Source organism: Gadus morhua, chromosome 4, assembly GCF_902167405.1.
Source record: "Gadus morhua chromosome 4, gadMor3.0, whole genome shotgun sequence".
Taxonomy (NCBI): Eukaryota; Metazoa; Chordata; class Actinopteri; order Gadiformes; family Gadidae; genus Gadus; species Gadus morhua.
The window spans coordinates 75,001-187,500 of record NC_044051.1 but is presented as its reverse complement, the minus strand read 5'-3'; the positions used below and the strand labels follow the sequence as shown (position 1 = coordinate 187,500).

Here is a 112,500-nt window from a genome sequence, read left to right as displayed (position 1 = left end):
GACCCTGACCCCGACCCCGACCCCGACCCCGACCCCGACCCTGACCCTGACACTAACCCTGACCCCAACCACACACACCCAGACGTGTGGAGCCAAGCAGCAGGCCGTTAACACATGTCATGATTCAGACTAATGCCTGGCTTTAGTGTTTGTCCGTATAAGGTTGGTTTCAATGGTTGAAACTGTTGCCATGTACATTATTATAACTCATTAATGGATATTCTATTTAAAAACAAACAAAAAGGTGTTCCGTTGATGGATCTGTTTATACTCAGCGCATCGGTTTACGATGTGGAAACACTGTGATTATTATTGTTGTTGTTTATTATTAGTAAATGTTGTTGGACAACGTTACGTTTTAGGTGAAATAATAAAAAAAGTTAAATACAGAGATTGGCTTTGAGTCCGTTTACTCTCGTTTCAGTGCATCCCGTGTACGAACAGTGACTTAAGTATAACACTCCTGAAACACTTAAAACAGAATTAGGGACTGAGGACAGAAACTGATAAAGAAGGCCTGACTGTTAACAACCTCGCGTATTGAAATGAAAGTTCATGGACTCCAAAGCCTGACAGAAAAAACAACTGCAGGATATATTGATTTAAAATGACATAAAAAGCTAGCTATTTTTTCTCCTTCAAACAGTACCTATCTCTACCAGACACTTTAACAGCCCTCCCCGCGTTAGATCAATGTGAATGTATAAACCAACGGTGTCCATTTTATGTACTTGAAAAGCTTATATTTCTTCTTTTCCTTGCCCTCCAATTCCCCCTAAACCCTCAGTTCCTTGGGCATCGACCCGCCAGAGAAACCCACCAGGGCCTTGCATTCTTTCAATTGCTTTTTGGTTTATTTTTGTATTATAATGATTGCTTGTATTATTGGATGTGGATTGTATGCTGTGGTTTCAAGTAAGCACAATCTTGGTTGTGTGTGTGTGTGTGTGTGTGTGTGTGCCAATGGGTTTATGTGTGTTTGCTGTAGACTTCAGCACTGCTCCTGGGTTAAGCACTACTGCTGCATCAATTGAAATAGAAATGCAATATTCCCCAAAACACAGACAACGCTGCGAATGAAATAGCAAAAGCAAAGTGTGCGCGAGCCATTAAGGACTATTCAGACCCATGTAACCATGGAGACTGAAGTGGTTGCCATGGCTATGATCAATATTGTAAGTTTTGACGTAGTTCAGTTCAATTCCAGACCGTTCAACTTTAATAAAAGAAAAACCCTAAATTAAAGCAGAAATTATGCTTTAACAGGAAACAGGAACCGCTAATAGCTATCCCAGAGGTCAATAGAAGCCCACTGACATAACACAACTCTGCCCTGACACAAAGGAGCCAATCCTGAGAGCAAAGCCTCCTGGAGCTTCACCGTCGACCACGGTTCACAGCTATCTCTGAAGGAACGCTCCTTCACCGGTGTTGCGCTTTTATGTGAAATGTCCCATCCTGTAGAAAGTGTTTCTTACCAAAGTTTGAGGCCTAAGCCTCAACAGAGAAGTTCGAGAGGTACCAAAGTTTGTCTTTAGTTTTCTTCCACCATGGTACGGTCACAGATTTGCAGCAGACTAAATCCATGCTGGCTTCAGCTAAAACAGGCGCAGATCCATCAACAGATGAGTTGATGGCCTACTCAGGGTCCCTGGTCCCTACTCACAGCTTCACACACCTCCAACAACAAGGGAGCAGAGAAGGAGAGGCAGTGGGTTGGTGATGAAGAGGAGGAATGTGGTGGCAGATGTGATAAAGGTGATGGTGGTGGTGATGAAGACGATGGTGTTGCTGACTGTATTGGACGTGGTGATGAAGGAGATGATTGGTGGTAGATTTGATGACAGTGACGGTGATGACTGGTGGTCATTGGGATGAGGATGATGGTGGTGACGATTTGAGTGGTGATGAAGATGATGGTGGTGACGACTTGTCTAAGTGGTGATGAAGATGATGATGTGGATGACTTGTCTAAGTGGTGATGAAGATGACGGTGTGGATGACTTGTCTTAGTGGTGATGAAGGTGATGGTGTGAATGACTTGTCTAAGTGGTGATGAAGATGATGGTGTGGATGACTTGTGTTGTTGGTGATGAAGATGATGGTGTGGATGCCTTGTCTAAGTAGTGATGAAGATGATGGTGTGGATGACTTGTGTTGTTGGTGATGAAGATGATGGTGTGGATGCCTTGTCTAAGTAGTGATGAAGATGATGGTGTGGATGACTTGTGTTATTGTTGATGAAGATGATGGTGTGGATGCCTTGTCTAAGTAGTGATGAAGATGATGGTGTGGATGACTTGTCTAAGTAGTGATGAAGATGATGGTGTGGATGACTTGTCTAAGTAGTGATGAAGATGATGGTGTGGATGACTTGTGTTATTGGTGATGAAGATGATGGTGTGGATGCCTTGTCTAAGTAGTGATGAAGATGATGGTGTGGATGACTTGTGTTATTGGTGATGAAGATGATGGTCTGGATGCCTTGTCTAAGTAGTGATGAAGATGATGGTGTGGATACCTTGTCTAAGTAGTGATGAAGATGATGGTGTGGATGACTTGTGTTATTGTTGATGAAGATGATGGTGTGGATGCCTTGTCTAAGTAGTGATGAAGATGATGGTGTGGATGACTTGTCTAAGTAGTGATGAAGATGATGGTGTGGATGACTTGTCTAAGTAGTGATGAAGATGATGGTGTGGATGACTTGTGTTATTGGTGATGAAGATGATGGTGTGGATGCCTTGTCTAAGTAGTGATGAAGATGATGGTGTGGATGACTTGTGTTATTGGTGATGAAGATGATGGTCTGGATGCCTTGTCTAAGTAGTGATGAAGATGATGGTGTGGATGACTTGTCTAAGTAGTGATGAAGATGATGGTGTGGATGACTTGTGTTATTGGTGATGAAGATGATGGTGGTGACGACTGGTGGTAATTATTAAATTTTAAAAAATATTACACAAAATAATACTCAAACCTTGTCCCTGCTGGCTATTTTTATCTATAATCGATATTATATATATGATTAAAATGAGCTTTTCTTTTCCCTCTTTTTGTGACAGGTTGTTGTTTAGTAAGCCAAGCCAAGCAGCATTGATACCCTCGGCCCGTTTGATTGGAACTGTGAATGACATATACTTTACAGATATTTACAGAAATGTGTTAGCTGTTTGTTGGTCCGTTTTTCGAGGACTATTATTGTGAAGGTCGGTTCTTGACTGGTTTTAGGCCTATTCCCTTAACGCTTTTAATGTAGAAGGACCGTGTCAAGTGCCCTCATGTGAACATAACTTTTAGTGCACTTGTAACGACCCACACGCACGGATAGGATATGCTTACACAAATGCGTGCACCCAAAAACACACACACGAACACACACACACACACGAACACACACACACACACAAACCTAAATACAAACATGTAACGCAATGACTTTCTTTGATGTAGCTTTCTCTCCGTGCAATGATTTAGAATCTGAAGCATATGTTGGCAAAAAAGAAATTTTAGTTTTAATTTACCAATGTATGCTTTCATACTAATCATCATGAGAATATTTTATTTTTTTCCTGGGCCTGTTCTCTCGTTTTGTGTTTGACGTTGTACGGACAATATGGTTTGATTTGAATGAAACATAGTCGGCCTATATGTGTGGTGGTGGCGTCAGGGGTCGAAGGTCATGTTTTGGGGTCTTCGGCAGCCTTTTAAAAACTGTATGTTTTGCACTGAGTGTTCAAGCTTCATGACGAAATAAGATGCTGCGCTTTGCGCTCCAAATTTGTTACTTCATTTGTAAAAACTTAATAAACAAAACTGGGTAAACTGAAAAATCTGTATGCATACGATTTGTGTATCATTTTTTAAAAATAATTCTTATAATTTACATTAATATTAGTAGATTAATATTCCAGGGTAACAAGCAAGTGTGTATTAGTCTGTGAAGTTTGCATGATATACCTCGTTTGTCCAGTAGGCGGCAGTACTTCCCCCCACTTGGAGAACCAAGCGGTATTCCATACAGGTAAGTGAACGGCACAGCGTCCAACACAACGACCCTGCTTTTACACTTTTTTTTACCACCTCGGTGCCATACAGGAAACTGATTGTTGTGAGGTGTGAAACTGAATCCATAATTGGTTGTCATGGAAACCGTGGAAATAATGACCTCAGTCAGTCAGGAGACTGCGCTATGACCGTTACAGGAAGGAAGGAAGGAAGGAAGGAATGACAATATAGCACAAAGTTATGGGTATGCTATGATGATATGAATAACAAGCTGCAAGCGAAATAAGGGATGTTGTCATCCTTATAGGTAAATGTATAAAAAGTAAGAATATTGATTTCGATAAAAATATGTTGAAAAATAATGTTAAAGATGACATTTTAAGTTTACATATATATTGCGTTCAGATCAATATTTCTGAATATATAAATATTGAACAATTTTTTAGAATATTACAATAAAAACAGCTTTAAAAATAAAATTAAAATAATCAGAGATTGAGACTAACTATAAGCCATCTCAGATCATCTCAACATCTTTGTATGTAGGTTACACTGTGCATTAGTGAACAATAAGGCCACACAAATACACAGCCATAAACACCTACACCCACGCACACACAAACACACACACACACACACAGTTACATGTAGGCCTACTACATTTAGATCGCATGTGTAGGAGACGGATGTGTTCAGCAGATCCCCTCTTGGCTTCATTCTATTCTTCCTGTGAATCATCTGTGAGAGGAAATGACCAACCTCTGCATGTTACGCGGCTGATACTTGGCACTGACTTTGTCCCAAGGGCTTCCCTTGGTTGTGGTCAAAACAAAAGCCCTCTGGGCATAAACACAGGGCTGTCGCCCTAACCCTTACCCTAACCCTAACCCTTACCCTAACCCTTACCCTAACCCTAACCCTGTGTTCAAGCTCACGTTTGCCCGTCCCGGATTGATTCTCCTTTCACGTACTTGAGTTGGTTTATTCGTTCATTTCATTATTCTTCTATTTTTCATCCATCCATCCATTCATTCATTCATTCATTCATTCATTCATTCATTCATTCATTCATTCATTTATATGCAAGAACATGTTTGTCCATTCATGTGTTCAAATGCTTTGTTCAATACCTTGTTATTTTAACTCTTATAATCACTGGACCCAGTAGAAACCCAACACAAACACACACAAACAGACACACACACACACACACACACACACACACACACACACACACACACACACACACACACACACACACACACACACATCGTGATGCAGCCTCAACGATGCTAATCAGTACTTTAATTAAATGCTGACATTTAAAACTGAAACATTTGTTGAGAAAAGATCCACAGAGCTCCACCTCAGTGAGACGTAACGTGGTTAAGAGAGCTGAGAGTTCACATATGGGCTGCAGTTGGGGTTGTGTGAGTGTTTGTGTTTGTTTACGTGTGTTTGTGTGTGTATAAATAGTGGGCCCAATACCTAGCAGGGTAGATGTTTATGTTCTGTCATGGCTAATTTCTCTCTCTCTCTCGCTCTCTCTCTCTCTCTCTCTCTCTCTCTCTCTCTCTCTCTCTCTCTCTCTCTCTCTCTCTCTCTCTCTCTCTCTCTCTCTCTCTCTCCCTCTCCGTCTCCCTCTCCCTCTCCCTCTCCCTCTCCGTCTCCGTCTCTCTCTCTCTCTCTCTCTCTCTCTCTCTCTCTCTCTCTCTCTCTCTCTCTCTCTCTCTCTCTCTCTCTCTCTCTCTCTCTCTCTCTCTCTCTCTCTTTCCCCTCTCTTCTCCTCTCTCAAGATCTCTCAAAATCTGGACAGAGTGCTACTTCTTTTCTTTATTATTATGGGTTGTAACTCTGCTGGACACTGAGGCCTGTTCAACAATTGGTTAATCCAGGCTCTATGGTTACCAGGACTGAAAGCCCTCTTTGGAAAAAATGATACTAGTGTGTGCGCAGTCATCTGTTAAATTAGATTTAGAAGTGTGTGTTTGTGTGTCGAGTATCTGTGCTTGTGCATGCATGTTTGTGTGGGTGTGAGTGTGTGTGTGTGTGCGTGTGTGAGTGTGCATGTGTTGTATGTGTTCCATGTGTGTGTTTGTGCATATGTGTCTGTTTTGTGTGTGTGTGTGTGTTTGTGTGACTGTTAAGTCACTTTAGACAATGAGTTAACAGACCACTGTCTTAAGTGTTAATACATTATATCATATTATATGAAAGTCTTCTGCAATTTGCACTTTATTAATCCGTTGCAAGGTAAGAATGTGAGAGAGAGTGAGAGAGAGATAGAGAGAAAGAGAGAGAGGGAGTGAGAGAGCAGGCGAGAGAGAGAGAGAGAGAGAGAGAGAGAGAGAGAGAGAGAGAGAGAGAGAGAGAGAGAGAGAGAGAGAGAGAGAGAGAGAGAGAGAGAGAGAGAGAGAGAGAGAGAGAGAGAGTGTGTAGCGACAGTTTTCCTATAAAGGCCGCTAAGAAGCCTATGTGGGCTCTAGGCAGTTACGCGTCCTTCAATGAATCCAAGTCCGTTGAGGAATATAGTTTGAGAATTTATTGGAAGACCAAATGACAACTTATGAATGAAAACATCTAGATGATAATGGAAACAAATAAATAAAAGATAAAGGGAGGAAGATGACAACGTTATTGAGAGTTGTTACTGACGGTTGTTTGACGGTAAACAGAAAATATATCAGGAGCGCCACAAACCCCCCTTCGTCTCTCATCCCCCGCCAGTCTGAGTGCCCTGGCATATAGATTAAACCACACCCATGTGTCAATCAAACGGAAGTGACATTAACCAAAACAGTTTGAGTAACCCTTCAAAATAAACAATAAACTAACGGACCAAATATGCATTTTGGCCCCTACAGAGTGAGAGAGACAGAGGGAGGGAGTGAGAGCAGGCGAGAGCGAGAGCGAGAGAGACAGGAGCTCTTTTGGGGAGGTCCGGGTGGTGAGCAGCAGAGCGAGGGAAGGACTCACCTTGAATCCGACTCCTTCAGCCTCATGGGGCCCACGAAGGCTTGGTCAATAAACTACAACCAGAGCTCGTCCCTGTTCTCACACACACTCACACTCACACACACACACACACACACTCACTCACTCACTCACTCACTCACTCACTCACTCACTCACTCACTCACTCACTCACTCACTCACTCACTCACTCACTCACTCACTCACTCACTCACTCACTCACACACACACACACACACGCACACACACACACACGCACGCACGCACCCAAAACAGAAACCAAGAATAAACGAACAGCACGCATAAATACAGTCACCGAATATAATAACACACATTCTACTAAAATGGTACTCTCTCTCACACAGAAACACAAATAATGATAATCAAAGTATGTGTAAACAGACAAGCACGTATCATTTAGGATCACACTCGCAACATAGGTCTGCTTACGTACACTACACAGTAGTCTCACGCACTCACAGAAACTTGTGCACAGACACACAAACACACACACACACACACACACACACATACAAACACACACTCATACGCAGACACATAAAAGTAGAAGTGTGTGTGTGTGTGTGTGTGTGTGTGTGTGTGTGTGTGTGTGTGTGTGTGTGTGTGTGTGTGTGTGTGTGTGTGTGTGTGTGTGTATGCGTGTGCACAGTTTTATAGGCCTCTTGTACTTAGATACAATCTGACCTTGGCCCTAGACTTTGTAATGATACAACCTCCCTCAGAGATAGGTAAGACAGCGAGGAGTGAGTGGTTTAGGACTCTTCCTTGTCAATGTTTAACCTCCTTCTTCGGGTTTAATGCTCAACCCCAACGGGTGAAACATTTAAAGATTATATAAACATAGGAATTCAATTGGAATGAGGAGATCATTAAGAGGTCACCAAGACGACTTGGAACCCATTATGGGCGCACGCACGCACATACACTGCACACACTCTCACACACACACACACACACACACACACACACACACACACACACACACACACACACACACACACACACACACACACACACACACACACACACACACACACACAAACACTGTGGTCTTCCCAAGAGAAGTGCCTTTACAAACTCTTCCACACGTCGTATGGCTTACCGTGCTTACATTCTGATATTTTTGCCAAATTGTTATTATATGGTTGCATAAGGATATAAACGTTTCCATCCTTATCCTGCTGACTTAAACGCACGCGCGCACAGACAACACGCGCATCAGCACTCAGCTTGTTGGTGCTTTCCGACCATCGAGAACACGGGTTGACGTGTTTTCACGTCCGCACTTCCTCAACACCCGGGATGACGTTCAGGGCTTCTCTGTACTTCGGGAAGTCTCCAGTTCGCCGACCCACCTTCATCATGGAGACAGTGGGAACTGTCGGTCTCGGATCCACAAGTTAATCTGTCGTTCAGGAGGTCCTGCATCATAGGTGGTGAATTCTGACCATCTCGTTTCTGGGAGAAACTGGACATCAAGTTATTTCGACGGCTTGTTCGACGAAGTTTTCCAAAAGGTATGTTTTTTAAATCATTATAAGAAAAAGAAGAAAGTGAACTATAACGTTATAAGGTAATTATCGTGCGTGGTTAAAATTGTATTACCGTAACGTCCCTTTTCCCCCAAAATAAAAGTAGTCTATTGATATATATTCTTTATTTGCTGTGAAGTCGTGTGCGCAGAAGACTCTGTGCAATGCAGACTTCCCAGTGTTTGACTGGTAGCATATCAAAAAGCAAAACGACACGGCCACTTTCCCCAGGTAATATTTTTAGAACGTAATGGCTTGTAATCTACCTGACAACACGTCCTTTGGCCCAGCACACACCCCTAGTCGCAGACGAGTAAACGTGTATTTTTACCGTCTGCGGGGGACAGTGTTGAGTCTGCAAAGTATATTTAGCGACGACAGGCATAGCTGCTTGTTCCTTATGTCTGAGTCCTTTTTTAATGAGCGGAATGCACGTAAGGAGATGGCGAAAAAACACCATCTATATTAGTTGTACTCCCAGAGAAGTACATGCATAAATTGTTGAAATTATGGTCAGTGAAATAACAAAACCTTCCCACCATAATTAACTCGTAGTTTACGGTCTTAGAGCTTTCGAACATGCATCAATAACAGCCCCATTCAACCGACCACCATACAAAAGGATACTATCCCGTGACAGTGAAAGGGTGATCAGAGAACTGAGTAGCATTTCTCGCTCACAGGTGGAAGTGAGACTAAATGTGTGTTTCTAGATTTGATGTTGTCCAAAGCAGTTTTTAATGTGTAAGGCCGAGCTCTCCTGTCACAGAGCGGTCAAACAGTGGCAAAGCTAGAGATGGAGACAGACAGAGAAATAGAGACAGGCACAGAGAGAGAGAGAGAGAGAGAGAGAGAGAGAGAGAGAGAGAGAGAGAGAGAGAGAGAGAGAGAGAGAGAGAGAGAGAGAGAGAGAGAGAGAGAGAGAGAGAGAGAGAGAGAGAGAGAGAGAGAGAGAGAGAGAGAGAGAGAGAGAGAGAGAGAGAGAGAGAGAGAGACGGAAAAGGAGTCTTGAGTCATGACAGACACTTAGAGAGAGACAGGTAACATGTCGAGGTCTAGAGCATACCGTTGTTCCACTGTTGGACCCAACTGGATGGAACTCGACCAATCAGAATCCAGAGCAGAGCACTTATTATGCATCACCAACTGCTACTTATCTAGCTGACGCTCCTCACTTTGATAAGGCTAGCAGGCTAATGACTGTAAAGAGATGAATCGAGACAGTAGCATCAGCTAAATATAGAAACTATAGAAAGCACCAGTCAATCATCTCTGGGTTATTTCTGTACGATTAGTTTGACTCTGGTCCACTTTAGCCCCACACACCGCGGGAAAACCGCAACCAAAGCTGTAACTGTAGCTGCAACTCACGCCCCTAGAGGCTGACATAGTGCAGGTTTAATGCCGACACACAACGTTAATCTTAATCTTGACCCAGGGGCCGAGAGGTAGCCCCAGGGGCCCCATAGCCTCAGGGGCCCCGTAGCCTCAGGGGCCGAGAGGTAGCCCCAGGGGCCCCGTAGCCCCAGGGGCCGAGAGGTAGCCCCAGGGGCCGAGAGGTAGCCCCAGGGGCCCCGTAGCCTCAGGGGCCGAGATGTAGCCTCAGGGGCCCCGTAGCCCTAGGGGCCCCGTAGCCTCAGGGGCCGAGATGTAGCCTCAGGGGCCCCGTAGCCCTAGGGGCCCCGTAGCCTCAGGGGCCGAGATGTAGCCTCAGGGGCCCCGTAGCCCCAGGGGCCCCGTAGCCTCAGGGGCCGAGAGGTAGCCTCAGGGGCCGAGAGGTAGCCTCAGGGGCCGAGAGGTAGCCTCAGGGGCCCCGTAGCCCCAGGGGCCGAGAGGTAGCCTCAGGGGCCGAGAGGTAGCCCCAGGGGCCCCGTAGCCTCAGGGGCCGAGAGGTAGCCCCAGGGGCCGAGAGGTAGCTTCAGGGGCCCCGTAGCCCCAGGGGCCGAGAGGTAGCCTCAGGGGCCGAGAGGTAGCCTCAGGGGCCGAGAGGTAGCCTCACTGACACTCATCAGTGTTGACACTTTGTAAAGTTGTTAGTTCGGGCAAACAGAGGACGACAAAGCTCCCGCCAGCTAGCCCTCATGGAAACAGGTGTGTGTGTGTGTGTGTGTGTGTGTGTGTGTGTGTGTGTGTGTGTGTGTGTGTGTGTGTGTGTGTGTGTGTGTGTGTGTGTGTGTGTGTGTGTGTGTGTGTGTGTGTGTGTGTGTGTGTGTGTGTGTTTCAAGGAGAGCTGGGGTATATGAGTTCAGGGCAGGATCATATGTCTGTCTCTTAACCAGTTTGTAGTAATTTGATCAGAATACACTGTCTTGATGACAAGGGAGAGAATGGAGGCAGTTGTCCGTCTGTGAGTCTTTGTTTATCAGTCTGTCCTGTCCATCAGTCTTCTACTGTCCATTTATCAGTCTGTCATATGTTTGTATGTCTTAGTCGTTCTGTTTGTCTGTCTGTCTGTCCTTCTGTCAGCCTCTCTGTATGTCTGTCTGTCCGTCTTATTCGGTAACTGTCTCAGAGAAGCGAGCTATAAAGGTAGTCACAGACAATGTGATGAACTTCATGCAGCTCTGTGCCCGATAGAGGTTTAAGTGTGTATTTGATATCTAACATTACATGGGTTCCCCAAACTCATCTTCACTGAAATCAGTTATTGGAGGATCGACTTATTCACCTAGCAGCCATATTGGTTTGTTGACTGGGGTAAACGGTTAGTAATGCATTCCCTTTCCCTGAAGAAATACCAATTAGAATGAAGTTGTCATGGTTTCCCCAAGGATTCTAGAAGGATTCCTCAGCAAACTAACCAATATGGCCGCTAGGAGAATTCTCTAGTATAAAGCTAATGCTCTTAGACTGACATGAGCAGAGTGTTGGTGCTGAAGTCCTCCTCATGTGTTGCTGTGGTTTCTGGGAAGATGCTGGCTGGGTTGCAGAGGAAGGTCGGACAGGGTCACTAGGCCACAGTCGCCCTTCAGCCAACCATGGAACGAGAGGGATCCTTTAGGAGGTGAGGACACACTCACTCACTCACTCACTCACTCACTCACTCACTCACTCACTCACTCACTCACTCACTCACTTGCTTTCTCTGATGGCTGTTGGCTGCCCCAGGTGTAGCTGGCCATATACCACTCTGCGGGGCAGGCGGTTGTAGGGCATCCTTGTGCCATGCCCCAGCCAATGCAGTTGGTGCTGAGTGATTGTGGCCTCATTACTTTTGCAGCCTGTTCTCCCAGGTAATTACCTGGACGGTAAACTGTTCCAGGGACTTGTTGTGGCGGCTGTAAGTAACCCAGGCTTCACACCTGCAGAGGAGGGTGGTGATGCAGATTGCTTGTTAGACTTGGTCGATTTTTGTGTTTAGATGAAGGTTCTTGTTCTGAAAAACCTGGCGCCTGAGTCTCCCATAGGCAGCTGAAGCTGCCAATGGGATATTCTGTTTTGGACCTCACTGTCAATGCTGTTGTCTTCAGATATAATGCTCCCCTGGTATCTGAAAGCAACGGACAGTTTTTCCTCTGCAACAGTGAAAACGGGGCTGTGGGTGTGATGGTGGCGCCCCTTGGTAGATGACCTCTCCTGCTGTACGCCTAACCGCTGCACCTAGAGCCGACTGGAGGCCTTGTGGAGAGTGAGATACAAGAGCACAGTCATCTGCATACTGCAACTCAAGTATCCTTACTCTGTGCAGTTTGGTTGTTGCCTGCAGCCTCCTAATGTTAAGGAGGTTACCATCCAGCCTATACCCTACTGTTGTCTCCAATCCCCTTGTGGAGCAGCTTGGTGATGCATAAGAGGGAGATGTTAAAGCACTGGTGCCAATACACACCCTTGTCTTGCCCCTGTTTGCACTGGGAAAGGGCTAGACTCTTGACCTCTATTGACACCCTTACAGTCATTCCATCAGGAAGGCGGAGGCGTGTGTGAGACGGAGGATGTTGACGAACCTGATGGGGTAAGCAATCCGCAGTAGGACGTCCCTAAAGAGATCTGTCTACACGGTGTCGAAGGCTTTTGAGAGGTCGACAAAAGCCTTAAACAGGTCTTTATGTTGCTCCCTGCAGTTGCCAAGTTGTGAAGAACATGTTGACTGTGCTCCTGTTCTTTCTAAACCCGCACTGTGTCTCGGGTAGCATTGACTCTGTGATGTTATTTATTAGCCTTGGAAGCATCTCCTTGCCCAGGACCTTGCCTGCCACAGCAAGTGATATGCCCCTATGGTTACCACAGAAGGTCTTTTCAGCTTTGACAATGTTGTCATCTCTCCCTGATACCCTCCCTGTTGAAGCAGTTCTGCAGGGATACTGTCAGAGACGGGGCCTTGTTATTCTACAGGGTTAGGGTTAGGGTTAGGCTAACCCTAACCCTAACCCTGTTGTCAGAGACGGGGGCCTTGTTATTCTACAATGTGCGGACAGCTGACAGAACTTCCAGGAAGGTTGGAGGTTGGCTGAGGTTTTCCATAGGGGGGAAATTCAGGCAGTTCCTCCAAAATGGTGTAGTCTGCATGAGAATCCTGATGTTGAAGTGCTCAGCCCTCCTCCCTAGGATGCTATCCTGGTCTTTCAGGACCAGGATAGCATCCTGGACGACCTAGAGAGAGAGAGAGAGAGTGATGCAGTGACTTGTTGGGCCATGGATAGATTTCACTGCGTTGTAGAAGTTGTGCATATCATTTCTATCGGCGAATGACTGAATTTCATATGTGTTCTCCGTCCAACACTCGTTCTGCATGGTCTGCAGAGTTCTCTGCACTTCCCGTCGAGCTCTCTGACATCTCTGTCTGGCAGTGCTGGATGAGGGGTAATTGAGGGATCCTGATGTGCTTTGTACGTGTTGCTTAGCAGGTTAAAGATAGACTCTGAGTTGTTATCAAACCAGTCTTGATGGTTCTGGCTTTTAAAGCCAACTGTTTGGGCCGCTGCTTCATGAAGGGCTGCAGTAACAGAGGTCTACTGTTGTTCTGTTGCATTTTCACCCCTCAGGCTCCCCTAGTTCCTCTTCCAGGGAGCGATGGGACTCGTTCCTAGTCATGTTGTCTTCCAGGCGGGCACAGTCTAAGCGCCTCCTACTGGATCCACGTTTCCGCATGGGGGGACGCACTTTCATGAGGACCTCGGTCATTATCATGCGGTGATCTGTCCAGCATTCTGCACCTCTTAGGCAGTATTGTGTTCTTAATGGCCAGTCCCACACCGGGCAGATGTAGCCCCTGCTCTCCTCTGTTAGAGACCCCTCAACACAGAGCCTGGTTTCACTAAGGGCAGCAATGTCGATATTATAGCGGCTAAACTTGGCCGCAACCAGGGCTGTCCGTCTATGAGGTCTATGCCAAAGGAGAAAGGAGTCCAGGAGGGTTCTTATCACAGACAGACAGACAGACAGACAGACAGACAGACAGACAGACCCCCCCCCCCTCCCTCCAGGGGCTCCTGTTTCAGACACTGACCTATTTATCTGGAGTTGAACTAGGATCCAGGTGGACAGAGGGAACACACTCTCTGACTAAGATCTTACGCCCTATATTTATCGTTTAGCTCATGTCTCTCTCTGTCACTGTCTACATTTCCCATTGTCATTGTCTCTCTCCCTCATTGCCACACACACACACACACACACACACACACACACACACACACACACACACACACACACACACACACACACACACACACACACACACACACACACACACACACACACACACACACACGCCTCCTGTCCTGGTGCCCCCCCTCTCCATCTTCAGTCTCTCTCGTCCTCCTTTCACTCCATCTCTTCCTCTCCTTTCTTTACTCTGAGTCCTCCTCTCCCTCTCTCTCTTTTTCCTTTTCTCCTACATAACAAAAAGTCAAATGTGTCACCTTTAACCCCCCCCCCCTTCCCTCTTCGTACTTGGCAGCTCTCTGAACCTCAATGGGTGTCTTTGTTTCGGCTGGCACATATATTCTGTCGAGAGAGAGAGAGAGAGAGAGAGAGAGAGAGAGAGAGAGAGAGAGAGAGAGAGAGAGAGAGAGAGAGAGAGAGAGAGAGAGAGAGAGAGAGAGAGAGAGAGAGAGAGAGAGAGAGAGAGAGAGAGAGAGAGAGAGAGAGAGAGAGAGAGAGAGAGAGAGAGAGAGAGAGAGAGAGAGAGAGAGAGAGAGACTTGGCTGAACCCCTAGCTTGGCCTCTAATTCTTTGGGGTCTCTCTGGAGCCTTCTGCCTATCAGGTTGAACATGGTGTGGGAACACATTTTACACTCACAGCCACTAGAATAAGTGTATCTGTGTGTGTGTGTGTGTGTGTGTGTGTGTGTGTGTGTGTGTGTGTGTGTGTGTGTGTGTGTGTGTGTGTGTGTGTGTGTGTGTGTGTGTGTGTGTGTGTGCTTACCCTAACCATTACCCTCTCCAAGGACTAGGTTGTGTTTGCCACACACTGCAAAAAATGTAATTAAAATAATTCCCAGAAGCACATCCAACTCCAGAGCTGAGGGGGGGAGAGCTGAGGGGGGAGGGCTGAGGGGGGAGAGCTGAGGGGGGGGGAGCTGAGGGGGGAGAGCTGAGGGGGGGGGAGCTGAGGGGGGAGAGCTGAGGGGTCAAAGGGGGCTGAGGGGTCACAGAGAGCTGAGGGGTCACAGGGCTGCTAGGAGGGCTGCTAGGAGGGGAACAGGAAGCCGACCGAAGTGTTCCGGTGGAACCTGGAGCTGGAGTCATGATGACTACATGTCCCAGCATGCAGCTGAAACAACCACATGATGTTTGATTAGTTTACATTGTCTATGCTCTGGTTTTCCCCTCGTCTCCTTCCTCCCTTTCCTTTTGATTGTCTCTCCTGTGTGTGTGTGTGTGTGTGTGTGTGTGTGTGTGTGTGTGTGTGTCTCTGTCTCTGTCTCTCTCCCGTCTGTCTGTCTGTCTGTCTGTCTGTCTGTCTGTCTCTCTCTCTCTCTCTCTCTCTCTCTCTCTCTCTCTCTCTCTCTCTCTCTCTCTCTCTCTCTCTCTCTCTCTCTCTCTCTCTCTCTCTCTCTCTCTCTCTCTCTCTCTCTCTCTCTCTCTCTCTCTCTCTCTGATTGAGTGCTGAGAGCGCGCGTGAATGAGCGGCGGAGCGATTGTGTTTTTTCGAACTTTCTTCTCAGTTTTTATTGGTAAACGGCGCTTAGTTTTATATAGTTTATTGGTAATAAGTCACTGTGAATTCATTTTTTATTCAATTTGGTGGTTAGTTGGGGTGGTGTTTGGGTGTTTGTTGTCTCCTACCGGCGTCTTGCCGGTCGGCGTGTGTGCACAGCCACCATGGTAATGGAGACGACCTCTCCACTTTAACCAGGAAGCACTGCATTAAAATGGGTCTGGGCTTCCAGTGCAGCGTGGAGGACGTTTGTTTGGCTGTGGGAGAAAGGGTCGGATATGACAGAATTAAGTCGGCCGCTCTGGTCCATTTTCCTGGACCAGCTGGAGAAAGTGAACCGAGTCTTCGAGACGGGCATCACCGTCAACGAGATGGTTGTTCAGGTGCTGCCGCTGGCACAACCTGCTACTAGTCCTTTCAAACGTCCCCCCTTTCATTACCGATGAGTTTCTCAGCAGAGAATTGTCTAGACACGGGAAGATTGCTTCCCCGGTTGTAAATTGAATTAGCTGAAACACGTGGTGTCTCACCGTAGACAGCTGCATATGATACAGAACAATCGGAACGAGGAACTGAACCTCCGTTTCATTGTAAAGGTAGATGATTCTGATTACGTGATTTTTGCGACCTCAGCGGGAATGAAATGCTTCTTTTGTGGAGAGGAGGGGTACGTGGTTAAAGCCTGCCCGAGACAAGGTGATCTGAAGGGGAATATGTTTCTGAAGTTGTTGGCCTCACCAACAGTAAAAAAAACAACGAAATACACTGCTGATAAGATCAGCTGTTTTTTAAAGCAGACAAAAAACCAGCATGGGGTAAAAATGGAGGAGTTACTTTTGTTTGGCTCCTCAGCCTGGCTACACATTAGCCAGAAAGAGGCGTCTGGCCTCACCGACATACAAGTTTTTAGACTAAAGAAACTTGTGCTTAAGGCCAAAAGACAAATTAACAGTGATGATGGGAAATGCACAAATGTGTGTTTTAATTAATCTATTTATTGTTTGCCTTGGTTTTAACATCTCATTCAACATAGACTGTTTTAGAGGAGGGAGTGTCAATGCAAATAGAGCCAGAGAGGGGAAAAAAATAGCGAGTATTTATGAAACCGCCAAAATAAAAAAAATCAATGTTTTATTTTTAAGAGAAACGCAGTGTTGGGGGCAAAGAGAAAGACTGGAGAAGAGAGTGGGAAGGGGAAACAATTTTGAGTCCCAGTACTTCTCTGAGTGGAGGAGTAGGCTTCCTCTTCTCCAAGGCTTTCACTCCGGTCTCACTGGAGGTCGAGCATTTTATCGAGGGGTGGCTACTTTTAGTCAAAGCTTGGTTTGATGTTTTTACGGCTGGGTCCGTCTCGCGCATGCGCAGTTCGAGTACCTATATCAACAAGGTCACATGTGACCCTCGTGACACCGGATTGGCTATATAGCCCGGTGTCGACAGAGGATCTGTTCCTTTCATCTTCTTGCAAAGACGCATGTAGTAGTACCGCTTGCGGATAGCGTATTCGCTTTTTGGAAAGGATCGCGCTCCAGACTGTGTGCAGCCTCGCGACCAAGGGTCGGAGCAACGGGTGAACTCGTCCTCCAGGGGCTGTTTGTCTGTACAGCGCTGAAAGGCTTCCTTTGAGTAGAAGCTTCCAAGTTTTGTTAGTAACACTTTTGTTAGAGATAGCTCCCTGATAGAAACAGCTCGGCTGTGTTCTGGGTTACCAAATTTGTTTGGTAACACTTTTGTTAAAAAAAAAGTCAGTCACTTACCGGTGAAGTCAGCGTTCTCACGTCCTCTCCCTGTAACACTGTTGCGTATTTCTTTCGGTCACTTACCAGTGAAGGCAGCGCTCTCGCGCCCTCTCCCTGTAAAACTGTTGCGTATTTCTTTAGGTCACTTACCGGTGAAGTCAGCGTTCTCACGTCCTCTCCCTGTAACACTGTTGCGTATTTCTTTCGGTCACTTACCGGTGAAGGCAGCGCTCTCGCGCCCTCTCCCTGTAACACTGTTGGGGTTTACTTTTCAGTCACTTACCGGTGAAGGCAGCGCTCTCGCGCCCTCTCCCTGTAACACTTGTTTCTTTTCAGTCACTTACCGGTGAAGGCAGCGCTCTCACGTCCTCTCCCGAGAACACTGCTGTATATTTGAGTGAGTAATTATTTTCAGTCACTTGCTGGTGAAGACTGCGCTCTCGCGTCCTCTCCCGGTAACACTTTCTTGGCTTTTCTTGAGTTAGTAGCTCACTGGTGAAGGCAGTGCTCCCTCTCCAAGTGTTCTGCTGATGGCTCATGTGTGTGGCGCCTGTGTGGCCCTCCTTGAGCCTGACGATGGCCATGATCGCTGCCCCTCTTGCCTCGGCTTCGAGCATTTGAGGGAGGGCCTTACCGAGAGGGCCTTTATGAACTGCGGCTCCATGCCCTTGGCACTCAGGCTGGCTAGGCTCGCAACGGTGGAACATCCGGCAGCCGTCGACCTTCCATCAATGGCGCCACTTCCTCCAGCTCAGCCCGGCCATTCTTGGCGCCGGGGTAGAGCAGGGCCTTTTCCCCAGGAAAAGGACTAGGAACGAGCTAGCATCCAAGGTGGATCGCTTGTCGTCCGACATGGTGAGGATACAGGAACTCCTCCTGACCCTGCAACCTGGGGCAGGTGGCGCGGTGGCTGACATCCGGCCTGACCCTTCCTTGGGGGATGTGCCGGGCACGGACGATGTCCTGTCGCTGGCGGCATCGGCTAACCTCTTCAGTGAGGGTGTCACGGGGGAGGAAGCCTCAAACGCTTTTCGGGAGGCCTCCCGCTCCTCTGCTCAGAGCTCTGGGCACAGCACAGAGGGTAACCCCATCGGGGCCGTCATCCGTACGGTCCTGGCTCGCCTGGGGCCCGATGCTCCTCAGGCAGCCTTGGCTCAGCCTAGCGCCTTTTTGAGGCGCAGCCCTGCCACAGCCCCTTTCTCTGTCCCTCCTTCGGAGGAGTATTTAAAGGAGCTGCACGTCTGCTGGAGGGTTGCCAAGGCTCTCCCCCGTCCTTCTTCCAGTGTTCGGGCCTTGGCTGCCATGCGGGATCCATCGTAGTATGGGTTGGGTCGCATGCCACCCGTTGAGCCCGCCATTGCCTCCCTCATTTTAACCCCCCATCAGGCCTTGCGGCCGGATGCCAGGTGTCCTCGGCCCCAGTGCAGGGTCACAGACGACCTGCTCTCGAAGGCCTATGACGCAGCAGCGCGTATGGGGCGGATTGGCAATTCCCTCTCCCACCTAATGCTGGCGCTCTCAACCTCGCTGCAACAAGCTGCAGTTGAGCCGTCTACGCAGGACCTGAGCGATGCGTCCCTACAGGCCTTTGCCCTCATGTCCAGGGAATTGGGGCGTGTTATGTCCACCCTGGTCCAGACTCGCCGCCAGGTTTGGTTGGCTCAGTCGCCCCTGACGGAGGCATGCAGGAAGGCCCTCAGAGCCGTGCCAGTGGTACCGGGGGAGCTGTTTGGGTCAGCTGCCCTGGAGACGCTGGAGCGAGCTGCCCAAGCTAGGCAAACCAACCTGCAGCTGTCGGGTCTTCACAGGAGTGTGTCCGCTCCTGGCAGGCCGAGAGCCCCCCCGGCTGCCCCCCGGGGCCGCTACCAGCCTACACGGTCTTACCCAGCACGAGATGAGGGCCTACGTAGGTCTCGGCGGCCCGCCCAGCAGCCCGCTGATAGCTTTCGCGCCCCCGCCCGCCCATCGCCCGGGCAGCCTCGGGCCGCGGAGCCTCACCGGTACCCCTCCAGAGCCGATAGAGGCCGGGGGGCCAGGCGCTAGGACCACGGGGCTGGTCGTCGGCTGTTTTTCCCAGCAGCAGATCAGTTACTGGGCTGCCTGTTCTATGGGCCCCTGGGTGGTTTCCACCTTAACCCGGGGGTACGAATTACAGTTCCGACGCCGGCCCCAGGCCTTCGGCCGGGTCAGGATGACAGTCCTCCGCGACCCGACGAAGGCCACAGCTCTGGCCCAAGAGCTATCCGCCCTCCTGGCCAAGGGTGCGATCGAGCCAGTGGACCCTCAGTTACAACCCGGGGGGTTCTACTCGGCGTACTTTCTGGTAACCAAGAAAGACGGCGGATTCAGGCCCATTCTAGACCTAAGGGGCCTGAACACGTTTTTAAAAGTTTTACCATTCCACATGCTCACCTCGGCGGACACCCTGAGGGTAGTTGCCAGGGGGGAGTGGTTTACGACCATAGACCTGAAGGACGCCTATTTTCATGTGCCGATTGCGCCACACCACAGGCGGTTCCTGAGGTTTGCGGGGCAGGCATTACCAATTCAGGGTACTTCCCTTCGGACTTTCCCTCTCCCCGAGGGTTTTCACCAGGGTTGTGGCGGCAGCCCTCGCACCCCTGCAGACGCAGGGCATGAAGGTCCTGCCGTATCTGGACGACTGGCTGGTCTGTGCGCCCTCCAGGTCCCAGGTGGCCCAGGAAACGGCCCGCCTGCTGTCGCACGTCGCCCGGCTGGGCTTGACGGTGAACCAATCAAAGAGTTGCCTGGACCCTTCCCAACGGGTTACCTATCTGGGGTTGGTCCTGGACTCTGTCGCCATGAAGGCCTACCTTTCACCTCGACGGGTGAACGACATCCTCCGCCTCCTTCCCCTCTTCAGAGCCGGCAGGAGCCTGCTTTTTATTCAGTTCCTTCAGTTTTTGGGCAAGCTGGCAGCTGCTTCAGCTGTGGTGCCTCTGGGCTTACTGTCCCTGCGCCCACTCCAAATGTGGCTGAACAGCCTGCACCTAGATGCCAAGTGGCACAGGCAGAGGAGGGTCAAGGTGACCCTGCAGTGTCTTGTCTCTCTGGCTCCATGGAGAAAGAGAGCGTATCTGGAGGCAGGCATGCCCATGGGCGCAATTCCGGCACGCCGGGAGTTGGTGACAACCGACGCCTGCCTCTTGGGATGGGGCGCAGTGTGGCAGGGCAGGACTGCGCAGGGACGGTGGTCTGGCCGGGACGTGGCACAACACATCAATGTGCTGGAACTCCGGGCTGTGCAGCTGGCACTAGCCAGCTTTCTGCCCCATTTGACGGGCCGGCATGTCCTGGTCCGGTCGGACAACATGGCCACGGTTTCCCAGGTGCACCACCAGGGGGGCACCAGGTCGGCACGGCTTCTCCGGGTATCCCAGAGCCTGTGGACTTGGGCTTCTCGCTGTCTGGCCAGCCTACGGGCAGTCTATTTGCCGGGGGCCCAGAATCGGGCGGCAGACTTCCTCTCCCGACGGAAGCCTCCACCGGGGGAATGGCGGCTTCACCCCGAGGTGGTGGAGTCAATGTGGGGCCTCTTCGGCAGGGCAGAGGTGGACCTCTTTGCCTCGGAGGAGTCGGCGCATTGCCCCCTCTGGTTCTCCTGGGCAGAAGCGTCCAGCCCTTTAGGGCAGGACGCGCTGGCGCACGATTGGCCGGACAGGCCTCTTTATGCATACCCACCATTGCCTCTGGTTCTGCCGACACTCCAGAGGGTCCTTTTGCAGGGCCACCGGCTCCTTCTGGTGGCCCCCTTTTGGCCGGGGAGGCTCTGGTATCCACTGCTGCTCAGGCTCTGCTGCAGCTCGCCATAGCGCCTCCCCGACAGGAGGGATCTCCTGTCCCAGCTGGGGGGTCAGATCTGGCATCCCGACCCCTCTCGCCTACAGCTCTGGGCTTTGCCACTGCAGGGCCCGACCCACTGCTGAGGGAGTGCACTGTGGCTGTCAGGGGTACTGTTATGAGTGCCAGGGCACCGTCGACCAGGTTGCAGTACGCCAACAAGTGGAAGCTGTTCTCCAACTGGTGTGCGGCTAGGGCCGTGGATCCAGTGCATTGCGCTGTGACCACGGTGCTGGAATTTCTGCAGTCCCTCCTGGATAGTGGCCGCTCGCACTCTACCTTGAGGGTCTATGTCGCTGCCATCTCCTCCCTACATGATAGGGTTGACAGCGCCACGGTAGGGTGCCACAGATTAGGGTTAGGGTTAGGTTGAAGTGGCTGTCCATGAAGGCTGCCTTTTTACTCGCCATAACCTCTGCCAAGCGGGTCGGGGAGTTGCATGCCCTATCAGTGAGTGATACATGCCTGAGGTGGAACACTGATGGCTCGGGTGTCACTCTATGGCCGAATGTTGCGTTCCTGCCAAAGGTGCTGCCACGCAATCACCTTAACCAGCCCATCCAGTTAGCACGCTTTGACCCCCCTTCTGGGGAGGGTGGGTCCGAGCTGCTGTGCCCGGTGCGGGCTCTCAGGGTTTATATTTCTGCTACCGCCGGTATTCGCCAGTCGGAGCAGCTTTTTGTTTGCCATGGTGGCCCTAATAGGGGTCGTGCTTTAACAAAGCAGAGGCTGTCCCACTGGATTGTGGAGACCATAACGCACGCCTACGGGGCCAGTGGCCGCCCCCCGCCATCCAGGGTGAGGTGTCACCCAACCAGGAGCGTCTCAACATCATGGGCTGCCCTGAGAGGGGTGCCCCTGGGGACCATCTGTGCCGCGGCGTCATGGGCGTCGCCTAGCACATTCTCCAGGTTCTACCGGGTCAACGTTGCCACTCCCCATCCAATGGGCGTGGTCCTGAGGCCAAGCTCTGCTGTCTCTGGTCAGTAGGGTGAGCGCTTTGATTCTTCGTGACGTTGTTGGTATTGGCCATCCAGTGCTTAATGCACCGCCTCTGGCGGTCAGTAAGGATGAAATAGAACGCAGAGTTATGTATGTAACTCCGGTTCTATGAATCCTGGATGACCGCCAGAGTTACAGGTCACTCAGAAGTCTCGTGGTTTGCGAGAAGATTCTGGGAACAGATCCTCTGTCGACACCGGGCTATATAGCCAATCCGGTGTCACGAGGGTCACATGTGACCTTGTTGGTATAGGTACTCGAACTGTGCATGCGCGAGACAGATAAATCTAGTGCTTAATGCACCGGTCATCCAGGATTCATAGAACCGGAGTTACATACGTAACTCTGCGGTCTCTGCTTATGGCCTGGTGGACGTGTGGAGAAGGATGCATGCAGACTGCCGACAGTGAACATGGTCCTACCTTCGAGAGAGTAGGATCTCCTCAGCCAGACTAGACCGAATTTATTGTTTTAAGAATCATTTTAATATTTATAAATCATGCACCATTGTCCCAGCTGTTTTTACCGATCACTCTTTGGTTTTATGTCATGTATTTATTAGAAATCTAAAGCCTAAAAGTGCTTACTGGCATTTTAACTCAGTTTTAACTTTTGATAGAAAGTTTAGGGAGGTGTTAATGTATTTTTGGGATGTTTTTAGACGGAAGAAGAATGATTTTAGCATTCTTAGGCAGTGGTGGGACCATGGCAAGACTGAAATCAAACTTTTATTTCAGCAGCACACCCTCAATGTCACTAGAGACATCAGCAGATCTTTGAAGGACCTGGAGATAGATATAGTGGAACTAGAGAATTTAAGTGAATCCACAGGAGATCGAGGACATATTGAAGTCCTCAAAATAAAAAAGCTAGCTTTAGCTGACCTGCTGGAAAGTATAGTACAGGGTGCACTGGTCAGGTCCCGGTTTCAAGCCATTGCGGAGATGGATATTCCCTCCAGCTATTTCTTCGGCCTGGAGAGGAAGAACGGGCAGAGGCGAGTAGTCCACACGCTGCTTTCAGACACTGGGCAGGAGCTTGTTGAGCCAAGCCAGATCCGAAGGCGTGCAGTAGAGTTCTATACTTCCCTCTGTAGCGGTTGCGTACTCTCTCGTTGCGTTGTGATTGAGACCACGATGGAACCATTGGCAGCCAGCCGTTTATTCTGGTGGAATATTTAACATGGGAAATGCTCTTTGAGAACCCTCACAATGGCAGCCCCCCCCAGCCGGGGTATACGTAGACTAGCCATTTACATGGAAATAAATATCACATTAAACAAATTAATATTTGAATGGGCGTTTGGTGACATACCTGGTGGAATATTTAACATGGGAAATGCTCTTTGAGAACCCTCACAATGGCAGCCTAACATGAGAGAAAGACAAGCTGAAATACACATTCTTGGCGAAGTCCACGCTAGCTAAGTAGCTACGACCAAAGCACATGGTAGCCAAGCTAGCGATCCTAAGCCTAAAGTCCATTTAAATGTAATTACAGATTCCAAGGAACACAATATATATGTACAAGCAACCAAGTATTAATACAGTATTATGTACAGTTAGACTCCCGTAATACATCGACAAAGTGTGGATTCATATTTAACTGCTCTGACTACCTACCTCTCCCAGCCGGGGTATACGTAGACTGAGGAGAGAAGGCAGCAACGTACAATACAACCCCCGCATTCCGCTAGGGGGAGCTCTAGCACTCCAACCAAGGCTCCCACTACCACAGCCAGCGCAAGGATCTCGCTGGCAATGGCAAGTGGGAAGCATTAACCCTGCTACATTCCCCTCTACTGATTTCCACTTGCCCATCCAAAGAACAACCATACAAGTGCTGTGAGAACCCCTGAAACAAACCAAATCAGGCACAGTAAACAACATACAAATACACAGTGAATAACAAAACAAAAATTCAGTACTGTTCATACTACAGGTATCAAGCATTCCAGTCAGTGACCATCCCTGAAGAATTAGAATGAGGAAGGCTGCAAAGCCTCCCAACACCCATAGGAAAACATGCCCGTTTACATGTTAGGCTACCTGATACCACATCATTTACACAGTACAGTCGACGACCACCTGGACCCACAACATTCTATGCCACACAGGTCCCTGCACCATTCAGAGATTTACCCCTTCTGAGGAAGAAAGGAAAAACAACCAAAAACAAAAAAAATTATTAAAAAAAATAAAAAAACAAAAACAAAAAAAAATGGCACTTTAATATACACAAAAATAAATAAATAAAATAAAATAAATAAAATCAGAAAAATCAAAATCCATAAACCTTAGAATCCAGCCAAAACTCTCTGGTGCATATTTTGGATGAGCCTGACCACAGGTCTAATAATCCTCCCACATCTAGATCTCACACCTAGCATTGTATCACTACCAGCAGTATCGGGCTGAGGATGCTGTACCCTATCCACAGTCAGTGAACCTTCAACAGAAGACCGCAAAACAGGTGCTGACACAGGGTCAAGTCGCAAGTCAGTCTGGTCCGAAGGACAGTCAACGTCAGCCGTCAAGTCAGGTGGAACTGTCCAATCGTCTGCATCCCCAGGTAAGTCACAGGAGGTAGTCTGGCCCGGAGGGTCAACATTCTCCTCCAGGTCAAGAGGTGCGTCACAAGAGACAGTCCGAACAGGTCTGTCAGCCAACAAGGCATCCAGCGGATCTCCATTAGAGTCTGGGAGTCGTGAGATCCAAGAAACAGTCCTGTCCTCTGAATCACAATCAGGCAGGACGGTAGAACCCACATCACCATCCGGAAAGGAATCATCTGTAGCAAAGTCACTCACACAGGAACCGTCATTTTCGGACCCAGGTGGGATAGGCAAGAAATTGACAGGCATTATCAAATTTCTATGGACCACCTTCTCTCGATCCGTTGTACAGTTCTTGATCCTGAAGGTGTGTGTGTTTTCGTGTTTCTCCACAACAGTGTGCAGGTGACTGTCCCAGCGATCAGCCAACTTTCTCTTCCCACGCTCTCCTTTGTTGGCTAAAAGAACCCTGTCTCCAACTTCCACAGCCGCGCCCCTGAACTTCCTGTTGTATAAGGCAGCTTGTCTCTGCTGCTGTTTAGTAGAGGAGGTCTGAGCGATTTTTATGGCCTCTGCCAGATCATGCCTGAGACCCTGCACATAGGCGTCATAATCCACCAGCTGATCATCCTGAAGGACAGACCCAAACAACAGGTCGACTGGCAGCCTGGGTGTCCGCCCAAACATCAGCTGAAATGGAGCAAACCCTGTGGTCTCGTGCACTGTAGCATTATAGGCGAAGGTGAGAGATTTCAGATGCTGCGGCCACCTGTGCTTGGCCTTGGGCGGCAAGGCCCTTGATCATTCCACCAAGGGTGCGATTGAATCTCTCAACAGATCCATTACCCATGGGGTGGTACGGGGTGGTGCGCGATTTCTGGACACCAGCAGCAATGAGCATCTCGGCTATAAGACTGCTTTCGAAGTTGGCCCCCTGGTCCGAATGTATGCGCTCAGGAAAGCCGTATACACAGAAGAAGTTGTTCCAAAGTTGATTTGCAACAGCTTTTGCTGACTGGTTTGGACAGAGGTATGCCTGAGCCAGTTTAGTAAAATGGTCGGTAACCACAAGCACATCAAGTGACTTGTTAGAAGAATCTTCAGCCGACCAAAAGTCAATACAAACCAACTCGAGAGGCCTAGATGTCACTATGCTCTCGAGTGGCGCCCTGCCCTCCGGCTCTGGAGACTTGCTAAATACACAGCGGCGACAACACCGCACGTATTCCTTCACGTCTCTCTCCATGCCTTGCCAGTAGAATCTCTGTCTAGAGAGGTAGAGCGTTCGTCTTTGGCCTTGATGACCAGCTTCATCATGCACACCTCTGAGGACCTCTTCCCTCAGTACCAAGGGCACAACATACTGGTACGTCTTCCGCTGTGTGACAACATCCTTCGAAACACGATAGAGGACGCCTTGTTTGATGGAAAGTTTCTCCCAATGCTTGAGGAGCCTCAAAGTGTCAGCTGGCTCATGCCCACGCTCACGCCTTGATGGACGTCTCTGCCTCTCCACAAAGTGAAGCACCCGACTCAAGCAAGGGTCTGCACGTTGTGAAGCCATCAACGTCTCTTTAGGCAAGGGACGGATGTCGGAATGCTCACGTGGTTGGATGGATTGCACAAGCTGAGGAAGGAGAAAGGCTTGGGGAGGCACATGCTCCTGGCCCAATGACCGCTCCAAGACAGCAGAGACGGCCTGATTGGAAACGGAAGGGCCAAAGGACACTGCCACAGCACTGCTGAGAGATGGCATGACTCGCGGATTGCAGGATTGACGGAACGCATCCTGCACACTGTCAAGGTTCTTAGGACCGGGGATGTATCTTATTTCAAAGTCGAATGGGGCGAGCTTAGCCACCCATCTCTGTTCACAAGCATCGAGTCTGGACTTGTAGGTCAACGGATTATTGTCCGTCCATGCCGTAAACTTGTGGCCTCTCAGCCAGTGATGGAATTTGTCACAGACAGCCCATTTGAGCGCCAGAAACTCCAACCTATGTGCTGGGTAGCGAGACTGGGCATAGTTGAGAGATTTGCTGCCGAATGCAATCGGACGTGCTACATTATCCCCCTCAGTCAGTTGAGATAACACCGCACCCAGACCATTGGAGGAGGCGTCCACTGAGAGCAAAAAGGGCTTGCTGAAGTCTGGGTGAACCAGAGCAGCATTATCTAGCAACGCTAGTTTTAGCCTCTTGAAAGCCTCTCCGCATTCCACTGTCCAGTCAGTAGAGGTAAGTTTCCTTGTTACAGGCGTCTTCCTTTTCCCCTTACTGTAACGTGGCCTCTTGACTCCAGAGGTAAGTGCAAAGAGGGGCTTGCTGATCTTCGAGTAGCCCTCAAAGAATTGCTGGTAGAACCCAACCATACCAAGGAATGATCTTATCTTGGTGGGAGATGGGACAATGCCGGACTCATCCATCAAGTCTTTCTCGCTGAGATTTACAATGGCCTTGACCTTCTCAGGGTCTGTGGCAATGCCATGTTTGTCAATGATGTGCCCCAAAAACCTCACAGATGGCCGCAGGAGGTGGCACTTTTTGGGGGCTAACTTTAGATTGTGCACCTTCAATCTCTCAAAAAACATTTCTAGTCTTTGCAAAGCTAGCTGTTCGTTAGGAGCAAAAACCAAAATGTCACCAAATAGCAGAGGAGGCTTAAGAAGTTTTGGTCACCAAAGATAGCCATCATCATCCTCATGAATGTTGCCGGGCTGTTACACAGACCCTGCGGGAGTCTGTTGTACTCATAAAGCCCAAATGGGGAGGTGAACGCAGTAAACTTCTTATCCTCCTCGTGTACTTCCACATTGTAGTACCCCGAGGTCAAGTCCATGGTCGAGAAAAATGTATTCCCCCCCAGAGCTGCCAAAGCGTCGGCCTGGTGAGGCAGAGGGTGGGCATCCTTTACGGTACGCGCATTCAGCCAGCGAAAATCCGTGCAGAGACGCAAGTCTCCATTCTTTTTCCAAACTAGGACAAGCGGCGATGCATACTCACTTGCAGATTTCCTTATGATCTCTCGCTCCTCCATCTCATTCAAAGCCGTTCGGAGCTTGTCATAGTGAGATGGAGCCAGCCGACGATACGGCAGCCTGAAGGGTTTGCTGTCACTCAGGCGGATGCGGTGGACAAACCCTTTGGCTGTACCGCAGTCCATGCTGTGGCGAGAGAAGATGGACTCATACTTTGTCAGCAGATCAACCAGCTTTGCTTTCCAGAATGGAGACAAATCAGCTGAGTCAATGTCAATGTCCTGCAGACCCAAGTCGTGAAGGGCTGACCTACAAGGCCTGGGCATAGAGCGCTCAGAGTCAACTGTCAAGCTCTTCTCGCTACCCGTGTCAGTCAGGTCAGTAGTCTTGGCTACATTACATTCAACACTGTCAGTCTCGTCAGTCCTGTACAAATAGTCATTGTCAAAGTCCTCAAGTGCCACAGGGGGACGCGTCAGCAATCTTGCAGTTCCGTCTTAGAGTCACAGGTTTATTGGAGGGGTTTATAATTCTCACTGGGACCCAACCATCGCCCCATAGTGGCGTCACCAGTCGCCCTACCATGACGGTCCGTGGCACTGTTCGTGACTGACTTGGTTCCACTACCAGTGTGCTTCCAGCAGAGAGGCACACATGACCAGGCAAGCGCCCCCACACTAAGTGTTCTCGCATAGGCTCTAAAGTCACGGCATGCTTCAGCTTGACTATGCCCACTTTTTCTGGGATTTCACTGCCTCTCCATTTCTCCACAGTGGCCAACAGCTGCAGAAGACCGTCCTCCTTACCAGACGCCTGAGGTGAAAGAGATGCTGTCTCCCCGAAACTCCCAGGGTGTTTAGCCATTCGAATGAGGTGTTTTATAACGTTGCTGCCCAGAATCAGGTCATCACTCTGACCTTCCACAACGAGTGTGGGCACGGAGATCTGGCAGTCATGGACTTTCATCTGCAGCTCGCAAACACCTACAGGACATGTCCTCAACCCTCCACAGCCAATCAGCACAACTGATGTCGGGGCAACAGAGTGAGGGGAAATAACACCTGCGTCCTGCAGCTTTGGAAGTAAGCGTGAGCTCATAGAACAGGCCATTGAACCACTGTCCAACATGGCACGCACCTCCTGAGCATCATGAATCATCACACTAGTGTAGAAAAGATTGTCTTTCGCAGTCAGTCGCTGCGTGTTCTGAAAAATTAAAGTTGAATCACTGTCCGTCGTTGCACAAGCATGTGAAAAAACGGACTGAATATCATCGTCATATGGGGATGCGCCAGCTGACCCTTCACTAGACCCCTCCTCGTGCGGGTCAGCTAGTTTCCCTGCTGCGTGGGTGAACCAGGAGCAGGTGGGGCTGAGCAAGTGGCAGCTTGATGCCCAGCAGCATGGCAGCGGAAGCATAGACGTTCGTTCCGACAGTGGGAAGCAGTGTCATGGTCGTCGCAGCCACAAATAGCGCATGGCCCCCGAGCCCGGGTGCGACCGACAGGTCTCTGTCTAGGCTGCCCGTAACGCTGAGGAGACTCCCGTTGTAACAAACGCTCCAGCAGAGTGACAATATGCCCAAGAACGTGACTCTCACCTGACGCCGGCCCGCCGGTCATGGCAGGTTGGGCAGCAGGAGTCACTGCAGTCTGCACGTGACTATGCACAGCATCAACAGCCTGAGAATATTGCAGGTGGTCTGTTGGACGTGCAGCTGAATGGCGCTGCTGAAGACGTTTTTTGTGATGGTGCTCAACAAGCCGTACCTGCACATCCATGGCAGTCCTCTCCTCCAGTGGCCTACAGCTGAAGACCAGAGACAGTTCTCGATCGGGACAGTGAGTGATGAACATGACAGTCACTTCCCTAGAGGAGTCATCAATAGTTTTGCCTTGCCTTTTCAGCCCATCCGTAGCTGTGTCGAGTGCCTTGTTAAGCCGGATCCAATAGTCAACAGCACTTTCATTCTCTAAGGGCTTTGTGTCATAGAAGTCAGCAAGAGGCATGAAAGAAGTCACAGACTCACTAAAGTGTTGCTTGAGTATGTCGAAAATGGGCTGAGGACCTAACCGTAAGACCAAACTAGGCTTGCTACGCACCCCCACTCTCACAACATCACGTGCTCTACCCTGTAGCCTGCCCATTACTTCTTCCGCCTGATCACATAACTGAACATCCCTCTTAGTCAGATACACTTTATCACAGTCTTCCCACTCAGAAACCGAAAGTTTGTCAGTCTTGTCCCCCCTGAAGGGATGCGGTTCACCACTATGCTGGCTAACAGTCAGGCTCATCTTAGAGAGATCAGCAATGGTCGAAGGGGCCAAAGTAACATCACCAGTTGGGGCGGACCTAAGACAAGAGGCAATGTTCTCCCCAATACTAGTCCCTATCTGCTTAACTAAGTCAGTTAATACATGCACAGGGACATGGTCCACATCCCTACCCCCAGAAAATGCAGATGGACCAGCTAACTGATCAGCACTAGAAGAAACGTCATCACCCTCAGCACCATTCACTTTGGCCTGTTGAGGAGTGGATGTCAGAGGCCTCCCCCGAAAACCTCCTTTCTGGAGTGATGGGCTAAACATAAATGTCTGACCCCTGCCTAAAGCAGATAAGTTCAGCTCATCCATCTTTAATGAGTCACAATTTCCCAAAACCCAAAATGTACGTTATGCAGTGACAATAGTAAAGAAATAAAAACACATACACAACTAATGACACGTCACTGTTCAATTGTCACGTTCAACTCAAAAGCAAAAAAAACAAAAACAATTTGCATTATGTGCACGAGGAGAAATAAAAATAAAATAAAACACAAAAAAATTAAAACACATATATCTTTACAAGATGGTCGGCAGTAACCATATCCCTGGTTCGACCTATTTCTCTTTATTTTTATTACTGAACCTGTCTACTAGAAGCAGCACGGGCGACTCACTGCACGGCCACGTCGTCGGTGCTCACGTGCCACGTGTTGAATGGCGATCCTCAATGACGCAGCAGACAGGCAGAGAAGAACGGGTCACGGCACCATTTGTAGCGGTTGCGTACTCTCTCGTTGCGTTGTGATTGAGACCACGATGGAACCATTGGCAGCCAGCCGTTTATTCTGGTGGAATATTTAACATGGGAAATGCTCTTTGAGAACCCTCACAATGGCAGCCTCTCCCAGCCGGGGTATACGTAGACTAGCCATTTACATGGAAATAAATATCACATTAAACAAATTAATATTTGAATGGGCGTTTGGTGACATACCTGGTGGAATATTTAACATGGGAAATGCTCTTTGAGAACCCTCACAATGGCAGCCTAACATGAGAGAAAGACAAGCTGAAATACACATTCTTGGCGAAGTCCACGCTAGCTAAGTAGCTACGACCAAAGCACATGGTAGCCAAGCTAGCGATCCTAAGCCTAAAGTCCATTTAAATGTAATTACAGATTCCAAGGAACACAATATATATGTACAAGCAACCAAGTATTAATACAGTATTATGTACAGTTAGACTCCCGTAATACATCGACAAAGTGTGGATTCATATTTAACTGCTCTGACTACCTACCTCTCCCAGCCGGGGTATACGTAGACTGAGGAGAGAAGGCAGCAACGTACAATACAACCCCCGCATTCCGCTAGGGGGAGCTCTAGCACTCCAACCAAGGCTCCCACTACCACAGCCAGCGCAAGGATCTCGCTGGCAATGGCAAGTGGGAAGCATTAACCCTGCTACACCTCTACAGCAGCGAGTATGAGGAAGAGGACTCACTACTAGAGGGGTTCACTGGTGGACTACCTCAGGTCTCTGCAGAGACCAACTCCTGTCTCGAAGGGCTGTTAGAAATGCAGGAACTACACGCCGCCCTGCAGGGTATGTAGGGGCGGCGGGCTCCCGGCATAGACGGCCTCCAAGTTGAGTTTTTTAAAGCCTTTTGGGACATCTTTGCCAATGATCTTTTAGATGTTTTTAACGAGAGTCCGGCCTCTGGTTCGATGCCCACTTGCTGCCGTAGAGCGGTCATTACTCTCCTACCGAAAAAAGGTAACTTGCAGGACATAAAAAACTGGCGCCCTGTGTCTTTGCGGTGTGTCGACTATAAGCTTCTGTCCAAACTGTTTGCCTCCAGGCTGGGGAAAGCTATGGAGCAGGTCATCCACCGGGACCAGACCTACTGTGTGCCCGGCAGGTCCATGGTGGGCAATGTCCAACTAATTCGAGATGTTTTGGACGTCTCCTGCTCATTGGGTTTTAACACTGATTGATTTCTCTAGTCCAGGAAAAGGCTTTTGACCGCGTTGAATATAACTTCCTCTGGAAAGTTATGGAGAGATTTTGGTTCAGCGCTGGTTTTATAGCTAAGATCAAGGTGTTGTACAGTGAGGTTGAGAGTGTGCTAAAGGTCAACGGTAGTCTGTGTGGTCCTTTTAGAGTGTGTAGAGGTGTCAGCCAGGGCTGTGCTCCGTCTGGGATGCTCTACGCGCTCTCCCTGGAACCCCTCCTCAACAAAATACGTCTTAATATCGAAGGTTTAATTTTCTAATTTTTTTTCTAATTTTTATTTTTTTTTTTAATTTTAATTTTAGGTCTACCTGGTTTTAGTGGAAGTATTGTTTTATCGGCCTATGCTGACGATCTCATTGTTTTTATTAAGAATCAGCGTGAGATGAACAAGTTAGAAAATATTATTATTGATTTTACTATTTTATTAGCAGCAAGGGTGAACTGGAAAAAGAGTGAAGCCCTTGCTGTTGGTGAATGGTCTGACGGTCTTCTGGCTCTCCCCCAGAGCCTTGCCTGGAGAAGAGACGGTCTAAAACATCTCGGAGTGTTTCTCGGGAATGAGGCTGTGGTGAGGAAAAACTGGGAGACCGTCCTTGAAAGAGCAGAAGAAAAAATGAGAAAATGGAAATGGCTGCTCCCACAAATGTTTTACAGAGGTAGAGATTTAATTTTAAATAATCTCGTTGCATCCCTCTTGTGGCATCGTTTGTCGTGTTTAGACCCCCCCTCTGGTCTACTGGCTGACATCCAGAAATAAATGGTTGACTTCTTTTGGGGGGGGGTCTGCACTGGGTGCCACAGGGGGTGCTATACTTGTCGAGAGAGGAGGGGGGACAGGGCCTCATCCACCTGGCCAGCAGAACGGCCACTTTCAGACTCCAGTTTATAAAAAGGTTTCTGACAGGGACGTCCGACCTGATACCAGCTGTATCCTCAGAGATGTGAGTAAATTGGGGCTGGATACTGCTCTGTTCTTAACTGATTCTTCATTTTTAAAGTTGAATGGGCTTCCTCCTTTTTATCAGGGCGTTTTTAAGTCTTGGGCCCTTTTTAATCGTAAAACGTGTGAAAATTGTAACTCTCTGCACTGGTTATTAAAGGAGCCTTTGATCCATGGGAGCAGGCTGGACGTCTGCGGCGTGACGCCCGGGCTGCTGACAACACTGTATAGGTCAAAGACTGTGAGCCTGCAGCAGCTGGTGGAGGCTGCAGGGCCGGAGCTGACGGGGGCCGGGCCCCGGCCCCCGCCAGAGAGAGCCCCGGCCGCCGGGGCCCGGGGCTCTCTCTGACGGGGGCCTCTCTCCTGGGCATTCGTTCGGTCAAGGTGGTTCAGAAGCCGCTGGAGCTCTGGAGGCAGAAGCTCTGTGGGACAGAGAGGAGCCTCCTCATGAAGTACTGTCGGGGAGAGACAATGCCAGACCCCAAGGACCCTTTTCCAGACATCGAGCTAAGTCCAGAATTAGGAGAAGAGACCGGCCCCCTGTTAGCTGTCAGCAGCCCGGGCAAGCTCAGCCTGCACCGGGCCGACAAATGAACGCTTTACGCGAATATTGTCAATGCAATGAACAAAAAAGGTCTGAGCGGTAGACCCCCCACAGTGTGGAGCAACAGGCCCGGGTGGGACGGGACCCGCCCCCAGTGGAGGGTTTTATACAAGCCCCCCCTCAAACAACGGACAGCTGACCTCCAGTGGAGGGTACTACATGGTGCCAACGCTTCAAATGCCTTTATCTGTTTTGAATCCTGGGTTCTCAAACAAATGTCCTTTCTGTGGCCTACGAGAGACAGTTTTCCATGTTTTCACTGAATGCCCGAGACTCACAGGTTTTTTTTCTCTTTTAACTTTGGTCTTTAGTCTGTTTGATGTGTTTTTTTCTGAAAAAGTCTTTATATTTGGTGCTGGATCTAAAAAAAATAAAATCATGAAGTGGCAGCTGGTAAATTTTCTCTTAGGAGAAGCAAAAATGGCCGTGTACGTCAGCCGGAGAAAGAAGGTGGAAGAACGAACGGGGCATGAGGCCGCTGCTGTGTTCCTCTGTAACGTCAGAGCCAGAGTGTGGCTAGAGTATCGTTTTTATGAGGCTATTGGAGAGCTAGATGCATTTAAACGGCGCTGGTGTTACAATAATATTATTTGCGTTGTTGACAATGATGGTTTAATCTTTGCACAGAATTTTATTGGATAAACACGTTGTAAAGACTGTGAACAAATAGCACTTTTTGGATCTATTGTACTCTCTGTTAAATGTAAATAAAGTGTTTTGAAAAAATCTAAAAGCAAATCTCTCTCTCTCTCTCTCTCTCTCTCTCTCTACTCCCCCCCGTTCTCTCTCTCTCTCTCTCTCTCTCTCTCTCTCTCTCTCTCTCTCTCTCTCTCTCTCTCTACTCCCCCCCGTTCTCTCTCTCTCTCTCTCTCTCTCTCTCTCTCTACTCCCCCCCGTTCTCTCTCTCTCTACTCCCCCCCCGTTCTCTTTCTCTCGGCCCTGACAGGAGCCTACAGAGCCGTCTGAGGCAGGGCAGCAGCTCCTCCAGCCTGACCGACCTGTCCCAGGGGGGAGGGGGAGGAGTGGGGGAGAAGGGGGGAGGAGCGCCAGACGACAAGGGGACCCAGCAGAGGAGGGCGGGCGCCAACGCCACCTGGAACAGGTGTGTGTGTGTGTGTGTGTGTGTGTGTGTGTGTTAGAGATGCGCGGATGGGCTATTATTTCATCCGCAACCGCATCACAAATGCATCATCCTTCCGCACCAACGTTTTTTGACCAATTCCAAACCGCACCCGCCCGCCACCCGCTGGTTGTATTTAGCCTAGGGTTAGGGTTAGGGTTAACCCTAGCCTAACCCATTTAGCCTAACGCCTATTGCACTTTATTAAAGGAAGCCTCGATATTAAAGAAACACCAGCTTCCAGTCCACCGCACAACAGCGCAACGTGCATGTTCACATTTTTTAAAACTTTTTCTTTCCTATCGGGAATGTGTGTGTGTGTGTGTGTATTTTTAACAATGTATAGGCCTATATCTTTTTAATTTGATTGGTTAAACCGCCACAGGCCCAAATTTATTTAAAATAAAAAAAAATTACACGTCATCCGCCGATCCGCGGTTTAGCCACGGAGTCCGTGGCTAAACCGCCAACCGCGCATCTCTAGTGTATATTAATATATATATATTAATGTCTGTATGTATGTGTAGTGTGTATTCATACATGTACGTTATATTGGTTGGTTGGTTTGTATATGTTTGAGGGTATGTATGTGTGTGTGTGTGTGTGTGTGCGTGTGTGTGTGTGTGTGTGTGTGTGTGTGTGTACAGGTGCGCTTGTATACATGCAGTCTACCAAAGCACTTTTGCTCTGACTGTGATTCATGATTGCCTGTGTGTGACTCTGTTTGTGTTTGCACACAAGCATGTGTGTATATAAATATTGGCTAATATAAGTTGGTCTGTAGATTTGCTGGTGTTTAAACAGTGTGTGTGTGTGTGTGTGTGTGTGGGTGCGTTTGTTTCCGCCAAGGCACTTTTGCTGTAATTAATCAGTGTGTGTGTGTGTGTGTGTGTGTGTGTGTGTGTGTGTGTGTGTGTGTGTGTGTGTGTGTGTGTGTGTGTGTGTGTGTGTGTGTGTGTGTGTGTGTGTGTGTGTGTGTGTGTGTGTGTCAGCATCCACAATGCAGTGATCGCCGTGTTCCAGAAGAAGGAGCTGGGAGAAAACGAGCTCTACACTCTGAATGAAGGAGTCAGGTTAGGGTCAGGCTAACCCTTCCTGTAACCTTCACCCCTTGCTATCTAGGGTTGTTCCTCCCATCGCCCCCAGTACGGCCGCTCCCTGTGTGGGCATAAACATTGGAGAGGCTTCACGGTTCACGCCGGCAACTTTCAACTAGATTTGAGAAAAGGATTCCTTGAAATGAGACAGTCGTATTTTCTTAGATCGGCATCCCGGTAATTCTAATGTATAGTATACTATTGTTTAATTATAATATAATTATAATTCATAGTACACTCTTGTTTAATTCTATTGTTTAATTCTAATTAGTGCTGTCAGTTTAACGCGTTATTAACGGCGTGAACGCAAACCGTGCGATTATCGTGCGATTATCGTGCGATTAACGCTCCTTTGGTTTGGCAAACGCTGTAGTTTTTTCACCTGCTGTCTGACAACAATTAGTCACCTTAGAAAAACTACAACGCCATACAGGTACTACACCAGAAACAAAACAACAAGCACACTGCACAAACTTGTTGGGGCAAGCAAGGATACGGAGTGGGTGAAAAACTCCTTAAAAGTGTGTGTGTGTTTGTGTGTCACTCTGTTCGAGCCTGCTCGAGAGTTCAATGTTGTCATTAGCTGTTACGTCTTTCTGGCCAATCGCAGTTCAAGGCCCACCTGGGCTGTACCACTTCGGGAGGGGCCGCTCAGTTACTCCCCTCTAGACAAAATCCACTTGGTTGCGACGTTGACAGTTTGTGAGTGTTGCGTCTGTTGAGTGAGAAAGAGGTTGCGGGCACACAGCTCAGGCGGCCGGACGGCGCCGCAAGGAACTTTTATAAACGCAATATTGTTATCTCGCAGTAATCAGCCCGACAGCCCCGAAACGTTAGCAGCCCATCGGGAATTCTCCCTACTCTCCCGATTACCACTCCGCCAACGTGTGTGTGTGTGTGTGTGTGTGTGAGTGTGTGTGTGAATGTGTGCGTTATTCGATAGCCTGGTAATGCGCATTTTCTTTTTTTTAATATATTCCTACCGTACGTAGGAATATTCCTACGTACGGTAGGAATATTCATACTGGTTTAAATAATAAATGTTATAGTATTTCCCATCTTTGCTGAGCAAGAGTTTTGTTCGAAAGTTCAGCGAATGAAACAAACAAAAGCCTGGGCTATTGAAGTTTTGCGGTAGGCCTACCACTGTCCTGCACCTACCCGATGTCAAGTGGACCGGGTTGAATTCACTGCGGGGCTCTCCTCTTCCTGTCCTCACTGTCAACCCTCTCTGATCTCACTAAAAGGCTAACAGCACGAAATGTGTGATTAATCGTGAGTTAGCTATGACATTAATGCGATTAATCACGATTAAATATTTTAATCGCTTGACAGCACTAATTCTAATGTAAAGTATACTATTGTTTAATTATAATGTATAGTATACTATTGTTTAATTATAATGTATAGTATACTATTGTGTAATTCTAATGTATAGTATACTATTGTTTAATTATAATTAATAGTATGCTATTGTTTAATTATAATGTATAGTATACTATTTTGGAATTATCATGCATAGTATACTATTGTTTAATTATAATGTATAGCATACTATTGTTTAATTATAATGTATAGTATAGTATTGTTTGATTATAATGTATACTATTGTGTAATTATATTGTATACTATTGTGTAATTATAATGCTTACGATTGTTTAATTGTAATGTATACTATTGTGTAATTATATTGTATACTATTGTTTAATTATAATGTATACTATTGTGTAATTATAATGTATACTATTGTGTAATTGTAATGTTTACGATTGTTTAATTATAATGTATACTATTGTGTAATTATAATGTATACTATTGTTTAATTATATTGTATACTATTGTTTAATTATAATGAATACTATTGTTTAATTATATTGTATACTATTGTTTAATTATAATGATTACTATTGTTTAATTATAATGTATACCATTGTTTAATTATGTATACCATTGTTTAATTATAATGTATACCATTGTTTAATTATAATGTATACTATTGTTTAATTATAATGTATACTATTGTTTAATTATAATGTATACTATTGTTTAATTATAATGTATACTATTGTTTAATTATGTATACCATTGTTTAATTATAATGTATACTATTGTTTAATTATAATGTATACTATTGTTTAATTATGTATACCATTGTTTAATTATAATGTATACTATTGTTTAATTATAATGTATACCATTGTTTAATTATAATGTATACTATTGTTTAATTATAATGTATACTATTGTTTAATTATAATGTATACTATTGTTTAATAATAATGTATACTATTGTTTAATTATAATGTATACTATTGTTTAATTATATTGTATACTATTCTTTAATTATAATGATTACTATTGTTTAATTATAATGTATACCATTGTTTAATTATGTATACCATTGTTTAATTATAATGTATACTATTGTTTAATTATAATGTATACCATTGTTTAATTATAATGTATACTATTGTTTAATTATAATGTATACTATTGTTTTATTATAATGTATACTATTGTTTAATTATAATTAGAGCTGTCAGTTAAACGCGTTATTAACGGCGTTAACGTAAACCAAATTTAACGGCGTTAAATTTTTTATCGCGCGATTAACGCAAATATTTTATACAAAAAAAAAAAAAAAAAAATTGTATAAAATATTTGCGTTAATCGCGCGATAAAAAAAATTAACGCCGTTAAATTTGAAAAAAAAAAAAAAAATTTTTTTTTTTTTCTTTGGCTCAAAACAAAGAAGCAGTAGCCTGACTGCTATGTTCAAATGACATTTGTTCAAAGCAGTCGTTTAATTGCACTATAGGCTCTTTTTTTGTATCGTCCTGTTTTGATCAGTGTATATGCCAATGTTGTTATCAATAGAAAATCATTTGCACAAGGCAAGCCGATGCACTTCACCATGTTGATAAGAGAATTAAAATGAGAAGAATTATGGGACAAAAAAATCAAGGGATATTTAGCATAGAAAAAGAATTTGCGATTAATCGCGATTAATTAGAGTTAACTATGACATTAATGCGATTAATCACGATTAAATATTTTAATCGCTTGACAGCTCTAATTATAATGTATTCTATTGTTTAATTATAATGTATACTATTGTTTAATTATAATGTATACCATTGTTTAATTATAATGTATACTATTGTTTAATTATAATGTATACTATTGTTTAATTATAATGTATACTATTGTTTAATTATAATGTATACTATTGTTTAATTATAATGTATACTATTGTTTAATTATAATGTATACTATTGTTTAATTATAATGTATACTATTGTTTACCAAATCACTGATGCTCACTGCCGATGTTCTCCCTGCCCTTTCTCCATCTCGCTCAATGATTGTTAAAGCTGTACTTTGGGACAACATTGTGCTAAATGATAGTGATTTCTGGAGCCCTGATGGCAGGTTTCAACACTTACACGCTGCCATAAACATGACCCCACTGAAGTCTTCACACCAACGGCTCAAAATGAACTGCTGTTGCTTTCCAAGACTAGGTCACTGTGACATTACACTGGAACAATTGGGTTATGTGTTTTTTTCCTTCATTCCTTTTTTTGTACTTCAAATGGATCATGTTCACAAAGACACGCCTCTAGTTAACTGAGTCTAATTAGAGGTCTGATGAGGGCAGCGTCTGGGGGCTGCAGGGGTAACTGGATGGGTTTCATAGCACCAGCTTCTAATGCTACAGCATGAAGTCTAATAAATACCGTAAAGGTACAAACAGGAAATCCAAACAATTCCTTGTCAGGTAAACCTGATGCTGTTGATAGACGTTGCAGTGTTCTGATCACACCTGCTACCTACTAATAACATGTGAAAGTCACATGACTTCTACTTTCTCGTCATTGGGGGCGGAGCTCACAGGGAATCTACACGGTTCATCCTCCACTGCCCTATAACCAACCTGGGTTAGTTGTTTGAGAGTCAGACGTCCCTCGAATCAGTCTAGTGTGGCCTGGTTAGTGTGGCCTGGTTAGTGTGGCCTGGTTAGTGTGGCCTGGTTAGTGTGGCCTGGTTAGTATGGCCTGGCCTGTCCAGGAGGCTCGCTGTTGTCCCGTTACCATGACGCCTGCCCTCGGGGGTGGCCACACATTGTGCTTCTTATCAACACCTTGACGGATGGTTTGGTCGTAGAGAGAGCGACCAACCAGTCGTCGCCGTGGTTACGGCCTCCGGGTTCGGGCGCTGTCTGTGGATGCTAACGCTTGTGTTCCGGCTTCCTGTATCCCATTATCTCTGCCTCATTTGGCGGGAATAAAAGAGCTGTTCATTATATATTTATAGATATATATTCAATATTAACACTCTAATGTGTGCCTGTGTGCGTTTTGGACTTGTAGTTATTAGTGTGTGTGTGTGTGTGTGTGTGTGTGTGTGTGTGTGTGTGTGTGTGTGTGTGTGTGTGTGTGTGTGTGTGTGTGTGTGTGTGTGTGTGTGTGTGTGTGTGTGTGTGTGTGCGTGTGTGCGCGCGCGTGTGTGTGTGTTCGTTCCAGGCAGCTGCTGAAGACGGAACTGGGCTCGTTCTTCACTGAGTACCTTCAGAACCAGCTGATGACCAAAGGCATGGTCATCCTTCGAGACAAGATCCGCTTCTATGAAGGTACACACACAGACACACACACACACACACACACACACACACACACACACACACACACACACACACACACACACACACACACACACACACACACACACACACACACACACACACACACACACACACAGGGTAAGTCGCTGTTTGGTCTTGTGGGACTCGACACTGAACCGCTGATCCTCTGTTGTGGTGGAGTACCTATGACACGTGTTGGAGGTTAGGGTTAGGGTTAGCTAACCCTAACCATATAGTTAGGGTTAGCAGTGCTGTGTAGCGCAACAGCACCATGTGAAGTTGCTTTAGTTTGTTCTCTTCTGATTGGCTCCTTTGGATTTGCTGGTGTGCTGCGATAGGTCAGAAGCTCCTGGACTCTCTGGCTGAGACCTGGGACTTCTTCTTCTGCGACGTCCTGTCGATGCTGCAGGCCATCTTCTACCCAGTTCAGGTCTGCATGGAACAGTCCTGCAGCAGCACGCACTACTACACCTCTTTAATGCCACTCACTACAACACCTCTTTAATGTTACTCACTACAACACCTCTTTAATGTTACTCACTACAACACCTCTTTAATGTTACTCACTACAACACCTCTTTAATGTTACTCACTACAACACCTCTTTAATGTTACTCACTACAACACCTCTTTAATGTTACTCACTACTACACCTCTTTAATGTTACTCACTACAACACCTCTTTAATGTTACTCACTACAACACCTCTTTATTGTTACTCACTACTACACCTCTTTAAAGGCCCACTATGCAACTTTTTTAGCCAAAATTACATAAAGTATGCAGGTTGAGAGTTATGCTGATGGTTCTGCATCCATTTCTGGGTCGATTGGTGGGTGTGTCATTTTCCCATGTGGCCTCTACAGTGAAAAAGCGCATATGCAACTTGATGTGTTCGGACCGAGCGCTTCCGGATGTGACGCGGCGGAAGTATCCTCGAAAATGTAGTCAGATTGTAGTTTCGAAAATGCTTAACGGCACAGACACACACCCAAACATTGCACCGGCTAGATATAAACAGCCAGTTGCGAGGCAATTTGGCTTGATTTACCTTAATATAACAGGCTAGGAGTCATTGCGATGGTTCCATTATACATTTTTGTTCGATTGTTCGTTGTTTCAACTCCCCCTTGCGCATCTTGGTGGAGAAAATGAATATGTTTCTGCCGGCGACCCGCCGCCCACTCTCGCGGGAGTCTCGGGTCTCGCGAAGTAACGAATTGCTTTGCGGCACAGACCCCCAAACACGGAATCGGCTCGATATAAACACAAGTAACTAAGGGATTGTTACATTCATCATAGATCAGCCGACTAAAAAGAGACAGAGAAACCCAATGTCGGAGGAACAGAAGAAGAGAAAGGGGAGACTGACCGACAGAGAGGCCAGACACGAGTAAACGTTGGGCAAGCTTTTCAGGAATAGCGTGAACTGAAAGAAAAAGAAGACTTCAAATCAGACTCCGACTTGGCCGTGTTGCTTTTGAAATTGAAAGTACCCTTGGGTGAACTTTGTCCTCGTGGTATTCTTGATGTTGATAGTGTCTGTACAAATGTGTTTGCTCAACCATTTTGTTGTGAGCCCTGTAAAAATTGTTTTCTCGAACGTTTTGTTGTGAGCCCTGTATGTTTCTAGCTTGCTTGGTTGCAGCCATATAAACACCTTTGTTTCCATTGGTGTTTTGCTGTTCGTCTGTCTCGTCCCCCAGATACAGACTGAATCCCTGAATCCAGGTTCTTGTTTATTTAGATTATTATGTTGGCCAACACTCTCACACTGATTGTTCTGTTCAACCTAAGATAAAACAATTATAATCTAGGATATCAATTCTCCCCGTCAACTATAAAAAGGATGGCTTTATGTTTATTGCAATACAAATACCCCATTTTAAAAATGTATAACCTTGCCTACACTTTATGAACATTTACTTCGGACATGGCTCCACGCATTCGCCGGCTTCTTTGAAAACAAATGCACATGGCTCGCGTAGAAGTGCATGGGGAAGGGTCGTCAACGAGTTGTTACGACAGTGTTGTAAAATATCTACTACGAAGCTGTAGGGGGCGCTGTGTAGAGAAATGTGCGTGCCAAAACCAAGAAAACAGCGAAGAAATTCCCGAAGTTGCATAGTGGGCCTTTAATGCTACTCACTACAACACCTCTTTAATGTTACTCACTACAACACCTCTTTAATGTTACTCACTACTGCACCTCTTTAATGTTACTCACTACAACACCTCTTTAACCCTACTCACTACTACACCTCTTAAATGTTACTCACTACTACACCTCTTTAATGTTGCTCACTACTACACCTCTTTAATGTTAATCACTACAACACCTTTTTAATGTTACTCACTACTACACCTCTTTAATTCTACTCACTACAACACCTCTTTAACCCTACTCACTACTACACCTCTTTAATGTTACTCACTACTACACCTTTTTAATGTTACTCACTACTGCACCTCTTTAATGTTACTCACTGCTACACCTCTTTAATGTTACTCACTACTACACCTCTTTAATGTAACTAACTGCTACACCTCTTTAATGTTACTCACTGCTACACCTCTTTAATGTAACTAACTGCTACACCTCTTTAATGTTACTCACTGCTACACCTCTTTAACCCTACTCACTACTACACTTCTTTAACCCTACTCACTACTACACTTCTTTAATGCTAGGTGTGTGTGAGTGTGTGTGTGTGTGTGTGTGTGTGTGTGTGTGTGTGTGAGGTGGCTGTGTGTGTTTGTGTGTGTGTGTGTGTGCGTGTGTTGACTGTGTGTGTGTGTGTGCGTGTGTTGACTGTGTGTGTGTGTGTGTGCGTGTGTTGACTGTGTGTGTGTGTGTGTGTGTGTGTGTGTGTGCGTGCGTTGACTGTGTGTGTGTGTGTGTGTGTGTGTGTGTGTGTGTGCGTGTGTTGACTGTGTGTGTGTGTGTGTGTGTGCGTGTGTTGACTGTGTGTGTGTGTGTGTGTGTGTGTGTTGACTGTGTGTGTGTGTGTGTGTGCGCGTGTGTGTGTGTGTTTGTGTGTGCGTGTGTTGACTGTGTGTGTGTGTGTGTGTGTGTGCGCGCGCGTGTGTGTGTGTGTGCGCGTGTGTATGTGTGTGTGCGTGTGTTGACTGTGTGTGTGTGTGTGTGTGTGTGTGTGTGTGTGTGCGCGCGTGTGTGTGTGTGTGCGCGTGTGTGTGCGTGTGTTGACTGTGTGTGTGTGTGTGTGTGTGTGTGTGTGTGTGTGTGTGTGCGTGTGTGTGTGCGTGTGTTGACTGTGTGTGTGTGTGTGTGTGTGTGTGTGTGTGTGTGTGTGTGTGTGTGTGTGTGTGTGCAGGGTAAGGAGCCCTCCGTGCGGCAGCTGGCTCTGATCCACTTCAGGAACGTCATCACGCTGAACCTGAAGCTGGACGAGGCGCTGGGCCGGCCGCGCGCCCGCGTGCCCCCCTCCATCACCCAGATGCTGCTCATACTGCAGGTACACGCACGCACGCACGCACGCACGCACGCACGCACAGTGGGAGTAGTGTACAGCAGATGGACAGGATGGGCTCACAAGTCACTCAGCGCAGTGTTTGTGTGTGTGTGTGTGTGTGTGTGTGTGTGTGTGTGTGTGTGTGTGTGTGTGTGTGTGTGTGTGTGTGATGGGGGGAGTTGTAAACTGTCCTGGGTTTCATATGTTTTCCATTTCCCTCAAAGAGCTCCTCCCCCAGTCCTGTGCTCATGGTTAATGGTGACTGCCCAGTTGTCTGTCTTCATGTGGCTGCGCTCCCAGTGCCCCCCTCCCAGTCCTGTGCTCATGGTTAATGGTGACTGCCCAGTTGTCTGTCTTCATGTGGCTGCGCTCCCAGTGCCCCCCTCCCAGTCCTGTGCTCATGGTTAATGGTGACTGCCCAGTTGTCTGTCTTCATGTGGCTGCGTCCCAGTAACCCTAACCCTAACCCTAACCCCCTCCTGAGGAAGAGATATCCTCGGGTCATTGAATGCTTTACTTGAGAACATACAAATGGCCTGACGGCGACCCCTGCTGGTGAACCTGTGTGGTGCGACTTCATGATGATAACGTTAACTATAAAGTCTCGGATGTGTACCGTCATTTACCATCTTTAAGGTGTCTGCATCTTGGCTAGAGTAAAAAATTACAAACACTTACAGGTTATATTTGAATGGTTATTGCCCATTTGTCTGTCTTTCTGTCTGTCTTCCCTTTTCCTCTCTGCCTGTCTGTCTTTCTGTCTGCCCTGTCTCTCTGCCTATCTGTCTGTCTGCCCATTGCCTCGCTGCCCGTCTGTCTGTCTGCCCTGTCTCTCTCTGCCTATCTGTCTGTCTGCCCTGTCTCTGTGCCCGTCTGTCTGCCCTGTCTCTCTGCGTGTCTGTCTGTCTGCCCTGTCTCTGTGCCCGTCTGTCTGCCCTGTCTCTGTGCCCGTCTGTCTGCCCTGTCTCTGTGCCCGTCTGTCTGCTCTGTCTCTCTGCGTGTCTGTATGTCTGCCCTGTCTCTGTGCCCGTCTGTCTGCCCTGTCTCTGTGCCCGTCTGTCTGCCCGTCTGTCTACCCTGTGTCTGTCCGTCTGGATCAGGGGGTCCATGAGGCCGGGGGTGTGACAGACTCCTACCTGGGTCTGGAGGCTCTGATCCAGAAGGCCGTCTCTCCCTACCTGGGGACGCACGGCCTGTTCTCTGCCGACCAGGGCACCGCGCAGCAGGACTCCTGCTGCATTCTGGGTAAGGCCGGGTGTGTGGGCACTAGACCCTGTGGTGCTTGTTGTTGTTGCTGTTCAATTTGGTGTAGAATCTGAATGCACTTTGTTTATGTGTTAAATCTCTAACTGTCGGTGTGATGCACTGATTTAAATTTCCCATGGCGTGCCACTAGGTGTGAGTGGGATTAGCCGTTACAAAATGTTTTAAAAATCTTTCTCTTATGACAGCATGAGTGGGCATGTCCACCTAGATGTGTGACGGATAGATGATAGTTTGCTACGTCCCACTGTGTGGGCTGGTAGACTGATCGGTCCAGCACACGTCTAGGAGGACACGCCCACTTCACACGTCTAGGAGGACACGCCCACTGATCTGTCCAGCACACGTCTAGGAGGACACGCCCACTGCACACGTCTAGGAGGACACGCCCACTGATCTGTCCAGCACATGTCTAGGTGGACACGCCCACTAGTGTCAAAGCGGCTTGTAAGGGCCAATCACACCACACCTGGTGGCACGTGATGGGACCTTTAAATAAATTGTGACTAGAGGGGTATTCTATCAACCAAGCTAAACGCAAAGCCGGGCTTATATCGCTTAGCCTCGCTACTTTCACTTTGAGTTCCGTTCCATTAACGTGACTTGAGGGAATCTCTGCTAAGTAACCATGGCAATTTATCCGACCAAATTAACAGGCTAACTGTCAGGCTTACTTGAGCGATGTTTCAGAAAGTAGTGCTGTCGGAAACAAGTGTACCATCAGAAGGTTACGCCAAGCTCAGTCCTCACGATTTTGTCAAGTGAAAGACCGCAATCGGTCAAATTTACATATACGAAGTTAAAGCAACATATATTTTCGTCTAATATTTTATCTACGATTAAATGATTGCACATAAAACAATTAAATGAATTGCATGTTCCCTTGGTTTTTTCAACAACACATTTTTTAACAAATCGATGTATTCTACCATTATCAGGAACCCTCAGTTGGGTGAGTTTGCGTCCTGACTGAGTACGTCATTGAATTCTTGGCATTGGCTTATTTTTGTAATTCCCATAATGTCAGCGAAAATAGGACTAACATTTTTTTTTTTTTTATATAATAAATATGTCTCATAACAATTTCCCCATAACCCAAATATAACTTGCAAAAACCCCTGGTAAAGTTAATGTTAATATTAATGTTACTGATAGTGAGGTCTTGCACTGATAGAAGACACTGCTGCATGGGTAATTGTCAGCCACTGAAATTCCATTCAGGTGAGTTTATTAATCGGTGAATTGAATTCATGAATGTATTGGTAGGATGGTTCTTCCAAGAGGACTAGGGTATATAAGCAGAACCACTTATGTCCCTGTTATGTCCCAAACAAACATCTGCAGGAATGCATGCCCTTTTATAGACGAAGAGCCGATTGATATGGGTGCTCAGGTGTTAAAGAAGGCATCCGAGACCACCTCTGTTGACATAAATACTATGGTTAGTCAATTTAGAATATCTTTATCTGGCTGCAATTACTAGGGTTAGGGTTAGGGTTAGGGTTATCTCTTCAAAGTAATGGAAAATAAATTGCATGAAAAGTTCTTTGATTTCTCCAATAATCCTTCCTGAATGACTAATTGCGTGGGGACTGAACCCCGGCGACCGGGTGCAAATCCGATACATTACCTCGAGACTATCTCCCGAGGATTACAAAACCATGGTCAATATTAAATTAAAATATGTTACTCTCAATTCTACTTACGCATTGAACAGATCAGCGATTTTTTTGCCAGGCGGCCACCCTGTTTTTAGTAATGGTTAAGGTGTTCCCTTTTTGAGTTATTATATGCTTGTACTCCTCAAAGACCTACACAAGCTCGGTCCTTTTCGAATATTTGATCCATGAATCGACATTAACGGTTCTGGGCTGGTTACATATCTTGTGATTGCGCGTAATCCATGAAAACGTTACCGTGGTTTGAACTAACCTGGGCAAGGTGCGGCTGAACTGGGTTGATGGAATGGCTTTAGTCTCAAGTGGAAGTTGGCTAGTTCTAACTGGGTTCCATCAACTAAGCGCCGCCTTCGTTGGCGACTTTGATGAAGCACCCCCCCTGGTGGATTCCTGGAAACGGCCTTCGCTCTGCCTCACCGTTTAGTTACAAACAGCTGGACAGATTTAGAATCTTTAAATTAAATTTGGATAAAAGCGTTGTCTTCTGCATATGGAGGTCCATGACATGTCCCTCCCTCCCTCCCCCCCTCCCTCCCTCTCCCCCTCTCCCCTCTCTCCCTCTCTCCCTCCTTCCCCCCTCTCTCCCTCTCGCCCTCCTTCCCCCCTCTCCTCTCCCTCCCTCCCCCCCGTTCCCCCCTCTCCTCTCCCTCCCTCCCCCCCCGCTCCCCTCCCCCCCTCCCCCCTCCATCCCTCCCTCCCTCTCCCCCTCTTCCCTCTCGCCCTCCTTCCCCCCTCTCTTCTCCCCCCCCCCCCCCCCCCCCCCCCCCCCCGCTCCCCTCCCTCCCTCCCTCCCTCCCCCTCCCCCCCAGATAAGCACATAAGGCGTCGTCTGCCCGGGGGCCCCCCCGGGGCCAAGAGCCCGGTGGTCCGTTCCCAGAGCTACAACGTGCCGCTGCTGCCCCCCGTGGTGGAGCAGGACGTGGACCCCCCCGCCGGCCCCGCCGCCGTCCGCCGCCACTCCGTCTGCCAGATGACTTCCTGCTTGGAGGAATGCAGCGCCCCGCCCGAACCCACGGGCAACGCCACTGGCAGTAGAACCAGCAACCAAACCAGCAAGTGTGCCTCATCCAACCAGCTGCCTGCCCCAGAGCACGGACGGCCAGGTAGACCCCCGACGTACGGACGAGGCCGCCGCGTTACGGCTCCATAACGAGACCGCCGCGTTACGGCTCCATAACGAGACCGCCGCGTTACGGCTCCATAACGAGACCGCCGCGTTACGCTCCATAACGAGACCGCCGCGATACGGCTCCATCACAACGAGACCGCCGCGTTACGGCTCCATCATAACGAGACCGCCGCGTTACGGCTCCATAACGAGACCGCCGCGATACGGCTCCATAACGAGACCGTCGCGTTACGGCTCCATAACGAGACCGCCGCGTTACGGCTCCATAACGAGACCGCTGCGTTACGGCTCCATAACGAGACCGCCGCGATACGGCTCCATCACAACGAGACCACCGCGTTACGGCTCCATAACGAGACCGCCGCGTTACGGCTCCATAACTAGACCGCCGCGTTACGGCTCCATCATAACGAGACCGCCGCGTTACGGCTCCATCATAACGAGACCGCCGCGTTACGGCTCCATAACGAGACCGCCGCGTTACGGCTCCATAACGAGACCGCCGCGTTACGGCTCCATCATAACGAGACCGCCGCGTTACGGCTCCATAACGAGACCGCCACGTTATGGCTCCATAACGAGACCGCCGCGTTACGGCTCCATAACGAGACTGCCGCGTTAACGAGACCGCCGCGTTACGGCTCCATAACGAGACCGCCGCGGTACGACTCCATCATAACGAGACCGCCGCGTTACGGCTCCATAACGAGACCGCCGCGTTACGGCTCCATGACCGCCGCGTTACGGCTCCATAACGAGACCGCCGCTTTACGGCTCCATCATAACGAGACCGCCGCGGTACGACTCCATCATAACGAGACCGCCGCGTTACGGCTCCATAACGAGACCGCCGCGTTACGGCTCCATAACGAGGCCGCCGCGTTACGGCTCCATCATAACGAGTCCGCCGCGTTACGGCTCCATAACGAGACCGCCGCGTTACGGCTCCATAACGAGACCGCCGCGTTACGGCTCCATAACGAGACCGCCGCGTTACGGCTCCATAACGAGACCGCCGCGTTACGGCTCCATAACGAGGCCGCCGCGTTACGGCTCCATAACGAGGCCGCCGCGTTACGGCTCCATAACGAGGCCGCCGCGTTACGGCTCCATCATAACGAGACCGCCGCGTTACGGCTCCATAACGAGACCGCCGCGTTACGGCTCCATGACCGCCGCGTTACGGCTCCATCATAACGAGACCGCCGCGTTACGGCTCCATGACGAGACCGCCGCGTTACGGCTCCATAACGAGACCGCCGCGTTACGGCTCCATCATAACGAGGCCGCCGCGTTACGGCTCCATCATAACGAGACCGCCGCGTTACGGCTCCATCATAACGAGACCGCCGCGTTACGGCTCCATAACGAGACCGCCGCGTTACGGCTCCATAACGAGGCCGCCGCGTTACGGCTCCATAACGAGACCGCCGCGTTACGGCTCCATAACGACACCGCCGCGTTATGGCTCCATAACGAGACCGCCGCGTTACGGCTCCATCATAACGAGACCGCCGCGTTACGGCTGCATAACGAGACCGCCGCGTTACGGCTCCATCATAACGAGACCGCCGCGTTACGGCTCCATCATAACGAGACCGCCGCGTTACGGCTCCATAACGAGACCGCCGCGTTACGGCTCCATAACGAGACCGCCGCGTTACGGCTCCATCATAACGAGACCGCCGCGTTACGGCTCCATAACGAGGCCGCCGCGTTACGGCTCCATAACGAGACCGCCGCGTTACGGCTCCATAACGAGACCGCCACGTTACGGCTCCATCATAACGAGACCGCCGCGTTACGGCTCCATAACGAGGCCGCCGCGTTACGGCTCCATCCTAACGAGACCGCCGCGTTACGGCTCCATGACGAGACTGCGCGTTACGGCTCCATAACGAGACCGCCACGTTACGGCTCCATCATAACGAGGCCTCCGCGTTACGGCTCCATCATAACGAGACCGCCGCGTTACGGCTCCATCATAACGAGACCGCCGCGTTACGGCTCCATAACGAGACCGCCGCGTTACGGCTCCATCATAACGAGACCGCCGCGTTACGGCTCCATAACGAGACCGCCGCGTTACGGCTCCATAACGAGGCCGCCGCGTTACGGCTCCATAACGAGACCGCCGCGTTACGGCTCCATAACGAGACCGCCGCGTTATGGCTCCATAACGAGACCGCCGCGTTACGGCTCCATCATAACGAGACCACCGCGTTACGGCTCCATAACGAGACCGCCGCGTTACGGCTCCATCCTAACGAGACCGCCGCGTTACGGCTCCATCATAACGAGACCGCCGCGTTACGGCTCCATCATAACGAGACCGCCGCGTTACGGCTCCATCATAACGAGACCGCCGCGTTACGGCTCCATCATAACGAGACCGCCGCGTTACGGCTCCATAACGAGACCACCGCGTTACGGCTCCATCATAACGAGACCGCTGCGTTACGGCTCCATAACAAGACCGCCGCGTTACGACTCCATCATAACGAGACCGCCGCGTTACGGCTCCATAACGAGACCGCCGCGTTACGGCTCCATCATAACGAGACCGCTGCGTTACGGCTCCATCATAACGAGACCGCCGCGTTACGGCTCCATAACGAGACCGCCGCGTTACGGCTCCATAACGAGACCGCCGCGTTACGGCTCCATCATAACGAGACCGCCGCGTTACGGCTCCATCCTAACGAGACCGCCGCGTTACGGCTCCATCATAACGAGGCCGCCGCTTTACGGCTCCATCATAACGAGACCGCCGCGTTACGGCTCCATCATAACGAGACCGCCGCGTTACGGCTCCATAACGAGACCGCGGCGTTACGGCTCCATGACCAGCTCGCCGTGTTAGGGCTCCGTCATAACGAGCTTGCCGCGTTACGGCTCCATCATCCGGTCATCATCCTTCCTAACTCAATGTGGGAACACGGTTGTCAGGCATTTCGCTGAATCAATTAGTTGGGTGAATCTTTAATTGCAGGGTTTACTGCATTGTATTGATTCCTAACTTAACGATCATAATGATGGGAGGAGTAATCAAACGGTCGTTGTCGATATCCTGCAATGAGGAATGCTGAATGCTGCTGTCAAATTCAGCATTCTCCGTCAGAGAATGCGGACGAGATCGCCGCGGTCTCTGATGGAGAATGCTGAATTTGACAGGGATCCCTGCAGCGGAAGACGTCCCCTAAACAACCACATCTGCTTCCAGGTTCCCTGTCATTGGTCGGGAGCTTGGGGAGGCAGAGCTCCGAAGCAACCCGCGGGGACGACCTGCCCTCTGACCTTCAGGGCCCCGCCCCCTCACCCTGCCTCCTCCCTTCCCCCTCCCCCTGCCACACAGGCTCCTCCCTGGGCTCTCCCTCCTCCTCCTTCTCCTCCTCCTCCTGCTGCAGGGTGCGACTCCCCCCCACCCCCCCCCCTCGGCTCGGAGACGGAGGTGGGCGGGATCTTCCTGGACTTCTCCAACCGCCGACGCTCCACCTACAGCAACGACAGCGGCAGCCAGGGTGTGGTGTGACACACACACACACACACACACACACACACACACGCGCACACACACACACGAGCTCAGGATTCTTTGGAGGGATGGGGCAAATAATTTTCTATAATTTTTGTGGTCTCCACCACTAGAGGGCAGCAGGCTTCCTTCCTGTCTGTCGACATGAAGCCGACATAAAGATTAGTGCCAGAGACTAAACCAGGTCGATAATGTACTATAGTCTATTCTACTGATATAATATATAATGGTAAAACAGGTCTATAATGTACTATAGTCTATTCTACTGATATACTATATAATGGTAAACCAGGTCTATAAGGTACTATAGTCTATTCTACTGATATAATATATAATGGTAAACCAGGTCTATAATGTATTATAGTCTATTCTACTGTTATATAATGGTAAACCAGGTCTATAATGTACTATGGTCTATTCTACTGTTATGTAATATATAATGGTAAACCAGGTCTATAATATACTACTCTATTCTACTGTAATATAATATATAATGGTAAACCAGGTCTATAATGTACTATGGTCTATTCTATTGTTATATAATATATAATCGTAAACCAGGCCGATAATGTACGATAGTTTATTGTACTTTTATATAATGGTAAACAAGGTCTATAATATACTAGTCTATTCTACTGTAATATAATATATAATTTACTAGTCTATTCTACTGTAAATTAATATATAATGTACTAAAGTCTATTGTACTGTTCTATAATATATAATGTACTATAGTCTATTCTACTGTTATATTATATATAATGTACTATAGTCTATTCTACTGTTATATAATATATAATGGTATCAAGATGTTTTCATAGGACGATTTATATCCCGCTGATGGGCACAGTAGGGAAAACAGAATATTATGGGATGTATTTGCACTATTATTTAGCAAGGTGAATCATTGTCCGTCATGAAGCATTAATCTTGGTGGGGGTCTTTATATTAACATGTCAGTCTTTATATATGATATATATGGGAGAAGGGGGAGAATTAACACGGTTTTGTCCCTATTTTTGGCTTATAAAAGCAAAGGGACAAATGGCCTGTTATGTCTTTGCCATGCTCACAATTTTGTAATATATATTTATAGATTTATGGAACATATTTTTTTTATTCAAAAATGGAAATAAAGAATTAGATTGAAACACCTGTTTGAAGTGTTTTATATTGCCAGTGAAAACGGATAGAAAAGGCCTTGCACTAACCCTGTACCAACGTGACCTAAACTAACTCTGTTAACGTTATTTATTTAACACCAGACAGAAGTCTGCAGACACTGCCGCCCTTTGGACACTTTTAATTACAACATGACCATGGGCAAATCATTTAATATTAATTATAAAAGTACATCCTCATCCTCATCGTCATCCGCTTATCCGGGGTCGGGTCGCGGGGGGAGCAGCTCAAGCAGGGGGCCCCAGACTTCCCTTTCCCGGGCCACATTGACCAGCTCTGACGGGGATCCCGAGGCGTTCCCAGGCCAGTGTTGAGATATAATCTCTCCACCTAGTCCTGGGTCTTCCCCGAGGTCTCCTCCCCACTGGACGTGCCTGAAACACCTCCAAAGGGAGGCACCCAGTGGGCATCCTTGCCAGATGCCAGATTACCTCAGCTGACTCCTTTCTGAGTAAAGGAGCAGCGGCTCTAATCCGAGTTCCTCACGGATGGCTGAGCTTCTCACCCTATCCCTAAGGGAGACGCCAGCCACCCTTCTGAGAAAACTCATCTCGGCCGCTTGTACCCGCGATCTCGTCCTTTCGGTCATCACCCAACCCTAATGACCATAGGTGAGGATAGGAACGAAGATCGACCGGTAGATCGAGAGCTTTGCCTTGCGGCTCAGCTCTCTTTTCATAACAACGGTGCGGTAAAGCGAACGCAATACCGCCCCCGCTGCTCCGATTCTCCGGCCAATCTCACGCTCCATAGTACCCTCACTCGCGAACAAGACCCAGAGGTACTTGAACTCCTTCACTTGGGCTAAGGACTCATTTCCTACCCGGAGTAAGCAATCCACCGGTTTCCTGCTAAGAGTCATGGCCTCAGATTTAGCGGTGCTGATCCTCATCCCAGCCGCTTCACACTCGGCCGCCAGCCGATCCAGTGAGTGCTGAAGGTCACAGGCCGATGATCCAATGAGGACCACATCATCTGCAAAAAGCAGTGACGAGATCCTCAGACCACCGAACTGCAACCCCTCCCCACCACGACTACGCCTCGATATCCTGTCCATGTATACCACAAACAGGATTGGTGACAAGGCGCAGCCCTGGCGGAGACCAGCACCCACTGAGAACGAAACTGACTGGCTGCCGAGGACGCGAACACAGCTCTCGCTTTGGGAGTACAGAGATTGGATGGCCCTGAGAGACCCCCTTACCCCATACTCCCGCAGCACCTCCCACAGTTTCTCCCGGGGGACCCGGTCATACGCCTTCTCCAGATCCACTAAACACATGTAGACCGGATGGGCATACTCCCAGGCCCCCTCCAGGATCCTTGCGAGAGTGAAGAGCTGGTCCGTAGCTCCACGTCCGGGGCGAAAACCGCATTGTTCCTCTTCAATCTGAGGTTTGACGATCGGCCGAACCCTCCTTTCCAGCACCTTGGAGTAGACTTTACCAGGGAGGCTGAGAAGTGTGATACCCCGGTAATTGGCACACACTCTCTGGTCCCCCTTTTTGAACAGGGGAACCACCACCCCGGTTTGCCACTCCTTTGGCACTGTACCCGACTCCCACGCGATGTTGAATAGGCGTGTCAACCATGACAGCCCCTCAACACCCAGAGCCTTTAGCATTTCTGGCTGAATCACATCAATCCCTGGGGCTTTGCCACTGCGGAGATGTTTGACTACCACAGTGACCTCCACCATCAACCTCGAGCTCTGCCTCCAACATAGAGGGCGTGTTATTCGGATTCAGGAGTTCCTCAAAGTGTTCCTTCCAACGTCCGACAACCTCCTCAGTTGAGGTCAACAGAGTCCCATCCTTACTGTACACAGCTTGGATGGTTCCCCGTTTCCCCCTCCTGAGGTGCCGGATAGTCTTCCAGAAACACTTTGGTGCGGACCGAAAGTCCTTCTCCATGGCCTCTCCGAACTTCTCCCACACCCGCTGCTTAGCCTCCGACACGGCAGCAGCTGCAGCCCTTCGAGCCTGTCGGTACCCTGCAACCGAGTCAGGAGTCCTCCAGGATATCATATCCCGGAAGGCCTCCTTCTTCAATCGGACGGCTTCCCTGACCACCGGTGTCCACCACGGTGTCCGAGGGTTACCGCCCCTTGAGGAGCCTAAGACCCTGAGGCCACAGCTAGCCACCGCAGCTTCAGCAATGGAGGCTTTGAACACCGCCCACTCCGGCTCAATGCCCCCCAACCTCCACAGGAATGCCAGAAAAACTCCGCCGGAGGCGTGAGTTGCAGATACCTAGGACGGGGGCCTCCTCCAGACGTTCCCAATTCACCCGCACTACTCGTTTGGGCTTACCAGGTCTATCCGGAAATTTCCCCCATTCCCTGATCCAACTCACCACCAGATGGTGGTCGGTTGACAGTTCCACCCCTCTCTTAACCCTAGTGTCCAAAACATGCGGCCTCAGATCAGATGACACGATCACGAAATCGATCATCGATCTTCGGCCTAGGGTACTCTGGTACCAGGTACACTTATGAGCACCCTTATGTTCGAACATGGTGTTCGTTATGGATAATCCATGACTAGCACAGAAGTCCAATAACAAACGACCGCTCGGGTTTAGATCAGGGAGGCCCCACCACGCCTCTCCAGGTGTCTCCATCGTTGCCCACGTGGGCGTTGAAGTCTCCCAGCAGAACTACGGAGTCCCCTACTGGAGCCCCATACAGGACTCCATTCAGGGTCTCCAAGAAGGCCGAGTACTCTGAGCTGCTGTTTGGTGCATACGCACAAACAACAGTCAGAGTTTTCACCCCTACAACCCTTAGGCGCAGGGAGGCGACCCTCTCTTCTACCGGGGTAAACTCCAACACCGCGGCGCTCAGCCGGGGATTTATGAGTATCCCCAAACCCGCCCGGCGCCTCACGCCCTCGGCAACTCCGGAGAAGAATAGAGTCCAACCCTTATCCAGGAGTACGGTACCGGAGCTGAGACTGTGTGGAGGTAAGCCCCACCAGATCTAACTGATAGCGCTCCACCTCCCTCACAAGCTCCGGTTCCTTTCCCCACAGCGAGGTGACGTTCCACGTCCCCAGAGCCAGCTTCTGCCGCCCGGGTCTGGTCCATCGAGACCCCTGACCTTCGCTGCCACCCATGTGGCTGCGCACCCGACCCCAACGGGTCTTCCCACAGGTGGTGGGCCCATGGGATGAAGAGAGGGGGGGTGCCACGTAGTGTGTTTGGGCTGTGCCCGACCGGGCTCCGTGGCAAACCCGGCCACCAGGCGCTCGCCATCGAGCCCTCCGTCTGGGCCTGGCTCCAGACGGGGGCCCCGGGCTTCCTCCGGGCCGGGTCACATCTCCTCTTTTTTCGTTTTTCATTGGAGTTTTTGAACCATTCTTAGTCTGGCCCCTCACCTGAGACCACTCTGCCATGAGAGACCCTACCAGGAGCACAAGGCTCCAGACAACACAGCCCTCAGGTTCACAGGGACACGCAAACCTCTCCACCACGATAAGGTGACGGTTCCAGGAGAGGTATAAATAAAATATAAAAAGGTATAAAAGTACAATATTTACTAATTACAAAAGCCAATTTTAATACTGCTAAATTTTTTAACCAAACTTTGTACCTCTATATTCTTTCTGCTGCTGTAAAAAAGATAATGAAATGTTATTGCAGTGTGCAAGGTTAACAACCAAAAATGGCATCCACACACGTTCAACAGGTTGCATGTAGTAGGAGGGTACAACATTGAGATCCAGTGTGTCTACATTCAACTTTTACGAAATTTGTAACAGATTTTTCTTTATCACAAACATAGAGCAACCATACGAGACCACAGTTAACCAGCGAGACAGCAAAACTTAGTGTGTTTCCTCATTCACATGAAACCAGATAACTGAACTGGCTTTTTCTGAAAAACCCACATCATGAAAACAGTCTGACACACTTCTTCCTGGACCTACATGCAAATCAGCAGGATGAGATCATTTGGCTTTCAACTGAACGAAACCAACCTTTTATTCAAGGTTAAGAAAAAGGCCTTATCTCTCTATATCTCTCTCGTATCATTTGCGTCAGGTCAATATCTACCGACTTCCTTGTGCCGAAAAAACAACCTGCTCTCTCAATCTTGATTGCGTGATTCGGAGATTGTCCCAGGGCCAAGAACATGAAAAATAATCAACATTTAAAGAACAAATTTGGACTTCTAAAGGATGAAGCCGTTTTCAGATGCGGTGTCCTAAACACAGGTGACGGCAGTAGTGTGACTGATCCAAAATGACCAACGGAACGCTCTTGCGTCCTTGGCTCTGCCCTCAGTCCAAGGCGCCTCCTTCCCTGGAGGGCATGGTCCTGGACTCCCAGGGTGCAGGGTCCTACTGCAGGGTCCTGGACTCCCAGGGTGCAGGGTCCTACTGCAGGGTCCTGGACTCCCAGGGTGCAGGGTCCTACTGCAGGGTCCTGGACTCCCCGTGCTGCAGGGTGAAGAAGCAGCCCGGCTGCAGGCCCTTCCTCTCCAGGGCCTGGCGGAGTCGCACCGGGGGCTCCAGGTAGGGCTGGAGACACGGGGTTAGAGAGAGAGGAGATAGAGAGACAAGGAGGAGATAGAGAGACAAGGAGGAGATAGAGAGACAAGGAGGAGATAGAGAGACAAGGAGGAGATAGAGAGACAAGGAGGAGGAGATAGAGACAAGGAGGAGGAGATAGAGAGACAAGGAGGAGATAGAGAGACAAGGAGGAGATAGAGAGACAAGGAGGAGATAGAGAGACAAGGAGGAGGAGATAGAGACAAGGAGGAGGAGATAGAGAGACAAGGAGGAGATAGAGAGACAAGGAGGAGATAGAGACAAGGAGGAGATAGAGACAAGGAGGAGATAGAGAGACAAGGAGGAGGAGATAGAGAGACAAGGAGGAGGAGATAGAGACAAGGAGGAGGAGATAGAGAGACAAGGAAGAGATAGAGAGACAAGGAGGAGATAGAGAGACAAGGAGGAGATAGAGAGACAAGGAGGAGGAGATAGAGACAAGGAGGAGATAGAGAGACAAGGAGGAGGAGATAGAGAGACAAGGAGGAGGAGATAGAGAGACAAGGAGGAGGAGATAGAGAGACAAGGAGGAGGAGATAGAGACAAGGAGGAGGAGATAGAGAGACAAGGAGGAGATAGAGAGACAAGGAGGAGATAGAGAGACAAGGAGGAGATAGAGAGACAAGGAGGAGGAGATAGAGAGACAAGGAGGAGGAGATAGAGACAAGGAGGAGATAGAGACAAGGAGGAGGAGATAGAGAGACAAGGAAGAGGAGATAGAGAGACCAGGAGGAGATAGAGAGACAAGGAGGAGATAGAGACAAGGAGGAGGAGATAGAGAGACAGGGAAGAGGCGATAGAGAGACAAGGAGGAGATAGAGACAAGGAGGAGGAGATAGAGAGACAAGGAGGAGGAGATAGAGACAAGGAGGAGGAGATAGAGAGACAAGGAAGAGGAGATAGAGAGACAAGGAAGAGGAGATAGAGAGACAAGGAGGAGGAGATAGAGAGACAAGGAGGAGGAGATAGAGAGACAAGGAAGAGGAGATAGAGAGACAAGGAGGAGATAGAGACAAGGAAGAGGAGATAGAGAGACAAGGAGGAGGAGATAGAGAGACCAGGAGGAGATAGAGAGACAAGGAGGAGATAGAGAGACAAGGAAGAGGAGATAGAGAGACAAGGAGGAGGAGATAGAGAGACCAGGAGGAGATAGAGAGACAAGGAAGAGGAGATAGAGAGACAAGGAGGAGGAGATAGAGAGACCAGGAGGAGATAGAGAGACAAGGAGAAGGAGATAGAGAGACAAGGAGGAGGAGATAGAGAGACCAGGAGGAGATAGAGAGACAAGGAGGAGGAGATAGAGAGACCAGGAGGAGATAGAGAGACAAGGAGGAGATAGAGAGACAAGGAGGAGGAGATAGAGAGACAAGGAAGAGGAGATAGAGAGACAAGGAGGAGGAGATAGAGAGACAAGGAGGAGATAGAGAGACAAGGAAGAGGAGATAGAGAGACAAGGAGGAGATAGAGAGACAAGGAAGAGGAGATAGAGAGACAAGGAGGAGGAGATAGAGAGACAAGGAGGAGATAGAGAGACAAGGAAGAGGAGATAGAGAGACCAGGAGGAGATAGAGAGACAAGGAGGAGATAGAGAGACAAGGAGGAGGAGATAGAGAGACAAGGAAGAGGAGATAGAGAGACAAGGAGGAGGAGATAGAGAGACAAGGAAGAGGAGATAGAGAGACAAGGAAGAGGAGATAGAGAGACAAGGAGGAGATAGAGAGACAAGGAAGAGGAGATAGAGAGACAAGGAGGAGGAGATAGAGAGACAAGGAGGAGATAGAGAGACAAGGAGGAGGAGATAGAGAGACCAGGAGGAGATAGAGAGACAAGGAGGAGATAGAGAGACAAGGAGGAGGAGATAGAGAGACAAGGAAGAGGAGATAGAGAGACAAGGAAGAGGAGATAGAGAGACAAGGAGGAGGAGATAGAGAGACAAGGAGGAGATAGAGAGACAAGGAGGAGGAGATAGAGAGACAAGGAGGAGATAGAGAGACAAGGAAGAGGAGATAGAGAGACAAGGAGGAGGAGATAGAGAGACCAGGAGGAGATAGAGAGACAAGGAGGAGGAGATAGAGAGACAAGGAGGAGGAGATAGAGAGACCAGGAGGAGATAGAGAGACAAGGAGGAGGAGATAGAGAGACCAGGAGGAGATAGAGAGACAAGGAGGAGGAGATAGAGAGACAAGGAAGAGGAGATAGAGAGACAAGGAAGAGGAGATAGAGAGACAAGGAGGAGGAGATAGAGAGACAAGGAGGAGATAGAGAGACAAGGAGGAGGAGATATAGAGACCAGGAGGAGATAGAGAGACAAGGAGGAGGAGATAGAGACAAGGAGGAGATAGAGAGACAAGGAGGAGGAGATAGAGAGACAAGGAGGAGGAGATAGAGAGACAAGGAGGAGATAGAGAGACAAGGAAGAGGAGATAGAGAGACAAGGAGGAGATAGAGAGACAAGGAGGAGGAGATAGAGAGACAAGGAGGAGATAGAGAGACAAGGAGGAGGAAATAGAGAGACCAGGAGGAGATAGAGAGACAAGGAGGAGGAGATAGAGAGACAAGGAGGAGGAGATAGAGAGTCAAGGAGGAGATAGAGAGACAAGGAGGAGGAGATAGAGAGACAAGGAGGAGGAGATAGAGAGACAAGGAGGAGATAGAGAGACAAGGTCAAGGTTCCCCAGGAGACCTACCTCGTGTGCCAGGGCGAAGGTCCCCCAGTGGACGCCCACAGAGTGTTTTGCCCGGACGTCCTCGTGGATCTGCACCGCTTCTTCTGGGTCCACATGCTGTCCCAGCATCACATCTCTACACAAACGCACACACACATACAAACAGACACACAAATATTTAATATGTGTATGTGTCACACATACAGAAGCCTCAATGAAGGTCGCTTTGTTCATCGCCAAATGAAGCAGAAGTAACAACACGCTGTCTAGGGTTAGAAATAACGGAAAGGAAGTGAGGCCCCAGGCCAGCGCCACAGAGACCCCCCGTCAAAGGGCCCACATGTGAGCAGAGCTTGAGTGGAAACGCACACAGGCCCTCATTTATCAAACGAACGTAGAAATGAGCGCAAATCTGAACGCATGATTCATCGTACGATAGGACGCACGTGAGATTCACGAAACTTTCGTATCACACCAATCCCAGCGTACGAAGGATCTGGTGTTGATAAATACGGCGGCTGAGATCGATCGTAATTAACGTAACACGCCCATATAAAAGCACGTCTTCAGAAGTCTCGCCCCTAACTTTTACGACATGGAGAAACGTCCAACGGCAAAAAAAAATATTAATTTTTCGGAGACCGAAAGTGTCACTAGTGGATGCGAACCGTCTGGTTTTGTTTTTGTTTGGCAGCCTAAAAGCTGGCATTAAAGGCAAGCAGAAGAATGCTGTATGGAAAGAAATAACTGTTGCAGTGAATAGTGTTTCTAATGTTCATCGGGCTACGGAAGAGGTTTGTTAATTAAATTAATTGAATAATAAATTAAATGTAACATTTCTCTTATCCAGCTTAAAACATTTCACATATATGCTATTGTTTGCATTGCGTTAAAGTAATTTTTTTCCGAATAAGGTGAAGAAAAAATGGTCCGACATGAAGCTCGGCACAAAAAAACGTGTTGCGGCTGTGAAGCGGGCCAAGCAATTAACGGGAGGAGGCCGGGTGGACCCAAGCCTTGAACTGACGGCATTTGAGGAGCGAGTGGCTGGTCTCATTGGGTCTCCGTCCATTTCGGGCATAAGTGGCGGAGGAGACACCGATGCACTCCAGACCCGTCATGGAAGTGGTAAAAAGGCCTTTGCAATTATTTAAAAAATATATATATCTACAGCTTCCGTGTTACAAAGTAATGGCACAAATAATCTCATGATTGCTTTTTATTTTTAAAGATGAAATGCAAGCAGGTTCATCCACAATGGGAACAGAGCCAAGCCCAGTTGAAGAAACGGAAGGGCCGCCACCGCCTAAGGACCCGGAACGCGTGTCTGACCGAAGTGCTGGTCTGCAATCATCGGTCTTGACTGCTGAGGTCCTGGACAAACAAACCGAGATATGCAGGTCAACGGTGGACATCAATAACTCTCTGTTAGCGATTCATGAAACGTTGAAACTAATCAATGAAAACTTGAAGAATAAATAAATTGGTTTGCTGTACTTTGATCTCTGTCTTGTTTTTAACCAAAAGATAAAAGTATTGCTTACCCTTAGATATTAGAAGAGCCGAATTAAATCCTCCCTTCGTCGTAGAGCTCGAGCATGTGGCGCCTATGGCCAGGGATCTCTGGGCATCGGGTCATCTGGCTGCAGGTCGGCAAATGGCACCCCATTTGCCAGCGCAATATTATGCAGAACCCCACATAGTAAAATAATATTGCATGTCTTTTCTGGGCTGTAGAGCAACGTTCCCCCCGCTGACCCGATGGACATCCACCTGCCCTTGAGTAGGCCTATACATCGCTCCACCGTTGCCCGTGTGCGCGTGTGAGCGCTGTTGAAGTTGCGCTCCTGATCCGTGTTCGGATGAGCCAGAGGAGTTATTAGGTACTCGTTCAGGGCATAGCCTTTGTCACCTAGATGAATCACAAATTTTTAGTGCGATGTCTTCAACGTTTTAAGAGAAAAAAAAAGTGCGACTGCAGCGTATCTCACGAGGAGATGACTCTGACCATGAAGTGCGCCCTGATGTAGACGATGCCCAACGTTGCTATTTTGGAAAATAAAAGAATCGTGCGTGCCCCCAGGCCATCGGGCTACCATGTTCAGGATTGACATTCTGGCATCGCAAATAATCTGAACATTAACTGAATGGTAGCTTTTGCGGTTGATGTACGCTTAATCATTAATAGATGGTGGCTTCATACGCACATGGGTACAATCAACCGCACCAATCACATTTGGAAACCTAGCAATAGCATAAAAATCCCGTTTGATTCCAGCTTGCTGATCGTTAGTGTATGGGAATTTAATATAACATTCAGAGAGGGACAGTATAGCTGCCAAAACTGCTGGCATGGTTCGGCTAATACTTGGCTGGGAAATACCAGACCTGTCCCCAATCTCCCGCTGAAAGGTCCCGGTGGACAAAAACCCCAAGGTAGAGCACACCTGCACTGGCACAGGTATTGCGTTTGATCGCCTAGTTTCTCGCCTTAACTGTGGCTCCAAAGCATTGCATAGCTCCATCAGGAGATGCCTTGGGATACGAAAACGACTCAAGAGCCATTCATCGCTCTCCATAAAAAAATCGGCGCGGTCTCGAAAAACTCTCTCTCGTCTTAGACGTCAATGAGGTCCTCTAACAGAGCCAGATCTGCCATCGCTGCGACTCAACCACCTATTTGACAAAGCACCTGTTTATATAGACAGCTGAATAAACATTTCACCTGTCACATTCTAATTATTTTCATAGCAATACTGTTTTTAATTAGGGCTGACTTGATTGTAATTGTTTGAACGGCTGGGCTAATTCCAATTTATTTAGTAATGAATACAGATGTGCAACATGTGCTACTTGTGCTGCACTATTCATCAGTGAATACCCGTGTGTTGCGCCAAAAAAACTTGCGTACACAAGCTCAGACCTGACGTGAGTTTTCATCGCAGCCTGCGCTCACATTCAAATTGATAAATGCCAAGCTCAACGTTGAAATGAGCGTACGTCCATTTTATGCACGTTTTCTGTCGTACGCTCGTTTGATAAATGAGGGCCACAGTGTTTACCGTAACTGACTGACTGACTGACTGACTGACTGACTGACTGACTGTGCGTCTGTCCGTGCGTCCGTCCGTCCGTCCGTCTGTAAGTGCGTCTGTCTATCTGTCTGTCTGTCTGTCTGTCTACCTGGGCAGGTAAGCGCCGATGGGGATGGCGGCGAGGTCGAAGGGTCCGTAGCGGAGTCCGATCTCGGCGAAGGAGGAGCAGTAGCCGGTGTCGCCCGCGAAGAAGAATCGGTGTTGGGGGCCGAGGATGGACCAGCTGCCCCACAAGGCCTGGGGGGGGGGAGGGGCGTTAACAAACTACCCTGTGCTACCCCGCCTCTAGACCCGAGCCGATAGACGGAAAGGAATGAGGCGGAACCAAACAGCCCTTCCCGACCAATCGTCTCCCAGACTTCAGTGACCCCCCCTTGGTCGGACTGCGATGGGACAGCCCCTAACCCTAACCCTCCACCACCCACCTGGTTGTTAGGGTTAAGGTAACCTAACCCTAACCCTAACCCTCCACCACCCACCTGGTTGTTAGGGTTAAGGTAACCTAACCCTAACCCTAACCCTCCACCACCCACCTGGTTGTTAGGGTTAAGGTAACCTAACCCTAACCCTCCACCACCCACCTGGTTGTTAGGGTTAAGGTAACCTAACCCTAACCCTCCACCACCCACCTGGTTGTTGTCCAGAGGGGTGCGCTTGGACCAGTGCTGTGCAGGGGTGCAGACGAAGGTGGTGTCAGGGTGCCCTGGGACACAGCTCTCCTCCCACCAGTCCAGCTCCATCACATTCTGGCAACCCGCCTTCCCCAACCAGTCCGCCAGGCCCAGTGGCACAAACCTGTGGGCGCCGGTTCCCAGTTTGGTTGTGTTTGGTCGTATAGAGTTAGGGTTAGTTTCGTGGTTTTGGTCCGTACAATGCCTCTGTCTGTCTGTCTGTCTGTCTGTCTGTCTGTCTGTCTGTCCGTCTGATTCCCCAGCCACCTAGACCTCGGTCACTCCACGCTACCCACCAGTAGAGGTCCGCTCCGAAGCGTGCGTTGAGGTCGTTCACCGTCCCCTGGTCCAGGTGGTCGTAGTGGTTGTGGCTGATCACCACGGCGTCTATGGGGGGCAGCTGGTGACAGACAGAGAGGGGCTCATGTCCTACAGAGCGTCTCTAGGCTCAAGTATGGGGCATTCAAAGGCACGCATGGCATCTAGACCTGCGATGAGGGTACATAGTATATAGGATATCTGCAATGTATACTGGGTTCGGCTTTATTATACTATTCACTTCCTATACAAAAAGAGATTTCTTAAATTCATGTATAATTTAGTTGTGGATGAATGCGTAAGGGATAATGTATAGAACGCCGGTCATTATCGTAAAATAAGCCCCGACAGGGTGAACAGGACACCGACGTGCAGCGGAGGTGTCTTGCTCCGCCATGAAGGGGCTTATTTTACGATAATGACCGGCAAAGTTCTATACATTATCCCGCTTATTACACGGCTACTTCCCAAAACGAAGCAATTTATTTACAATGCATTTGTTACCAGCATTCATAGTGTTGATCAGCAGAGAAATAGTCCGCCCAAGACGTTGACGTCGTCGCTTAGCAACCGACAGCGCTTGGGTTGACACATATCCCGCTTATTGCATTGACAAGTTACCGGACTACGTGCGGAGTGATACCAAAGGCAAAAAGTCCTTTTGTTTACCTTGACAGCGGTCATTATTCATCCGTTGCCAATGAATTATCAAAAAATAATTCACCGCCGGAAGTTGGGTTAGGGAAGTGCCCATGCAAGTGAACGGAACGTGTAATAAGAGTATATAATTTAGTTGTTGATAAATACGAGTATATACTTTAGTTGTTGATAAATAAGAGTATATACTTCAGTTGTTGATGAATATATACTTTAGTTGTTGATGAATATATACTTTAGTTGTTGATAAATAAGAGTATATACTTTAGTTGTTGATAAATATGAGTATATACTGTAGTTGTGGATGAATATGAGTATATACTGTAGTTGTGGATGAATATGAGTATGAACGTAGTTGTGGATGAATACGAGTATATACTGTAGTTGTGGATGAATATGAGTATATACTGTAGTTGTGGATGAATATGAGTATGAACGTAGTTGTGGATGAATATGAGTATAAACGTAGTTGTGGATGAATATGAGTATATACTGTAGTTGTGGATGAATATGAGTATGAACGTAGTTGTGGATGAATATGAGTATACCCACTTGAGTTGTTGATGAATATATACTTTAGTTGTGGATGAATATGAGTATATACTGTAGTTGTGGATGAGTACTGTGGTTGTGGACGAGTATATACTGTGGTTGTGGATGAGTAAATACTGTGGTTGTGGATGAGTAGATACTGTGGTTGTGGATGAGTAGATACTGTGGTTGTGGATGAGTAGATACTGTGGTTGTGGATGAGTAAATACTGTGGTTGTGGATGAGTATATACTGTGGTTGTGGATGAGTATATACTGTGGTTGTGGATGAGTATATACTGTGGTCTTGGATGAGTATATACTGTAGTTGTGGATGAGTATATACTGTGGTTGTGGATGAGTATATACTGTAGTTGTGGGTGTACTGAACCTGTTCCACGGTGCAGGGGGGGCCCCGGTACCTCTTGGGACCCATAAACTGGACTGGCGAGGCCCGCAGGCTGAAGACGGGGTCCGTCAGGACGCTGAGTCCGTCCAGCTCCACCAATGTGGTGGCGTGGCCCAGCCAGGTGACCCTGAGGCCACGCCCTGTGGGGGCACTGTCCACGGCCCCTCCCCGGGCGAAGTACGGGACCAGCACCGGGAGCTCTTCGTCTAGGACCTAGAGAGAGAGAGAGAGAGAGAGAGAGAGAGAGAGAGAGAGAGAGAGAGAGAGAGAGAGAGAGAGAGAGAGAGAGAGAGAGAGAGAGAGAGAGAGAGAGAGAGAGAGAGAGAGAGAGAGAGAGAGAGAGAGAGAGAGAGAGAGAGAGAGAGAGAGAGAGAGAGAGAGAGAGAGAGAGAGAGAGATTTATGTCGGGATCATTTGACTTCAATAGTGTGCCTGAACGACAGGTAGTGTGCGGCAGGATTGCCAGTTGTCTATATCGCACTCCTCTGGGGGTTGGCACCATCTTTTGCTATTTGCCGTTTGACCCAGCAAGAGTTGACAGTAGTTTGACCTCCACCTTCACCGTGTTCCACAAACCCGCACACTTCACTACATGCTTCCGACATGCCTCACTACTGAACCACTCTCATTCAGACAAGTTGTTGCTTGGTCTTGAGCCAACCCTACCTCAAAGAAGTTGAGGAGGACATCAATATCCTCTGAGCAGTTGTTTCTTTGTGAACTCGCGGCCCATTGTTGAACCAGGTGGTCGGAGTGAATGGCCATTCAAAGCTGAAACAGGCAGAAGGTCATGATGTAGATGAAGCTCCATCCACCCTCATGCCCCCTGGTATTGCGGCTTTGTCCATTTTCATTATGCTGTTCTGGAGATCCATTGCACTGGTAACACCTTCAGGAGTCGCTTTGGCTCACATTGTGATCTCATTGTGATATTGTCATGTGAAATCTGATTAGGAAACCGTTGGCACTGCCAAACTCCTGGCACTCCATAACCAGATGAAATAACTAAGAGGCCCTGCGACGCCCGTGCCCTGAACACAGCCCAGACTCCAAGAGGCTTTCTGTGATTGATTGACCTCGCACAGACTGAGCGTACCTGCTTCGCTCTTCCCTAGAAAGACTTGGTTGAGGGGTGTGGGCACCACCCATGGTAGAGCTAGAGCGTAAACAAAGCCAAACTTTCTCGCGTCCATGTTTTGAAAAATGGGGGCCTGTTAAATCCCGCGCAGACCCACTCATCTGGGCTTTGGGGGGGGACTAGAAAAGAAATAAGACGCCATGGCCGAAAGAAAAACATGGCTACCGAGGCCCTCAAAGTGGCTGCAGAGACTTCAGCACAAAGGAAAGCGACAGAGGCTGACCAGTGCTGCGCTCCGATATCCGTACAGTACACTAAACGTAGTATGCGAACCGCACTCGCTGAGGGCGCAGATTGTCAGTGTTGTTCCAAATCAAATACTTCGCGGTGCACTGACCGGAAATTACGACCACGACTGTCGCCGCGCCTCCTCCGCCGCAATAAACATTCCGCTTTGAACAGTGAACTCTTTACGCCTAGCAGCTATAAAAAAGCTAAAAAGGTATAAAAACTACAAAATGAATATTAATGCAGGCAGCCCAGCATCAGCCTCAACTGCATCCACTAACCCTAACCCTAAACCTCACCCGCACCCTAACCCTAAACCTCGCCCTAACCCTGACCATTCTCAGTCCTCGCAGAGGCCTTCAGCCTCACCTGTATCCGCTACCTAATCAAGCCTCAGTCCCAGCAGAGGCCTTCAGCCTCACCTGTATCCGCTAACCCTAACCCTAACCCAGGCCTTCAGCCTCACCTGTATCCGCTAACCCTAACCCTAACCCTAACCCAGGCCTTCAGCCTCACCTGTATCCGCTAACCATAACCCTAACCCTAACCCAGGCCTTCAGCCTCACCTGTATCCGCTAACCATAACCCTAACCCTAACCCAGGCCTTCAGCCTCACCTGTATCTGCTAACCCTAACCCTAACCCTAACCCTAACCCAGGCCTTCAGCCTCACCTGTATCCGCTACCTAATCAAGCCTCAGTCCCAGCAGAGCCCTTTCCTTTGTCGGATCCCGAGTGCTGCATCGGCAAGATAAACACCAGCGGTGAGCATAACCAATGCTAACCATAAACTATTCTGAAGCAGCGTTAATAGAATTATGGCCTTCGAGACTCCGGCTGGCTTCGTGAGACTAATGTTGGAGGAGTTTAAGTAAGATTTTCTGTAGCTTAGTGTGTGTGGTTGAGTTTAAACCAGCTAAGATGAGCCTGGACACACTGTTGGTCGGCTCTGCGGTTTGCGGTGTGATTTCACCGGTGTTTGTCTTTGCATTTGGTGTGTGTGTTTGTGTGCATATGTATTCTGGAATTGGCCAAGCAATCCCTAAATGTTGTTAATTCACAGCCACTTGGATAACAGCATTCCCCAAATGGTCGAAAAACAAAAAAGATGCTACCTTTTGTTGTTGCCTTGTGTTTGTTTTGTGCAGGCCGTAGACAACGATCTGCGACCAGTATCAAAGTAAAAGGCTCGGTGCGCTACTGACCCATCCAGGATAATGGAACCACGCCTAGCATTTATCCAGACACTTTACACAATACACAGCCCACCTCCCTGGTGCAACCTGAGGATATGCAGTCCGAGACGTCTGGCAGGTGGATGTGTAACAAAGATGCCCACTCAGAGACCACAACAGAAAGCTAATAGCCGAAGGGCTCTTGATTTAATGTACCAGCCCGATGAAGGGGGCTAATTAGTGGTGGTCAACAATGCTAATCAACCCTTTCCGCAGTTGCCGACAATGTTGGTAGGTGCATTCATCAGGTTTTTCATTGACTTAATCAGCTGAAATGATGCTTTGGTATAATATTTGATGTATATAAACCTTGATTAGTTAGACATTAAATAATATGATGGTTGGTTATTAAGAAGACTAGAGTTTCCAACCTCTAGTTGTAATTATACCCATAGCTATAATGTCAAAACCCCAGTCGATAATGTAACAAATTTATGAGCGCATGATATTATAACAGTTTGCCTATAATGTTACGACGTATAACATTTTGGTTCACCGATTACATAATGAAGCAAGCATAATAATTTCCTCCTTACGTCATGAAGCAAGCATTATCATTTTCTACTTATAAGCCGTTTCTCCACATTTTTGATTAATTTGTATATCAGGAGAAAGGACCCTGAGGGTGATTCACACCTGATGCTTTATATGCGGACATCGATGTCGTTTAGACATCAATAGAATCAACGGAGGGTTTAGGGGGGTGGGTTGCAAGGGGCGGGATATGACGTGGGGTCTAAGTTCGCAAGAGGCAGGATAAGAGTGGCCGCTGTCACTGTAGTTTGTTTTGATTTGACCATAGACAAAATGGAGGCAGAACTGTTGTCAGTAATAATAATAAAAACGTTTTCTATACGCGTGCAGCTGTGAACTCATGTATTGTAATGATTGTATGAGGTGTGCTTTGGCACCACGAATGACTCTTAACAGCAGTGCAAACATTTAAATATTTTTTAACCATTCAGCGAAAAAAGGCAACAGGCTGATGATCATTTCGGAGTGGCTATTTGTACCCCTGGTATAAATAGCCTTAGCCAGCTACCACGGCTGGCTATCTGTTGATGCTAGCCAGCCGTTGTAGCTCGCTAACTGTTGATGCTAGCCAGCCGTTTTCGCTCGCTAACTGTTGATGCTAGCCAGCCCTTGTAGCTCGCTAACTGTTGATGCTAGCCAGCCGTTGTAGCTTGCTAACTGTTGATGCTATTCAACCATTGTAGCTCGCAAACTGTTGGTGCTGGCCAACTGTTGTCGCTCGCTGACTGCTGATAATATCCAGCCGTTGTACCCAGCTAACTTTTGATGCTAGTCAACCGTTGTCGCTCGCTAACTGTTGATGCTAGCCAGCCGTTGTCGCTCGCTGACTGCTGATAATATCCAGCCGTTGTACCTAGCTAACTGTTGATGCTAGCCAGCCGTTGTTGCTCGCTAACTGTTGGGCTAAAACACCCTTTGCGATGCGCATAGGCATCAGGCATGGGCGCTTATTCCCGGGCAATCGTGTACTTTGCGTATTTGTGTACCTTACATGAATGGGGTTATAGTACTTTATATATTCTATATAGCCTATTTGTTTTTTGTTAAATGTCATGAAGTCTAATAAGATACATTATGTCCAAAGTTTTTATTTGTAGTGTCATATATATATATATATATATAGCATATGAGGGAAACTGCAGAAAACAGTATTCCACCTTGCCCGAAGCAGCTGCAACGTTAAGTCTGTAATCAAGAGAATGCCGGATCAATTCCCTCTATTGTCAGATTGTCACGCTTTTATGATCGCTACGCATTTTAGTCAGCAAGACAGACCTCCTGTATCAGAAAGCTGCAATTTCAGTGCCTCCCTGATATTCTGAGGACAACCCCCTAAGACTTGGAGAATAGAATTACAAATTAAATCTGAATCTAGCAAAAGTCCAAGATTAAAGTAAGCTGTTCTACTTTTGTGTTCTATTGAGGAGTCTAACAATGCAAACTAGTGTAGCTATTCCCAATGCTATCATAGGCAATCATGGGTGTTTGTTTACAAATGTATTTGAGGAGTCTGATCTCCACACTTTTAAACTTTCAGAGAAAATCAGGGTTACCTTGTCTGCAGCAGTTATTTATTTATTTTTTATAACATTGTGTGATCAATACGCCAGGGTAAATGCACAGGGGTGCAAATAGGATACATTGATATTTGCACTGGGGGGGAACACATTAATGTTTGCATATACTGATAATTGTACAAGGATACGAATAGCATTCCCTTCTAATTGCACCAGCGAACAAATAGCATAAACTGATAATTGTACCAGGGTATAAATAGTGTCAACTGATCTCGTAATGGAACTGTTATATAATGGTAAAACAGGTATATAATGTACTATAGTCTATTCTACTGTTATATAATATATAATGGTAAACCAGGTCTATAATGCACTATAGTCTATTCTACTGTTATATAATATATAATGGTAAACCAGGTCTATAATGTACTATAGTCTATTCTACTGTTATATAATATATAATGGTAAACCAGGTCTATAATGTACTACAGTCTATTCTACTGATATATAATGTACTATAGTTTATTGTACTGTTATATCATGGTAAACCAGGTCTATAATGTATTATGGTCTATTCTACTGTTATATAATGTACTATAGTTTATTCTACTGTTACATAATATATAATGGTAAACCAGGTCTATAATGTACTATGGTCTATTCTACTGTTATATAATATATAATGGTAAACCAGGTCTATAATGTACTATAGTCTATTCTACTGTTATATCATATATAATGGTAAAACAGGTATATAATGTACTATAGTCTATTCTACTGTTATATAATATATAATGGTAAACCAGGTCTATAATGTACTATAGTCTATATTACTGTTATATAATATATAATGTACTATAGTCTATTCTACTGTTATATAACATATAATGGTAAACCAGGTCTGTAATGTACTATAGTCTATTCTACTGTTATATAATATATAATGGTAAACCAGGTCTATAATGTACTATAGTCTATATTACTGTTATATAATATATAATGTACTATAGTCTATTCTACTGTTACATAATATATAATGGTAAACCAGGTCTATAATGTACTATGGTCTATTCTACTGTTATATAATATATAATGGTAAACCAGGTCTATAATGTACTATAGTCTATTCTACTGTTATATAATATATAATGGTAAAACAGGTATATAATGTACTATAGTCTATTCTACTGTTATATAATATATAATGGTAAACCAGGTCTATAATGTACTATAGTCTATATTACTGTTATATAATATATAATGTACTATAGTCTATTCTACTGTTATATAACATATAATGGTAAACCAGGTCTATAATGTACTATAGTCTATATTACTGTTATATAATATATCATGTACTATAGTCTATTCTACTGTTATATAATATATAATGGTAAATCGGGTCTATAATGTTCACAGTGGTATAATGAGCACATACCACAGCCTGTCGTGATCTATTGCTTAAATGTACTATAGTCTATTCTACTGTAATATAATATATAATTTACTAGTCTATTCTACTGTTATATAATATACTATAGTCTATTGTACTGTTATCTAATGGTATCAAGATGTTTTCATAGGACGATGTATATCCCGCTGATGGGCACAGTAGGGAAAACAGAATATTATGGGATGTATTTGCACTATTATTTAGCAAGGTGAATCATTGTCCGTCATGAAACATTAATCTTGGTGGGGGTCTTTATATTAACATGTCAGTCTTTATATATGATATATATGGGAGAAGGGGGAGAATTAACACGGTTTTTGTCCCTATTTTTGGCTTCTAGGGATGGTTATAAAAGCAAAGGGACAAATGGCCTATTATGTCTTTGACATGCTCACAATTCTGTAATATATTTCTAGATTTATGGAACATATTTTTTTAATTCAAAAATGGAAATAAAGAAATAGATTGAAAGACCTGTTTGAAGTAAAGTAAGTAAGTAAAAGTAAGTAACATTTATTTATAAGGCACATTTAAAAAGTTTTCACTGGCCAAAGTGCCGTACATGGTGCAAAGAGGCATATAAAGGAACACATACCACATACATAGACATAGAACAAACATATAAAATAAACAACATATCACAAAAGGGGAGGAAAGGCCAGGGAGAAAAGGTGTGTTTTAAGCCTAGATTTAAAAATGGTGATGGAAGGAGCGTTTCTGACTGCAGGCAGCAGCTCGTTCCAAAGGCGCGGGGCAGCCACAGCAAAAGCCCTGTCACCCCTCTGTTTCAACCTAGTGCGTGGAACGTGCAGGAGACCCAAGCTACCTGATCTAAGGGACCTGGGTGCTGAGTGGTGGTGGATGAGCTCTGTGATGTACGGCGGGGCCAGGCCATTTAGGGCTTTAAAAACCATAAGTACGGTTTTAAAATGAATTCTGTGCTGGATGGGCAACCAGTGGAGGGATGCTAGGATGGGGGTTATATGATCCCGCTTTCTGGATCCAGTCAGCAGCCTTGCTTCGGAGCTCTGGACCAACTGAAGGCGAGAGAGGAGTGATGGAGGGAGTCCTAGGTAAAGGGAGTTGCAGTAATCCAGCCGTGATGTGATGAAGGCCTGTTTTAGTGTTTTATATTGCCAGTGAAAACGGATAGAAAAGGCCTTGCACTAACCCTGTACCAACGTGACCTAAACAAACTCTGTTAACGTTACTTATTTAACACCAGACAGAAGTCTGCAGACACTGCCGCCCTTTGGACACTTTTTTCATTACAACATGACCATGGGCAAATCATTTAATATTAATTATAAAAGTTACAAAATAATAATTACAAAAGCCAATTTTTATACCGTTAAAGTTTTTTAACCAAACTTTGTACCTCTATTCTTTCTGCTGCTGTAAAAAGGATAATGAAATGTTATTGCAGTGTGCAAGGTTAACAACCAAAAATGGCGTCCACACATGTTCAATATATTTTACTCTGAAACCAACAGGTTGCATGTATCAGCAGCACGGTACAACATTGAGATCAAGTGTGTCTACATTCAACTTTTACGAAATTTGAAACAGATTTTTCCGTATCACAAACAAAGAGCCACCATACGAGACCACAGTTAACCAGCGAGACAGCAAAACTTAGTGTGCTTCCTCATTCACATGAAACCAGACATCCGGCTGACCTGGCTTTTTCCAAAGCCCTAACCCTAAACCCACATTATGAAAACAGTCTGACACACTTCTTCCTTGACCTACATACAAATCTGGCTTTCAACTGAACGAAACCAACCGACTAACTATAGTGAAATAAAGCACGGGCTTGTGTGGGGGAGGGGGGGGTTTGAGGGCAAGATTGCGGCTTGTACATTTTCTACGTGTCGAGAGAGTTTAAGATGTTTATTTTATACCAGAAGAATACGTCATTGAGATTAAACATCTCTTTAAGTGACCTGGCCAAGACAGGCAGCAGTAGCCTACATCACCCATTGCATACCCACAAAACATTAGCAAAATAAAACTAAACTAAAACAGTCCGCAGGGGGGAGGGGATATATCAATATAGCAAGACATTTTGGGAAGCTTGTAGCAACCAATAATGTATAACGGCAAATAACGTAATAAATTGCTAATAATGTGATAAAGTTGTTGAGCCAATAACGTAATAACTTTTTTTGCTAATAATGTAATAACGTATTACGTTATTGGATGGTTATTACCTATTGGCCTTCTTATAGACATTATATCAACACTGTAAGATGTGTAAGATGTAACTTTTGTACCGTCATGTTGATGTCTTTGAGTGTGACGGAATACGGGGCGGGAAGATGAGTATGCTAATGGCAACGGGATCCCTGTAGGTTAGAGCGTTGTGATTGGCTGAGGGTATGTTAGGGGGGGCCACACCCTGGGGGATTTAAGTGGATACGTCGGGACTCTGCGCAAGTTCTTTGCAAACAAATTCAGGTTTCTTTGCAATATTATGCAAGTTTTAATAAAGCCTTAATCTTTCAAAGTCCTTCTCGACCCTTTGAGTTTTAGATTGTGGGTTTTCCAGCTAACGTCTCTTTCCCGCGGCCCCTAATGATCCAGCGGTGAATTGCAATACCATACTGAAAACTGCAACGCACAACTTTAATAGGCTCACGACTCTGTCGAAGCGTCTGCGTGGTCATGGTGTGACCGTTTCTCTCCAGAAATCGAAAATAAATTAAAGTCATGCCTCAGTCATTACATTTTTTGCTCAGTTATAAAATGTTCAAAGGATTTCTTTAATAAAAGGCCAATAACTTAATTACCATCCAATAACATAATAAATCATTACATTATTCGCAATTTACTATGTTATTGGCTTTATTACATTTAAATTATTACGATATTGGCAGTTATTACGTTATTGGCCTTTAATATATTATTGGTTGTTACAAGGCTCAAGGAGAAGAGTAATATTAAGTTTGAGCAACAAAGTGTAAAGACATTTGGGGAGCCTAAATGAGAGTAATATTACATTTGAGCAACAAAGTGTAGGGTTAGGTGGTGGGCTTGTGGTGGGCTCTATAGACATAATCCACCACGCACGGAAGGGATATCAATATCGCAAGACATTGTGGGATGCTGGATCGATCTTGCCGTTGTCTTTCAACGTCTGCGTCCGCATGCGAGTGCGTGCAGAGTGTGTCTGAACGTGCATGTGTGTGCGGCGTGTGCATGTGTGTGCGGTGTGTTGGTATAAGAGCATGGAAACCCGACCCGAGCCTGACGGGTTCGGACAAATATTCAGAAATGATGCTGGGGTTGGTGTCGGCTCGGTCACATCAGGGCGAAAAGGCGTCAGAGTTGGCGTTGGCGCTGCTTTAGAGTTAAGGTTTATTTCACTTTGCTGGGGACACTCGTGTTGATTTGAATTTCATATCCGTCCTACAGAACCTCAGAACCTCTGGTGTCATTTTGTGGAATTTATCGTTATTGTGGCCTTTTTTCTGGCAGCATGTGAATTTCCATTGGTTACGATTCGGCGCAACAAGCGCGCGTGCTTACGCTCGCTTGTGCACATTAGTATGTCATTAGTATGAGAAAGGGTGACTTTAGCTGTGTCGGGCTCGGGTCGGGCTCGTTACTTCTCTGTCGGACGCGGGCCGGGCTGGGACAGAAGACGTGGCCCGTTCCGCGCTCTAGGCTGTCGGCGGGGTCCTGCGCTGCCTTTGTTTTGAAATGACTGCGTCAGCGCGTGTGGGTGTGTATGCGTTGTGCATGTGTGTGCGTGTGGGCGTGCATGGGTGCGGTGTACGTGTGGGTGAGCTGCAGGCTGCATGGCACATTCGCACTGACCAACTTTTCAGAGTAACTTGTCGGACAGGCCTGCTATTATATAGTAGTTAGATAACCGTTTACTAGTGGTATATAAGTTCTTAATAGCGTACCTCTTTGCTGGTTGGCACGTTGCTGTTGTCTGTGTCCCACAGCAGGAACTTGAGCAGCCTGGCATTGGAAGGGAACCGCCATGTGGGCCAGGGGTTGGTCCAGCGTCCATGTCTGTCCCGGCACGACTTGGTAACTTCCTCCTATGGTTTGAACAAATCAAATCTGTTAAAGCTGCCTACCGCTGAATGAGTGTTGAAACCTGGTTCCCTGTATGGTGCACTACTTCAGCGGTCCCCAACCACCGTGCCGCGGACCGGTACCGGGCCGCTGGACATTCCTAACCGGGCCGTAGGTTAACGAGGCTACGACATGACTAGATTTTTTTTTTTTTAATTCATGCAAAATGCATGCACACTTAATAAACTCAATTTACTTCACAATACTGTCACTCTTTTAGATGCCATAAGTCTATATGCAGTTGTTAGATGGCATATAACATGTTTGCATTTTTTGGCAACCTCTGCGCAACATAACCCAACCCAACCAATTTAGGGTTAAGTGTCTTGCTCAGGGACACATCAACAAAACAGCTAGGAGGAGCTGGGGATCGAACTAGCAACCTTGCGGTTTCGAGACAACTGCTCTACCACCTGAGCTAACCCACCCTACACCGAAGCTACACCTTTCCAATCAAACAAACCCAAAGTGTGTTGTTAAGAGTCGTTCCTCGGTTAACCAGCAGACTGGCCCCAGGTCCTGCTACCACTGGCTCCTCCATTGGCTCACAGCTGGTCAGGGTGAGGAGACACACACACACACACACACACACACACACACACAGACACACACACACACACACACACACACACACACACACACACACACACACACACACACACACACACACACACACACGATTATAATTTAGGGATCATAGTGAACTTTATCTAAGGAAACAATATACATTCCAACTACGGTGTGCTTATTGTGCACTGCCTAATGATGGACTTCAATACCCCCCTACACACAGTCACTGAAACGACAACATAGCTTATTGGGAAAAGGTAACCAAAACCAAGATCAACACAGAGAGCGTGCTCGTGCGCGTGGCGAGTTATGTAAACAATGAATAAAGTCTTTCTCCCTTTTAGTGGCTTGTTCACATGACGGGGAACTTTAGCGGAGTGTAAAGCCTTCCATACATAACTGACCAATGATGACATATTGCATATAATCAGCATTACGAAACGTCGTGCCCCTATAGGCCTATATATTGTTAGCGTATTAAACAACTAGTCTAACAGAGCGGACGGCAAACAATAACTTTGTCATCAAAAAAAAATGTTGTTCATACAAAGTGATAAATATAATACAATATCGTGATTACAAAACGTATTTGCAGCTGCCTACCTGAAACTTGGGTGTCACTGACTATTCGACGAGTTGTCTGGTAATCTGCGTTATCAGCAGAGTCCCTGGTTGCATAGTTTGATTGTGAATACATATCAATACACATTAACATGATGTCCTGAGCAAACATTTTTACTCTGTCTTGCCTGCATACTTACCCACTTCTGGTGACTGAATAAAAGCAAGCAGCGGCAGCAGGAACTAGGCTGAGAGAAGACTGCATTGTGTCGTTATCTCGATCTTTACCGCAACGCAATTTCCGGTCACTGACTTCCTATTACCTGTGTACGCCAGTTAATAATCCCCTGAGCGATATGAATGAATACATGACAAAATAACCACGAGAGGGGAATTGATATTGAGTTTTTACGAAAGGCTTGACAGAGCAATGTCCAAATTATGTAACGGAACAGGATATCCCTTTATGAAGATTCCGTCTCTCTCTCTCTCTCTCTCTTAAGCCTCTCGTTCACTTACGCCACGGTGTGTTTGTATGTGTGGAACCCCATCTGGCCAGCAGTTCATTATGATGTCTGTTTCCGAGAGGGTTAAGCTTCTCTGTCATTAATAGTATAATGCCACGTTGTCTGGCGCTTTTATATTCCGTATAGTAAAGTACCAGAAGTGGGGTCTTAGCCATGGGGATAACACCACCCCCTCCTTCCTATAGCCTAACTCATTTATTTGATTTAATTATAAACTATTTTTCTCTGTTTGTTCGTTATGGCTTCGTTCTCTCTAGAACCGTTTTTTTTCCAACAATTTCTATATCGAAAACACAACGATTCTTAACTGAATGGGATTATACACCAATTGATAATGAGCATTTGATTTCTGCCAAGTCTGGTCGGCTAGATGCCACGAAATTAATCTGCGCCTTTGATTCATTTATATTCATCTTATTAAAAGTGAAAACCTTTTCTTCTGTCTGTATTCATGTGGTAAGAGACTGTGCACCATGTTCTGGAATTGGAACTGTTTGTGTGTGTGTGTGTGTGTGTGTGTGTGTGTGTGTGTGTGTGTGTGTGTGTGTGTGTGTGTGTGTGTGTGTGTGTGTGTGTGTGTGTGTGGGGGGGGGGGGGGGGGGGGGGGGGTGCGCGCGTGTATTCGTGTGTGTTTGCGCGCGAGAGATTGTTCGCGTGCGCGTGCATGGGTGAGTGTTCCAGTGTTTATTTTGTAGTTCTGGTGCACAGGGGTTTTGGAATTCTTGTACGGTTGAGCAGGTTGCGCAGACAATGTGTGAGAAGAGGATGTGAGGTCCAGGACTGCATCTACTAACCCAACAAAAATAATGTTTCATCAGAACTTTAATCAACTATGAACATCGAACATGTCTGACTAAATATATGCTCACATTTACATCGACAAAATACAGTTTTCGTTATGAAAATCTAATGGTGGATACATGGGTGCATAAAAAGGAGTTAGGCAAAAGGAATAATATAAAATCCCCCTAAACCTGCCAACAGTAGGATCAGGTCAACATAAAACATGTATTATCCATGATTGTCCAATATGTTAAACGATTATCCCAAAGAAAGCTTGACTATACTATTCCCTTCCATTCCATTCATTCCATATTATTAATTTTTATTTTTATTTTATCTTTATTTTTTGCTGGGCCGTCTTGTTCTGTGTGAGCTCATGACACTGTAAAGCGACCTTGAGTATGAGAAAGGCGCTATATTAAATAAACATATTGTGGCCACCGTTCAGGGTGCCGCAAGGGATCCTGGGGGGGGGGGGGGGGGGGTGTTTGGACCATCGCGAGTTGGACTCTTGCCCTCCCAGGGGTCCGAGCAGCGAAGGCTGCAGTATGTAAAAGTCCTACTGCAGCCTATACCGTAAGTCGAAAACTCTTAAACCTTTCAGGCATTGTTATCAATAAACCCCACTACCATAAACCCAAATTTGTGATACTGCACCCAAAGGTGGCCCTATTGTAAAAAATCATGAATTAGGCTTATTTCTCCTCACCAGAGTGACCGGGACTCAAAATTCTTTCAGAATATTAATCTCTAGAATCAGAGGCGTTTATAAAACCCGGGTCTTATGCCCTAAAAATGTACAATTTTCCCACAATTTCATATCAAAGTTAAACATGATAAAAAAATTCAGAGGCTACAAAAATAATCTAAAATTCACCAAAATCACCACATAAAATCTTAAAACCAAGCCTCACAAAAATCATCCAACAGAATTTGTTTTACTTAGTTCCGTTTCAGAAATATTGGCCAATAAAATTGGAGCAGTTAGCCCATTTTTCTTTTATGACCATTTTGTTATTGCATAAAAAAACATATGTCTATTATTAGGTGGATACCAATACACCCAACTACTAATATACCCAATCGTGGTACTGCACCCAAAGGTGGCAAAATATTACCCAAAGGTTTATCCAAAAATGCATACCTAGCCCTAACCCTTTTTTCTTAACCCCAGAACCATTTGTTTAGATTGTTAATTGTTTGGAATCCAGGGGCGTTTTCCATATATTTGTACGTACGGCAAACATCCATGCCCCAACTTCCACGTTTGGCCACAAATTCCCGTCTCCAGAGAAAGTAACTCATGTACTCTTCTTGATTCTGGTCGAGGTAGTGTAATCTGTCAGCAAGCTTCTTTGGGGTATCAAAGTCCTCAAAGTGGATGAATGAACTACCAGGAATGTGCTCCTCATAATTATTTCTAGAAGGACCTAGAACAACTGGCACTGTTCCCATTGACAGGGGATTGTATACCTTCTCTGTGATGTAGTCTTTAGAGATAGAGTTCTCAAAGGACAGGTAGAACTTACAGCTAGTAATTAACTGGACTCCCTCATCTCTGCTAACTTTCATTCCAAATGCGGCCCCATAAGTATGAATATGGATATGCTTTTTCAGTTCATTGTAGAAATGGACTCTTTTGTGATTTTGGTTCCAGCTACTAACAATCCAACATACCAGTTTGTCCTTAGCTGGTAATTTAAAATCATCCTTGGCGGTTTTGCGTTGAGTTATTTCTCCGTATCGTCCTGGCACCGTCGAATCCAGCCTGTAGTTGTTTGTTAAATTGAACAGGCTAGTGGCCTGAGGTATTCGATGGCAATTAGCAGGGGACTCTTTGTTCATCCACACCCATTTCTGAAACCATGGTCGTGGCTCCTTGGGCATGTTGGAAAGATCAGTCCGGATATCCCTGTGATGGAAGAAGACCAGGTGAGCCTGGTTATACAGGGACCTGTTGTCGGTAAAGTGTAGTCCGTGCAAATCAGATCCAATGCATTCAGGGCTAAATTTGTAATTGAATGGCCAAAACCAGATCAATATTATTGTCCTATCAGTGGGCACCGCCGTGAGATTCCTCATCTCCTGCCTTATTTGCTCCTCAAAAACGTGGACCTTTGAGTCATTTCCGTCGACTTCTTCAGAGATGCCCGGAGGGATAGGGAGTCCACTGAACCAGAAACATCATGGCGGACCTAGAAGACAAAGGAGAGATGCTGAAATATTACAGTTCAGTTTGTTTTATTCACTCGTTGCTTGAATTGTGTTCAGAGATGATATAGTCCACTGGCCAGTCCAGATGTTAAATTTGGCTTATCTGCCGTTAAAGTTACCCTCCCCCGTTAAAAAAAATGCATTTTACATGCTGGAGCATATCTTGATATTGGCTAATTTTCAGGACGCATCCCAATGTTTTATATTATGCTTGGTCGATTTTTTAAGGGGGCACTCAGAGCTTTATTTTAAGCCCTTTGTGAATATGTATGACCACTAAAGGGGACATGGGAGCACTTCAAACCCTTCATTTGCTTCTTTCTTTTATTTCCGCCTAAATCATGTTTCCTTTTTTGCCCTGTGTTTTCAAGAAACATCAGAGATACAAAATACAATACGCCGGCGAGAGTCATCTGCATTCCGATTGGCTGGTGGTCGTTTACAGCCGAAACGCTACTAGCTCATCTTCATAGAGTTGAGTGGTTTCAACTCTCATTTGCAGCTTTACAGCTTTAAAGCTGTCGCTCAAGCGTTTTATCGCTCCTATCGCTTTATCGCGTATGTATAATAGAAAGTGAATGGGAGTTTATTGCTCGAAACGCTTTATAGCTTTTGGTGTGAACGTACAGTAAGGATTTAGGAAATATATAATTTTTTTATATTATTTAATTTGAGGGGGGGATTTTCAGCCATATATTAGACAGACGTTATTCACGAAACCATGACTAAATATGGTAAATAACTTCTCCCCTTTATTCCATTTGGACTCCATAACCACCATCTTTACTCCTTCTGAATTGCACTAGTTGTATGTTTCAAAGAGTTTGTGCTTTTCTTAATCATTCCATTACTGTATGGTACCTCTCTTCCATATTTTCCTGTTAACCCTTGTGTTCTGTTCAAATCGGTGCACAATTCCTCCTCTTTTTCCATGCTGCCAAACATTTTAGGTCACCAATTAGTCTAGACTGGGTACGCCCCGCCCGGTCTGCCGGTGGTCTGTCTAGACTGGGTAGCCCCCGCCCGGTCAACCGGTGAATCCTCCCTGCAGCAGGGGCTGGAGAGAAGCAATACTTTTCTTCCTGTTTCCGATCCGCTGTTACTGGAGTCAATCACCAAGCTGGCTTCTCCCCTTGGCGTGCTATTAGCTGGTTCGGTCTGATTTGTTGAAGGACTATCCAATTACATACAGAGTCATTTGAACTATGCTCGTTGATCAGGAATCTTGTGCTGAAGAAAATGAAGGCAGTCTCCTGGCATAACCAGCCCAGGCTGCAATTTGTCATGATCATCTACTAAGGTAAGTAGTAGTATTGGTTATGTATTTCTGTTTAATAAATCTATAAAAAGTACAAACTTCATATTAAAGAAGCTGTTAATGTAGGCTACATGTCAAAACATTAGTTAAGATATGTTTTGATCTATGTTTTCTGATTATGTTTCTAGATAGATAGATAGATAGATAGATAGATAGATAGATAAATACTTTAATAATCCCAGAGGGAAATTATTTCTAGTAACATTTCTAGTTCTTATTATTTCTAGTTAAACTGCATGATCATGGCCACTAGTGGGGAAGTAAATCCACAACAAAAGCAACCAAAAATGGAAAGCATTATCCACTACTCTGATGATAGAGAAAAGCTGGTTTCACTTCAAGGTGTAGACTCCAGGGAAACTCTGCCAAGAGCAGCTCTTTCCTGAGGGACAGATTCCAACAATTGGTCTATGCAACAGATATAGAAAACTGTTCATTAGTTATCATGAGTTTCGCAAATGATAGAGCAGTTGTTGGTGTTTTAAAGCTATCTGCTGGTGTGCTTGGGTACTGCAGATCTGCATCCGCTTTAGGTGTGTGTGCGGCCGTTGCTAGTCAGAACCGGTTGACGTGACATGTGATCCTGCTGTGCAAATCACAAATATACCTTTGAAAGAGACCAATGTGTTTGTCCTGTCTTTCAGTCCTTTAGACTCAATCATAACCGTTACACTGGTGCCGTGACCCGTCGATCTTCTAGAGCAGCCTGACGCCGATCACAGCATCTTTGGAGATCAGAACTATCTCAGTTTGCTGGTGTACTTGGATGATTTGCTAGTTTTTGCACCTGATGAGGAGACTGCTCTGGAACGCTTGCAAATGGTGTTTAGCCGACTGCATGGCCACAATCTGAAGCTAGCCCCCAAGAAGTGCTTCTTCCTCCGTAAGTCTGTGAGGTTTCTCGGTCACATAATCGATGAAACTGGCGTGTCGACTGACCCTAGTAAGACTGAAGCCATTGTAAAAATGACAAGTGCAGACCTAATGGAAGCAGATGGTGTGACTCCCTCACCGAAACGGTTCAGATCTTACCTGGGTATGATCAACTACTATCAGCACTTTGTGCCCAATTTCTCTGCCAATGCTAAGCCTCTTTTCTCTCTGTTGTTGGGCCAGAAAAGGACTGGCAAGGTTAAACAGATAGGCAAACAAAGGCCACAAAGCAGAAAGCTAAGTGCAGTTGATTGGACCCCTGAAATAGAGCAGGCCTTTCAGAATCTGAGATTGTCACTGGTTGAAAATGTTGTCCTGGCACACCCTGATTTTGACCGTCCCTTTATGCTATCTACAGATGCTTCTCTGGATGGGATAGGCGCTGTTCTATCTCAAATCAATGAGGGGGAATCCAGACCCATTGCATTCGCCAGCAAGTCCCTCTCTCAGTCACAGAAGAATGGCCCTGGAGGGAGGACAATGTTCCTTAAGTGATGAAGTGACTGGAGAAAGTAATTCCGGGGATGAGAGAGTGATTTCTGGTCCAGGAAGTGACGGGATGGGAAGTGGACCAGTGGGGGACGAGAGAGTGGGTTGTACCCCGGAGGCTGTGGAACCTGGGGTGAGAACTCTGACGTGGATTACACAATCACCTTTCACTGTACTCCCTAGAGTGGAATCCACTGACAATGGAAGGACAGGAACAACTGACCAGTCCGTTGCCTCTGTCTCTGGACCTGTGACTGAAACTGGTGCTAGTACTGATGTTGCTGGAAACACAGAAAATCAGTCCGACCACTGTGACACAGATACACACACAGAGACGAGAGAAGAGTTTCAACTGTTTGCAGAGGAGTATGGGTTCGAACACACTACATCAAGCCCTCTCTATCAAAAGGCGAATGGTAATGCAGAGAAAGGAGTGGAAATCGTTAAAAGACTTCTAAAAAAGGCTGCAGAGACAAAATCAGACCCTTACCTTGCACTGTTGACCTATCGGTCTTCTCCTCTGGGATGTGGAGCATCACCTTCAGAGCTCCTCATGAACCGAAAACTGCGCCACACATTGCCACACATGCCAAGAAAGAAGAACAACTGAGTACTCACACAAAAGCACATACAGCTGAAGTGGGCACAGAAGCATCATGACAAGACGGCCAGGAGTCTCACACCTCTCTCAGAACACGACGTGGTCGGAATCGAAGAGCCCCACACATGGAATCGAAAAGCAGTGGTGCTCAAAGAGGGCGGTCCGAGGTCGTACACAGTCAGAACGGAGGATGGACATGTATTTCGGAGGAACCGCAGATGCCTGCTCAGGACTCAAGGGACAGTGCCAAACCCTCCTGACGCATACCAGGCTGTCCAGCCCACAGAGCATCAGACACCAAAATCAGAGACGGGGACACCTGTCTGCCGTAAGTCTAGCAGAGCTAGAAGATCAAGAGTGATGATGGACTTGTGAGAGTATTTGTGGTTTACATATGCGAGTTTTGCTTAACCTGAGAATAGTCTTAAAGTAAAGGTTATGGTAACATTGAACCTTTTTTTTTTTTTAAATACTGTTTATTACCTTGGTTTCCTGAAATAAGAGGATGTCCTGTTTATTGCTACTTTTGCATATCTGTTACTTATTTTATTACCTACCGTTACTTACTGGTGTTACCTGAAAGAAGAGGTTTTACAGTACATTACCACTGTTACCTGAAAGAGAAATAGTACAGTTAATTTACACACTACAGTCAATTAAGGTTACTTTCTAAAACCTGTTATCTGAAAGAAGGGATTAATTGTTTACCTTGTTTACCTGTAAGAAAAGCTTTAGGTGTGGTAGCCCTTACTGTGTTTAATGAGTTTAGGTGTAGCTTTCAGGTCTAGTCTTGATATAGACTTGGGCCTACTATTATTTGACTTTTAACCTCAGAGAAAGGAGGATGTAATGATATGTTCTGTATATATATTATATGATATGACCACTAGGTGGAAGTGTTGATTGCTAGATCAGATGGAGCTGAGAACGACAGAAGAAGTGTATCGGGAGAACCATGAAGGCTGGTAAAATAAAGAAACCTACTTAGAAATATCCAAAGTTGTTTATTTATAATTACATAACTTTACAGTTCCTACCACACATTTGTTCCTTCATCATGGTGCTTGAGAGAATAATTGCGGCTATTGCATAGCCAACGTGGTCTTATTATAGCCCGATCATTAACTAAAAAACATATTGAAAGAATAAAGCATCCAGCATATGATTTCAACAATGTATGAGGGCATACGCAATCCGCATTACGCAACAGGGATAGTCGCAAAGTGGAATGCTGATGGAAACCAGCGAGCGAGCGGTGGGTGGAGATGTGCGCGCATTTCAGAAGCAGGGAAATACCGCACAAAAATCTATTTCTAAGTTGTCAGTTTGCCGTGTGTCTGCCTGGCACAAATGCTCACGTTGAGGGGATCTTTTCCATAATAAACAGTACACACACACACACACACACACACACACACACACACACACACACACACACACACACACACACACACACACACACACACACACACACACACACACACACACACACACACACACACACACACACACACATTAGTTATTCAGTGTTGCATGTATTTCATTCTTATTATTCTTTTTCTATTGACCAAACTTATGACTATCTTGTTTTTTTGTGGCTCGTCATCAGCAGCATCACTTGCATCAACTACGAGCGTGCAGGCAAAAAGCGCGCTCCTTTAAATGGAAAAGCAATTGCATCTTTTTACGGAGCCCCTACGGAGCCCCTCTGGTGACATCTGGGAAAAAAATATATATCTGTTTGCCCGACTTAGTGATCTGTTTGCATGACTTGATAATCTGTGGCCACAATTTAATAAATTAAGGGAACGAGGTAACTAATTTGTGGCCACAGTTTAATAATTCGTGGGAACGAGATACTTATGTTGTGTTTTATGTTTTGGTTGTCTATTGTTGCAGCAGGGGTTAGACGCATGTCGTTCTATTTTAACCTCGGAATGAATTACAATAACATTCTAAAGTCACTTGCTGTTAGGCAAGGGGTTATAATAAGTAAGAGGCACTTAATTAGGCTGCTAAAAATGCACGGGTACAGCCGAAGACAATATGATGACCTCGGTGACGTGATAGAGGATGGACCTCGTTTTGACAGCTACACCAGCACCGAACTCCTCTAGGCCTCCATAGCCTCCAATGACATGTGGACCACTGCTGGTGTATGCCGCTTTAAGCCAAATTATTTTACGGGAAAAGCTGTCTATGCAACCATTGATGCAGATTCCATATGGTTTTCATTTATCATATGAATCGGTATGCCAGATATAATTATCATTTGCAAGGATGCCAAATGATAATTAATAATTTCATGCATTTGCTGTACATCCATCTGTATCCATGCAGGTTTCCATTTCCCTTCAGCTGTTGCATGATAAAGTCTATCTCGTCACCGAGGTCATCATATTGTCTTCGGCTGTACCCGTGCATTTTTAGCAGCCTAATTAAGTGCCTCTTACTTATCATAACTCCTTGCCTAACAGCAAGTGACTTTAGCATGTCATTGTAATTCATTCCGAGGTTAAAATAGAACGATATCTCTTATATCTTGTCCATAGCCGACATGCGTCTAACCCCTGCTGCGACAATAGACAACACAGCCACACTCGAATTATTAAACTGTGGCCACAAAATAATTGTCTTGTTCCTTCAAATTATTAAACTGTGGCCACAAATTAATTATCTTGTTCCCACAAATTATTAAACTGTGGCCACAAATTAATTATCTCGTTCCCGCAATTTATTAAATTGTGGCCACAGATTATCAAGTCATGCAAACATATCACTAAGTCGGGCAAACAGATATATATTTTTTTCCCAGATGTCACCAGAGGGGCTCCGTATCTTTTACAGCTTTTGGTGCGAAACAAAAGCTGGTAAGAACAGAACCGGTTGACGTGACATGTGTGATTCTGCTGTACAAATCACAAATAGGCTATACCTTTGAAAGAGACCAAAGTGTTTGTCCTGTCTTTCAGTCCTTTAGACCAAATCACAACCGTTACACTATGCCATGCGTTAAAATAATAATAATAACAATAATAAACTGAATGATAAACTCAAAAAAATAATAACAAGTTTAAACTCGATCAAAACCTTCCAAAACAAAATCCCGATTTTGGGTAGGCCTAAACGATAACGTTGGCTAAATTATTTGGGAAAGAACAGCTGATACAGCGGTAATAAGTTGTATATAAATCAATGCATCTGCAAACACCGTAGGCCTACAGTAAACACATATTTCCCTGATGCAGACATCGTGTAGCCCATAACTTTTAGGATTGATGAGTATTTGATCGTGAGAAAAGATTACACATGCATAGTAGGAACACAAGTCGATGACGATAATGTATACAATACTGGTAAGAAACGATGTGCGTTAATGTATGGCTGAATATCATTAAATAGACCCAATGGCGGTTCTACACGGGGGCCCACGGGGGCCCGTGCCCCTGTGGACATGTCCCTGGCCCCCCCTGTGGCCCCACCGTGCTGACCAAATAAAACAATTATGAATTGATTATGATTTTACACGCGAGTGCCAAAAGCGGAACTAATGCGACGCAACGTTCTACACGGGTAAATTAGAGCGGCGCACCCAAACGGCGCACCCAAACATTAGCTGTGTTCGAAATCGTTCCCTATACACTCGTTCCCTATTCCCTATATAGTGTACATGATATAGTGCACTATATAGGGAATAGGGAACGAGAATTCGGACACTACGCCCAACATTTCTAAACGTCATTTGCGTCAGTAAATGCACCTGGTATTTGTGTGACGTGATACGCCGACATCATCTAAACAAACCGGGCTGGAGGTTGTATTGATGTTGAATGTTACATTTCCTTGTTCAAGTTTTTTTAAATTAATTTTGAATGTTAAATCCCAAATAAATTGTTGACATTTCTAAACACAAGCCGGAGACTCCATCATTAAATGTATGAGTTTTCGCAGTTATTCAGATTCTTCTTCTCCCCTGGAAAAATACAACCGCATTGCATTGTGGTATACGGGAGTAACATGTAGGGAACATCGTATGTACCCTATTTTAAGTCCACTATATAGTGCCCTACAGGGCCGTAGCACCAAATCCTGGGCCCCTATACTATAGGTACTGATGGGCCCCCCTGCGCCAGGTTGTTGACGGGGGGGGGGGGGGGGGAGGTCCGGAGCGATTGTTGACGGGGGGGCGGGGGGGGGGGGGGGTCCGTACCAATTGTTGACGGGGGGGGGGGGGGGGGACAACTGTCCCCTTTGTCCCCTTTGTCCGACGGCCCTGGTGCCCTATATAGTGGACCACTGAGAATTCGAACACCCTACAAAATGGCGTGCACCCTATTTAGTGCACTACATCCATGATAGGGAACGATTTCGAACACAGCTATTGTTGCTGCACGTTCTACACGGGTAAATTAGAGCGGCGCACCCAAACGGCGCATCCAAACACTGTGTTGCTGCTGCTCGGTGAATGCGAGCTCAGCAAATACTCCTGGAGAAAGGAGCTACGATTTCTCCTGTTGCAAAAGTCGAAGGTAAGCAAAACGATTTAATCTTTTATGTGACTTGTTGTTCTTGTTGATCTTCCCGTGTTAAGTAGGGAGAGATGGTTATGCAACGAAGTGTAATGCATGCCCCTACGATTTTTTTCTTCTAATAGCAGCTATCATGAAACGAGGAAAGAATATAGCATCCTTTTTTGCCCCAGTAAACAAAAAAGTGAAAGAAACAGCAGTGAGAGAAACAAGTCAAGGTATTGAGAGAGCTGAGGAGCAGGAAGAGGGAGAGTCGGAGGAGGTTGGAGAGAGGGCATGTGATGAACGTGAGGGCTCTGACACAGAGAGGGAAATTTCAGAGAGTGAGAAGGATGAAGAAGAGGGTGAGGAGGAAGAAAACATACAGAGACAGAGAGAGAAACAGCCAGAGGTACAGCAAGTAAATCCATGTGGATCAAGTACTGCAGGTTTGTGATGAAGAAGGTTATTTCTGTTTGCAAAGTAGTGCAATTACAATTTCATTGTAGGTCTACTGTGTATCCTTAAAATTATGCTTTCTGTTGTAAATTCAATTTGTGCCAATATGGCACAAACTTGAACTACATGCAGATATACATGCGTAAGTAAATAAATGTTGTAGTTGTGCTCTATGTTTACTGTACATCTTTCTACAGATATCAGCAAGTCCAAGAATGATGCACCAGTACAGCCGAACTTGAATATATTCCCAACCACTTTGATGGGGGACAGAAGACGGTGCTTCAGGCAAAACTGGTATACACTTCATCCATGGCTTGAGTATTCTGCCATAATGGACTCTACATATTGCTATGCATGTAGACATTTTAGCACACCAAAGGCCCCTGACACTGTTTTTGTTTCAACCCCTGGGTTTAGAAACTGGAAAAATGCAACTATGAGAAAGGCAGGGTTTTCAGTTCATGCAAAGTCTGAGCGACACAAGTGTGCGATGATAGCATGGCGGGATTATCAAAGTGCTGTTAAAAATGATGCAACACTAGCAGATATCCTTAACAAAGAACACACTAAACAAGTACAAGAAAATCGGGCATACATTAAAACAATTGGGGAAGTGCTGTTACTTACAGCTACACAAAACATAGCACAAAGAGGGCATGATGAATCTGAAGAGTCCAATAACAAAGGAAACTTTAGGGAAATTCTTAGCACAGTTGCTAACCACGACCCACTTGTTAAGAGAAGATTAACTTCTATTAACAATGCAAAGTACACAAGCAAGATCATCCAGAATGAGGTTTTGGGTTGTTTGGCAGAAATGGTTCGTTCTGAAATCATAGAAGAAGTGAAGAACAGTGAGGTTTTCAGCATCATGGCAGATGAAACAAAGGATGTTTCAAAAAGTGAACAGATTTCTTTCACACTCAGGTACTATTACAATGGGGCCATTAAGGAGAGTTTTCTCCATTTTGAATCTGCAGAGAGGTTAGATGCAGCAAGCCTAACTGGAAAAATAGTGAACTTACTGGAAAGTTACGGCCTGAACTACAAAAATAACCTTGTAGGCCAAGCATACGATGGCGCTGCCGTTATGAGCGGTAAACATTCAGGGGTTCAGGCAAGGATCAAAGAACAGGCTAAATTTGCCTTCTACATTCATTGTAGTGCACACTGTCTCAATTTAGTGTTAGTTGATGTAGTCAAAAATGTCCCAGAAACAGAGGAGTTTTTTTCTTTGTTACAGAGCCTTTATATTTTTACCTCTGGCTCATATGTGCACCCAAAATGGCTGTCTCTCCAAAAAGAAATGTATGGCAAAACAAGAGAGTTGCAACGTTTAAGCGACACACGTTGGGCATGCCGATTTCTAGCCCTACGCAACATAATGGACACTCTACCTGCCCTTAAACGACTACTGCAACAGATTGCTCAAGAACGCCACGGTGAAAGAACTGTTGAGGCCCGAGGTCTTCTGCCTCAAATTGACCTACAATTTGTTGTGCACCTTGTCACTCTTAGTAAGTTGTTTGGGGAGACAAAACTACTGTCTGACATGTTACAGTCACAAACTGTTGATCTGGCTAGAGCTGCTGACTTGGTAAATGCTTTAGTCCAGACATTGAAAGACCACAGGCAGGAGTCTTTCTTTGATAAGTTGTGGGATGAAGCATTGACTATTTGTGAGCACTGTGATTCTGCACCATCAGTGGCAAAACGTCAGACAATGCTGAGCACTAGGCTCAGTGGCTACTGCACACTAAGCACTGTTGGTCAGAGGGAGGTAGAACGTGACAAAGCTATGTTTTGCACATCATTTTTCTATCCTGTAATTGACAGCATGCTCAAGGAGTTGAACAGACGTTTCTCCAATACCAACTGTGAGCTCATGACAAGCATAGGCAAGGCAAGGCAACTTTATTTATGTAGCACTTTTCATACACAAGGCAGACTCAAAGTGCTTCACATATAAACATTGTCATACAATAAAATAAAATAATAGACAAGTAAAAGAAAAACATATGCAAAGAAATGGGTAAAATAGAAAAAGGCATTTTAGTATTAAAATAGAAAATAAAGGCAAAGTTAAAAAAGCTTTTTAGAAAGTGCAATGTATTTAAGATTTTAGCAGAAAGCTATAGCAAACATAAAAGTCTTCAGTCTTGTTTTAAAGGTGCTCAGAGTTGGGGCAAGTCTTAAATCCTCTGGGAGTTTATTCCAGCTATTTGTTGCATAGTAACTAAATCCTGCTTTCCCATGTTTTGTGTTTACTCTGGGGATAATTAACAGATTGGTCTCAGAGGATCTTAGTGGTCTAGAAGGCTGATGTAGTGTAAGCATATCAGTTAAATATTTTGGGCCTAAACCATGTAGGGATTTATAGGTTAGCAACATGATTTTAAAATCAATTCTCTGACCTACAGGAAGCCAATGTAACGATTTCAGAGTTGGTGTAATATGATCAAATTTTTTGGTCTTTGTTAGAACTCTAGCAGCAGCATTCTGAACAAGCTGAAGCTTCCTCAGAGTTTGTTTTGGGAGACCTGTGAGGAGACCATTGCAGTAATCAAGCTTACTAGTGATAAAGGCATGTACAAGTTTTTGTAAGTCTTCGGTGGACATGAGCCCTCTAAGTCTTGCTACATTTTTAAGGTGATAATATGCCGATTTTGTAACTGATTTGATGTGACTGTCAAAATGTAAATCTGAATCCATGATAACCCCTAGATTTCTGGCTTTGATTGAGGTTTTCAGGGACAGAGAGTGAAGGTGTTGGGTTACTTTAAGCCTTTCCGTTTTAGAACCAAATACAATTATCTCTGTTTTGTCCTCATTTAGTTGAAGGAAATTTCGGCACATCCATTCCTTCACTTGCTCAATGCACTGGCACGGCAGATCTATGGGCCGATAGTCATTTGGTGATAGCGATACATAGATTTGCGTGTCATCAGCATAGCAATGATGGTCAATATTGTTATTTTGCATGATTTGCCCTAGTGGGAGCATGTAGATGTTGAATAAAGAGGGTCCTAAGATCGAACCTTGTGGGACTCCACATGTCACGTTGGTTGATTCTGATACAAAGTCGCCAATGGAAACAAAGTAGTTCCTATTTTGTAGGTAGGACCTGAACCAATTTAAGACAGTGCCTGAAAGCCCCACCCAGTTTTCTAACCTTTCCAGAAGTAATGTATGGTCTACAGCAGTCATACTCAAGTAGCGGCCCGCGGGCCTTTTGTGGCCCGCGGGGTGTCTATTAATGGCCCTCGAGCTGTTTTGAAAAGTTTTTTTAATTATAAAAAAAAAAAAAAAAAAAAAAGAATCATGCTGGGCGCTCTTATTTTGAAACCGCGCGCCGCAATCTCAATACGAGGCTGGGGGTTGCAACGATAAACAGATTGCACTCCAGCCCACAGACCGCTCCAGCCCTCCCAAACTCGAGGCAGACAGTCCATCTCAGCAGCAGTCAAGGCCGATTTAGGGTGGTTTTAGACGCAGAGACGTAAGCACGTAATTTACACAAGGGACTTGTTTTAGACAAGTTTTGATTTACGGTTCCTTTAAGGTTCCTTAAGGATTGCGCGTGTTGCAAGGGGATTCTCCGCCAGAACAGTAGGGGGAGCAACGAACGAATCTGTGGGCGTGGAAGTGGAAATCGCTGGCTTGTTTATATTTATAATTATCATAATTCGTTCTTGTGTTTTCTTCTTCTCCTTCTTCAAAATTCTTCATTCGCTTCTGTCACGGCCTTTCAAAAATGGCGCTATTATGCTGTAAAACCGGAAATGTGAGACTCCTGAAAGGATGTGGTTAGCTGGCCAATCACAGTCTTTGCGAGCTGCGTAGGGCCGTAGTGTTTTAGTCGCATAGTCAGGAATTTTGGCTGACGCACTTAAGCACGTAAGGGGGGATATTTTACCGCGCAAGGGGGGTTATGTATCTTACGTGCTTACGCGTTACGTCTAAAACAGAGCATATATCGGCCTCAGTCACACGTATACCGACCGGCCCCTTGAGTCACTGAAAAAAAAATTTGTGGCCCCTCATCATTTCTACTTGAGTACCCCTGGTCTACAGTGTCGAATGCAGCACTGAGGTCAAGTAGCATTAGTATTGAGGTTTTGCCAGAGTCTGTGTTAAGACGGATGTCGTTTACAACTTTAATAGGGGCGGTCTCAGTGCTGTGCAGGGGTCTAAATCCTGATTGGAAGATGTCATAGCAACCAGTTGATGCCAGGAAGTGATTTAGTTGCTGGAGGACAACTTTCTCAATGATTTTACTTATGAAGGGTAGATTTGATATTGGTCTGTAGTTGTTAATAATAGAGGCATCTAGGCTCCGCTTTTTTAAAAGGGGTTTAATAACTGCAGTTTTCAAAGCTTTTGGGAACTTGCCTGACTGGAGAGAGTTGTTAACTATCTGCAATATGTCTACTGCTAGGCAGTCGAAAACATTCTTAAAGAGGTTGGTAGGTATAGTATCAAGGCAACAGGTGGATGGCTTTAGTTGTGTCACAGTTTCCACAAGATTTTGAGAGTCTATAACATTAAAGCATGCCATCCTTGCCACGTAATTTTTGCCTGAACAGGGTGGTAGTCCAACATTTTTGTTTGACGTGGAGATATTGATGGCGCGTCTGATACCTTCAATTTTATCAATATAAAAAGCTGCAAACTCATTGCATTTCTGCGTGGAATGGAGATCAGGTGGAATTTCTGTTGGGGGGTTGGTCAGTCTGTCAACAGTTGCAAATAGGGTTTTTGCATTATTAGTGTTGGTTTTAATGATATTGGAGAAAAATGTTTCTCTAGCATTTTTTAAGTCTAAATTGTAGGCACGGAGGCTCTCTTTATAGATATCATGGTGAATATGAAGTTTTGTTTTACGCCAGATGCGTTCAACCTTCCTGCATTCCTTTTTCTGTGCTGTTACAGAAGCAGCTTTTCTCCAGGGTGCCTTTTGCTTTCCAGAAATCGTTTTAACCTTATAAGGTGCAATGACATCTATGACTTTCAAAATTTTCAAATTAAAGTTTTCTACAAGATCATCAGCAGAACATGGGTTTAGAGGTGGTAGCAAGGAGATGGCCTTTTTAAAAAGTACATTAGAATCTTCATTGATATACCGTTTTTTGACAGTGTTTGATTTTGTCTGTATGTCGGGAATAAAAGATATGTTAAAGGTCCCATGACATGCTATTTTATGTATTCTTTAATATAGGTATTAGTGGGCAACTAACACAGTATTCAAAGACGTTCCTGAAATTCAGCCGTGGTGCAGAGTTACAGCCACTCCGAGCCAGTCGCACATTGAGCTTCCCCCAAATGCGCTGTTTCGGTGGGCGTGTCAAGGAGGAGGGTGGGGGTGTGGCCCTGAGCAGCTTGCAGCCAGGGACGGTACCATGCGCTCTGTTTACAGTGGATGTATCGCAATGGCGAGGCGCACACAGCCTTTAGCCGTGTTCTGTAAATATTCTAGAACACACAGGGAGTCCTGGAGCTCTATATCTAAATATTATCATATAGCCTACACAGATATCTATATCATATAATACATATTATCACGGCCAAAAGCTGTGTGAGCCGATATTATGAATCTCAAACGACCGCGTTGGGTTCTCCGACGTTCCTGGTTCTTCAACGTCCACATCAATGTGAATACACACACTGTAACGCAAGTGTTTCTTGTCGGTTCTTTGACGTGTCTTGTATTTCCACAACGAGACTGTCGTGGGGGTTATCTGAGCCATGGTTGAGAAGGAATTTGGGGGAAAGGAACTTTGGTTTGACTCGCTGAAGTACATGAACTGCGACATGCCGCGAGGCACCATCGCCCGGCAGCGGGCAGCCGGCAGCAGGCAGCGCGCGGTTCAGTCGACTTCAGGTTGATGTGAAAGTGGAAGAACCAGAGACGTCGCAGAACCCGTCAAAGTCGTTTGTGATTCATAATATCGTCTGGAGGCGCACACAATATGTTATATGATATAGATATCTATGTATTATATGATATTATTTCGATATAGAGCTCCAGGACTGTAACGCAAGTGTTGTACACTTCCTTGTTATTTGGATAACCGTTCTGCTGTTGGTGTGATGGCGCATAACGCGTCGGACTCTCGTCTCTGGTATTTCTACAACGAGACTCGTATTGGGGGTTATCTCAGCCAAAGTTGAGAATGAATTGGGGGGAAGGAACTTTGGCTTTGACTCCCTCAAGAACATGAACCACGACATGGAGGAGAAAGGGATTGTTGGCGGCGAATGTCTCCCGCTTGAGCCCCGCTGAGGGACCACCGCCGGAGGCGGAGGTGCCTAAGCGCTGCCCGGCAAAGATCCCTTTCTCCTCCTTGTCGTGGTTCATGTTCTTGACTTGAGGGAGTCGAAGCCAAAGTTCTTTCCCCCCAATTCATTCTCAACCTTGGCTGAGATAGCCCCCAATACGAGTCTCGTTGTAGAAATACCAGAGACGAGAGTCCGACGTGTTATGCGCCATCACACCAACAGCAGAACGGTTATCCAAATAACAAGGAAGTGTTCAACACTTGCGTTACAGTCCTGGAGCTCTATATCTAAATAATATCATATAATACATAGATATCTATATCATATAATATATTGTGTGCGCCTCCAGACGATATTATGAATCACAAACGACTTTGTCGGGTTCTGCGACGTCTCTGGTTCTTCCACTTTCACATCAACCTGAAGTCGACTGAACCGCGCGCTGCCTGCTGCCGGCTGCCCGCTGCCGGGCGATGGTGACTCGCGGCAACCGGCGGCATGTCGCAGTTCATGTACTTCAGCGAGTCAAACCAAAGTTCCTTTCCCCCAATTCCTTCTCAAACATGGCTCAGATAACCCCCACGAGGAAATACAAGACACGTCAAAGAACCGACAAGAAACACTTACGTTACAGTGTGTGTATTCACACACACACATGTGGCGCTCGCACGGTCGAGTCTCATTGGCGGGCCAACGTCTCTGGGCGGGCCAGGCAGAGTAAGGGGAGGAGCCAAGATTCCTCATGACGTCATGAGCACAGACATTCCAAATCAGCGCGCTTGAGCCTCCGTTTTTTCAAAGGCGAGCAGAACAGCTAGTGCTCGTTTTACACCAAACGCAAGTTTTAGCCACTGGGGGACCATAGGCAGGCTAGGGGAACTCATATTTATGTTAGAAAACCTCACAAAGTGAGATTGTCATGTCATGGGACCTTTAAAGAAAACACAAAAGTGGTCAGACAAGGAAGGATCAGTCACAGAGAAAAATACAGAGTGGTGAAATTACAAAGCCATGCAATACAGTTGAGCTGGTTTGTTTTATTGAGCCATACAGGGAAGTTTTCTTTGAACTCTTTAGACTGTGCAAGATTGCCGTAACCCTTCCTGTAAGCTCAGCCTCTTGCGAACGCAGTTTCTCCACACTGAAACTGATCAAAACCTTCCTGCGGTCCACCACTACTGACATGAGACTCAGTGATCTTGGTGTCCTGAGCATAGAGTCCAGAAGGGCCAAGGCTCTGGATCTGGATGCATTTGTGGACCGTTTTGCCAGACAGCACAACCGCCGTATCCTGTTGTTGTAGTGTAGTGTGTACATTAATAGGTAATGTCACATTTTTATACCCTTTGTTGTACCTTGGAGGTTTGTTCACATTGAATTGACACACTGTATTTGTACCCTGTACTGTATTTTTCATTTTTCTACGGCCCTACCTCCTTTAGCTTCAGGATTTAGGGCATGAGCTCCATAAATTGAGTGGTTAAGTTAAAAAGCCATGCAGTACAGTTGAGCTGGTTTGTTTTATTGGGCCATACAGGGAAGTTTTCTTTGTATTTTACTGATTTGAAAATAAAATAAATAAATCTTTAAATATCATTTTGTGCCTTTTTTTTGTGCCCCTCTGGTTGAACACCGGCCCCTCTTTGGCCCCCCTAGTAAAATTTGTCTAGAAACGCCACTGAATAGACCCACAGTTGCGGCCACAGGACCGCATATCATATATGCCTATGTGTGTTAAGTTTTCTTTGCCGCAATTTACGTGACGTCTCAGTATTTCGGAAGTTGTAGAAGAAAACGCTATTCCATGTGTGAATTAGGGCATGTAATTTGTCCATAAACTGAGCCATTTGATGTTCAAAATTCATGCCATCTGTCTCATCGGAGACTGTATACGCACTGTCAAAATATCAAGACGTCAGGTTGAAATGCTCTCATGGGACTTAAAGGGGAAGGGAGATGGCACTCTCATTAAGTCCCATGAGAGCATTTCAACCTGTGAGAGTGCCATGAATTTCGAACATCAAATTCCACGTAACGCCCAAACCACACCTTTGGGTTATTAGGCTAGGGGTGGATGCTGAGTGGGACTGGATAGCCTTCCTCCTTCCGCCATAACAAATAACTGGCAAAGGTGTATAAACCATTTGTGAAATGGTTGGCAGAACAGGGAATTCTACTGAAATTTCAAATGAGGGCTACATAAGGCCATTTTAGGGCAACACCACACACAACAACATCTTGCAAACACGCAGTTCGTTTTTAGATGCTTTGCTCAAGGAAACATAGGTAGCATTACAGACAGTAACCTGCCAGGCTCCAGTTTACTATTGTGACTTCTTGATACAGTTAACATTTACATTGAGGGCATTTAGCAGAAGCTTTTATCCAAAGCGACTTACAATAAACATTTGTCATAAGAAGTGCATCAATATATCGCTGTCGGTGTAGAAAGGATGTTCATAGAACCAAGTGCAAATAGGCTAACCAATATCCTATGTTACAGCAATGATAGCAGCTACTGCAGTTGCTACACAATTAAGTACTATAATACAATACAATCAGTGACGGCAGGTGGTGATTTTGGGTGGGTGGGCTAACGAATGCATTACATTTATCAATACTATCAATACTCAACACTCAATGATTTTTAAACAAGAATAAGGTGTAGAGAAAGGCGTGTCTTTATTTGAAGCACAATGATAAATAAAAAGAAAAATAAGGTGTTTAAAGTGCTTCACTGAGCTGAAATTGAACATTTCAAACTGAACCATTAAGGAAAATAAAACTTTTTTTGTGCTTAAAGTATTACACAATTAAAATGTTGACCGGTCTCCCTTTGCACAAAATGCAGCTGTAGACGATCACACACTCTTTGGTAGAGACGTCTGTGTCGCCGTCAATCATGAAGGACATGTAGGCCTATGTGACGTTTCCGACGTCCGCAGCTGTCTTTTGCTTTAAGGTGTCGCCTATTACTGCAATGAATTGTACACACACACACACACACACACACACACACACACACACACACACACACACACACACACACACACACACACACACACACACACACACACACACACACACACAGGTGTAACAGATCAGTATCAGGCCTGAGTGGAGTGGCGATGGTGATACTCTGGTTGAAAAACAGGCTGGCCAGCATTAGCTTATTTTTCAGAAGTGATAGGGTTAGGGTTAAGGTTTGGGCGATACAATGTTATTCTGATAACATTATTGAAATCACTATCAATCAGCATTGAGCACAGTTTATAGTGAGCTACGATCTATGGTTGAAATGGTACACATCGTTACTTTAATCACCAGGAAGCCTGACGTGTTTCAGCCATACATAGTACATCCAGTACAATACAGGACCATGTCATAAGGCTGTAGGCTGCATATGTTTTCAACTAACTATTCAAAGATGGAAAGAACCATAATATTTGCAATGAAAACATTCTCTATTGTTTTGACTGAGGTACTTTAGCCTCCAGAGGTTTCTGAGGCAAATCACTGACCCCCAACCGTGATATGGGTGAACCTAGGTCATCAAGACCTTTTGCAGGTGTGCCAATGCCCTCTTTCTGTAACGCCCCTTATGTTCCCGGTGAATGAATCAAGCAACACAAATCAACCCACACATCAGTTGGAAAAAATATATTGGTGGAAGACATACGATTGATGGTGCAAAACGGGCTCCTTTGGAAATAATTAAAAGCCGCAACAAATGTGGTTATTTCAAGAACATCCTGTTGCACCTGCAGTTTACTCACACACACACACACACACACACACACACACACACACACACACACACACACACGGTGGGTGGGACAATTTCACCAAATCTAACTTTAATTATGTTACCAGGTTAAGGAGTACCTATCATGAATTTCCAGAAAAGGAACTGCGTTTTAAATTGTTTTAAATCTGAATCATAGCCTAGATGCATTTGAGAGGTAGAATTAAACAAAGAAAACTAGAGAATTCATTAGCTTTCTAACTGATTAGTTCACTGAATTAGTAGGCTATATTGGCAATGCAGAATAAATATTTTGAAATACTTGAACCACTTCCTCAATTTTGCCTTTTCGTTCCACCTGTCTTTAAACATATTCTATTGTATAATGTCAGAAGTTATTTATTTTAATCATATGTTGTTGGTTTTCTCATTGTCCAGATATTCACTGACCTTATAATCTTTCTTTCTTCAATGTTACAGTTCCAAATCTTGAGAGTTTGTCACTAGCCCGTGGACTCGTCACTCGTACATCGCACAGGTGTTAAATAATGAACTCTTCTGTGAGATACTTTACTGCTTCCCAAACGTTATCAATTTCACCAAGGGGCCTCCAATGGCTGCAGTGTTGCCCATTCATGACAATAATTACACAAATAGTATTTTCTTTTTTACAAACAAGGAGGTTTGAGTGGTGTTGACCAGGGTCTCCTCCATCCAAGTGAGTCTTTTTGAAGCGCATTGCTGAGTTTATACACGCACGCGATCCAGGCTGCGCATAGCAACAATTGCGGCTCTTGACTGCCGCAGGTGGCAAAGCAGGGTAGGGACGCTTTTTGAACCGGATCGATCAGGATTTATCCGTCACGCCTCGGGATGATTACAAATCAAACCTCCATTTGCTTGGCAGGGCTATATTAGAATGCGATGGATTTCTCCCAAATGAGTTTTATATTAGGTTACATCCGCAATCGTTTGTTATGTATGACACTCTTTCTTTTCTAATTTACACTATTCAGAGTTACCTGGAAGTGGGCATTTCTGCTCTACAACCTTCCAACATCTCCCCCCCTGAAGGATAATAATAATAATAATAATAATAATAATAATAATAATAATAATAATAATAATAATAAAATATATTTATAACGCACATTACATCAAACAAATTATCTCAAAGTGCTACATTGCACAAGAACAAAGGGCAGAAATATCATAAAAACAACTCAAACTAAGGCACAGAGAGGCTTCATATACTAAAACTAAAACCTAGGCAGAGAGTATGGGGTCAGGGGGGCCGTTTCAGAAAGCAGGTTCAACAAACTAAAGCTAAAACATTAACTCTAGGTTGACCAACTCTGAGCTGTAAAACTCTGAATATTCGGTTTCAGAACAGAGGCCTGTTTCAGGTAGCTGGTTTAACATAGAGCAAGGTACGTTTTATTACTCTGTTTTCTGGGAATATCCACAGTTAATACATGCAGAATAGACCTGAGGGCTTTACTACGACATCATTGTCCGGCTCTGAACTATGCGCTCTGTACGCGTTCACATCAAAGGAGCTGAGATCGCGGGCTGCTGATTTCCTCACAGCCTGAGAGCTATGAGGAATCCAAGTGATTACAACACATTTCTGACAGCTGCACATTGCGCAGGGCTCAGTGAGACGCACGCAATTCAACCCATGCACACGCTCACACGCCACACAACTTGCGCCGCTATTTGACAGTGGAAGGGTAGGAATCAAATGCGTCCGGGTGAAATTTCAAAATCGTCCGGGATTTTAATAAAGCCTCAATACATGTTGACATTTAATTTGCGTTGCGTTCCTCTGGGTCTGTCACAAACTAGTTGGGCTACGCCCTCCCATACTCAGTTCTGTTCGCTTTGCATTGGTGGAAGTGAGTAGGGGGAGTGGTTAAGTAAAGCCTTCAGATTGGACGGTTTGACTTTAGAGTTACCGTCATGCTTTGTATTATATTTTTTTACCATTATTGTTTTATAGGGACAAACATTAACACATTTCTCCTGCAGGGGATTGATAAAGTTCTATCTATGTAACAGAAGGGAACACTTACTCATACTCCATCAAATATTCATACTCATACTTTGCACACTTTACCACAGCATTGGCCTACTGAATGCCACAGATATATTTTTAAGCATTGGACTGAATGCCGCGTAAATATAATATATGTTTTGCACGTTTGCAACGTTTAAAAGTTCAGGGAAAGTATATGCCTCTACTGGTGTTGCTTAGACCAATATCCTTTTGAGGCAGTGTTGTTTCTGAATATTAGTGTTAAGGGCCAATAAGGCCTACTATCATACATTAGTCACCATGTCTGTGAACAAATTTGTATGCAGTTACATATTAATATATCCCCACCCCCCTCTCACTCTGAACTCAGTTCAAAAATGGAGAGCCCTGCATTGCGCATCTGTTGACCTTTATCCATTTACCTTAAACAGATAATTTTTTCTTGCTGGAAGATATTTTATTTTGTTTTCATATTATTATTTACTGACAGTGATTACAGAATGCGAGTGTGTGTTATATTAAAAGCGAGGCTGGGTGTGCCTATGAATATAGGCTACAGTGAGTTTTTTAAGGTGCTGTACAAGCAAATCATATTGACTACAGTGACAAAGAGTGTACAGTAACCTACTTCATTCAATATTGAATAGGCTACTGTAGCCTACACTATGTACAGATGGTTTTGCTCTTTGCTCATGGCAGTTGTGGCAGTCATTTTAACATGTCAGCAGGCAAGCTTCACTCATTCAAGGATGTATAATGCTTTGTCCCATAGCCTACTTGGAACGTGTTTTGAAATGGATCTATAGTAGCCTATAGAAATTTGCCAGCTGGAATACAAAGCAAACTCCTTCCAATGCACATTCATGGAAGTCTTGTATTGTCATCCCCAAATAATGCTGCAATGTAATAATATACATCTTTAAATGCACAATAATGAATCATTACCTTTATTATGACTTATCCAAGATTTTTATTGGCTCCCAGAATGCAGGTCTGTTAGTGACTCCCATTATCTCTAAAAACAGACTGGGAAGTAGAGCATTCAGTTACTGGGCTCCTTTACTGTGGAACCAGCTCTCCCCATGGGTCAGAGAGGCAGACCCCCCCCCCCCCCCCCTCACCTTTCGCACCTTGTAGTTTGGCCTTGGCGTCTCGCAGTCTCTCTGTGTTTCCATGTATTCTCCACAGCTCCACCCCCAGTCTGAACCAACTGCAATTTTTCCCCTTGATTTTCCTGGGAGTTTTTACTCAGTCGATGTGAGGGCTTAAGGGAAGAGGATGTTGTTATGATGCTCATGCTATGTAAAGCCCTTTGAGACAAACTGTTTGTAAAAACGGGCTATAAAAATAAAATTGCCTTGCCTTGCCTAACCCGCTTGGACTGTAATTCATATTCATGCTACTAGTTTGATCATTGACTGACTACATGAATAGAGATTCTTATAGAGGTCTTATAGTCAAACGGTATAGGGTATATACAAATTTCTATGTGTTTAGGCCAGTTATGAGATCTAGTTAACATCATTAAAAGTCATTTCCAAACACATTAAAGAAAAGAAAAAAACAAAAGCAAAGAGATTTTGCAGCAGTAGCACACTTTTACTTAAACAGAGTGGGATAGGAATCAGGTTAACAAAACATAACATCTAAGCTGTCTAACACATTACCAACGCAACATTGAAACATCATAAAACATCACAAAAAAAACAGCTGGAATACAAAGAGTTTGCTTTGTATTCCAGCTGGCCTGTTATGAGCAAATTTCTATACGCTACTATAGATCCAATCCAAAACATGTTCCAAGTAGGCTATAGGACAACGCATAATGCATCCTGGAATGAGTGAAGCTTGCCTGCTGACACGTTAAAATGACTGTCACAACTGCAATGAGCAAAACCATTTGTACATAGTGTAGGCTACAGTAGCCTATTCGATATTGAATGAAGTAGGTTACTTTACACTCCCTGTCACTGTACAAAGTAGACAATATGATTTGCTTGTACAGCACCTTAAAAAACTCACTGTAGCCTATATTCATAGGCACACTCAGCTTCGCTTTCAATATAACACGCACTCGCATTCTGTAAACACCATCAGTAAATAATAATATGAAAACAATATAAAATATCTTTCAACAAGAAAAAATAATTTGTTTACTTTAAATGGATAAAGGTCAACAAATGCGCAATTTTCAGCTGTCAGTAATGTGTTGTGATCACTTGTAGGCCTATTCCTCAAAGCTCTCAGGCTTTGAGGAAATCAGCAGCCAGCGATCGCAGGTCTGCTCTGCATGTATTTACTGTGGCTAAACATCAACTGCACTGAAGTCTTCATAACTTCAAAAGTTCTCATTTTCAAATGATTATGAATACTATTATTGTTATTTGAAGCCGTGTCAGTCTTGACTGTGGGTGGTGTGGTCCTCTGTGTCTGCTAGTGTCTATAATACAGTAAATTTTTTGTCGACATTATCAAACGGAAGAACTTTTATTATGAAGAGCACAGGGCAATGAAGCACGCTAGCCAACAAGAGGACCCGCCCACCGGCGGAAACCAGATATTGAGTGGTAAACTCGTTTTGGTAAAAAGAACCAAAAAACGAATAAACAAAATTTTGATTTTCGTTTTTTTGGACAAAACGAAAAAACGAAAAAACGGCTTGTTTTCTGGTTTCTGACAAGAAAACGAAAATCGAAATTTCAGTTTGTTTATTCGTTTTTTGGTTCTTACTGAGCGAAACGAATTTACGAATCAATATCTGGTTTCCGCCGGTGGGCGGGTCCTCTTATTGGCTGGCGTGCTTCATTGCCCTGTGCTCTTCATAATAAAAGTTCTTCCGTTTGATGATGTCGACAAAAATATTACTGTATTATAGACACTAGCAGACACAGAGGACCACACCACTCACAGTCAAGACTGACACGGCTTCAAATAACAATAATAGTATTCAGGGGCGGCCTTCCCTACAGGCGGGTTAGGCGGCCGCCTAGAGCGCCATCTAGAGGGGGAGCGGAAAACAGTGCGTCCAAAAAAAAAAAAAAAAAATATTATCGGCTACCTCTCTCTCCCCCGTCAACAATTGCTCCATACACCCCCCCCCCCCCGTCAACAATCGCTCCATACCCCCCCCCCCCCGTCAACAATCTCGCCTAGAGCGCCAAATGTGCTGGGGCCGCCCCTGATAGTATTCATAATCATTTGAAAATGAGTTAATACAGTTAATACATGCAGAGCAGACCTGCGATCGCTGGCTGCTGATTTCCTCACAGCCTGAGAGCTATGAGGAATACAAGTGATCACAACACATTTCTGACAGCTGAAAATTGCGCATTTGTTGACCTTTATCCATTTAAAGTAAACAAATTATTTTTTCTTGTTGAAAGATATTTTATATTTTCATATTATTATTTGCTGATGGTGTTTACAGAATGCGAGTGTGTGTTATATTGGAAGCGAGGCTGGGTGTGCCTATGAATATAGGCTACAGTGAGTTTTTTAAGGTGCTGTACAAGCAAATCATATTGTCTACTCTGTACAGTGACAGGGAGTGTAAAGTAACCTACTTCATTCAATATCGAATAGGCTACTGTAGCCTACACTATGTACAAAGGGTTTTGCTCATGGCAGTTGTGACAGTCATTTTAACATGTCAGCAGGCAAGCTTCACTCATTCCAGGATGCATTATGCGTTGTCCTATAGCCTACTTGGAACATGTTTTGGAATGGATCTATAGTAGCGTATAGAAATTTGCTCATAACAGGCCAGCTGGAATACAAAGCAAACTCTTTGTATTCCAGCTGTTTTTTTTTAGATGTTTTATGATGTTTCAATGTTGCGTTGGTAAAGTGTTAGACAGCTTAGATGTTCTTAGATGTTTTGTTAACGTGATTCCTATCCCACTCTGTTTAAGTAAAAGTGTGCTACTGCTGCAAAATCTCTTTGCTTTTGTTTTTTTCTTTTCTTTAATGTGTTTGGAAATGACTTTTAATGATGTTAACTAGATCTCATAACTGGCCTAAACACATAAAAAATTGTATATACCCTATACCGTTTGACTATAAGACCTCTATAAGAATCTGTATTCAAGTAGTCAGTCAATGATCAAACTAGTAGCATGAATATGAATTACAGTCCAAGCGGGTTAGGCAAGGCAAGGCAATTTTATTTTTATAGCCCGTTTTTACAAACAGTTTGTCTCAAAGGGCTTTACATAGCTTGAGCATCATAACAACATCCTCTTCCCTTAAACCCTTGCATCGACTGAGTAAAAACTCCCAGGAAAACCAAGGGGAAAAATTGCAGTTGGTTCAGACTGGGGGTGGAGCTGTGGAGAATATATGGAAACACAGAGAGACTGCGAGACGACAAGGCCAAACTACAAGGTGCGAAAGGTGAGGGGGGGGGGGGGGGGGGGGGGGGTCTGCCTCTCTGACCCATGGGGAGAGCTGGTTCCACAATAAAGGAGCCCAGTAACTGAATGCTCTACTTCCCAGTCTGTTTTTAGAGATACTGGGAGTCACTAACACACCTGCATTCTGGGAGCCAATAAAAATCTTTGATAAGTCATAATAAAAATAATGACTCATTATTGTGCATTTAAAGATGTATATTATTACATTGCAGCATTATTTGGGGATGACAATACAAGACTTCCATGAATGTGCATTTGAAGGAGAGTTTGCTTTGTATTCCAGCTGGCAAATTTCTATAGGCTACTATAGATCCATTTCAAAACACGTTCCAAGTAGGCTATATGACAAAGCATAATACATCCTGGAATGAGTGAAGCTTGCCTGCTGACATGTTAAAATGACTGCCACAACTGCCATGAGCAAAGAGCAAAACCATTTGTACATAGTGTAGGCTACAGTAGCCTATTCAATATTGAATGAAGTAGGTTACTGTACACTCATTGTCACTGTACAGAGTAGTCAATATGATTTGCTTGTACAGCACCTTAAAAAACTCAGTGTGGCCTATATTCATAGGCACACCCAGCCTCGCTTTCAATATAACACACACACGCATTCTGTAATCACTGTCAGTAAATAATAATATGAAAACAATATAAAATATCTTCCAGCAAGAAAAAATTATCTGTTTACTGTAAATGGATAAAGGTCAACAGATGCGCAATGCAGGGCTCTCCATTTTTTAACTGAGATTTTGTCGGCGGGGGGGGGGGGGGATATATTAATATGTGACTGCATACAAATTTGTCCACAGACATGGTGACTAATGTATGATAGTAGGCATTATAGGCCCTTAACACTAATATTCAGAAACAACACTGCCTCAAAAGGATACTGGCCTAAGCAACACCAGTAGAGGCATATACTTTTCCCTGAACTTTTAAACGTTGCAAACGTGCAAAACATACATTATATTTATGTGGCATTCAGTCCAATGCTTAAAAATATATCTGTGGCATTCAGTAGGCCAATGCTGTGGTAAAGTGTGCAAAGTATGAGTATGAATATTTGATGGAGTATGAGTAAGTATTTCCTTCTGTTACATAGATAGAACTTTATCAATCCCCTGCAGGAGAATGGAGAAATGTGTTAATGTTTCTCCCTATAAAACAATAATGGTAAAAAAATAATACAAAACATGACGGTAACTCTAAAGTCAAACCGTCCAATCTGAAGGCTTTACTTAACCACTCCCCCTACTCACTTCCACTAATGCAAAGCGAACAGAACTGAGTAGGGGAGTTTAACTACTATCAACTAGTTTGTGACAGACCCAGAGGAACGAAACGCAAATTAAATGTGAACATGTATTGAGGCTTTAATAAAATCCCGGACGATTTTGAAATTTCACCCGGACGCATTTGATTCCTACCCTTCCACTGTTAAATAGCGGCGCAAGTTGTGTGGCGTGTGAATGGGTTGAATTGCGTGCATCTCACGGAGAGCCCTGCGCAATGTTCAGCTGTCAGAAATGTGTTGTAATCACTTGTATTCCTCATAGCTCTCAGGCTGTGAGGAAATCAGCAGCCCGCGATCGCAGCTCCTTTGATGTGAACGCGCACAGAGCGCATAGTTCAGAGCCGGACAATGATGTCGTAGTAAAGCCCTCAGGTCTACTCTGCATGTATTAACTGTGGCTAAACATGAACTGCACTGAAGTCATCATAACTTCATAAGTTCTCATTTTCAAATGATTTTGAATACTATTATTGTTATTTGAAGTCGTGTCAGTCTTGACTGTGGGTGGTGTGGTGGTCCTCTGTGTCTGCTAGTGTCTATAATACAGTAATATTTTTGTCGACATTATCAAACGTAAGAACTTTTATTATGAAGGGCACAGGGCAATGAAGCACGCCAGCCAATAAGAGGACCCGCCCACCGGCGGAAACCAGAGGCCTGTTTCAGGTAGCTGGTTTTGAGGCAACCCCGAGTTTGTTCGCTCTGAGTTAGTGGAAACTCTGGATTTTCCGTTTCAAGTAGCAGGTTCAGCGCAACCGAGAGTTAGTTGCTGCGGCAACATACGCCGTGGACCTAACCTGCTCGGGAGGTGGTTAGACCTACTCTGAGTTTGTTGTCTATAAGGCTGAAGGCAGCTCTCCGACAGAAGGAAGTGTTAGAAATGGCATGTCCTTTTCTACGAGAGCCTGTGTACGTAGAGGCTTCGATCCTCAGAAGGAATCTCCGTGAGGAACGATTATTAAGAACCCGGTTGGATATACTTTATTTTCCTGATAATTTTCTTCACGAGCGCCATCTTTTTTAAGCGCAATCCATCATTTATTTAGACCACCTTCTCTGCCCCCATGTTAACTGTCAAACGCACCGGGGGCATGCTTGAAGTTTAAGTTTTTTGACGCAATTAACGCATGAGTAGAATGATCTGCCCCGTGCATCCCACCCGCTCTGTAGGCTACTACAGTCACTTTAACGTTGTGGCTCTCCGATGATCAGAGTAGCTGACTAACCACGGACCTATAACTGCTGCAAGTCAAGAAACTCATTTTAAGAATGCAAGGCAGAAAAGTCCCTGGTTCTGCTTTTAACCAGATCCTGTTCTTCTCTACACGCACATGCTCAGCATAATCGTATGCAATGTTCACTGAAGTAAAACCCTTTGAGTAAACTGTTCAACAAAATAACTCGTCCCACCACAGCCCGTGTTCTAATAAAGACAATCTACTTTTTATGAGGATTTCTTTATTTCCTGAAAGCACAGTCATTCATATTGGGCATGTTTTTAGAGCAGGGAACAGTATCCCAGTTTCCACCTCACCCACCTGTAACTTATGTTCCAAAATTTGGATCTCCAAAGCATCCTTTTGCATCTTTTGAATTGTTACAATGGCATGAAGGTTGGTGAGGGCATCTGGTTCAAGTAGCCTAGGGCGATGACGCCATCAGTAACTGGAAGAAGATGATTAGACAGTGAAATGATTACTTGAGCCAGAATATTGCCCCATCTAATTTGTAATGTGCTGTGTTGCGTGTACATATTTAATTATTTTGAATAACCAACCTCTTATAAAGGCATTTCTATCCTGGAGGGTGGGGGGGGGGGGTCAGAGGAGCTCCCCCCAGGGATGCCCTCAGCCACAGGACGCATACTCTGTTCGCTGAGGGCCATCCCCTCAGCCTCTGTGAGGGCTGCAGAGGTGGACCCCCTCCAGTCTTCCGGGCCTCTGCTTTTTTTCGATTTGCTAACATGGAGGAAAATGTTACCCTAAAATTCAGTAAGCACTATTTTGAAGACATGTATATATATATATATATATATATATATATATGTAATGCATTTGGCCTAGGTGTAGCCTTCTAATATTTCTAAATCCTATTAACTATTGGCAGTGTTGGGGTGGCTGGGAAATGTACTACTTACATTTACTGCTTAAATATAGGCCCATCACATGTTGAAAATAGCTGTTAAATTAGGTAGAGCAGGCAAAACAGCACAATTGATTTGATTTCAATGAAACATTAGTTTACATTTTTGAACTATATTTTTGTACTTCATCTTCATTTGATGCCAAGTCCTCTTGGGGCAACTTGGGGTTGCGTAAATTGACACACACACATACACACAATATACATATTGAATGAGTGGAAGATATTAAACTATCCTCTTATTTTATTTTACTAATTTATTTTACACAGGCATTGACTTGTTCAGCTATTTCATGCCAAACAATCTCTCGCGCTCTCGCTGCCGCAGCGGTATTGTTTTTTTTTTGTTTAAAGGGGTAACTGCTCGGCATAGGCGTTCATTAGAATTTCCAATTCCGTGGGGAAAAGTAAGTGGATCTCCGCTTTTGGTCCATGTTTGATCATGTTATCAGAGATCCATTGATGCTGGCTCTTTATAGTCAACAGGCACGCCCTCAACCCAGCGTGAACACACCCCGAGTTGATTAAGCCAACGCTGATCGCCTGTTCTGAAACCGAAAACCCAGAGTTGCTTTTCAACCCAGAACTCTGAGTCAACCAACTCAGAGCGCAGGATTAAACTCAGAGTATGTTAAACCAGCTACCTGAAACAGGCCTCAGATATTCGTTTCGCTCAGTAAGAACCAAAAAACGAATAAACAAACTGAAATTTAGATTTTCGTTTTCTTGTCAAAACGAAAAAACAAAACTGCTTGTTTTCTGGTTTCTGCTTGCATCAATTATTCCCAGAAAACAGAGTAATAAAACGTAATCCTGGGCCCCTATACTATATAGGGGTGTGCCAAAATATCGATACTGCGACATATCGCGATATTTCGTCTTGCGGGACGTTATCGATATGCTGACGCCAAATATCGATATTCAAAGGTCCCATGACATGAAAATCTCACTTTATGAGGTTTTCTAACATAAAAATGAGTTCCCCTAGCCTGCCTATGGTCCCCCAATTGCTAAAACTTGCGTTTGGTGTAAAACGAGCACTAGCTGTTCTGCTCGCCTTTGAAAAAACGGAGGCTCAAGTGCGCTGATTTGGAATGTCTGTATTCTTGACGTCATCAGGAATCTCAGCTCCTCCCCTTACTCTGCCTGGCCCGCCCAGAGACGTTGGCCCGCCAATGAGACTCGACCGTGCGAGCGCCACATGTGTGTGTGTTTGTGTGAATACACACACTGTAACGCAAGTGTTTCTTGTCGGTTCTTTGACGTGTCTTGTATTTCCACAACGAGACTGTTGTGGGGGTTATGTTATCTCAGCCATGGTTGAGAAGGAATTGGGAGAAAGGAACTTTGGCTTTGACTGGCTGAAGTACATGAACTGCGTCATGCCGCCGGTTGCCGCGAGGCACCATCGCCCGGCAGCGGGCAGCCGGCAGCCGGCAGCGCGCGGTTCAGTCGACTTCAGGTTGATGTGAAAGTGGAAGAACCAGAGACGTCGCCCAAGGTTGAGAATGAATTGGGGGGAAGGAACTTTGGCTATGACTCCCTCAAGAACATGAACTACGACATGGAGGAGAAAGGGATTGTTGGCGGCGAATGTCTCCAGCTTGAGACCCGCTGGGACCACCGCCGGAGGCGGAGGTGCCTAAGCGCTGCTCGGGAACAATCCCTTTCTCCTCCTTGTCGTGGTTCGGTCTACTTCACATTGATGAGGACGTTGAAGAACCAGGAACGTCGGAGAACCCAACGCGGTCGTTTGAGATTCATAATATCGGATCACACATCTTTTGGCGGATATAATATATATTATATAGATATCTATGTAGGCTATATGATAATATTTTGATATAGAGCTCCAGGACTCCCGTGTGTTCTAGAATATTTACAGAACACGGCTAAAGGCTGTGTGCGCCTCGCCATTGCGATACATCCACTGTAAACAGAGCGAATGAAACTAAGCAATGAAATGTTTTCTGCATTTATTTTGTTTTCTAATTTTCTGTTACTTTGCATCAGGGGCGTTGCTAGACCTAGAGTTTTACTGGGGCACAGGCCCCCAACTGCCAACATTTTTTTTTTTACGTGTGCACAATATGAAATAGATGGATACAGAAGGTTATGTACGAGCTTCAAAATCATTGTCACTGTCATACTGTAGGCTATATTAAAGCACTGGTAAAGGTAAAGACGCAAAGATGGATTCATGAGTACCGTACAATTATATTTATTTAAACACATACACATCTCAAAGATTTACAAATAAGGTAACTGACAAATAAACAAAAAGTCTCTTTATGACCTTCACCTCTTTATCAGGAGAAGTCTACACATCTATATTTATTTAGAAGCTGTGTGGAAACAGCATAATTTTGCCAGAACGACATGTACTAAAAAGGCAAGAAACAAGGTTTAAAACTAATAGAATTTCTGACTTAAGGTGAGGTGGCTCATTGCCACCAATCAACCTGGAAAATGTTATAGAACCATCAAAGCTCTTAAATTAAACTAAATAAGGCCATACACTACTGCATAGAGCCTTTTTAAATGATAATTTTTTCACTATTAAGCTGTATCGCCGCGCCTTCATGGTGGCAAAGCGGTCAATAACGTGGCTTTGACTCACTTTGCATAGTTGCTCCTTTTCAATGGACAAAAGAGAAAGTTGGTGAAGCCTTCCTTGCCCCATGGTGGACCTAAGCCAGGTGTGGAGCCTTCTCGACACACTGAAAGATCGCTCACAACTACAACTGTTTACAGGAATTATGAGTGCAATGATCTGAATTATCTGTGTCAGTGTTGGGAACATTGTTGGATCCAGTATGTTAAAAACACCCTGTATATCCATCATTTCCTTTTTTGTGTTAAGGAAGTTTTTGTCCACTAAAACTTCAAGTTTTGAATACAGACAATTTTTCATTCATTATTCATTTTCCGCGTGTGTGCGTGCACGCATGGTGTGTGTGTGTGTGTGTGTGTGTGTGTGTGTGTGTGTGCTATAGAACTACAGGCTACAGACGCTCAGTATTGAAAAACTGGTGCTAATTATATGGGCAACATTCTTTAACAGCAATCAAGTTGTCATTGTTTATGTCAAACAAGTTGTGAATTTGTTGTAACGTTAAAAAAGGAGATGACTTACTCTGGGCTGTTTCCAGCTCCCGTGGTTTCCAACGAAACATGATCAACAAAAAAACAAGGAATTGAAAGCTACTTACAATATGCCTAGGTTACATTAATTTCCCCTGATGGCAGCAATGTTCCACTTTCAGCTGGAATTCACGGTACATCAAAACCACACGTCTTCTTTAGATTTCAGTTCCCTTTATTTATTCACACAGTTCAGCAGCGGCATTTATTCAGAATCAGAGCCCAAATTAAAGCTGCATTTAGGGCGACTATCACTACCCAGCAGAAAAATAGATGCACTATAAATGGTTTTGTATAGCAGTCACGAACATGAGCATAGTATGGTTCTCTTTCATGGAAGCCGGAAGTGGGAGATTCCTTATTTTTTTTACCATTATTGTTTTATTAACAAATTTCTCCTACAGGGGATTGATAAAGTTCTATCTAGACTATTGAACAGAAAGAAACACTTGGTCATACTTGACACACTTTACCACTGAAACATTCAGAAGAGTCACGTGGACGAATCCGTAAATAACTGATTTTTTTCATTGGTTGTTGCGTTAAATCTTACCCAGATACAGTAGGGGTATTTTCTGATTGGCTTTTATGTAGCCCCTTTCGTTTTTTGATTGGCTGGTAAGAGGCAGGCTCGACTGAAGACTCCAGAGG

The 112,500-nt window shown here is 45.7% G+C and overlaps 3 protein-coding genes and 1 long non-coding RNA gene across 8 annotated transcripts; 2 read left to right on the top strand and 2 right to left on the bottom strand.

Moving 5' to 3' along the window:
- The first annotated feature begins 8,021 nt into the window (after positions 1–8,021).
- Positions 8,022–52,697, top strand: LOC115542616 (proline-rich protein 5). Of its 2 annotated transcripts, XM_030354938.1 has the most exons (10): positions 8,022–8,519; positions 11,447–11,538; positions 34,552–34,707; positions 35,718–35,798; positions 40,349–40,455; positions 40,806–40,897; positions 43,803–43,943; positions 45,041–45,185; positions 47,692–47,985; positions 51,235–52,697. In XM_030354938.1, exons 2-10 carry the CDS (start codon positions 11,513–11,515, stop codon positions 51,657–51,659), a joined length of 1,467 nt encoding a protein of 488 aa, XP_030210798.1. In that variant the 5' UTR covers positions 8,022–8,519; positions 11,447–11,512; the 3' UTR covers positions 51,660–52,697. The 2 variants fall into 2 exon arrangements, with proteins under 2 accessions (XP_030210798.1, XP_030210799.1); XM_030354939.1 differs by lacking the exons at positions 8,022–8,519; positions 11,447–11,538 and adding an exon at positions 12,361–12,486.
- A 3,565-nt stretch (positions 52,698–56,262) lies between these two features.
- Positions 56,263–77,409, bottom strand: napepld (N-acyl phosphatidylethanolamine phospholipase D). Of its 4 annotated transcripts, none has more exons than XM_030354213.1 (9): positions 77,155–77,402; positions 76,287–76,374; positions 75,646–75,786; positions 65,610–65,840; positions 64,010–64,113; positions 63,672–63,837; positions 63,131–63,279; positions 59,969–60,083; positions 56,263–57,251 (listed from the first exon to the last, which is right to left on the bottom strand). In XM_030354213.1, exons 1-9 carry the CDS (start codon positions 77,217–77,219, stop codon positions 57,144–57,146), a joined length of 1,167 nt encoding a protein of 388 aa, XP_030210073.1. In that variant the 5' UTR covers positions 77,220–77,402; the 3' UTR covers positions 56,263–57,143. The 4 variants fall into 4 exon arrangements, with proteins under 4 accessions (XP_030210073.1, XP_030210074.1, XP_030210072.1 ...); XM_030354214.1 differs by lacking the exon at positions 56,263–57,251 and adding an exon at positions 76,997–77,061 and having other exon boundaries at positions 59,821–60,083; positions 77,155–77,409; XM_030354215.1 differs by lacking the exons at positions 56,263–57,251; positions 59,969–60,083 and adding exons at positions 61,149–61,321; positions 61,492–61,590.
- LOC115542099 (uncharacterized) lies at positions 60,899–61,449 on the top strand. Its single transcript, XR_003976463.1, has 2 exons — positions 60,899–61,075; positions 61,179–61,449. It is a non-coding gene; the product is annotated as an uncharacterized LOC115542099 (long non-coding RNA).
- A 1,817-nt stretch (positions 77,410–79,226) lies between the features above and the next one.
- On the bottom strand, positions 79,227–80,430 carry LOC115542151 (alpha-(1,3)-fucosyltransferase 9-like). The gene has a single exon (XM_030354295.1). It carries the CDS (start codon positions 80,344–80,346, stop codon positions 79,429–79,431), a length of 918 nt encoding a protein of 305 aa, XP_030210155.1. The 5' UTR covers positions 80,347–80,430; the 3' UTR covers positions 79,227–79,428.
- Between the last annotated feature and the right edge of the window lie 32,070 nt (positions 80,431–112,500).

Excerpts from the sequence above, each read along its gene's own strand:
- LOC115542616 (XM_030354938.1), top strand. The coding sequence starts at position 11,513 with ATGGAACGAGAGGGATCCTTTAGGAG. Across the intron at positions 35,799-40,348 it reads ACTCTGAATGAAGGAGTCAG|GCAGCTGCTGAAGACGGAAC; the intron begins GTTAGGGTCAGG and ends TGTTCGTTCCAG. Across the intron at positions 47,986-51,234 it reads CCCAGAGCACGGACGGCCAG|GTTCCCTGTCATTGGTCGGG; the intron begins GTAGACCCCCGA and ends ATCTGCTTCCAG.
- napepld (XM_030354212.1), bottom strand. The coding sequence starts at position 77,219 with ATGCAGTCTTCTCTCAGCCTAGTTCCTGCTGCCGCTGCTTGCTTTTAT. Across the intron at positions 63,838-64,009 it reads TTCGGAGCGGACCTCTACTG|GTTTGTGCCACTGGGCCTGG; the intron begins GTGGGTAGCGTG and ends CGGCGCCCACAG. Across the intron at positions 60,084-63,130 it reads ATCGGCGCTTACCTGCCCAG|AGATGTGATGCTGGGACAGC; the intron begins GTAGACAGACAG and ends GCGTTTGTGTAG.
- LOC115542151 (XM_030354295.1), bottom strand. The coding sequence starts at position 80,346 with ATGAGGAATCTCACGGCGGTGCCCACTGATAGGACAATAATATTGATC.